Raw genomic sequence first — 143,885 nt, forward strand, 5'->3', positions numbered from 1 at the left:
GAATGACTTGGAAGCCTGGAGCTATTATAGGATCATAGTTTCTACAGGTTAGGTTCAGGTTAACTGACAGGCTTTAAGGGCCGTATATAAACAAAATGTGTCTTTAAACACCAGAGTTACTCTCAGTGGGGAGATGCTCAGAGTGAAAGATAAGGAACCAAGGGGTTTGCAGCTCCATTTCCCCCATCTCAAGCTAACTGGAGGCCTCCGTCCAGGGTAAGCATTGGCCCTGGGTGACATGGGCTGTGGCCTTACTACTTAAAGTGTGGTCCATAGACCAGCAGCCACTGGTCACTTGGGAGCTTGCCAGGACATGCAAAAACTTGGGCCCTCCCTCAGCCCTACAGTATCAGAATCTACATTTTAGTAAGATTCCCAAAGGGCTCGTTTGCATTTTAAGGTTTGGGAAAGTAGCAGTGTATGGTATTAAAACACTTTAAGAGTTGAGAAGAGCTCACCTATGTGTTTAAAACGTTCTGTCTCACTTTTGCTGACTGTGCTCGTAAGTGTGTGGGTGACGTTTGTCTGCTTGTTTGCTTCAGCGCTATAGGAATGTGGTTCTGTGTAGGTTGGAAGCATCTAGACTTTATCATTAGGCAGAATTGTTGAAGACGGATGTGAGGTTGGTGCTGTGGGGTGTGTGTGTGTGTGTGTGTTTCTGGTGTATATTATTTTATACGTTTTAAGTGATGAAGCTCCTGTTTGTGTATTCCCTGTCACACACACCCGCACCCCCATATGTGAGAAAACTCATCTCTGCTTATTTCTAAGACTATTAGAAATAAGACCTCAGAGAAGTCAGCTGACATGTTCCTCACACAAAGGCCTGCTGCTTCGTGGTGCAAGGATGTAAGGAGTCGCTGACTTCGGACGAGCTTTTACAAACAGGGACCTGTTGTACAATCACAGGGTGGTGGTGGTGATCGCTGCACCTGCAAAGAATAAAAAAAGGTCACCGCGGCGGATTTTCTCTGTAGCTCAGATGCTGTGTCTGTACTGCCCCCTGCTGGTTAAGGCCCTTCGGGACACAACGCGCTTGGCCATGACTTTTCTCCTCCTCGTCCTCTTCTCGCTGTGCCTTCTTCTGCTTATTTACGGCTCCCGAACGGGGGTGGGGGTGGAGGGGTGTTGAAACTCCTATTTGTCACTAGTTCCAGGCCTGCTGCTTGCACAGGCCTCTTTTGGCCCAGATGCAAGTCTCCCCAGGAAGGACATCTGACCTGGGTTCGTTGGGCGGAAGGATTCCTCCTTCCCTTGCCCTTTGCTGAGTCCGCTGATTGCAAAACCTGAGTGTCCCTGAAAGATAGCTGGACTGAGGAGACATTCCTTTCCCTGGGAGCGGTGGGGAGTGTCTGTCCTGGGCTCGTGTCCTGACACACCATCCTATCCCAGCTTGTTCACTAGGGAACCTGATTTTCAAGCCTGAGCTTATTGGTGTTAGCACGTTCGCGGAAGCACACTGAATTGAAGGTCCCGGGGTTTGAGTTCTAATGCGGGCTTTGCGTTCTAATGCAGGCTTTGCGTTCTAATGCGGGCTTTGCCACGGGATTGCCTAAAAGGGTTGAAGAAATTATTTAGTCGTTATGGGCCTCAGTTTCTTTCTCTTTAAAGTGGGTTGGAGGAGAACAAGCAGGAATGGACTCCTGCGCTGCCAGCCTCCCAGGGTGGGGCTCCCGTCGCCCGCCCCTTGACCCCAGGCTGGCTGTGGGAGCCAAGAAATAGGAAACTGACACGTTGAAAGAGCATCAGCTGTCCCGGGTGAGGTCACAGCCGGCCACTGGTGACCTCTGCCGGGTCAGCAGGTCAGCAGCCCCGCCCCTCCCGAGCTGCGGCCGCCAGGTCCTCCCCTGACCCTTGGCAAGGGCACGATGCTCATCCGTGCAGAGGGAAGCCGGGAGAACACCTAGCCCGCCCGTGGCTTGGTAATCTGCTACCACGTGACAAGGGCTCTCCAGCCACAGATGCTGCTTCGCCTTTCCTGCAAGAGTGACGGGCACTAACCGGAGTGGTAAGGACGGAGCCCCGGAGTCCCACTGCCCTGGCTCGAACCCTGGCTCTGCTGTGCCCTGTCATCTGAGTGAGCTGGGGCACGTCATTCAGACTCTTGTTTCCTGGTCTTTAAACGGGGTAATGTTAATATAGCTTTGGTAGAGTGCTAGGGGGACTCAGGGAAGTTCTTTTTCTTTTCTCCCCTCCCTTTTGTTTTTTACTTTGTTGACAGGAAATTTATTCCAGGGATCCATATAATATAAAAAGAGTTCTCGTCATGAAAGTATAAAATTTGAAATAAAGCATTAGTTATAAAAACCAAAGAGCCGGGCATCTTGATGTAGAGGGCGGAGTAGGAAGTGGGTAAAAGGTGAGTGCTCTTGGACTAGGGCTGTAGGTGAGTCTCCAGGAGGGTGCACATTGCCAGGTGGGTCTTTGTGAAAGCAGGACAAACTTTACTCTGAAAGTTCCCTAGGAGCTTGGATCTGGGTCTAGTTCATTCATTGCTCTATTCCTACTGCCTTGGAGAATGTCCAGCACAAAGTAGGTGTCATATATATATATATATATATATATATATATATATATATATATATTTGTAAAAATTTCACTCTTCTTGTATTTTTCTTTCGTTCATCACTTTTGTTTCCAGCTTTATTGAGATGTAATTGACATATAACATTGTATTAGTTTTCGGTGCACAACATAATGATGTTACACGTGTATATTGCAAAATGATGACCATAATACATTTCATTGACGTCCATCACCTCATGTAGTTACAAATTTTTTTTTCCATGATGAGAAGTTTTAAGATCTTTCTTAGCAATTTTCGAATATACAATACAGTATTGTTAATTATATCACTATGCTATATGTCGCATGGCTAGGACTTACTTATCCTGTAACTGGAGGTTTGTACCTTTTGACCACTTTCCCCCATTTTGCTTACACCCCACCTTCTACCCCTGGCCACCACCAATCTGTTCTCTGTTTCTATGAATTTGGGGTTTTTTTGGGGTGCCACATATAGGTGACATCATTTGTCTTTCTCTAAGTGACTAATTTCACTTAGCATAATTATCCCACAAGGTCTATTCCTGTTGTTGCAAATGGCAGAATTTCCTCCTTTTTTAATGGCTGACTATTATTCCATTGGAAATGTATGTTTGAGGAGTGCCTGGGCAGCTCAGTCAGTTAAGTGTCTGACTCTTGCTTTTGGCTCAGGTCATGATGTTATGAATCGTGGGTTCAAGCCTCACGTCGGGCTCTGTGCTGACAGTGCGGAGCCTCCTTGAGATTCTCTTGCGCTCCCTCTCTCTCTCTGCCCCTCCCTGCTCCCACTCTCTCAAAATAAATAGGTAAACTTAAAATATATATATATATATATGTGTGTACATATATATATTTAAATATATATTTGCTAATACATAGATTAACAAAAACTAATAGCAAAAACTTACTGGAGATATATATGTATATATATATATAATATTTATGTGCTATATATGTGTGTGTGTATATATATATATATACATATATGTAATATGGGTCTTTTCCTTATTCATCTGTCAGTAGACACTGAAGTTATTGTAAATAATGCTGCAATGAACATGCGGTACAGATATCTCTTTAAAGAGTGATTTCATTTACTTCAGGTAAAGACCCAGAAGTGGAATTGCTGGATCATCGTTGCTAGTAGTTCTATTTTTAATTTGTTTACTTCTATTTTTAATTGAATTTGTTTACTTTCATACTCTTTTCCATCGTGGCTGTAGCAGTGTGCATTCCCACCAACAGTGCACAAGAGCTTCCTTGCCTCTACACCCTTGCTGAGACTTGTTATCTCCGGTCTTTTCGCTAACAGCCATTCTAACAGGTGTAAGATATTGTCTCACTGTGGTTTTGATTTGCATGCATCTGATGATTAGCAACGTTGAACACCTTTTGATGTACCTGTTGGCCATCTGTCTGTCTTTGGGAAAATGTCTATTCAGTTCCTTAGCCGATTTTTTAGTCAAAGGGTTTGTGTTTTGCTACTGACTTGTGTGAGGTGTTTTTTTTTTTTTTTAAATATTGTTTTGGATAATAACCCCTTATCAGATCTGTGATTTGCAAATATTTTCTTCCATTCCACAGTTGCCTTTTCGTTTCGTTGATGGTGACTTCTTTCCCTCTGAGTGCATAATTAATGCTCAATACGTGTTTTTATTATTAATGTTCAGAACAGAGCATAGCACCTAGACCGAGTAGGTAGCCCAGAGATGTTTGATGAATATATGACAACTGCATGAATAAACTGGAAACGAGGAACCATGTTCTAGCTCCATTTCTGCCTCTGACTTCCTTTAACAACAAGTCTACCTGCTGACTCTACTGGCCTTCTCCAAACCTGCCTCTAATTTCCCATCTTAGCACTTTTCCAAGTGGCTTTTCCTCTGTCTGGAATGCTCTTCTCACTTATTTCTGCTGTCACAATTCTATCCTTCAAGATGCAAATGACATGCCCCCTGCTCTGTGAAGCTTTCTTTGCTTCCCCATCTGGTAGTGCTTCTCCCTTCTCATATTTCCAATATATTTCATTGTTGCTGGTTCCCAAATTTATATTTCCAGTCCAAATCTTTCTTATGAGCTCCAAACTGGTATATTCAAACGTCTACTCAGTACCTTCATTTGGATGTCTAATAGACTCAAATTGAATATGTCCACCACCCACCCACCCACACTGCTAAGTTAGCTCTACTTGCTGGCTCTCCCCTCTCAGTTAAAGGCAACTCGATCGTTCTAGGTGCTCAGGCCAAAACATTAGTCATCCCAATGCTTGCCTTTCTCTTACATCCTCCTCTTAGTCCATCTGGAAATCTTTTTAGATCTTCTTGGAAATATCCAGAATTAGAACACTTCTCACCACCTCCACTGTTACCACCATGGTCCAAGTCAGGGCCAAGGGACTCCACCCCTGCCCTTCCCTCACACACAATCCATTTCTACAGAGCAGCCAGAGTGGTAAAATCTTGGTAAAATACAGGTCAAATCCTCAGTCTCCTGCTAGAAGTCCCGTGGTGGCTCCACATTTCACTTAGAGCAAAAGCCAACATTCTTGAAACACTCTATCAGGCTTTACAAAACCTCACACCTCTCTGACCTCATCTCCCACTGCTCTCTCTGTCCTGGACACTCTCATCTTGTCCCCCAGATTCACTCTTCAGCCTTTTCCATCCCTCTCTCTTCTCCGGGAGACTGGTCACAGGAATCTTCAAACCTTCTTCACAGTCTTTTGGCTTGTAGTTGGATCAGTCGATGGCAGGCGCTGGTTTGGGATGGGGGAGATGGGAGCTGAGAGAGACCGGGGTAGTTAGTCCTCTCTTTCTTTCCCTGCCAAGCCTGGTCGTGGCCATAACTCTGTTCTTTTACCAAAGACCACGTCTGTCAGTAACGCTCCTATAGCCAGCCTTCTCCCGGCTCTGGGAATCCTGCTCTCTGCTGACCCCTTCTGGCCAAGGAGTGCTATTGCTAACTCTCCAGGGCCTGACCTTGTTGGTTTACCTTACCTCTGTCCACAGCTTTGTAGTCTTTATACTCAACACTCTTCAGTGACTCCTTTGAAGATGCTCTCTGCTTCCTGCCTAATCTTGATTGATCCTTTCCCCGGGGCTCACTTTGTTCAAGCAACACTTTTATGATATTGTCATGTGTAAGAAAAAGATACATTTGTCATTTAGATGATCAAAATATATTTCTCATATATAGTTTGTCTTCATCCAGGGTTCAAACTCTTCAAACCCTTGGAATTCCCTAAGTGTTGAGAGTGATAAAGGTGTCTCCTTTATGTTAATGAGGTGGCTTTTGCAACTAACCTAAGGATGGGTTGCCAGGAGAACCAACTATGTGATTAGAGGGTTGAAACTTTCAGTCCTGTTTCTGACCTCTGGGGAGGGCAGAGAACCTAGAGGTTGACTCAATCGCCAGTGGCCAATGGTTTAATCAATCATGACTGTGTAACGAAGCCTCCATACAAATGCAAGCGAACAAGGTTTGGAGAGCTTCTGGGTTGCTGAACACCCGGAGATTTGGGGAGAAGGGTGCACCTAGAGAAGTCGTGGAAGCTCTGTGCCTTCCCTGCACCCTGGGGGCTCTGCACTGGCTCTTTCCTTTTCTTGGCACGCCCTTCTTCTAGATGTCTATGGATCCCTCCTTCATGTCTTTAAGTCTTTGCTCAGTTGTCACCTTCTCAGTGATCATGTGTCTGTGTTCTGATAAAATTGTAGCCCTTCTACCCGGGCAATTACACTTTTTTTTTTTATAGTACGTATCATATAACTCATTATGGTATTTATTTATTTATTTATTTATGATTTTCACTATCCTTATCTTCTCACTAGATTATAAAATCCTTGAGGGCAAAGATTTCATCTGTTTTTTCACTGATAAATCTCTACTGCTAGAGTAATGCTTGGTGTATAGTAGGTGGTAAGGGCCTGTTTGTTGAATGAGTCAATGTTTCCCACTTTGTTCTCAACAGCTCCTAAGTGTATAACCCGAGTGCCTATGTCATTACTCCAACTAAAAAGTAAATATCCAAGAGGAATAATTGACATTTATACCTGAAGTTGCAAGGCAAAGGCCCTTAGGTTGGACTTGGCTTACAGCCAAGTTTTTTTATACTAAGGTATTGGTCCACACAATATTTCAAGTACTATTTTGGTTTACCTTTCCAACATTAAAAAATGTAGGATATTTCACTTAAAGATGTGGGTTTCTGGTTTCTAAGCCAAAACAGAAGTCCTGGTCATATTTTACATCATGTTACTCACTCTGGAACAGCTGAGTAGGGCTTTTCCCCTTAGACTGGACATGTCCTCTCCTGTGCTTCAGGGCTGTACCTTTTCCTGTTGTTTCCCTGACACCCTCAAAAGCTGAGTGTCAGCCAGCCACCTCCACTTATCTACTCATCTGCTTGGCTCTTGTGAACATAGAAGTTTGCAACTCCTAATGGTCAAGTATATACCAGGGGGGCATAAATGTTTGATGATATGCTAACGATGATGTAGAAATACAGATAGAATTTACACTTTTTCTATTCTTTTCTCTTGTAACTTCTCTTCATTTACTTGTTCTATCAGTGTTGATGTCTTCAAATATAATTGTGGACTTGTCTTTCCTTTTTTTTTAGTTACATCATGTTGCTTTATGTATTCTCCAATTCTGTTATTAAGTGCGTACATATTTATGGCTATGTGACTCTTGAAGAAGACCTGGACTATACCAGAGGAACTGAAGGACACTGAGGACGCGGTCTACCAACTTGTGGTTGATGACCTGAAAGACACTGTCAGCCAACCTGACTTAATTGACATGTGTAGAACCTAATAACAAAATAAGCATTCTTTTCAAATACACATGGAACATTCACCAAAGTAATTCATATGCTGGCCCATGAAACTAATACCTGCAAATTTATAAGGACTTAAATAATACAAAGCATGTTCTTTGATGACAATAGTGTTAAACTAGGATTGAATAAGAGAAAGATACAGCAAAAACTATAATTAGAAATTTAAAAACACACTTCTAAATAATCTGTGGATCAAAGAAGGAATCATGAAGGAAATTCTAATGTATTTTGAATTAAACAAATGGAAACACAACATATTCAAAAAATGTGTGATGCACCTAAAGAAATGCTCAGAGGAAAATGTATAGAATTAATTACTTATAAAGAAGGAAAGTCTCCAACAATGATCTCAGCTACCACCTTAAGAAATTATAAAAGGAAAGCAAGTTTAACACAAAGGAAGCCGAAGGAAGGAAATATAGAGCAGAAATCAATGAAATAGAAAACAGGAAAATAATAGAGAAAAAGTTATTGAGCCATAACTTACAAATTTCTAGTCAGTCTGATCAAGGAAAAAGAGGAGAGAAGATACCGATTACCAATATCAGAAATGAAAGAAAAGACTTTACTATACATCTTACAGGAATTAAAAGATTATGAACAACTTTACACTAATACATTTGAGAACTTACACGGAATGGAAAAATTGCCTGAAAGACCCAAACTCCCAACGCTCACTCAAGAAGAAATAGTCTGATCAGTGCTACATGGTGGTGAATTTTTCCAAACACGTAAGGAAGAAATAATACCAGTTCTAGAGAAATGTTTCCAAAAAATGGTAAAGGGTAGAACATTTTCCAACTTACTTTATGAGGCCGATACTAACATGATACCAAAACCAGACAAAGACCAAGGTTTCATGAAAAGTAATCTAAAGCCCAAATATACCTTATAGACATAGACACAAAAGTCCTCAGCAAAATGTTAGCAAATCAAATCCAGCAGTATATTAAAAAAGATAACACAAGTGGGGGATGCTAGGTTGGTTCGACACTTGAAAATCGATCAATGTAATTTACCATATCAGCAGACAAGCGAAGAACATAATTATTTCAATGATGCAGATGAAGCATTTTAGCAAAATTCAACATCCATTTATAATAAAATCTCTCAAGAAACTAGGAGCTACAAAATAGAGAAATCTGTTCATAATGTCCCATTGCCTGAAGTCTTACACCCTTTCTATTGCTCAGATCCCCTGTCACTCGAGCACTCTGCCAGCTTCCCAAGCCAGCATTCATTCACTCTTGTTCATTCACTATCTGTCAGTATCGACTGTGTGGAAGGCACAGTAATAGGCACACAGTTATAGGCTCTGGGGGACACAGCTGTGAGCAAAATAATAAAAATTCTCTGTCCTCATAGAGCTCTCATTCTAACAGGTAATATCAGCTCCCCAGAGCTCCCTGCACTTTGCTCAGTGGCTTTTCACTCCCTCACACTAGTCCTATTCCCCTCCTGGCACAGGGCCTCTGGGAGACATGCCGGTCCCTCTTGAATTCTTTTCTCTCTCATCTTTGTCTATGTAACTTTTACTTATTTTTCAGATGATAGCTGAAGAGTCCCTTCTCTAGGGAAGCCTTCCTTGATTTCCCTGCCTACATGCCTCCTCATGTAAAAAAAATATTTATTGAGAGAGAGAGAGAGAGAGAGAGAGAGAGAGAGGTGAGGAGAGAGAGTGTGTAGGGGCAGAGAGAGAGGAAGAGAGAGAGAGAATTCCGAGCAGGCTCCGTGCTGTCAGCACAGAGTCTGACACGGGGCTCGATCTCATGACCCGTGAGATCCCGACCTGAGCCGAAACCAAGAGTCAGATGCTTACCGGACTGAGCCACCCAGGCACCACCCTCCTCTTTTATATGTGCTTATTGTATTTCCCTTCCTCCCCGTCACAGCCCTTCTTGCATAATCATTTGTGGGACACTTTGGCTGACCTCTACGTGACTGATGGATCATGGGTTCTGTGAAGGCACGGGCTCTGTTTTCACTCAACAGTGTCACTAGTTCCCAGTGCAGAGTAGGGGCTCATTCAATATTATATAAAAGAGTGAGTTTGTGCCTTCATCCAAGACTTGGTTAGATTTTGACCTGGAATGGACTGGCATGAGAACTGGACAAAGAACGTCCTCAAAAAACAGCATCCAAGATGGGGATAACAGGGAATCCTTGGGCACCATTGGTGAGAATGTAAATTGGTGCAGCCAGCATGGAAAACTGCGGAGGTTCCTCAGCATATTAAAAACAGAAATACTGTGTATGGTCCAGTACTTCCACTGCTGGCTATTTACCCAAAGAAAATGAAAACGCTAATTTGGAAAGAGAGACGCATCCCCATGTTTATTGCAGCATTAGTTACAATAGCCAAGATACGGAAGCAGCCCGTGTCCACTGATAGACGAATGGACGAAGATGGGGTATGTAAATGCAGCGGAATATTACTCAGCCATTAAAAAAGAACGAACTCTGGCCATTTGTGACAACACGAAAGGACCTAGAATGTATTATGCTAAGGGAAATAAGTCAGACAGAGCAAGACAAATACCATATGATTTCATTTATGTGTGGAGTCTAAAAAATAAAGCCAATATGTACACACATACATACACACACATTAGAAACAGACTCATAAATACAGAGAACAAACTGGTGGTTGCCAGAGGGGGGGGGGAGGGGCAAAACAGGTGAAGGGAATTAAGAGGCACAAACTTCCACCTCTAAAATGAATAACTTAGGGGGATGAAAAGTACAGCACAGGAAATATAGTCTATAACATTGTAATAACTTTGTACGGTGACAGATGGTGACTACGCTTATCCTGGTGAGCACTGCATAATGTATAAAACTGTGGAATCACTACGTTGTATACTTGAAACGAATATGACATTATATGTCAACTATATGCCCATAAAAAAGAAAGAAAATAGCACCCGAGGAAGTATTACGTAATTTATTAGTGGCCTTTAAATAGTCATCAATCTGTCTAACCTTATTTGGATTCAGTCCATAGTTTTTCCATCTCATTTGTGAGATCTCACGGGAGGCTTTTGAAGTTCGGCTCACTATGTCAACTGCATTCCTCTGCTCTGCTGACTATCCAAAACGCAAATGAGGTTTGTTTTGTGTAACTACATTCTGTGCGTACTCCTAGCCTTCACACATTTGGTCCTCCGTCCACTCGTCTGTAAGGTGCTGGGCTCCATCAGGCGATTTCCCAGGTTCCTCCTGACTTTAGGAGCAGGGGCTGGGGTTCTGCACGCACCCCCCTGCCCCCCCCCCCCCCATGAGGGGTTGGCTCCCTGATGCTCTTGGGGCCGAGGTGAGACGCTGCGCCCACAGCTCCAGTGTCGCCCAGATCGCTCAGGGAGGTGTTTGCAGAGAGAGGCCGGGTGGGGATCACTTGCTCATTGGCAGACAAGTCCGTGAGGGCCAAGGCAGTCAGGGGGAAAACAAGTACAGCAGCCTTGATTCCTGGGATGCTCCCTGCCCTCCTCCCCCACCCCGGCCACCCCCACAGGAACCAAACTGTGTATCTCAATCCTAGAATGTGAGGAATGTGCCAGAGCCTGCTAGGCATGGAGCAATCTGCAGAGAGGCAGGGAGGAGCTCTGCTCCCTGGTCAGAGGCCTGACAGAGCAAGGACTATGGGTCCTGAGGGCTGGGCTGCCCCTCCCACCCTCCCTGGGCCTCCTGCTGCAGCTGGATATCAAAGGCTGCTTTGTGCACTGAGCCGGCTTTCCGTCTGTCCAGTGTCTGCTAGGAGGTTGGAGAAGGGGCGCTGTTAGGAAGGGCGCCCCTACCTAACCCCGTTCAGGCTGAGGCCCCTTGGTCTCTCAGCCCCGGAGGGATGGTGCAGACAGAGGCCTTTGTTTCTGCGTCCCAGGAAGCAGTCTGTCTATTGGCCCAGAGGAGTCTTACCGGTTTTTCCAAGAAATAACTGTTTCGGTTCATTGATATTCTCGATTTTTTTCCCAGGTTAATTGAAATGTAATTGACAGGGTCACCTGGGTGGCTCAGTCGGTTGAGCATCTGACTTCGTTCGGCTCAGGTCGTGATCTCACGGCTTGTGCGTTCGAGCCCCACGTGGGACTCTGTGCTCACAGCTCAGAGCCTAGAGCCTACTTCAGAGTCTGTGTCTCCCTCTCTCTCTGCCCCTCTCCCGCTGTCTCTCCCCCTCTCTCTCAAAAATAAAACATTAAAAAATATATATACTTGACATACAGCACTGTAGAAGTTTAACACGTACAACATAATGATTTGACTTGTGAAGTGATTATCAGACTGAATTTAAATTAAACGTGATGTCTATGTGTTTGTTCAGTTTCTATTTGATTGCTGCCCTTTCTTATCTCTACTATTTTCTTGCCTCCTTCTCCTTACTTGTTTAGTTTGCCTGCTTAGACGACCGAGTTGAGACTGTCTTCTCTTCTCATATAAGCATTTAATGTGATAAAGATCCCTTTAAGCACTGCTTTTCTTGCAACCCCCAGATTTTGATAGGTTGATTTCATTGCATTCAAACTATTTTTTAATTTCCCTTCTGATTTCTCCCTCATCCCTTGAGTTATTTAGGAGTGTTTTGTTTAATTTGCACATATCTGGGGATTTTCCAGGTATTTCTCCTTTATTGATTTCTAATTTAATTCCTTTGTGTTCAGAGAACATTCTTGGACGATGTTAATTTTTTGAATTTCTCGACATTTGTTTTTTTCATCTCAGAATATGTTCTTCTTGGTGAGTGTTCCATATGCACTTGAAAAGGTGGCCTATTCTGATGTGCTTTGGTGCACTGTTGTATAAATGTCAGTTGGGTCAAGTTGATTAAAATGTTATTCAAGATTTGTATCCTTACTGGTTTTTGGTGGTGGTGGTGGTTTTTTGTTTTGTTTTGTTTTTTGTTTTTGTTGTCTTGTTTTGTTTTTTTTTTTTGTTTTTGGTTTTTTTTTTTTGTTTTGTTTTTTGGTTTTTTTTTTTTTTTGGTCTACCTGTTCTATTAATTACTGAGAGAGAACTGTTAAAATATCCTGCTAAAGGGCGCCTGGGTGGCTCAGTCAGTTGGGCATCCAACTTCGGCTCAGGTCCTGATCTTGCAGTTGGTGGGTTCGAGCCTTGTGTCGGGCTCTGTGCTGACAGCTCAGAAACTGGAGCCTGCTTCAGATTCTGTGTCTCCCTCTCTCTTTGCCTCTCCCCTGCTTGAGCTGTCTCACTCTCTCAAAAATAAACTTGAAAAAATAAAAAAATAAATATAATAAAATATCCCACTCAAACAGTGGACATTGTTATTTCTTTCAGATTTATTACTTATTGCTTCATGCATTTTAAGCTGTGTTGGTAAGTACATACACTTTGAAAAAGTTTTTTTTTTAAATTTATTTTTGAGACACAGAGTGAGACAGAGCACGAGTGGGGGAGGAGCAGAGAGAGAGGGGGGACACAGAATCTGAAGGAGGCTCCAGGCTCTGAGCTGTCAGCACAGAGCCCAACGCGGGACTCAAATCCACAAACTGCGACATCATGACCTGAGCCGAAGTTGGACACTCAAGTGACTGAGCCACCCAGGTACCCCCCCTTTTTTTTTTAATTTTTTTTTAACATTTATTTTTGAGAGACAGAGTGAGACAGAGCATGAGTGGGGGAGGGGCCGAGGGGGGGGTACATACACTTTTTAAAAAGAGATTTTATTTTTAAGTAATCTCTACACCCAATAGTGGCTTGAACTCACAAGCCCAAGTTCAAGAGTTGCATGCCCCACTGACTGAGCCAACTAGGAGCCCTGGTGCATACTCTTTGAAGATTGTTAATATCTTTTAAATATGTTATCCTTTTTATTATTACAAAACGTTTCTATTGATCCCTGATCATGTTCCTTGTTCTGAAATTTGCTTTAATCAATATGAGGCATTTCTTTTGATTAGTGTTTGAATGGCATTTCTATTTTTATACTTTTATTTTTAACCTAGTTATATCTTTATATTTATACTTATATATTTAGTTCCCTTTATCCAATCTGGCAATCTTTAAATGGAGAGTTTAGGCCATTTTCATTTAATGTAATTATTATTGGTTGGGCCTAAATTTACCATCTTGTTAACCTTTTTCTTGTTGTTATTGTTGTTGTTCCATTTGTCCTTTGTTCCATTTTCTTCTTTTCCTGTCTTCTTTTAGCTTGACTGTTTTTTAATGATTGTATTGAATATTAGGTATGCTTTTTAAAAATTTTAAAACACTCCTCATGTAGAATAGAATCACACGATTTCTGCTATCACACTGCCACAGGATTAAGCTAGAAATCAATAACAGAAAGATAACTGGAAAATCCCAAAAGACGTGGAGATTAAACAGCACACTTTTAATTTTTTTTAATGTTTATTTATTTTTGAGAGAGAGAGAGCGTGTGTGAACAGAGGAGGGACGGGGGGGGGTGGGGGTGGGGGTGGGGACAGAGGATCCAAAGCAGGCTCTGCACTGACAGCAGTGAGCCCAATGTGGGGCTTGAACTCATGAACTGTGAGATCATGACCTGAGCTGAAGTCGGACACTCAACCGATCGAGCCCCCCAGGTGCCCTATAAATAGCACACTTTTAAATAACACATGGATTCTAGAAGAAATCTCAAGAGAAATTTAAAAAAAATTTTGGAACTCAATGAAATGGAAATCATAACTTATCAAAGTTTGTGGGATGCAATGAAAGTAGTACTTAGAGGGAATTTTCTAGCATTGAATGCATTTATTAAAAAAAAAGAAATATCTAAAATTGATAATCTATGTTTCCACCTTAGGAAACTAGAAAAAGAAGAGCAAATTAAATCCACAGTACATAGAAGAAAAGAAATAGTAATGATTAGAGCAAAAGCCAATGAAATTGAAAACAGGACATCAATAGAGAAAAATCAATGAAACTCAAAACTGCTCTTTGAAAAGATAAATAAAATATATAAAAAATAAAATAGATGAAGAGAAGAGGGAGGACACAAATCACTAATATCAGAAACAAAGGAGGGGACATTATTATTAGAACCCACAGAAAGTAAAGGATAATAAAGAAATAGTATGAACAACTCTATGCCCACAAATCTGACAATGTAGACAAAATGGACTAAATCCTTGAAATGAACAACCTGTCCAAAGTCACACAAGAAGAAATAGATGCTCTGAATAAGCCCTTATCTATTAAGGAAATTGAATTGACAATTAATAAACTTCCAAAAAAGAAAGAACCACACCCAGATGGGCTCCTGGGTGAATTCTACCAGATGTTTAAGTTAGAAATTCTATCAATGCTCTAAAATCTCTTCTAGAGGATAGAAGCAGAGGGAATACTTCCTAATTCATTCTATGGGGCCAGCATTACTCTAATACCAAACCAAACATAAACATCACAAGAATAGAAAACTGCAATACCTCTTGTGACCATAGATGCAAAAGTCCTCAACAAAATATTAGCAAATTGAATCCAAAAAAGTATAAAAAGAATTATATACTATGACCAAGTGGGATTTATCCAGATATGCAAGCAGGTTTAACATTGAAAATCAATGAATATAATCCATCCCATAGAAAAAAATCACATGATCATATCAATAGATGCCGAAAAAGCATTTAATAAAATCTAACACCCATTCAAGATAAAAACTCTCAGTAAACTAAGAATAGAGGGGAACTGTCTCAACTTGATAAAGACTGTCTGCAAAAAACCTACAGGTAACATCATACTTAATTGTGAGAAACTCAAAACTTTCCCTCTAAGGTTAGGTACAAGGCAAGGATATCCCTACTCAGAACTCAGTTTCAGCATTGTACTAGAAGTCCTTGCTAACGCAGTATGGCAAGAAAAGGAAACCAAAGGTATACAGGTTGGGAAGAAAGACTTAAAACTATCATTGTTCACAAATGACATGATCATCTATGTATAATAAGTAATCATAGCAAGTTTTCAAAATACAAGTTGGCATATAGACGTCAATTGCTTTTCTAAATACTAACAATGAACAAGTGGGATCTGAAATTAAAAACACAATACCATTTACATTAGCATTCACCAAGAGGAAATACTTACTAACAAAGTATGTACAAGATCTGTATTAGGAAATCAATTAAACTCTGATAAATGAGGGGCGCCTGGGTGGCTCAGTCGGTTAGGCGGCCGACTTGGGCTCAGGTCATGATCTCGCGGTCCGTGAGTTCGAGCCCCGCGTCGGGCTCTGTGCTGACAGCTCAGAGCCTGGAGCCTGTTTCAGATTCTGTGTCTCCCTCTCTCTGACCCTCCCCCGTTCATGCTCTGTCTCTCTCTGTCTCAAAAATAAATAAACATTAAAAAAAATTAAAAAAAAATAAACTCTGATAAATGAAATCAAAGAACTACATAAATGGAGATATATTCATGTTCATGAGTGAGAAGACTCAATACTGTCAAGCTGTCTGTTCTCCCCAGCTTGATCTGTAGACTCAATGCAATCCCAATCAAACTCCCGGTAAGTTATTTTATGGATATTGGCAAAATGATTTCAAAATTTATATGGAGTGAGGCAAATGACTCAGAAGAGCTAACACAATATTGAAAGAGAAGAACAAAATTGGAGGGCTAATGCTCGCTGAATTCAAGACTTACTATAAAGCTGCAGTAATCAAGACAGTGTGGTATTGGAAAAGATAGGCAAATAGATTAATGGAGGAGAACAGAGAGCCCAGGAAATAGTCTCCCATAAATACAGTCAGCTGATCTTTGACAAAGGAACCAAAGCACAAGAATGCAGCCAAGACAGTCTTTTCAACAAATGGTGCTGGAATAACTGGACATCTGGGCCTGTGTCTGGTCTAGACACAGAACTTACATCCTTCCCAATAATTAACTCAAAATGGAGCACAGACCTAAATGTAAAATGTGAAACGATAAAACTCCTACAAGATAACATAGGAGAAAACCTAGATGACCATGGGAAGGCATGATCCTTGGAAGAAATAATTGGCAAACTGGATTTCATTAAAATTAATACAAACAAACACCTTGTGCTTCTGTGAAAGACAATGTCAAGAGAATGAGAAGACAAGCCACAGTTGGGGAGAAAACATTTATTTAAAAAATGTATCTGATAAAGGACTGGTGTCCAAAATAAGCAAAGAACTCTTAAAACTCAACAATAACAAAACTAACACCCCAATTAAAAAACAGACCAAAGACTTTAACAGACACCTCACTAAAGAAGATATGCAGAAGGAAAATAAGTATATGAACAGATGTTCCTCATCATTTGTCATTAGGGAAATGCACATTTATACCATGACATACGTATTAGAATGCCCAAATTCTGGAATACTGACATCACCAAATGCTGGTGAAGATGTGAAGCAACAGGAACTCTCATTTATTGTTAGTGGAAATGCAAATGGTACGGCCACCTTGGAAGACAGTTTGGTGGTTTCTTACAAAAGCAATATAGTCTTATCATAAGATCCAGTAATCACTGTTCGTGTAAAAAATTGGACATGGATATTTATTCCTAATTGCCAAAATTTGGAAGCAGCCAAGATGTCCTGCAATGGGTAAAAGGATAGATAAACTGTGGTTCATCCTGACAATGGAATATTATTCAATACTAAAAAGAAACAAGTTATCAAGCCACAGAAAGACGTGGAGGAACCTTAAATGCATCTTGCTAAGTGGAAGAAGCCACTCTGAAAAGGCTGCATACTGTATGATTCCAACTATATGACACTCTGGAAAAAGAAAAACTATGGAGATAGTAAAAAGACCAGTGATTGTGGGGGAGGGGGTTGTGATGAATAAGCAGGGCATAGAGGATTTTTAAAGCAGTGAAAATATTCTGTATGATATTATAATGATGACTGTATGTCATTGTACATTGTCCAAAGCCATAGCATATCCAACAGCAAGAATGAATCCTATGACAAACTATGGACTTTGGGTGATTATGCTGTGTCAATGTGGATTCATCCTTGGTAAATATTGTACCAGTCATGTTAACAGGGGTGGCTATGCATGTGTGTGTTGGGGGGGGGACCTAGTGGGTATTTAGGAAATCTCTGTATCTTCATCTCAATTTTGTTGTAATCCTCAAACTGTTCAAAGAAAGTTAAAAAAAGGTCAACAGAGCCTCAGGGACATGGGAGACAATATCAAAAGGTCTAACATTATAGACTCCCCACATAACTGGACTCCTCAAATGAAAGGGCGGGGGTAGAATAGGGCAGACATCTTCTCACAGGTACAAATTCAAGAAGCTCCATAAGATAAATTAGAAGAAAACTACACCTAGTCACATCATAGTCCAAGTGTTGAAAACCAAAGGTAAAGAGAAAATGTTGAAAGAGCTAGGGAAAATGACACACGACATACGGTGGAATATGACAGATTCTCTACCTTGACCAAACTTGAATCAAGTTCCTGAGTCTTCTGACTAGGTCCCAGCCTTAGGCTCTGTCCTTGGTCCACTTAGCCCAGGTGTAACAAGAATCCTGCTGAGTCCGTTTAGCCACAGTTCCCTCTTAGTATCTGATCACCCTTGATATCTGATCAAATTCCTCACCTCCTACCCTCAATATCTTATCATCCTGGCTTGCCTTCAGCAAGAATTCTGTTGAGCAAGCCTATCAAGAATCCTCATATTCCTGATGTTTTGTTTTAGTAGTTTTCCATTTACTTCCCCTGTGCTGCTCCTTGGCTATAAATCTTCACTTCTTCTTGTATTCGGAGTTGAGCCTGATCTGTCTCCCCTACTGTAAAACCCCACTACAGTAGTCCCTCCTCAAATAGAGTCTTTCTTAACATCTTTAACAAGTGTCATGAATGCTTTTTCTTTACAAAATATCAAGTCTAAAGACATTTGATTTCTCATCACAAACTATGGGGTCTAGAAGTCTGTAAAATAACACTCTAATTACTGGGGAGTGATTGTCAGAGCTGACGAAAAAAAGTGAGACCTAACGAATGCTCTTCACAAGATGTACATTTTAAACATAAAGATAGTTTAAAAGCAAAGGGATTGGAAAATATATCACGTAAACTGCAAGCACAAGAAGGCTGGAGTGGCTGTCGTACCCAAAAAGATATACAATCATTAATGTGGGTGCTGAATAATAGATCCTTAAAATACACAAAGAAGCAATTGAGAGAATTTAAGGAAGAAATGAAAATTCTACAATCACAGTTGGAGATCTTAACACCTTCAGCAATTAAAAGAACAAAAATTCACACATAACTGGAAGAATACACAAAGTCAGTAAAAATAAAGATCATCCAAAAACGAATCATCTTGACATAACTGATATTTAGAGAACACCATATCCTATCACTATAGAACAGATATTTTTTTTCTCACACACATGGTACATTGACTAAGACAGACTGAATTTGTGGAAGAATGACCTATGCTTGGGGCACCTGGATGACTCAGTCGGTTAAGCATCCGGCTTTGGCTCAGGTCATGATCTCACGGTTTGTGGGTTCGAGCCCCGCATCAGGCTCTGTGCTGACAGCTCGGAGCCTGGAGCCTGCTTCCAATTCTGTGTCTCCTTCTCTCTCTGCCCCTCCCCTACTTGTGCTCTGTTTCTCTCTATCAAAAATACATAAATGTAAAAAAAATTTTTTTAAAGGATGACCCATGCTCAAACTCATACTTCATCTGTATACCATCTAGACACCACAACCAAATACATCTTTGCAAGGACATTAATTTTGACTGTGACATTTACTCGTTTATAAATCCTTCATCACTCACCACTGCCTACAAGGTTAATTTCAATCTCTTCAGGCTGACGTACAACATGCAGCACAATCTGGCTGCCGTTCTCCGCCCCCCATCATCATGACTCATAACACTGCCTTCCATATAATTTTTTTTGGCCATAGTTCATATGGACTCTGTATTATCTGCCAAACATACATTGAACGTTTGACTGCCAAGTCTTCATCTGTTTCTTTCCCACTACTTTTTGTACCCTCCTTCACGTTTTTGCCTAGGACTGTCTACATCCTCCAAGGTTCAGCCTGCCTGAAGGGCGTTTGGGGACGATGTGAGAACATCATGTGTTTTCGTTAGTTCACCAGCTCTGTGACTTTGGACACATTAATTTCTCTTTCTATGCCTCAAATTTCTCATCTGTAAAATGAGTATAATATTAGTAGTTGCCTAATAGGATTGCCTAATAGAATTTAAATGAGCCAGTGCATGTAAGGCACTTAGGGTGGTGCTTGGCATGGTGTGTGTGTGTGTGTGTGTGTGTGTGTGTGTGTGTGATCAATTTGTGCTAGTTCTTATTGTGGTGGTGGTTATGGGTGGTGACTTCTGAGAGACGATTTAATTGGGTGGTGGGACAGGTGTCAGATTTTATAATTTTCTTAGGGGCTTTTGCATCTGAGCCAGCGTTTCCTTAGTGCAATCTCCAAGTTGGCTGTTGCTGGAGAGTTTAGAAACATACCCGCAGCACTGTTTGCAGAAATGGGGTGGATCTAACGAGGTCTAATTTCATCAGGACCTTTTTTGTGATGACGTGGATTGTCTGCACTGGCACTCCAATATCTTATACCCTCTCCCTGAATTTCAAGAGGTCAGTACCACTAAATTAATTTATCACATTTTAACTGGCTTCGCTGTAGGGGGTACACTCTCACCATGGAGAACATCACCCCTGTATCGAAGTGGTGGTGGGAGAAATTCTCCTTGTTTCTATCGTGTCTTCTGTTGGCCTCTCTACCTGGTCACCTATGGGACCCCATCACCAGAGACTGCACATGGGGTAGGGAAGGGGAAAGTGAGCCAGGAGACAGGGATAGATGGCAGAGGAGGAGAGAGGGGAACCGGCTCCTCACACCCCCACCAAAGCACTCTCTAGATCACAGACCTCCCTGAAACACATCAATGAGAGGAAACCCCCACAAACGATCTGGCCACAAGCAGCAGCCAGGGTGTGGGGGTCCTGGGAAGCATCCTGCGCTACGCAGGTAGTCTGGCCACTGGATGTCACTCTTAGTCTGTGTTTCTTTGGTGTCAAGTTTCTGGCATTTGGTGGTCCCCTTCCTCTTCCCACAGGCTCCCTCCTGGTGCTGGTGTGTTTCCCCTGGAAGGTTTTACTGACTGCATAGACAGTACACTGAGAGTGAAATCACCCCAGAAGTGGATTTCTGATCTGCCCATGGAGAAACGGCCTGTTTGTCACCGAAGCAATAAATAATTCTATAACAACAGTACCCAGAAAATGAGCTCTTAAAACATAGACATATTTCATTAATGTTATCATCGATTACTGTTATTTCCTTCTATACATATTATTTGTGTTTATTTTGTCAATCTGTATTCTTATATTTTTACTTACTTTTTTCATCTTACCGAAATGAACACTTAGATGAAATCGAAATTAAACCCAGACAAAAGGATTGGGAGGGAAGACCTGAACACACAAAACCTGCAAAGAAATAGAAATCATATTTTTAAAAAACCTGTTATTTTTATCTACCTTCTTTAGAACTTGGTGTGCATTTTCAATCTGAAGATTCATGTCTTCCATTCTGGAATGTTCTTCATCATTCTCCCTGTGAATACCATCTCTTTGAGCCTCTCCTGTGCAAGTTCTAGCAGATTCCATCGGGCATCTCCTTCCATCTTCCATCCTGCTTGGTTAATTCTTTCATTTTCTGGTTTCTCCCTGCCACATTCTGAGTGATTTCTGCAGATCTGTGTTTGGGCTCACTAATTTTTTCCTCTGCTGTGCTGAATCTTTTATTTAACTTACCCGGTGAGTCCTTCTATGCAGTGCCTTTGTGTTTTGTTTCCAGGGCTGCGATTTTGTTATTTATCAAATCTGTCTGTACCTTTTCCCATAACACTCTATTGCTTCATTATGGTTCCTAATTTAAAAAATCTCTTAAATTACTTTGACTTGCCTATTCTTTCATTTCTAGCTCTATTATTTCCCATTCTTTCAATGCTGATTTACTGTCTGGTTGCAGCTGCCGGGTTTCTCTCTCATTAGTTAACTTCCTTGTGTGATGAGTATCTCTCTGTGATCTACAGTTGACCCTTGAACAATGCAGGGGTTAGAAATGCTGACCCCGAGCACAGTTGGAAATCTGTGTGTAACTTTTGACTCCCCCCCGAATTAATTACTAACGCCAACTGTTAATCAGAACTGTTACTGATAACATAAATAGGCATTAATGCATATTTTCTATGTTATATGTATTATATACTGTATTCTTCTAATAAAGTAAGCTGGAGAAAAGAAAATGTAATTAAGACAACCATCAAGAAGGAGAAATGGTGGCTCTAGGAATGAGCAGCGATTCAGCTGGCAGAGGGAGCATTGAGGAAGCATTTATGACTTTCTACAGTGAGGTGAAACAAATAGAAAAGACAGATTCAGTTCTAAAATCCAAAAGTCGGATTGAAAGATCGACCTGTCCTGTTTCTTCCTGCTTCAATTTGAACCCATTTGAGGTTCTTCAGATCGATCCTGAAGTGACAGATGAAGGAATAAAAAAGACATTTTGACAGTTATCCATTTTGGTGCATCCTGACAAAAATTAAGATGATGCTGATAGCACAAAAGGCTTTTGAAGCTGTGGACGAAGCTTACAAGTTGCTCCTGCATCAGGAGCAAAGGAAGAGGACCCTGGATATAAATCAAGCAGGAAAAGAATACATAGGACACACTGGGAGAGAGTGAAACAAGCAATTAAAGGAGAAACGAAACCTACAAATGTGGAGGAGGGGGATCCTGAGCTGTTCAAACAAACAGTGTATAAACAGACAGCCACACGCTTTGCTGAGCTGGAAATTGAAAGGCAAGAGAGAGGAGCGCCAGCACGCGCGAGAGGTGCAGGAAAGGAAGTAACAGGGGGAGAAAAGATAGAAGCTGGAGAAAAAGCCAAGTGAGAAAGGGAGTGGCAGGAAACTTTGAGGAAAGTGAAGATGACCGTGTGGACAGCTGGCGAACCTTGCAAGCATATGCAAAGGGGATTAAAGAAAAGAAATACCGGGCTGCCCTGATTTTACTTTCAGTAAAAATGGAGCAGTGTGAACCACAGAATCTTTCCCCAACTGTCTCCCATCCTACTTTGAAAGACTCAATTCTTTTTTCTCCTTTCCATACCAACATAGAGTAGATTTGCTTTTTAGTCCACTTTGTTTTCAATCCAATTTAATATCAATCAGAGTCATTCCTTTGTACATTGAAATAAGGGGCTCGGGTTAAAAAGAAACCATCACCCCCTCCTCACCCCTAGACCCACCTGGATTGGAAGGCGTCACCACTGGTGTTGCCTTCTCTTCCCATCATCTTTAAGGTCATCTTTTGTATTTTACTGAATTGTGACGGTTAGAAACTTTGTGTATAGTTTGTGGAAATCATCCCATTAAACGTACTGAGTAAAAAAAAAGAAACTCATAAGGAAGAGAAAATACATGGACAGTACTGTCCTGTATTTATCAAAAAAAACCTGTGTGTAAGTGGACCCGTGAAGTTCAAACCCATGTTGCTCAAGGGCAAAGTACTCTGAACTACTCTTTAATATTAAAAAAAAAAAAAAAAAAAAAAAAAAGGCTTCTCATTAACCCTACACTGTGAAAGAGTAGTTTTGTGATTGTTTCTGTTATCTCCTTAGAGAATTAACATCCAGGGGCTAGTTTTTGTCACTAACTCCCCTGATTGGGATTCCTACGGACCTCAGGGTAAATTCAGATCCTGTATCTTCCTACAGAGCAGGCCTGGGTATTTGATTTTTCCACACAAGCCCTCAGATACACACACAGCTTCTTTAGGGGGTCCTTGGAAGGTGGAAGGAAGTGTTCTAATTCCTTTTTGATGAAATAGCAACACTTTCAGACTTCAAGCTATATGCACGGAGCGCCTTTCCAGCTCCCCTGCTTGACCGAGGCCCAAAGTCATCTTTAGTAAGGAGGAAGGGGAATTAGAAGGCCAGCCCCAGCTCCAAGGACTCATGTCCTCACTGACACCTCACCCCAGAGTCGCCATGGCACCTGCTCTCATTTATTTACAGGGCTTTGATTTCCGTGCTTGTTTCTGGATCCTAAGGATTTGTCCTTATTATCTTTGTCATCTTTTTATTCCACCTGAACCTTTAGTGATTCCGTTTATCTTCTGGTTTTCTTTCTTTCTTTCATCCCCATGGACCAATGTGGGTTATTTATCTAAGCCACCTCCTGCCATAAGCGAAGGGATGGAAGGTCAGTATCCTGGTCATCATTTGACACAAGTGAGGAAGGTAAGCTTAGGGTCTCATGTATTTTTCTGGTCCACGGGCAGAGTCATGGTCCAGACCAGTGCTGTGGTCCCCAACTGGGTAGCGGTCTGGGTTCTCTTTGTTAATCTTCACAGCTGCTGGGAGGTGAATTCACGCCAGAGTTACGGAATAGAGTATGATTACCATCTCCCCAGGGAAAGGGCTTGGTGACGTACGTGGGTCGTGCCGTCTGTGATGTGACTTCAGGAGGATGTTCGGCGTGCTTGCTCCCAGGCCAAGGACCCCTACAAAGTAGGTGAGGGCTTTCCATGTGAGAGCTGAGCCCTCTGCGTCGTGGGCCCCACTCGGCATGGAAGTCCTCAGCTGTGCCCCGGCCTGACCTGGCAGCCCAGAAACCCAGGACCCAGCCGCCACCATTTTCAACCTCTGTCTCCTGATTTTCTTATCAGACGTTTTCAAACAGGGTCATGTGAGCTGTGGGGAAGGGTCATTTGCCGGGATACTGACACCTTCCTCGCTTTGAACCCTGCCCTCTACCCTGCTTTAAACAAGGAAGCTCTTCTTGTGCCCTGCTGTACAACAGTAGCCTCGCTGTGTGACCCTGGCAAGTACTTCAGTCTTGTGTACCTCAGTTTCTTCATCTGTAAAAAAGGAACAATAGCAGTGCTGCCTCACCGGATTGTTGTGAGGGTGAATAAGATTCATAAAGATTTTCTTTGTTGTTGATTATGGAGCTCCAAGTTACATTTCTTTTTAAAACAATGATTCTGGGGGCGCCTGGGTGGCTCAGTCGGTTAAGCAGCCGACTTCAGCTCAGGTCATGATCTCGCGGTCCGTGGGTTCGAGCCCTGCGTCGGGCTCTGTGCTGACCACTCAGAGCCTGGAGCCTGTTTCAGATTCTGTGTCTCCCTCTCTCTGACCCTCCCCCGTTCATGCTCTGTCTCTCTCTGTCTCAAAAATAAATAAATGTTAAAAAAAAAAAAAAGAAAACAATGATTCTGAACTAAAAAAAAAAAATAATAATGTCCTTTTAAAATCTAGATGAGGCTTTAAAAACTATATAGATACACTCTAGACTGGGTATTTTCTAAAAGAACTTCTGGTTTGAAAGATTCTTTACCTCTATGCTAATTCTACCAGCAGGAAAGTTAATTTGAGCCAAGTTTGGCTAGCAAAGTTAGTTTTAGCCAAGCTTGGCTTATGCCTGCCAGGGTGGGCATAAAGTTCTCTATTGTTTATGATTATTTTCCTCCAGCCCCCTGACATTCCTCCAGCCCCACTTCCCATCCCATAGCAATTCTTAGCTTTTCTTAATGACTCACAATGAGCTTGTTGTAACAGTTGTACAAGCTTCCTTCGGACTAGAGTCAGCCTGGCTTCATGGTTCGTCAACGTTGTGTCTCCTGCCCCTAGACTTTTTGCTGAAATGGCCTAACTGTAAAGAAATTGTATCTCATGGATCCTCTTTAACCTTTACATTTATGGTAACCTCTTCGACACTTCCTATGGAAGTGGGGACGATGTAGTCTCACAAAGGATGGGGTTAAGGAAAGGGCTTTGCTTTGTCTCTTAAGAGCAACAGGTATGAGGAGGGGCATTTTTCGTCTCGACTCCACCTACTCGGCAATTGTTCAGGCCAGCTCTGCACGGATGAGCTGCTGATGGCTCTACTTACTTGGGAGCATGATTGTATTATGAATCAAATGAGATTATGAGCCAGGATTCAGCCATGAAGAATGAGGGTTGATGGCCTCCTACCACATCCCAGGGGGAAGTGCAAAAGTGGCAGGGCTGAGGCCTTGCACGGACGTCCGTCTCCCCCCCCCCCCCCCCCCTCCTTGGGCCTGAATTCATTTTCAGTGACGGGGTGAGATGGTCTCTGTAGGTTTAGGAAAGTGACAGAAAATTGGAGTGGGCCTGTTTCTCTCTAGGCTACTCACATTGCTATATCATCTGCCTGCCAGCTGACTGGACGTTCCTAGTGTCTTCTGAAGGCCCAAGCTCCCCAAGATCAATAGGGTCTTTTTCAAGTACGAATAATGTTGTTCCAGTCCTACCCGTGGATTTGGAGCTGTGGTTATAACTGAGTTGATGACTTAGAAAATAGTAGATTGATACAGTTGGTACAAAAAATCCAGGGCTATGTAGAGCAAGTTGTCTTATATTTTGTGGAAGCAGGGAGAATAATAAGCCAGGCCTGCCCAGCCTCTTCACTCTACCGAGGTTTGAGAATATAATGTGGTTGAGGGGTCCCTCAGTAAAAGAAGGCTGTGATGATTTTTGCTCAGCCAGGGAGGTTGGTGACCACCTTAGCTTACCCTGGAGCTCACAGCACAGTCTCAGCAGCAACTTGGGCATTCTGATATTTGAGAGAGGATGCCCAGAGCCAGTTGAGGGATATTATATATATTATGCCCAAGACAGGGCAGCAGGGAAAGTGTGGGCTCTTTCTCCCCCAGTTGCTTTAAAGGCGAAAATTGGACACTTTCTTCAGAAGGTCTCCAGCTGCCTCATTACCAAAATGAATCAGAGCCTCATTAGTTAAAGGCAATACTACATTTCCATTACCGTGAGTTGATTTGTGTAATAGTGCGAGGTAAGGATCCAACTTCATTCTTCTGCATGTGGCCATGCAGTTCTCCCAGCACCATTTGTTGAAAGACTAATTTTTCCTCCATTGATTTGGTCCCCTTGTGGAAAATCAATTGACATGGGTTTATTTCCGGACTCTCAATTCTGTTGCAATGATCTATCCTTATATCAGTACTGCACTGTTTGATTACCGTTCCTTTATAGTAAGTTTTGAAATCAAGAAGTGTAAAATTGACAACTTTACCCTTTGTTTTCTTTTTTTTTTAAATTTTTTTAAATGTCTATTTATTTTTGAGACAGAGAGAGACAGCATGAACGGGGGAGGGTCAGAGAGAGGGAGACACAGAATCTGAAACAGGCTCCAGGCTCTGAGCTGTCAGCACAGAGCCCGACGTGGGGCTCGAACTCACGGACCGCGAGATCATGACCTGAGGTGAAGTCGGCTGCTTAACCAACTGAGCCACCCAGGTGCCCCTACCCTTTGTTTTCAAGATCGTTTGGCTTGCTGGGTTCCTAAGTTTCCATATGGATGTTAGTGTCAGCTTGTCAGTTTCTAGAAAAGAAGCTGCTGGGATTTTGATAGAGATTACATTGAATATCTAGATTAGTCTGGGGAGTCTTGCCATCTTAATAGTATTAAATCTTCCAAATCCATGAACATGAAATGTTTTCCTTCACTGTGATCTGTAGTTTATTTCAATGATGTTTTGTAGCTCCCAGAGTATATAGGTTTTGCCCTTCTTTTGTTGAACATATTTCTAAGTATTTTATTATTTTTGATGCTATTGTAAATTGAATTGTTTTCTTAATTTCATTTTTGGACTGTTCATCGTTAATGCAGAGAAAAAAAATTGATGTTTGTATATTGTTCTTATATCCTGCAACCTTGCTAAACTCCTCTAGTCTAATGGTTTTTAAAAATTGGATTCCTTATGATTTTCGACATATGAGATCATGTCCCTTTAGAGTGGGGATAGTTTCCAACTTAAACACTTTTCCTTTCATTTTTTTTCCACCCCATTTGCCTTTAAGTACTCCAATCTTCCAACCTCACTTATCACCTGGGGGGTGAAAAGGCAGTCCAGTTCTGTATCGTCAGGTGCCGTCTCTTCCTTCTGCCATCCCCTCTGAGTCTGGGCTGTAGACTCTGGCTTTGAAAGCAAGTGGACTAGTAGGCCCAGGTCAGAGCAGGAAGGAGCAGAGGGTAGTGGGGAGGATGGGAGGGCACGAGCACCCCATCCTGCAGCTCCCTCAGACCCAAATGCCTGGTAGGAGCAGGGCTGGAGCCCCAGCTCACGTACACCCCGGACTACGCCCACGGCTGGAGAGCCCAAACAGGGCGTGGAGCACAGAGAGGCAGGGCAGGGGCAGCACCCAGGGCTGGGGCTCTGCAGGGCAGTGTATCCTGCCCAGGCTCCAAACAGTGACAGGCCTCAGGATCCATCTTTTCGCCAGTGTCAGGAGCCAAAGGCCCCTGCCTGAGCCCCTGCGACTGGTTCATGAATCCCGGTCCTCTTCTAGAGTCTTGTATTCCAAGATGAGCAAAATGAAATAGAGGAGTTCGACCTCCCCGGTGCAGGCCCACGGGGCGGCTGCACTGGGTGGGAGTCCGGGTCTGGGGGCACGGCTGCTAGCTGCTGCCACCTACTGGGCACGCCCGTGCACGTCCAGGCTGAGCCGTGCCTGGGTTTCTTCGTGGGTCTCGGGGTGTAATGCAGGGATGGAAGTGTCCTTTGTGTCCTGGGACCAACAAGGGGGGTGTTTGAGCACTTGTTTGCTTTTCCTTGGTGCTGAGGTCTAGGGGCTAGACAATGATAGGAAAATAAACCCATCATTGGGAGGGGCTTGGTATGGTAGAGTCAAATACTAGGTGTAGTGCGTCCACATGAAGCGGTCCATGTACTTTCACTGCCGTTATCATCATTCACCTACATCTACCCAAACGACAAGCCCATCCTCTCTCTTCTCACGCAGGCCTGCTGGACCTTCCCACAGTTTGTTCCTGACAGCGTTTCCCTGCCTGGGAATGTGGGGTGAGCTCTGTTGCCACGAGGATTTCAGGGTGTGGTCCTTCCTCTGGGCCAATTACAACGATGCTAAATGAGGCTGGCCTGTGTCCCTGTTTCCATCTCCTTGCGGGGAAGTACTCAGATAAAGACCAGGAGAACAGGCTTCAGGCTTTCCTGCCCCGTCTCCATGCCTTCTCTTGCAAAGGCAGTAAGAATTTAAGCCTGCCTCTTCATTTCACAGTCTCGTGAGGGTCTGAATGCAAGTGCTTTCAAAGCAGCGTGACTTCACATTTGAAGGCGACGTGCTTCTGTTTCCTTTCCCTTTATTCCAGGCTGCGATTAATCTCCCTCCAGTTGTGTGGACTCAGTTTAAAGAAACACATTCCGTGCTTCCCAGCACCTCACAATTAACAAAATCCTTCCAAGGATCTTTCTAATTTTCTCTTCGCAACCGCTTTGTCAAGCCCTGGAGGTAGGAGTGACCTTCCCACTTGATAGCGGATGAACCCCGCCCTCGAACCATCTGCTGAGAGGCTGAGCAGAGGCAGCATCAGGGTTGAATGTGTCTAGAATCCTTTTCACCTTGCCCAGCTGGGTGCTGGCTTTTAGGAGAGACCACTGAACCCTAGACCGTCGAAAAGTCTCGAATAACTTCTATTGGGAAAACAGTCTTCTTCTCCCTGCATAATTATGAGGACATGAAGAAAAGGGTTAATAGAAATAAAAATCTACACCCATGAGGATGTTCACAACAATTGGTGGCCTCCAGGAAGGTGCAGGAGGAAGCCACGGGGCTCTGCTGGGAAAGTCGTCAGAGGAGAAGTACCTTGGCTCGTTCCTCTCAGGGAATGGAATCGAGATCTGGGGAAGCAGAGGATCCCTTTGTTTAGAAATTTGTTTTGAACTTTGTTTCGATTCCAGGAAGCGAGACTAAAAACTCTCACCTAGAAACAGGAAAATGTTAGAAATCCACGTGGCTCAGCCATTGGGACTCACTTGCTCTGCCTCTAGTGAGAGGAAAGAGGAACCCTTTCAGCCCTGAAAGGGCCCTCACCTTTCACAGGCTGCTGCCAGGGCTGTCCTCACAAAGTCTCTTCCACAAGAGTTACAATTTCTTTTTAACGTTTATGTATTTTTGAAGGACAGAGACACACACACACACACACACACACACACACAGAACATGAGCGGGGGAGGGGCAGAGAGAGGGGGAGACACAGAATCCGAAGCAGGCTCCAGGCTCTGGACTGTCAGCACAGAGCCCAATGCGGGGCTCGAACTCACAAACTGCGAGATCGTGACCTGAGCCGAAGTCGGACGCTTAATCGACTGAGCTACCCAGGCGCCCCGTTTTTTAATATTTTTAAACATTCATTTTTGAGAGATAGAGAGACAGAGTGTGAGTGCGGGAGGGGCAGAGAGAGAGGGAGACACAGAATCCGAAGCCGGCTCCAGGCCCTGGGCTGTCAGCACAGAGCCCAATGTGGGGCTCGAACTCACAGACTGTGAGATCATGACCTGAGCCAAAGTTGGATGCTTAACCGACTGAGCCACCCAGGTGCCCCGAGAGTTCCAATCTTTTTAACCCAAAGCTACAGTCACAAGTCAAGTGCAACAGGCCAGGTCAAGAGATGTCATTCTCACAACGTGGGCTAAGTCCCGGGCAGAGAGAGAAGCAGTGAGCAAATGAGTATATATGATAATGTATATAATATGATCCTATATAGGATCATATGTGTGTATATAATCTTCCTTACAGAAATGGGATCGCATATACACAGGTCTAGGATGTAGAGCCAAAGTTCATGGGATACTGCAAAGGGCCTGTGGTTGCCTTCAGGGAGGGCGCTGGGCTTTGGTTAGGAGCAAAGTGGTTTGAAGGTGGTGTCGACTTTTCTAGATGTACAGGACTGTCACCGTGATGACACTGTTTCAAACTGAATAGGTGGCCTTCCTGCGGATCAGTACTGTCCTCACCACCCTCTACATGGGCTCCGTTTCACCCTCCACCACTATAAATGCCATCTCTGAAATTCTCCGCTGCAGCCTCCGCCTTTTCACTTTCCCGCTCCCTGAAATCGCCCCAAGCTGCTGGATTTTCTCCGTATGACCTCGGGACTTGGGGATTTCTTATCTCCTTTCATCCCCCTTGGCCTCTTCATCCAGCCTGACTCCAAGGTGGCCCATTTCAGTGACCATCTCACCAGCCCCCTGACACCCCTGCTTTGCCGGCTCTGAACTGTTGTGTGCTGTCCCTGCTCTGTCCTGAGGCTCCTGGAAGAGAGACATAAACTGTCATGACTGGGCCCCTGCAGACTTTTAACAGCCGCCCCGCCTGCCCCTCACTGGGCCCAGCAGCCCTCTCATTCCTTGGCAATCAGCGTCTCACTATGCTACCCCCGTGGGCCCCTTTATTCTCCTCCTCCCTGGTTATACTGTGGCCTTCACCCACGGGCTACTCCAAATGCACAGCTCATTCCTCCGTACTCTCATCCCACCTCAGAGGAACGCCGTGCACACTCTCAAGGCCATCCCAGTTCTCCTCCTTCTGGACTCTCTTTTTTTTCTTTAAAGTTCTAAATGTTTTATTTATTTTTGAGAGAGAGACAGAGTGCAGGTGGGAGAGGGGCAGAGAAGAGGGAGACACAGAATTGGAAGCAGGCTCCAGGCTCCGAGCTGTCAGCACAAAGCCTGGCTCGAACCCATGAACTGTGAGATCAGGACCTGAGCCGAAGTCGGTTGCTTCACTGACTGAGCCAGCCAGGCGCCCCCCCCCTTCTGGACTCTTCCACATCAGTGTTCTTCTTCCTTCCGCATCTTTAGTCTACTCCTCTCTAGTCCTATTGGTGTGACGCAGAGCTCTATTCTGGGCTTAGTTTGATTAAATAGCTGCTTTCCCCCCAGTGCCTGAGGAAACAGAAGGCATGTGTGGTGCATGTTGTGGAGTCTGCCTGGATCCCCACCTATCACGACTGGCCCACTCCGTCCCCCAGTGGCTGGCGGCTTTCGTGGTTGACAGCTCTCAGCTGAGTCCCCCTCTGGAGCTTGCCTAGAACGGAAGAGTGCCTTCTCCAGTTCATACCCTCCCTCCCCACGGCCCGGGTCAGCCTGCCCTCAATGACTGGCCATTACGAGGATGTAGCCGGTCCAGTGACTAGTCATTATCAGGTACCCTTGTCCCAGGAAGACTCTGCAGGGCCTGCCTGCTCCCGAGCTCCCTGTAGGAACCCGCCGAGGACTCTGTTGCGTGTGCTTCGCAGGCCACTCCATCCTCTGCCTCGTCCTGTTTTTCCACACCCCCCCAACCCCCCACAGGGATCCTGTGAGCAGAGCACCATACGCTTCCTGCCTGCGAATCTTCTTCTCAGAGTCTGCCTCTTGGGCACTGACCTGCTGCAGCAGGCTTTTCAGATTGGGGGAGGAAAAATCGATCGATGTGCAGATTGGTTTCATCTACTTGGAACATAGAGCCCAGCCTGAGAAAATTCAGCTCCTGGGTTCAGTCCAAGCTACGTTTGGATTACGTAGCTGAAAACAAACTCAGTTGTGCAAATACAAGTTGCGAGAGATTCGGTCAGGCAGCTGTTTGGAAAACAACTAAGAGTTTCCATGATTTTTTAGTTCATCCGTTCATTCATTCATTCACTCATTCACTTAAGAGTGCCTATCCCATGCCAGGCACCGTGTTGCACGGTGGGAAGGGGGCAGCAGGAACGCGAACACTCCGATTTAGGACTACAATCTCCAAAGTAAATAAACAGGGGGCAGAAATAGGAATAAAAGGAGTAGGTGGGCAGACGCCTGGGGAGTCAGAGGTGAGGAACTGAGGGGTCCGTGGGCTCGTGCTCCCATCCCGTGCTAAGTGAAGTCTCCAGACTTTGAAGGACCAGCTGCGGGGGAGTTCTGACGGCCTCGACTCTCCAAGTGTGGTCCAAAGAGCAGCACACAGGCACCGCAGGCAAGCCCCACTGGAACTTCTCACCCCTTCGTGGACCCAGGATCAGGACCTGCATCTTGCCAGTTCCCAGGTGTTTTCGTTTCCTCTGGCTGCTGTAACAAATGACGAACTTAGGGGCTTCAAATGACACAGCTTTCTAGTCTCAGAGTTCTGGAGGTCGGAAGTCCGAAGCGGGTCTTCCGGGGCTAAAATCAGGGCCGTGTTCCTCTTGGAAGTTCTAGGGGAGAATCCGTCCCATGTCTTTTGGCTTCCCACATTCCCCGTCTCATGGCTCCATCTTCCATCTACAACCAGCATGGTAGCAGTATCTTTAAATTGCTTTCTCTGATTCTGACCTCTGGCTTCTGGGTTTCTTGTCACATCTTCTTCTGAGTCTGACCTTCCTACTTCCCTTGTGATCACATCTGGTCAACCCAAACAATGTCCCTTTCTCAAATTCCTTAACTTAAACCTATCCACCAGGTCCCTCTAGCCACGTAAGGTAACAGAGTCACAGGTTCTGGGGACTAAGACATCTTTGGGGGGCGTTATTCTTCCCAGATGCCAGATCATTAATGTCCATATTCCAGTTTGAGAAGCCCTGGTCCATTGTATGTAAATGGTTTCCTTTCCTGCTTTCCCTGGATATTCACGTATTGTTGAAACCTTTTAAGTGAAGTGCACGTATGATAAATTTGTTTTGCTTGTTTGCTCAACCTCTGGGCATATGTGGTTCTGTGGAGGTTAAGATTATTCTGATCTTTATTACTGCACAGATGTCGCTTGAGGGAGGGGTTGGGGGTTGGGATGCTGTGGATACGTGTCTGGTTTATATCCTCCCGGCTGTCTTAAGTGGTGAAGCCTCCAGTATGTGCTGCTGCTGGCTGGAATGTTTGAGAAAAGCCATCTCTATCAATTGCTAGCTGCAAGACCTTGGAGAAGTCACCTGACTTCGCTCACACAACCCTTTCGTTGCTTATAAAATGGCACGTCCAACTCCTGCGTTATTAAGATTGAGGATTTAATCAATAGGGAACCCCTGAACAACTGTAAGTCATTTTTTTTTTTTTTTTTGGTTATTTATGGATGCTGAAGCTTGCAGATGAAAGGGACCCTCTCACAGTCTTTTCATTGGAAGAGCTAGACTTCCTGCATGTGCTGCCCCCTTGTGGTTAAGGCTTTTAATTAACTTTGGTGTATATGAGAGATGAAGAGGAGACCTGAGGGGACATTTAGATCCCTGAATCTACACCTCGAAATTAGATCCTCGAATCTACACCTGGGCCTGTCCCTTATCCCTGCAAAAGAAACCCCTGGAGAATTATTTGCTGACATCTGAATGCACATCAGAATTACCTGGAATGGGTCTAGTCAGAGATTCTGATTCACTAGAGCTGGGTAAGATCTAGGCATCTGAATTTTGATAAATCTCTCTAAATGGATAGAATATGAACTACCCTTATGACTCCTTTTGGCTGATGTAAGCTTGGGTTCTATTAACAGAAGTACAATACATGAAACAAAGGAGGGGACAGGGCCTCAGAGCTGTGTATAGAATACGGAGCTGTCCTAGACAGCTGGCTGGAGATCTGGGGACTCCACTTCCAAAGGAACTTGAACAAAGTCATCACGGGAACAAGACCCGAATGGGTGGGGACCCAAAGCAACATTACATAAGGAATGCAAGGAAAGCACCAAAGGGAAAATGGCTGACTTTTCCAAGGTCACCCAATGAAATTTATCAATGAAAACACCTAGATGGGTACCTGGGTGGCTCAGTCCATTAAGGGTCTGGCTCTTGATTTCAGCTCAGGTCATGATCTCACCATTTGTGGGATCAAGCCCCACATCGGGCTCTACACTGACAGCATGGAGCCTGCTTGGCACTCTCTCTCTCTCTCTCTCTCTCTCTCTCTGCCTCTCCTCTGCTCATGCATGCACACACCCTCTCTAAAACAAAACCCCAAACCCAAAACAAAACACCTAGAAAAGGAAAGAGACACACATTTCCTTTTTTTTAATTTTAATTTTTTTCTTGACACAGAGAGAGCACATGCACATGTGTGCGTGTGCTCAAGCATAAGCGGGGGAGGGGCAGAGAGAGAAGGAGAGAGAATCTCAAGCAGGCTCCACACTCACCTTGGAGCCTGACTGGGGCTTGATCTCACGACTGTGACATCATGCCCTGAGTCAAAATCAAGAGTCGGGTGCTTAACCGACCCAGTCACCCAGGTGCCCCTCCTTTTGCTTGGAACAGATTCGCTAGATCACAAAGGCCAAATATCATAATGACGAAAACGGTTGACCGTGGGATTTCATTCTTCTTTCTTAAGTAAACTGCTTGCAAAATTCGTGTCTATCGAAAATGTCGGCAAGTCAAGGAGTAAGGAGAGGAATACAGCTAGGGTGACTAGGCTGGATGCCTTTGTCTGAGGTAATGAAAGGAATCTTCCCGATGATCTGAAGACAGCGAGACCCAGTTTCACTTGGATGCATTTCCTTGTAGACTTTCTGATTGGAACTCTGAGATTTTGTCTCTATCACGGCTGCTAGGCACATTCTACTCACCAACGATGCCCCTTCCTCCTCAGAGTCTAGACGCACGGAAAACATGCCAAACACTAGCGTAACAGTGATCACGCACACACACGTGCACGTGCAAGATTTGCACAAGTAAACAACCCGCCTATAAACCCCATTTTAAGTCCTCACAACCATTTTATGAGGGAGAACTTTTTTGTGATCTCTACGTAACTATTACTATCGTTGTTATTTAGAAAGGAGGGACTATGCCAAACAATATACAACTTGAAAATGGCAGAGCCAGGATTCGAACTTTGGTCTTCTGACCACAAAGCGAATGCCCAAACGGACCTCTGAGAGGTACGAACGCACCGGAGTGGAGGCTGTCCTAACAAGCTGCCCAAACTGGGTGGCTTAACACAACAGAAATGTTATCGTCTCATAGTTCTGAGGGCTGGAAGTCCCAAATCAAGGGGTCTGCGTGGCTATGCCCCCTCTGAAGCCTGCAGGGAGAATCGTCCCTTGCCTCTTTCTGGCCTCTGGTGGTTTGTTGGCAAATCCCAGGCGGTCCTGGGCTTGTGGATGCGTAACTCTACTCCCTTGTTGTTGCAGACGCTTCTGCTTGTGATGTCTTCACGGGGTGTTCTTTTTATAAGGACACCAGTCATATTGGCTTAGGGGCCGACCCTACTCCAGAATGAACTCGACTTAAATCATTATATCTACAACAATCCGAATTTGAAATAAAGTCACATTCTGAGGCACTGGGGGGTTAAGTCTGCAGTATATCATTTTTTGGAGGGGGCAGAATACCACCCGTGACACAGTCTTTTGGTTTTTCTCTTGAATTATATAGTTCCCAAGTGCATATCTTATTAGCCCAACTAGATTGTAAGTTTCCCGAGGGAAACAAATTCAGTTTTACCTCAGAAGGGTCCAACTGGCTGCTCGTGGGTTGGATTTGGCTGGCAGCCATGTTTGTCTGCTCCAAAGTACTGGCCTATGCACGGTGCTTTGGAAGATTTTCTGACTTGGTTTGGGAACACTAATTTTTTTAATACTTACAGTGTTGTATCAGTTTCCAGTGAACAACATAATGATTCAACAATCCCACGCAATCCTCAAAACACACGAATTTGTGTGTCATCCTTGCATAGGGGCCATGCCAATCTCTGTATCCTTCCAATTTTAGTACATGGGCTGCTGAAGCAAGCCTAGTTTGTGACCATTAAAAAGTTTGGGAACTTCACCTGACAATCTCGATGTCTGGTTTCCATGACAAATCAGAATGTCTCGCCGTACGCCAGAGGAACATGGCACCTCACTCTTTGTTGCCTGGAGCCTAGCAGGGGCTTCTTAGATGGGGCAGTGACTTTTCTCGCACCACAGATATATTTATACCTTATTGATTCTGCTTCTCCGGAGAACCTTGGTTAATATACTCTTCACTCTGAAATACGTGTCTAATGCCTAAGCTTCTCTTACCCTGTCACTCTGGTTCAAGCCATCATTATCTCTCTCCTGGATGTTATAATTGCTGCATACCTGGAATCCCAGCTCTAGCCTGTTTTTCAAGGAGAAGCCAGGGTGACCCTTTAAAAGCATAAGTCCATCATGAGACTCCTCTATTTAGTATCCTCCATTGTCTCCCATGTCACTCGCAGGAGAAGCTTAAGTCCTTTGATGGCCTTCAAGGTCCTGTGCAATCTGGCCTCCAGCTGCTTTCTCTAACCTCATCTCTACACCCTGCCCTGCCTCATGGACTCCGACCACACAGACTTTTCCTTTCACTTGCCACCCATGTTCCAGCCTCAGGGCCTTTGCACCTGCTGCTTTCTCTGTCTGGAAAGCCCTTTGTTCAGGTTCATTCATTTGAGTTACCCAGACACAGAAGACCACTAGTTTCTTGCATCTCAAGAGAAGCAATGACTTTTTCCAGAATGGACTTGCCAAAATGTGTGTCTCAGCTGCCTGCCACAGGGTGTCATCTGGAACAGATGGGCTTCCTTTGGTTAGTCTTGGTCATTTACAATTTCTGATCACTGTTGTTGCACTTGTGTAAGAATGGCTTGTAGGCAAGTCGAGGAGAAATGATAAGTCTGAGCATTTGTCGTCACGTGCAAGTTAAACCATGGTTTCTTTTCACTGTCTGATTCTCATGTACCTCCCAAAGTTTGAGTGACAGCTTTCTTTTTTTCTTAATTTTTTTTTTTAATCTTTATTTTTGAGAGAGAGAGAGAGACAGAGTACGAGTAGGGGAGGAACAGAGAGAGGGAGACACAGAATCCAAAGCAGGCGTCAGGCTCCGAGCTGTCAGCACAAAACCCGATGCGGGGCTCAAACTCAGAAACCGTGAGATCACGACCTGAGCTGAAGTCAGACGCTTAACCGACTGACTGAGCCACCCAGGCGCCCCTCGAGTGACAACTTTCTAAAGAAACTCTTGTTCTTTTATCTTAGGCCCAAGAGAACACTGCTAAAACGCTAAAACACTGCTTTGATGAAGGACAAGGCATGGGACATTATGGGAAGTGGATACTTTACACAGATATGCACAGAGACAACATGCCCCACGGTAGCACTGTGATCCGAGAGACCCTGTCCCTCTGGCCTCCCTGCCCCCGCCTCAGCCCTCTTCTCTTGGGCCTTCTATCGTGGCCAGAAACCTCTGAGGGTTCCCTATCAGATCATCTAATCATTTTTCATTGTAGTTGTGGAAGGAGCTCGTGTATTGGAGAAATGAAGCTCCTTAGCTGTGGAAGCGATTAGATCTGGCTCCAGTCCTGAAGCTGACATTCATAGATGGTCGGGCTTTGGACAAGTTGTCCACCCCTCTTTATGAGTTTCCTGACTTACGGAAGAGAGCTGGTAGTGCCTACGTTATGGGGCTGCTACGGGATTTAAATGAGGTAATATATGGTGAGTGGCTGGTCCGTGGCAAAGTCAGTTGACTACGAGTCAAGACGAGTCAGCATTGAAACCGAAGCCCGACCCTGCCACCTGGGGCTGAGCTGGTGTGTGCAATAGACACTCGTGACCACACCAGTGAGACTGACCCCCGGGCTAGCCTGCACACTGTCACCTCCGTGCCCCTCCCAGAATATAAACACGGCCAGGCCACCTCCCTCCTTAAAATGCTCGTGAGGCTGACCTCCCGCTCGGCTTGCACGGAGCCCGCACGCCAGTGGTTGGGATGCTGCCTCCTCTCGGCCGCACCTCCTCCCTCTTATGGTCACTCACCACTGAACTTTGTGCGAGGCATTAAGAAAATAATAAGTAATTAGCGAGCCTTGGGCTTGGATGTTAGGTCAGTCGTGCCTCTGCCGATCTTGTTGACATTGAACCATAGTTTTTCGGCCTCCTTGGGAAGATGTCATGGAAGGTTTTCTGTATTGTATCTGATTCTGTATCGGCTGCAAACTCTGCTTTGTCCCCAAAGGAAAAGAGGCTGGTCTGGTGGGAGCAGGTTTTTGTGCATACCTGTAACCTTACCATACCTGGTCCTCCGTCCTCTCGTCTGTAAGGTGCTGGGCTCCATCAGGCGATTTCCCAGATTCCTCCTGACTTTAGGAGCAGGGGCTGGGGTTCTGCACGCACCCCCCTGCCCCCCCGATGAAGGGTTGGCTCCCTGATGCTCTTGGGGCCGAGGTGAGACGCTGCGCCCACAGCTCCGGTGTCGCCCAGATCGCTCAGGGAGGTGTTTGCAGAGAGAGGCCGGGTGGGGATCACTTGCTCATTGGCAGGCAAGTCCGTGAGGGGCCCCCAAGGCAGTCAGGGGGAAAACAAGTACAGCAGCCTTGATTCTTGGGATGCTCCCTGCCCTCCTCCCCCACCCCGGCCGCCCCCACAGGAACCAAACTGTGTATCTCAATCCTAGAATGTGAGGAATGTGCCAGAGCCTGCTAGGCATGGAGCAATCTGCAGAGAGGCAGGGAGGAGCTCTGCTCCCTGGTCAGAGGCCTGACAGAGCAAGGACTATGGGTCCTGAGGGCTGGGCTGCCCCTCCCACCCTCCCTGGGCCTCCTGCTGCAGCTGGATATCAAAGGCTGCTTTGTGCACTGAACTGGGGTTTGGTCCTTCGTGTGCCAGGGAGGAGGCGGGAGGAGGGACACCGTTGGGAGGCTGTCCCCTCCCAGCTCTTCTGGCTGGTGTTCCCAGGGGCCTTGGCCTGGGGAGGATGATGCACACATGGGTGGCTGCTTCTGTATTCCTGGGGAGCCGAGTCTGTCCTGGGGCCCAGGTGAGTCTCCTGGGGGGCCCGGGTCCGTGGCTTGGCTGAGGTGGTTGGTCCAGTGAAGGCTCAGGGATCTGCTGGGTTGGGGAAGCTGCTTTTCCCAAGACGGGGAGATGGCCGTGCTTTCTGGCTCCCTCTCCTCCGTCCCTCATTCAGTATTTGCCGTTCCGATTTTGTGAGAAGGGAGTTGAGCCTGGGAAGCTTCTACTTTTCCTGAAGGGAGAGGCTTTGAGCTCGCTCTGTGGGGAGCCAGAGCTGCTCTTGGCTGCCGCTTGCAGGGTGTGACTAACCCCTTCCGTCCTTTCTTCCCAGGATTCCCTAGGTCAGGAAGAAACCTCAGGCAGCGAGTCTCTGGGGCCCATGCGTGGTCACAAATTTGGCCTCTGTCCCACAACCCTATTTTCATCAGGGTCGCTGTTACCTGAGAAAAACAGGCAATTTCCTGCCTCCTACCTATTACAGAGTGATACATTTTTTTAAGGTTTGTTTATTTACTTTGAGAGAGAGAGAGAGAACTGGGGGGAGGGGCAGAGAGAGAGAGAGAGAGAGAGAGAGAGAGAGAGATTGAGAATTCCAAGCAGGCTCTGCACTGTCATGGCAGAGCCCGATGTGGGGCTCAAATTCACAAACTCGAGCTCATGATCTGAAGAGAAACCAAGAGTCACTTAACCGACTGAGCCACCCAGGTGCCCCTGATTTCTTTCTTTCTTTTTCTTTCTTTCTCTCTCTCTCTCTTTCTTTCTTTTCTTTCTTTCTCTCTTTCTTTCCCATTCTTTCTTTCTCTTTCTTTCTTTCTTTCTTTCTTTCTTTCCCTCTTTCTTTCTCTCTCCCCCCCCCCCCCCTTTCTTGGTACATCTTGAGACCATGGAGAGCTGTTGCTCTGTGAAATTGTCAAGTCATCTGAGACTTGACATTAGGTGACCAACCATCCCAGTTTGCCTGGGCCCGAGGGCTTTCTCAGGATGCAGTCAGTGCTAAAAGCAGGACAGTCCCAGGCAACCAGCGGGGTTAAGTCACCCCAACGCAAGCTTCTTGCTTCTTTTCAGAGCAAGGCCAAGGTGGGGCCCTGCCTTCTGGGGTATGGCATTTATCAGGATGTGTGGCAGCTTTGAGGGAAGCTGGCAGAGTCAGGGAGGACTTACTTGGGAAATAAGAGAGCACCATGCCAAGGAATCATTCCTAACCCTTGTTAGGATTCCATATCTTCCAGAAGTACCACGTGATTCCTTGGAAGGGGAGCCCAGGAGGACCCCGAGCCAAGGCAAACAAATTCCCAAATGATGCCCGTAGCACAAAAGACATGATCTTTAGCTGTGAAAACATTTTGTTTCTCCAGACTTCTAAGGTTTATAAACTGTTCGGATCCTTCCCCTAAGTCCTGCTGCCATTGTACCCCATGGGAACAGACAGTGAACGGAGTGTGGGGGCACAGGAAGGATCACTGGTCCCCAAGCCAGTGATCCAGAGCTGACTCAGCCTACCTTTAACTGGGCAGGCATCATCAGGGTTAATCGCCTGGTCTTTGAGGCCAAAGCGTCCGGGTTTGATCTTGGTTCTTTGACTTGCCTTAGCAATTTACTCAACCTCTCTGTTTCAGTTTCCTTGTCTATAGGTTTGTGATGTAATTATGCATTCCCCATAGAGCTGTGGTAGGGATTAAGCCTACATGTGAAACACTTAAACTGACCTGGCACACGGTTAATTAAGCACAAGAAATTAACCACATATTAATTACATTTCTATGACCCTAACATACCAAGCTCTCTCTCTAGGTCTTTGTTTGCTCATCTATAGGATGAGGCGTTGTAGGCTCGGCCTGCAAAGGAGCCCTAGGGAGCTCTGCTCCTGCTCTCTGACCCTCAGGTTCAGCTGGAGCAGCTCTGCCTCTGTCTGACACCCTGTCCTCAGCCCAAGATTTCAGGTACAAGAATTCTGTGGCCCCAAACCAACCGACACTGAAGAAAGCATCCTCAGAATTCTTAGGACCTTATTGACCAGTTGTTTTATTGTTTCACCTGAATTGTGACATCAGTAAGTGGTTGGGATCCTGAATCCACTAGTTCGCCAAGAGTCAACCTGCTATGTACTTTATTGAGGCTTTTCGTGCCATTTTCCAAACTGTTTTCTGTGCTTGTCGGGGACTTTCCCTAGGGAGGATGATATGGCTGTTGTAGGTCTGGGGACTGTTGATATAAACATCGCCTTTTCGGCCCCCCATTTATCCCGGAGACATGGAACAAGGTATGCGACACATCCTGGAGCGACTCTGTAGTTCTGTGACTTTGGGCAAGTCTCTTGCACTTGGTTTCCCATCTGTAACCTGGATCTAATGGTACTATCTATCATACGGAATTTTTGGTGAGGATTAAATCAGGTAACTCATCTCATGGGTTAAGTACAGGGGCTGGGTTCTGATAACCCCTCAGTAATTGTGGGCTGTTTTCTTGTTCACTAGAAAAGACTATTCCCACAACCCTTGTCCCTAACTCCTGGCTCCACAGTGGCCCTGTTTCTGGCTGCTTCTGCCATTACAGCTGTTTAAGGGGGAGCAAAGAGCAAAGGCCAACAGTCCTCAGGGTGAGGGAGGCAGGAAAGGAGAAGGCTCTTGGTAGCACTGAGCTCTGGACCGATGCCTCGCCGGCTTGCTGGGGTGTCACACAGTGAAGAGTGTTGGCTCTGGCGACCCCAGGTGAGAATACATATCTACACCTATCTACACCTATCTTCAGGGCTCTGCCTGAAGCGTCTGTTCCCTGTGACGTTTCTCATTTCCTCACAAAGGTCTCCCGATTGCACATGCTGGTTCTGGTCAATTGCCGTCTTGTCTGACTTCCTGGACCCTTGGGTATTCTTGCTACAGTTTTTTTTTTTTTTTAAATTTTTTTTTTCAACGTTTATTTATTTTGGGGACAGCGAGAGACAGAGCATGAACGGGGGAGGGGCAGAGAGAGAGGGAGACACAGAATCGGAAACAGGCTCCAGGCTCTGAGCCATCAGCCCAGAGCCCGACACGGGGCTCGAACTCCCGGACCGCGAGATCGTGACCTGGCTGAAGTTGGATGCTTAACCGACTGCGCCATCCAGGAGCCCCCATTCTTGCCACAGTTTAATAAATTATAGTTGCTCCCTTAGGAGCCCAGAGCAAGTCATGTCAAAGTTCATCAATCTAAAAGCTCCTAGCACTGCCCCCTTATCTTCAACACATTCTTGAAGAAATTTGGCAGCCTTACACTCTGAAACGGAGGATGTGAGAGAGAACATTTGCCTACGTTGATCATTGGTGGTTTTAACTTTCAACATTTTTGGTAGACGTGAATCATGAGTATAATAATAGGAAACTGAGGGAGAATGCTGCCAATAGTAAATGATGCTTCGTATTTGAACTTTAAAAAGCTTGTGAGGCATTTCGAACTTACTCATAATAGAGAATATCAGAACAATAAACCAACCGTCTAGCTTTAGCATGTTTTGAACATTATACCATATTAGCTTCAGAATATCTTTATTTTATTCTCTTACTTAAAAAAAAAAAAAACGTTGCAGACACAAGTAGGGTCCCCTGGTAGTTCTCTCCTAGTCTCATTTCCCTCCCCCTCTCTCTCCCTAAAGTTAATTACTTTCATTAATTCAGCGGTTTCGTGCTTTTAGTACATGTCCATGTACCCGTAATCATTGCAAAGAATTTCTTCCGCAGATTTTGATACTTAAACAAAATGATAGCATCGTGCAACTTCTTTTTTCCCTCTTCCTCAACATTAGGATTGGAGATATGTCCGTGGAGATAGATGTAGCTGTAGTTCTAATTTGATACTTGCCCCAACCAGGACAGAGTAGGCTTACATCATAAAAAACTTCTGGTGCTGTGACTGTCAGGTCAAAGAAGGAAAAAGTACGCAGGTGGGGGGAAGAAAGCACGCAGGGCCACACTTGCTTCTTAAAGTCGGGGTGGTGGGTAAGAGCAAGGAGGGGAGAAGTAAGCACAGATGCTTTTGTCCAGCAAGTTTCTGGAAGGGAGATGCTTCCAGATTAGAGACTTCAGAGCCCTGAATTCCCAGTTAGGGTTAAGGTAATGGTGGCAGCGAGGTCCGCCGCCAGTGATCTGGATGGCCTCTGACTCTGCTGCTAACTCGCTATGTGACCTTGGTAAAAACACTGCTCCTCTTTGGGCCTTAGCTTCTCCACGGTAAAATGAGGAGTAGAGCTACATCACCTCTCAGATCCCTCTGTCTATTCGCTTTTCTATCATGATTGTCTCTTCCTTACTTTTATCCTTCGTATTCAAGTCGTCAAGATGCTTTCTCTTTCCTTACTTGATTCACTGTATTCCTTCACTTCTCATCTGCCCAGATCACAGTCCACAGTCTCACGCTTTATGTTCCCTATTGCCATTCAAGCTGCCCTCCCCGCCTTTTGCCTTTTCTTCTCCCTGTCCTTCTTGCGCTACCCCCCAAGGTAGAGTTTCCAATTTTGTTTTGCCATCCCCAGGCTCAAGGTTCCCTTCATGGCTCCCTATTGCTCGCTGTTTCTATTCTGCATTTCTCTCCCTCTCCTAGCCCTGCCATATCTATCAATTTTAGCCCCATGGTCACTGACTTCTCTGGTATGTAACGACTGGTTTCTGCTCTCTCATGTGTATGCAGAGCTCATTCCCCCTTATCCTACTGATCTGTTTGCTGATAGCCTTGCTATCACTAAACCTAACAAGAGAATGAAAAAGAAACTGCAGACTTGGAAATAATACATGAAAACCATGTATCTGATACTTGTATCCAGAACATTAAAAAAAAAAAAAACCCTTATAACTCAGTGATAAGAAGGTAAATAATCTAATTAAATGGAGCAAAGTTTATAAAGATACTTCCGTTCAGAAAATATATGGATGGTTGGGAATGCACACTGGTGCAGCCACTCCGGAAAACAGTATGGAGGTTCCTCAAAAAACTAAAAAGGGAACTACCCTACGACCCAACAATTGCACTATGAGGCATTTATCCAAGGGATACAGGTGTGCTGTTTCAAAGGGACACATGCACCCCCATGTTTATAGCAGCACTATCAACAATAGCCAAAGTATGGAAAGAGCCCAAATGTCCATCAATGGATGAATGGATAAAGAAGATATGGTGTGTGTATATATATATATATATATATATATATATATACACAATGGAGTATTACTTGGCAATCAAAAAGAATGAAATCTTGGGTGGGAGGGAGGGGAGGGTGGGTGATGGGTACTGAGGAGGGCACCTTTTGGGATGAGCACTGGGTGTTGTATATGGAAACCAATTTGACAATAAACTTCATATATTGAAAAAAAAAAGAATGAAATCTTGCCATCTGCAACTACGTGGATAGAACTGGAGGGCATTATGCTAAGTGAAATTAGTCAGAGAAAGACAAAAATCATATGACTTCACTCATATGAGGACTTTAAGAGACAAACAGATGAACATAAGGAAAGGGAAACAAAAATAAGATAAAAACAAGGAGGGGTACAAAACAGAAGAGACTTATAAATATGGAGAACAAACTGAGGGTTACTGGAAGGGTTGTGGGAAGGGGGATGGGCTAAATGGGTAAGGGGCACTAAGGAATCTACTCTTGAAATTATTGTTGCACTATATGCTAACTAACTTGGATGTAAATTTTAAAAAATAAGATTAAAAAATTGTTTAAAGCAAAAAAAAAATAAAAATAAAAATAAAATCATGAATGGGGGAAGAAAAGAAAATATATGGATGGCAAATAAGAACATAAAAATGTTCAACACCATTAGTTATTGAGGAAATGTAAATTGAAACAATGAGATAAAACTGCACACCTATGGAAAGGCTAAATTTAAAAAGAAGATAATATCAAGTGTTGGTGAGGGTATGGAGCAACTGGAACTCTCTCACACTGCTGATAGGAATGCAAAATGGTGGCCATGAACTTACTCCTTCGAGATGGACTTACCTCACAGGCATTCAACATCCTTAGGCTGTTGTTTCTTTTCATGCAGTCTTACAATCAGGACAAAGCTTGCTGGAACCAGGTGCAAATGAATAAATTTGACAATGTGGGGATGCTGGTGGCCAGAGAAGAACAAATTCCCATAGAGGGGCAGCAACCACTGGGCTCCAGCTGACTGCTGTCACATGAGGGCCCTGAGCTACAGATCTTCCAGTTTTCAAAGCGAAGCCAAGCATCTAGGCTATGTAGAATATCCCAGTTTCTTTTTTTTTCAATGATCAATATATGTTTTACTTTATTTTATTTTTATTTATTTTTTATACAATTTGTTGTCCAATTGGTTTCCATACAACACCCAGTGCTCATCCCAACAGGTGCCCTCCCTCCTCAATGCCCATCACCCACTTTCCCCTCTCCCCACCACACCCCCCATCCACCCTCAGTTTGTTCTCAGTATTTAAGAGTCTCTTATGGTTTGCCTCTTTCCCTCTCTGAGAGTATCCCCGTTTCTAAATGATGTCAAGGAATTCAAATTTAAACTTTAAAAAATTCACTGTTCTGGGGGTTGGGAGGAGGAAAAGAAAAGAGACGACCAAAAAAAGAACAAAAAAAGAAAAAAAGATGCTTGTGGGTTTGTTATAGTCTCTGGCTTCTAGTCAATCAGTTTTCAGTGTCTCAGAGTAGAGAAGCAGGCCGCCACTCCAAGTGTTTTCCTGGGACCAGCAGGAGCTCCACTAGGGAGCACATTAGACAGGCAGAACCGTAGGCTTTCAACCTAGTTGAGACAGAATCTAAATTTTATCAATATCCCCAGGCAAACACACATTCAAGTTTGAGAAGCACCAGTCTAGGTGTATGGTTCCCAACACTGGGCCAAATTAGAATCACTTGGAGAACTTGAAAGAATGTCTATGACTGGGCTGCACTAGGAAGCAAGTAAGTCAGCATTTCTGGAGATGTGGCCTAGGCACTGCTATTTTTAAAAACCCATCTGAGTGATTCAAGTGGGCAGTCAGAGTTGAGAAACACTAACTTAGATCAGTCTGACATTTATGAGTGGCAAAGTGAAGCCTCGGAAAATGGATGGGTGAAATGTCTTGCCCAAGGTCATTAGCTAGGGTGTGGGAGAATCTGATTTGTGCTCAACCTCTTATCTCACGATTCCCAAGCCTGTGGCTTTTTGCTACCGTTACCTTTGGTTCCTGGGAGCAGAACCACAAAATACTCCTGTTCAACGATAGCTCGATAGCTCATGACTGCCAGCCTTCCAGCTAAGTTGCTTTCAGCACTGAATGCCTAACAAGATGGACTGGATGAAAGGCTGTGAGCTGACGGGCCCCTCCTTCTGCCTATTCAAACCCAAATCCATTTCATTCTCCCTATACATCACCCCCAAATGTGCTAACTGCTCCTGCTATGAAGAAATGGAAGGTCCTCCACCCGAGCCTCAAAATCTTGCTGCATAGGCATGGAGTGGAGGCCAAGACCCCTGGCAGCAGTGTGAGAATCTGGGTTCGGCACCAATCAGCAGTGAGTGGATGGAGTGTGATTGCTGGTCCCTTATCACTCTTGGGCTGCATCAGTAGAAGAACAGGTCCAGAATGGGAAGCTGGTAGGTCTACTTGAGCCTGACCTAGCACCGTTTTACAGTTGAAGAAACTGGGAGAATTAACTGAGTGTCTCCCACAGAGTGGTTAAGCCAAGATTCCTAACCCCTCTTTCCAGGAGAAGGTAGTGCTCATAATATGCTGATCCCATGGGATAGTCCTTGAGCAGTTTCGCGGTCAAAGGAACAGAGTAACCACACAAGTAATGTGTCAATGAGTTCTCTTGTGTTTTCGGGATACCACGAAGGAGGCCCACATTTCCCAGTGATACTTGTGAAAATGTCCTTCTATTCTTTTATAACCATTGCCCCATGCTTTATGGCTGTATTCGCTTCTCTTTTCAACTCTCTGCCATCAAAATACCTCCTTCCTAACCCTAGCCTATGCCATGACCCTCTTTCTTCTCCTTTCACTCCAATTCTACAGCTGCGAAGACAGGAACATTTTGGAGATCTCATACAGGACTCTAGTGGGCAGACAGTCTGGGGACCATCGTACATTTCAGGTCCATGACGAGCATGCATGCCTCAGTCATCTCCCTAATGACACCACTCTGTCTTGCTCTGCTCTAACACTTCTGTGATCCACCCATGGACCTCATATCTATAATGACCTTGAAGGCTCAACACAGAATGAGCATCTTCAGGGTACTCAGCCAGGGGACCCAGTCTGACATGTGAGCACGAATCTGTTCTGTTTGTTTATTTAAAAAAAATTTTTTTTAATGTTTATTTATTTTTGAGGCAGAGAGAGACAGAGCATGAGCAGGGGAGGGTCAGAGAGAGAGGGAGACACAGAATCTGAAGCGGGCTCCAGGCTCCGAGCTGTCAGCACAGAGCCCGACGCGGGGCTCGAACTCACAGACCATGAGATCATGACCTGAGCCGAAGTCGGAACCTCAACCGACTGAGCCACCCAGGCGCCCCTGTTTATTTTAAATAAAACAGGGGCACCCAGGCCACTGCAGGATTGAGGGAGCGTGTGTGACAGGTCTTTGATAACAGTTGAGTACTAAATAATTACAAGGTAATGGTGCAAGCAGTGAGAATTCTTCCATGCCACCAGCCCTGGAGAAAAAATTGTCACTTGACAAGGACTTACAGTCCATGCTTCTGTCTTGCTTACACCCACACAAATGATCTTTCACTTGCTCTCCTCCAGGTAAAGAAACTCCTTCCAAGGATCCAATCATATCGAGTGAGGTTATAGCCTCATCTGAAGATAAGGAAAAATGTTTCCTGTCCCAGAATATGACTCCAGGTATTTAAACCCTAAAGAGAAGCCCTATTTGTTGAAACAAATATTATCCATGTCGAATACCACAGTAACCTCCTTATGTCTCCCATCTGCAAGCTCCCTTCCTCTTATCCTTTCTAGGCACCACCACAAAATGCATCGTTGTGGGCAGGGCCTTGACTATGACATTCACTTGCTCACAAATCTTCCGGTGCTCTCTCCATTGCCTGCAGGATTAAGTTAAAGCTTCTCAGGCTGACACTCAAAGCTCTTCACGATCCAGCACGTATTAGGAGCTCCATATATATTTGCTGTACTAAAGAAAGTATATCATCATCAGGGACCATTTTTGAGGGCAAATCGTGTGTCAAGCATGTGCTAAGTGATCGCGTCTCATTCTCACGTGCTCACCTCTAGGAGGTGCCGCCAAACTCCCCATTGCAAAGGTGGCAGAGTCCCAGAGAGAAAGGCAACTTCGCCACCACTGCAAAGCTAATAGGTGACGAGAAAAGCAATCAAACCTGGGTCCTTGTTCATAACCACCGTGCTTCATTGCCGCTCCAAGCACGTGCTCCTGTCTGGCATACGAGTGTTAGATTTGCGAAAAAGATTTGCATTATGAATGTTACAAGCGACGTGAACTAGGTAAATGGATATTGCTTACTTGTCATTACGGGTTCTTTATTTTTATTATTATTATTTTTTCAATTCTGTCCAACTGCTGGGCTGATGATGAGAAAAACCTTGCCCTTTCTTGTTCTTGTGTCGGTCTGCTTATTTGTCTGTCAGCTTGGGCCATCCTGGGAAAAAAGGTAACTTGCCATCTGTTGTTTCCTGAAGGCAGTGGAGTCAGCATTTTGCCTTCTCAATGCATGAAGGCCAATGAACAGAGGGTACGTGTAGGTGAAATTTATCCAACCGGGGCTGGTCTCTTCCATCTTTCAGTGTTTTCCTCCAGGATGCTGTTTCCAGGAAAGTCATGGAGTGAGAAGGGGACACTTTGCTCCAGCGGCCAATCTCTCCTTTATGCAGAAGAGGCATAGACAAAATCAATCAGATACATTAGCATGATTAAACGACCAGTTTTCAGAAATATTTTTTAAAAAATGACAAAATGCACTTCATACTAACACTGGAGTGAACTTGATTTATTTCCCGGTCTGGTCATGCTGAGGGCACTGTAGGATCCCAGACAGGAGGTTCTCACGGATGGCTCTCACCTGTTGGGATCTGAAAAGCAGTTTGCTTATTTAAATCCAGTCTTTTGAGTGACATATCCACGGATCCATATGCAGGGCAAGGAGATCCCCACTGAAAGGACTGTCATTGGTTCGGGGCTATTGCAAGAGATTCTAGAAGGGAATTGGGTCAGGCTTTGGAAGGACAGGAGCGATGGGCTTGGCAAAAAGGCATCCCAGAATCAGTCAGAGTCAAGGTTGATTACGGGTGTGACAAGATGAGAGCAGAGAGATCAGGAATTGCTGTAGCACTGGGGTGGGGGTGGGAAGTTTGTGAGGGTCAAGAGCCAGAGCTTAAGGTGTTAAGTGAGTATTTGCTCTGTTGGAGGCCCTGAACAAAAAGCTTTATATGCATAATCTCATTTGTAAGCCTCTTAAAAGCTGTGTGAGATAGGTTATTCGTTCGACAAGTCATTTTGCTAGTGAGAAAAGTCAAGTGTAGAGAGGTAATTAACTGTTGGGCATGGCAGTTAGCCAGCTCGGAGCCCAGCCGTGAGCCCAGGTCTGTGTGACTCCGCCTCCCTGGGCTTCGCCTCCTGCCTCCTCCGAGAGGTCAGCGCGCTGATCAGTGAGGCTACCAGAAGACTGGATCCGCTCGGCTGAAGATGGACGGCTTGGATGAGATTAGATCGCAGGCCAGGGAGGAACGGAGTGGAACACACATCCACCCGCAGTTCATACCAATGTCAGGTCAGTTGGGCGTGTCCTGTTGGAGCCGATCGGCAGCCACAACATTTTCAGGACTTCTAGTTTAAAAATGGGCCTCTTACAGGTAGGATTCCAGGCTGCCTTGTGTTACCCAGGTCAGCATGAGAGGGGCCGTCTTTAAAGTGCTCAGGGATTTGCAAAGTCCCTGCAAGTTAGGCTTAGAAGAGAGACCTCCATGGTTATGCAGTCCAATGCCTCTTTGGCTCCTTGCGTTTGCTAATTATTAACAAGATGGCTACTTATTGTCTAAAGAAGGCATGTGGCAAAGTTCGGTTCTAAGATGAACCTCCTCAGGGTGACCTTTCCTCACAACACTATTCAAAGGCATACCTCAGCCTCCAAGTGCTTGGTCCCCCTGTCTGTTCGCCTGATTGCGTTCAGTTTGTAGCACTTTTCTCCATCTGAAATTACTGTGTTCACCGAATGGGTTACTTGCCTAGAATACAAGTTCTGTGAGAACAGGGACCGTGTCTATTTTGTTCCTGTGATACCCCAGCGCCTGAAGCAGCCTCTGCTCACAATAGTGGTTGAATAAATGTGCATTTTGAAGAAATTAAAGGTAGGCTTTAATACATTATCAGTTACCCTGACAAACATTAATAGAAACATTATTAGAAAGAAATGGTTTAGAGAAAAACGTATGGTGTATGCATAGTATATAAAGTACCTAATATCTATGACATATCATACATTTGACATATTAATACATTTCCCTATGAATGGATAAGTTGGTATTTGTGCAAAACTTTCACAGATCATTCACAGGAGGCAATATATGTCTACCTGTTTGTGTCGGCACTCGGTGCCAGGCAGCGTAGAAATATACATTGTTCAAAGCAGGAATAACCAACGGCAACTCCTGGGATTCCAGAACATGCTGGGGCTTCAGCCTTTTCTTTTTCTTTTCTGCCTTGGGGGACATTTTTCAAAAGGTGCTCAGAAGATTGTTAGGTAGTTAGGAGTACTTGTAATCTCTAATTAATGAGGATACCAATTTAAGGTTTAGGTGTGGGAAGCATTGAGCCTCATCTAATTCTTTCTTCCCTTTTACCGCATTTCCAGCCTGACCTGATTGCATTTCTCTCTCTCTTCTCTTTAAGATCTGACCCTCTCCTTCAGTGTGAAGAGCCGCTCCAGGAGGTGTGTAAACGGCCCCCTGCAGGAAGCAGCCAGGAGGCGGCTCTGGGCGCTGGAGAATGAGGACCAGGAGGTGCGTGCACTGTTTAAGGTGAGCTTGGATGGAGGGGTGCAATTCTGAGCCTGCCTTGTGTTCGTCCGGCCGCTGCAAGGTTCACCAGCACCTGGGACAGCGCCGGGAACAAAGTAGGCCCTCAAGAACAGGGCTGACTGAAGGAAACAATGAATGAAAATGTACATATTTTCTGCCCAACAAGAATAGGCAGCACTCCGAAGCTGGCGAGGAGTTGCAGAATCAGAGAAAACGGTTTCAAATCTGACACTGTTATTTGTTTGACCTTCTGCAAGTTACTTACCTGTGTAGGATGGGAATCGTTGCGATGTCTATCAAGTATACTTTAAAAAAAATGAAATTAATTTTTTTAATTGGAATTTTATTGTTTTTTATTGTGATAAAATATACATAACATAAACTCTCAACTTTAAATATTTTCAGTGTGTAATTCGGTGACATTAAGTGCACTCACATTGTTATGCAACCATCATCACTGTTCATTCCAGAACTTTTCCATCATCCCAAATGGAAGCTCTGTACCTACTAAACAATAACTCTCCTCTGTCCCCTTTCCTCAACACTGGTAACCAATAAGTATGTATTTTTTTAAATTACCAAAATTGCCAATCAAAAATTAGTAACTATACATTTTAGAATGGGAGGGAAAAAGGCATTGAAGTAAAAAACCAATTCGTCCTCTTTCATAGTGGGTAGCTAGTATCTTCAGCTGTTACACCAAGGAAGAAGGGTATGGCCAAATTATTTACAGCTTAGGAGGGACTTACTAGGAGAGCCAAAGTCAGAAATGGTTAAAAATTGTTACAACTAGAGGAGGGATAAAGAGAATATTACTTTATGTAATAAACTAATATGTTCTAGTTATTTTTACAGTCCCTGAATTAATTTGATACAAATTATAAAGGGAAATGTGTTCTATTAATCTGTCACGTATAAAAAAAAAAGAAAGAAAGTGTTTGGTTTGTTGGGAGGAGTCAGTGAGTCAGTATCCGTAGAGAGCTTGGCTTTGCTTGGGTGGTGGTATATACTCCATAAATAGTAGATAAATTATAAATAGTAGTGTGCTTTTTTTTAATTTCCAGAATTCAGAAACTTGGAGGCACGAGCTGCTAACTGGCACCATAGTTTTTTAAAAATTTGAGTCACTCTTGGCGTGGGCAAGAGCTGGGTTTGATTGAGCCAGGGGGTCTGCTGGGTTGAGGATTGAGCCAGGCAAACTTGTGTGCCAGAACTGAGACCTGGAGTCAGCCGGATCTCAGCTCCAGCCAAGGTGCCACGGCACACACACAGGTGACCATGGGCAGATTGCTTAACCTGTCTGTGCCTGGCCCTTGTTGACGTGGAGAGGGCCATTTTCTATTAAATCTGAGGTGCCATTTGATTATAAAACGCACCAACATCTTACATACCTCAAGGGAAGAAAAGAAATACGGCCAATTAAGTATGATGCCGTGCTTCCTTCTCTGTTGTTTCAGAAATGATCAAATGTGGGAAAAGTGCATCTTAGAATGTATTCAGTAGTGTAATCATACTCTTTTCACAGGGTTATTGTGAGTAAATGAGGCAATGTTCATAAAGATCTTTGTGAGGTGCCTGACAATTGCTGAATCTCCCAGAAATCAATTTTTATCTAGAGCCCGTTCCCTGGGCAACAGGATCGACATCCTCCAAGGATCTGGGGACTCCTGGGGCCTGGTATGGGAGAACCCCAGCGTTTTGACTTTGTTGTTCTCTCTCCTGTCCTCTTCTCTTCTATCCACAGGGTAGATATCCTCTCTTTCTATCCTCTTCTTTCCACAGGGTTCTCCCAGAACAGCATTCCGGGGGTTGATCTTTGATGGCAGGACCTGGCTTGGGGGAGAAAGGATGTTCTGGCCATCCGTCCTTATAGTCAACTCTAGAAGCTTGGACAAGAAACAGAAAAAGATTTTAAGGGAACACCAAGTCTGCATAGTGGTTCAGGCCTGTTTTCTCAGTTATTAAAAAAAAAAACTGGGGTAGGGGAGCATGCAAACTGGCCTAGCACAGCCTTTCTGGAGGGCAGTTTGGCCCCCGCGTTTTAGGATTGAAAACATGAATGTCTGCATTCCCAAATGCACATCTCAGAATAACTTGCGTCAAGACTATCAAAGATGTGTACAAAGATTTAACTCTAGGATGTTTATCACGGTACTGTTTAGGATGGTAAGAAAATGAGAACAACTCAAATGTCTAACCATAAGGCAATGTTAAGAATTAATTATATTAATGTAGCAATGACATATGTAACCATTAAGAAGAATGCAGATTATTTAACGACAAGGGAGCTGGTTCACAAAATCTTATTTAGTTACAAAAGATTACAAAACAACTTACATAATGTAATTCTACTTATATAAAAATAGTTACTTCCAAACTCACGGAGAGGAAAAAGGATTCAGAGTTAATACGCAAGGGTGTTAACATCGATGATCTCTAGGAGGGCGGATTGTGGATGATTTTTGTTTTTGTGTAATTTGGTTTTTCTGTCAGCTTTATGAAAATACTCATTAGACATAGATTCACAATCAAAGTTTCTTTCAAGGTGCCTTCTATTATCTATCCTTCCCCTTCCCTTATACACCTTTTTTTTTTTTTTTTAACACAAAAGGTATTCTTTGCACCTTGCTTTCTTTCTGTTGTGGCTGTTGTTCCATCTAGCAGCATATATTTGGAGCTGTGTCAGAGCACCAAGAATTTCCTCATTCTTTTTTATGGCTGAGTAATATCATAATATTCCATTGCGTGGATGAATCATAATTCACCAGTCTCCTATTGATGGACATTTAGGTTGTTTCCTTTTTTTTTTTTTTGGTGATATAAAAACAAATCAATGCCACAATCAAGAAATTCATACGAAACATTTTGCGTGTCTATGAGATCATTAACAAGACGCTGTCACCCCAGGTCTTCTCACTGTTCTCTTTACCCAGGACCTCTCAGCCAGGTTGGTGGGTATCCAGTCCCAGAAGGCTCAGTTCCTCATCACCTTCAAGACCGTGGAGGAAATCTGGAAGTTTTCCACCTACTTGAACTTAGGTATGATGTGGAGCAGGCAGGTGGAGGACGTAACTACATCAAAGTTCAGCCAATATGTAGGGCTTGACATTAGGGAATTGGCCCGGCTCTGATAACTGAAAGAAGTTAGAGCCCTAACGTGGATGGTTAACTTTTTTTTTTTTTTCAACGTTTATTTATTTTTGGGACAGAGAGAGACAGAGCATGAATGGGGGAGGGGCAGAGAGAGAGGGAGACACAGAATCGGAAACAGGCTCCAGGCTCTGAGCCATCAGCCCAGAGCCCGACGCGGGGCTCGAACTCACGGACCACGAGATCGTGACCTGTCTGAAGTCGGATGCTTAACCGACTGCGCCACCCAGGCGCCCCGGTTAACATTTGAAATGTCACAAACTACCTGGAACTAAATCTAAAGCAAATATTGACTACTACCTTCAAATGCTATGTGCATTTCAGGAAGAGACTACTTTCTCAGATAATCAAGCAACTGGCAGGAAGTTCTTAGTGATCTACTAAATTCAAAGGACTGGGAGAGATACAGATTGATGGTTTCGGAAAAAAAAAAGGAAACCAGTCTTCAGTAAGATCAGAGTAGCTGCTCAGAATAGTAAAGCTCTGGATACTGTAGCCCACGTTTTTGGAAAAGGGTCAAAGAAAGGGATGGGAAGTTATCTGCTAAAGGGGACTCAGATTGCAGGGTTTTCTAGGAAATGACCTTGTGGAGGGAGGGAGGGGTCAAGATGGTTCTTGGCTAGAAGGTATAGCTTCTCTCGTAGTCATGGCGACTTTCTGTTCTCCATACTGTGCATCTCCTGTGATCATTTAGAGACCCGCCTCCAGTTTAAAGTGTACTCCGTGGACCAGCAGCATTGGCCTCATGTAGAGCTTGTTAGAAAAGTGGAATCCCAGCACCCATCCCAGACCAACTGGCCCAGCATCTGTATTTTAATAAGATCCCCAGGTGATTTATGTGCAATCAAAGTACAAGATGCACAATTATAGAAAACACACGAGGCCTAAGCAGGTATCATGGAGAGTCAGAATGGAAAAAAAAAAAACACAGGTTTTTGCATCTTAAGAAAGAGGAAGTCTCAAACAGAAGCAAAATTTTAACATAAATCATTCACATTTATAGGCGGGTGTGAATTATTACCCATAGTTGCAATTTGCAGAGTTACCAGTCTGGTTTTAACAAGGGAGACCATACTGAGCATGACTGATGGAGAGGGTCAGAGAGGGGATGTTAAAGAAAATCCTGACTCCTTTGTGGGTCATGGACAGCCCACCAGCCACTGCATCATCTGGGACTTTTTGAAACTCAAGTCAGGAGATTTGAAACTCAAGTCAGGAAAACCTGAAAGGGGGTGGTGACCAGGGCCTCCCAGGGTCCAAATTATGATCTTGGAGATTGCTCCATGAATGTATTAGAAAAAGGTAATTAGGTTTGGTGAGCTCATTGTGCATTTATGGTGACCCAAAACATGTTGGAAATGGTAAATATCCTTTAAAAATGACTTGTATTTCCCAACAGATGCTGAGAAGAATCAGTTCACTCTAGAAATTTTCTAGCTACCTCTCTATGCTCTTCTAATGCCAGTTAAATGGGGTCAGGTTGAGGATGGAAGTCCAAGAAGGAACTTCCAAAAGGAGCTTTCTCAACCTTTCCTGGGCTCAGCTAATGGCAGAAATCACGTTGTCCAGGAATCTTGTTGGCTTGATTTCTTAGGCTATGTATCTGCATGTCTGGAACATCTCCTCTTTGACCATAAGTACTGGCTCAACTGCAGATTGGTGGAAGATACAGAGATCCAAGTTTCCGTGGATGAGAAACACCTGGAAACAATATACCTGGGACTTCTGATACAGGAAGGTGAGCTTGGAGTGGGGTGGAATGGGCTTTTATGTGGATATTTATTATCAGCGTCCCTGAAGTAATTAGGATACACAGAGAGGCAAAAATCATTCAAAGGTGAGAATATTCATAAAGAACCCACCTGTTATAATATTACTCCAAACTTGTCTCTTGGTTTGACACTGACATCCCATGAACAGCTATATTTGTCAGTCTCACTGATTTTCTGGTGTTAGAACCACTTGGGGAATTTTTAGAAGACGCCCATGCCAGGGCTCCACCAGGGCCAATTAAATCTCCAGAGGTAGGAGCCAGGCTTTGGTATTTTTTGAAAGTTGCCCAGACAATACTAATGTGCATCCGAGAGTAAGAACCCCTTTTTAAAATGTATATGATTGGATTGTGAAATAAAATTGCAGATCTTACAAATCCCGCAAGATTTTATGAAATTGAGGAAAATGGTGTCAGGGAACTTCTTGGAGCACCGGCTGATCTGGTTACAAGGAGGAATCTGAGCAGGGCTACAGCCAATCAGTTAACAACTGATGACGTCACAGACACAGTGAAAAAGCCAGATTTGCATAGAATCTTTTGCAAAATGATGCTGTTTATGATTGCATTGCACAAATCACAATGGAAGGAAAGAATGTCATACTGTGCTACTGTAAAATCTAGTTGCAGAAATTATATTCGCCCAAATCAACTTATTCTTTTCTGGTCCTCAGGTTAAGCAGAAGCTTGCAATTGTAACTGAAATTCTGTTAAATGTATTTTCATTAATTTTTGTTTCATTTTTTTTTTCAAGGCAAAGTCCCAATTAAACCTGATTCTCACAAATTACTCAGAGCTTATGGTGTCTAATTTAAGTGCCTTCCCTCTCAGTGGCTTTTTTTTCCCCCCTGGTACAGTTCTTCTGGGATGCCAGAGTCTCCCTGGGATGGCTCTCCCTTGGCTGTGTCCTTGACTCCCAGGAAGAAAAGTATTTCGGCTTCTGTTAGAAATGTTACATTGTGTGATAATCCCTTTTCACTTCCTTCTACTCCTTGGAGGGGCTTTTCTCACTATCTACAGGCCACTTCTTCTGCAGAGCCGTGTGCTCTGTGGCTCAGCCGCCTGAGAAGGAAGGGGAGTATCTGACACTTTGGAAGAAGGAGTTAATCTCCGTGAAAATAGTTGAAGGCGGATCCGAGTGGGAGGGCGTGTCCCTGGTGACTGGTCAGCGGGGCCTGGTGCCCGTGTCAGCCCTGGAACCTCTGCCGCTCCCTTTCCACCAGTGAGTAGCCACCTACATCTTGGGAGTGGGTCCCAGAGCAGAACTGAGGTCTGCACGGAACAGAGGAGACATGCTTGCCCATATGGGCATCTATGGTGCCCGGGTGGGAAGAAAACCTGGATGGTTTTTTGTCTTTTGTCATTTTTTTTAACGGTCAAAATTTGCACAACTTGATGAAACTGGAGACAACTCAAAATTTCAGATGGACGTTGTACCTAAGAGGAAACCTACTGCCTGGTCTCCAAATGCAATGTTTCTCAGTGTGGGGACTGGGGACCATTTGTATCAGAATCATCTGGGGATTTACTATAAATTCAGTGCCCCCCTGGCCATCTTCAGACTCTATTAGGATTAGATTCAGGAATTTGCATTTTATATAAGCTCCCTTTGAACGTAAGAGGATGTGTTCCATACTAAAGTTTGAAAATCCTTGCCGGGAGATTGTCACATACCGAGTGACAATATGCATGATCCCAGGCTGTGGACCCTGTGGTTGGCTCTGGCAGAGAATTTGACAGTGATAATGGAAAGGGATCCCTTGTTAGTTATTTCACTGGCCAACTAATCGCAGAGCCAAAAAAATCATCCCAGGCCTGCTGAATTCGTCTCCTTTTCACAGTGCCTAAATGCCCAATAAATGTCGGTCATCATTATAATAGGAATAATAACCATGATACTTACCCATTATCACCCTCATTGTTATTTTAACGGACTATTCTGCTCGCTGTTGTCAGTTTTTTGAAATCTGTGTTTGCAAACCCCGCGTTTCCATTGGCAGATGGTTCCTAAAGAACTATCCAGGAAGCTGTGGCTTTTCCAGGAAGAGGGATTGGACAGGCTCCTATCAGATCGGTATGGCTGAGTTGAAGACGGTATTGTCGGGGAGATCATATCGCCCTGCCTCCTAATTTTATCTGCAAGTTTGGAGTCCATTGATGGGAATTCCTGTTTAGCCTCTGCTGCTCCCTGGACTTGGAGAAAGTGGTTGCTGTCTATAACCTGGGTTTCCTTGCCTGTGAAATGAGAAGTCTCAACCCAGGGCTATTGATACAAATGCTCCCAGGGGCAGAGAGGGCCTGAATGGGAGAGGTAGGGGAGTGGTAGGGACCATAGGGATTTGAAGACATATGGGTGAATAAGCAGCCTGGTGTGGGCCGCATGTGGGCCGCAGGCTGCCTGTTCTCAATCTCTGGTCAAAACGTTTTTCCAATTTCCCTTAAAGTTAGGTGAAATGGGTCTTGAATGTAAGAAGAGTCAGAAGGCCTGGCACACAATGGATATACTCAGTAGATATTTGTTGAATAGAGAAATATTTACATATATATAATATTATGTATTATGTATATATGCGTATATTCTAGGTAATCTCTGTACGCATGTGTATGGATGTGAGTACACATAAATACACATACACACATGTAGCTATAAGTATATGTGTATCTACTGGAAACGAACTGTAATGTTTTCTAAGTGTCTGAAATATAATTCCTTTCATCTTCACCCTTAGAGCCCCTCCCCACTCCCAACCAACTTAGCCCAAGTGCAATTTTATAAGCTCTGGGCTCCAATGACACTTTATTTTTTTTCCCAAATAGCACTTTATAAAAAGAAATGCAAGGAATTATGGAACCCAGACATTAGATCTAATCAATCAGTTGACCATAAATAAGATTTTCAGCTATCTGAGGCAGTACAAGCATTCCCTGGAGTTATGAATACAGGGCTGTGATGTCTGCTCTGGGTTCAGTTTCTGACTCCACACCTTAAGACCAGTGTGATCTCCGTCGGTTCACAAGCTTACTGTGCCACAAGTTCCTAATGAGTAAAATGTTACCATAAAACTGACCTCGAATACCATGAGAAGTCCACCAAAGGACATCTGAAAATCTCTTAGTATGGTTTTTGCGCGCTGCAGGTGTTTAACACACTACGGATCCCATCAACCCACGAAGTGGTGGGAATTTCTGACCTTGAACACACAGCCGATAATAACTTGATCAAAAATGTCAGGGGACAAAAAAAAAAAAAAAAAAAAAAAAAAAAGGCCAGTAGCTTCAGCAGAACGGCTAACGCAAATACCGAAACTAAGACACATAAAAACCATCGTTCCAAGCAAAGCAGGATTAGCGGAAAGAAGTGTTAACCAGAAGCTGAGAGACTGAGTTCCTTGGACAAATCACATACCTTCTCTGTGCTTCCACCTTTTAACCTATAAAAAGGGGATTCTGATCCCCTTGGGACTCTGGGGAGGATCTGAGAAAATGGGCTTAAACGTACTTTGTAAACTGGACGGTACGGAGCTTATAAATATGTCATTACTAGATCTTAGCTGGGAAACTCATCAAGCTGAGTAATGACCATCATCAGAAGGGAAGTCTTCCAAATCCCTCTGGGTCCTGAGCGGTTTTCTGTTCACCGGTGGCACGAGGCTAACATTTATGGAGGGTTGATTAGGTACCAGGCATTGTGCATGTAATCGCTTTGGCTTTTCCTAATATTTATGAGCCAGGCATTCTTATTATTCCCATTGTACAGTTGGGGAAACCGAGGCTCATAGTGGCCAAAGGAGTTGGAAGGAAATGGAGAGATCCCACAATGTTTTTCACACTGGTCTGTCAATTTGTGCTAAGCATCACAAAGTATTTATGTGATAATGGCAAATCAGACATAGTAGGACGATATAGGAAGCTTTTCAGCTTGCCATGAGTGAACTTTATTCAGTTTTAGCGTATATCCAGTATTCTGAGATGATCTTTCCTGCATTTGTTAATACATCATTTCTTTTGTAAAGTGAAGGTGACAGTGGATGGTAGCTCCTTTCTTTGAATGTCCTAGTTTGGCAAAGTTAAGAGCCAGTTACCCTGTGTCATTCCTCCCAATTTCTTTTTCTTTTTTTTTTTTTTTTTTTTTTGGTGGAGGGGTGGTGTGGTAGGGAGACGATTTTACTGGTCCTTGAAATCCTGAATTCTGGGGACCCTTCATTTCATAGTATGCTGGAAGCAGTTTCTGCCTTATTTAGTTGACATGGATGTTATCTCCCCACAGGCAGAGGAAAATGTAAGGCCTGGAAAGAACATGAGAGGGAAGAAAAGGATGAGCTGAATTTTCACCAGGGAGAAAGCATCGAGATCATCGGCTTTGTCATACCTGGGCTTCAGTGGTTCATTGGAAAGTCGACACGCTCAGGAGAAGTGGGCTTTGTCCCCACCAGGAACATAGATCCTGAGTCTTACTCCCCAATGTGAGTATGGCAGACAGGCCCTCTGGGATCCTGGAGCGGGCACCTTCCCAGTGGCCCCACCCCATCCTGAATGGGATTGAGATGAGCTCCAGGGTTCCCTGGCAAGACAGAGCCAGAAGCGCACATTCTGACTACCAAAGCTGTCCCCAGGGCTGATGGGAAGGGGAGGATGAGTGATCAAGGAATGAGTCAGGTCAGTTCTGTTCAGCAGATGGTCATGAAAGCCTTCCTGTAAGGAGAGAAGCACGGCCCCAAGGTGAAGGGCCTGCTGTCATCCCTGCAGGTGTGGTGTTGGTCCTTGTATTCTGCCACTTACCCATCCAATCAAGGGGCCCCATTAGGGAAGGGCTTGCAAAGGGACCTATAGATTACAGCTCAGGGGAAGGAGAGATCCTCCCATGGAGGTTTACCTGCTGAAAGCTAATTGTGTGGCAACAGTGTTGACCATGATGGTAGAGTGCATCTTATACTCGTTTCTGCCTGGAGTCTAGAGGGCTGGTTCTGAGAAGCAGATCGTGTGACCGATGAGCAGCAGGAATATTGACCAGTCTCCCTGGGTTGGCCTTCCTGCATGAGGATAAGAAACAGTAGGAAGCCTGGGCCCAGAAAGTACCCGAAGGAACAGAGTTGGCTGCCACATTGAGACACAGGGAAAACGTGGCTCAAGGATTATCAAAGGCCCTGAACACTCGGACTGGAATCCCTTCCCTTGTATGAAAGAGCCACCGAAGAGAGTGGAAGAAGGGCAAAATCTCTTTCTAAGCCCTGACCTTTATAGGGAGAAGAGACAGAAGTTTGTTTTCCCTACACGGAAATGTGGGAATCCAAGTGAGTCTAATCAAGGAAGAGACTCACTGAGCCCCTAAAGGATTATGGAGTGAATGGGAGTTTATAAGGAGGAAAAGGGTGTTTGGAGAACTCTCATGAAATAGGCAGTATTTGAGCCAGCTTTGTATGAGGCAAGATATTTCAACTGATGGAAATGGAGAAACGTGAACACAGGTAGGAAAAGTGAGGGAGATGCTTGAGGAATGGCTCCTGCTCATTGAGAAGCAGGTCATCAGGAGAGCACTGGTGTGGCAAAGACTTGGCGGGGCATGACGTGGCCATGAGGTGGCAGACGGAGAATGCCTGTGTCCTTTAACTGGCAGAGAACGGGGAGCCAGCGAGTGTCTCTGAGAAAGGGTGACAAATGATGTGCCTGGAACTTCTCTAACCATGGCTTTGAGCGAGGTGTGCATGGGCAGGGGAGAAGCTCGAGGCAGGAGACCAGTGAGAATGGTGAGGCTGGCACTTAGGAAGGGGTGGAAGGAACGGAGAGCAGAGGTCACTGCTGTGGACCAGTCAACAGGAATTTAGAGATTCCAAGAGCTTTATAAATACGGATGCTTGTGTTCTGCCCCCAGAGATTCTATCTCATTGGTGCAGGTGGGCCCTGGGAAGCCATGGTTATGGAAGTTGCCCAGGTGGGGCTAATGTGCAGCCACAATGAGAACCACTGCTCAAGCCACCCCCTCATTTACCACGGGGGCTAGTGAGGACCCTAGGAGTGAAAGGGCTGAACCCAAGGCTCCGCGTCTGGGACCCCAGAATCCTGATGTTAAAGCTAGCATTCTTTTTTCAGCAACACAGTTCTGCAGCTGAGGTCCTGGTAAGAGGGAGAAAGAATAAAGAGCACTGAGATTTGGTGGGGAAGAACAATTTACAGTGCAGAGGAAGAAAGAAATGTAGCAAAGGAGACGAAGGAACAAAGGGGCAAGATGAGGCGGAGGGAGGAAGGGAGGTGGGGAGATCATGAACACTGTTGCAGGCTGCAAAGCGATGAAGCAGGGCTGCCTGCTGAAAGGCCTTTGGGATTGACCGTTGAGAGGTCACTGGTCACTGAGAGGTCCGTGACCATGGGGAGGTCACTGGTCATCGGGAGGCAGCATAGCTTGGTAATCAGAATTCCAGAGCCAGACTGCCTGAGAGGCATTTATGGCCATGTGAGCACATTGTGTGTCTCCGCTAGCTTCCCAGCTTCAGGACCTTGGATATGTCCATCGGTGTCTCTATGCCTCAGGTTTCTCAACTGTAAAATGCATACAATGTTCGTACTTGCCCATAGGGTTGTCAGGAGTTAACATGAGCTAATACTGTACATGTAAAGCACTTGGAATGGTGCCTGGCACAGTGTGTGTGTGTATATGACCAATACGCATTGACTCTCACTAGTGCTGTTACTGCCATGGGTAATCTTTGAGAAGCAGTTTGAATAAGATGTCAGGGGCAATGTGTCAGATGTCATACATTATGGGACTTCTGTACCTCGTACCTTGCCCCAAATGGCAATAACTTGTACCTCTAAATTAATTTGATCACCACATTTTAGCTCACTTCGTTGGGTCCACTCTCACCATGAAGAACATAACCCCCTGTATTGAAGTGGTGGCATGAGAAATTCTCCTTGTTTCTAGTGTCTTCTGATGGCCTCTCTACCTCGTCACCTGTGGGACCCCATCACTAGAGACTACATATTGGGTAGGGAAGGGGAAAGTGAGCCAGGAGACAGGGAGAGAGGGAAGAGGGAGCGGGGGAGAGGGGGAGTGGCTTATCCCACCCCCTCTCCCCCCAAAGCACTCCCTAGATTACAGACCTCCCCAAATCACAGCAATGAGAGTCAAAGTCCATAAACCACCTGGTCACAAGCAACAGTCAGGGTGCGGAGGTCCTGGGAATCATCCTGTGTGTTATGCAGGTGGTCTGGCCACTGGGTGTCACTCTTAGTCTGTATTCATGTGGTATCAGGTTTCTGAAGAAGGTCTAGCATTTGCTGGTGTCCTTCCTCTTCCCATAGTCTCCCTCCCTGTGCTAGTATATTACTCCCTAAAGAGTACATTCATTCATTCATTAATCCATCCATCCATCCATTCACTCATTCATTCATCCACTCATCCATCCAACCATCCATCCATCCATCCATCCTCCCTCCCTCCCATCCATCCATCATCCATCCATGCATCCATCCAACTGTATTTATTTAACCAAATTGGGACAATTAAGAGTGAAATTTCACAGAAGCTCTTTTGTGAGACAGGTTTGGTCTGTGCCTCTGACACATGGGAAAGGGATCCTGTTTTTCCAAGGAGGCAAAGTTGGGGGTTTCCTTTTTTTAACAGCACGTATTTCACTATCAGCTACCTAGTTTCACAGCAACAGCAGCTGGAAAACCGGTTCTTAAAACGTGGGGGCAGGCATTCTGTCTAAATAGACATGGTATTTGTTTTGGCCAGAGTGCCTTTAGAGATTTAAAAGCTTCTGATGGTGACAGAATGCCAGACCATTCTTTTCTTTTGATTTTGTGTTTTTAAAGAGTATTTGGTGTGTGTGTGTGTGTGTGTGTGTGTGTGTGTGTGTGTGTTGAGGGAAAAATGTCTTTAGATATAACTGAAGACCCTTTTTTACTCCTTCTGACTTTTGCCTTCTGGTCCTGATTTCTTACCCCAGGGACAGACTCTATTTGAATTTGATATGTATCCTCCCAGTCCTTATTCTGATACATTTTAGGAATAGATGTTCACTTGCAAAAACAACAACAACAACAACAACATACTAGAGTTTTGTGTATTTAAAAATGTATATAAATGGGTTTTTTTTTCTGTAACTGGCCTTTTTTTCAGTTGATAGGGTAAATTTAGGATATTCACATTATAGTAGATATAGTTCATTTCACCAAAGTGTTACTTAAAGGAAATGTATACATTGAAATGTGTAAATTAAAAAGTAAGCAAAACTGAAAAATTAATGCACTCAGTATCAGATAAAAGAACATAAGAGTAAAGCCAGTATTTCATGGTATTAGAAGTTTGAAAAATTCTGTTTCTTACATCCCCTTTTTTATACTTCATATTGTTTATCTCTGCCTTTTTTTTATTAAAGAATTTTTTAAAAAATATTTATTTATTTTTGTGAGAGAGACAGAGTATGAGTGGGGGAGAGGCAGAGAGAGAGGGAGACACAGAATCTGAAGCAGTTTCCAGGCTCTGAGCTGTCAGCCTAGAGCCCAACTTGGGGCTCAAGCACGAACCGTGAGATCATGACCTGAGCCGAAGTCAGACACTCAACTGACTGAGCCACCCAGGTGTCCCTATAATTCCATTTCTTGTGGCATCTATTTTTGCTGATGATAAGTTTGCTGTTAATCTCACAGCCATTTCTTGGCAGGTAGGCACCTTTTTTTCTCATTTTTTAAAGGTTATTCTTACTAATGGTTTGTACTACGATATACCTAGATGTGATTTTTCTGTTATATATTTATCGCAAGGTGTCCACTCCCTTGTTCACATCATGTATCCTTTAGTAGTTATTTCACTGGCGATCTGTGAGTTGTAACTACTCTCAGTCTTCAGTCCTTGTTTGTCTTAAATATACTTAAAATATACCTGTGAATGATAATTTAGCTGAGTATGGAATAGCCTTCAAAGTGGAGGGGAAAATGACTATTAACATAAAATTTCAAATCTGTTTTGCCAGGGTTTTGTCCATTTTATGAATCCTCAGAAACAATTTTTCTGATGCTGACCGTCTTTATTGTTTCTTTGTTTTCTATGTCACTAATTTCACATTTACCTTTATTGTTTCCTTCTACTTTATTTGTTTTTATTTCGTTAATTTATGCTCTTATATTTTCTGTTTAACTTTCATCCTGTAAATCGAACAGTCAAGTAATAGATCGTTGAACCCAGAAAGAAGGATTAGGAGAAACAGGAAACATGAAAAGACCAATAACCCCAAAGAAATGGAAGTCATGTTAAAATTTTTATCGTTTTTATTTATTTTGCTTAGGACGTGGTGTACTTCTTCAATTTGAAGACTCATGTCTTTCTTCAATTCTGGAAAATTCTCAGTCATGCTCCCTTTGAATATTGCCTCTCTCTCATTCTTTTTAGTCTCTCTTCCGGAATATTCCTATCAGAGGTATGTTGGACTTGCCATTCTATCCTCAATCTCGCTTAATCGGTTCTTTTCCATTTTTCATCTTTTTGTTCTTCTAGGTGCATTCTGGGTGATTTCCTCAGAACCGTCTTCAGTTTCACTAACTCTCTCCTCTGCTGAGACTAAACCTGCCGTTTAACTCAACCCATGTCGTCCTAAGTGTCCATGCCTTTATTTTCATGTCTAGAATTTGTATTTGGCTATTTTTCACATATACTTGTTTCTACTGACCAGGTTCATATTTTCTCTGTAGCTTCTATTCAGTCTTTTATTTCATCATGTTAACCATGCCTATTATAAATTACTCTTCAGGTTGTTGCTATTTCTAGCTTTTGTAGTGTTCATTTACCTATTTGTGCACCTGCTGGCACTCATTGTGCGTGGCTCCTTTCCTCGCGTTTGTATTTTTGGTTACGTGAACGAATTCCCAACATTTTAAAACATGGTCTCTGCATGAAGCTGGACTGAAGAAAACATCCCAGCAGAGCAGTTTTGGCACCTGTTTTCCTTGAAAACTTAAGAACTCGAGGAAACTCAAGGTCCAGAGCTGGTTTTTCAATGTTAAGTTCTCTGACTCTGATACCTCCATTGTAGAGTGTAATTCAGAGCCCACACCTTCTAATGGTGTGAGTCCAGGTGTTTGATTTTTTCCAGAGACTCACACAGATGGAAAGTGTGTTGTTGGCAGACAAGTTTTCCCATCTCCTCTTTACAGAAGTTGTAGTTCTTCCAGACATCAGGCTCAGAGGGAGCTCAAAGCTATGTAGGGAGCTCAATTCAGCTTCCCGGCTTCACATAGACCCAAAGTCACATCTCCTGTCCCTGTGTGGCATTATAAGGTGAGCCCCAACTCTGAGGGCAAGTATCCCAGCTGAGAACCCCTGGGGTCTCGGGGCCATCTGCTCTGGCTTCTCAACTTGACTTTGGTTTCTCCTTTTGTTTCTGGCTCCCAGGCATTTCCTTTGCTTCCTTTCAGGTTAAAGAATGTATGAGAATATTCATCCGTGTCACGTTTTATCTAGGATTTGTCTGTGTATGTGGGTGAGAGTAGCCCCCTGTGGAGCAGCTCAGCCTGCCCTATTTCTAGAAGTCCTACCATTCTGACCCAATTTCCATGCCAGGGAAACCCTAATGTAATTTGTGAGGCATCTTGGACTCTTTCTAAATAGCTGGGACTCAGGCCATTAGCAGATCAGCTATGAGGCAACAGGCACACAGGCAGAAGATCACAGTTTCTGTCTCAGCTTGACCACTTTCTAGCTGTGTCATTCTGAGCATGTTGTTAAATGAAATAGCGACTTCAGGAAATGCTGTGTAAAATGTAAGGGTTCTACAGAGATTTGAAATCCTATAATTTTTTTTTTTTTTTTAAATCTCAGCTAAGTTTAGTTGTAGATTTCAGCTAGGTGCTCTTTTGAGGATGGCTGCTCTCATGGTCTGGGAGAATCTGGAAGTCAGGCCAGAGAGGTGCAGAGTCAGTAAGTGTCATGGAAAGAGTCCTGGGCCCGGTGTCGGGACAGAGCTTTCGTGCCCGTTCTGCCACGAACTGGTGGTGCCACCTTGAGCCGTTCACGTTAGCTCCTGGCCTTCTCATCGCCGGGTTGACCTGAGTTCTGGGGACAAATGTAGGTGGCAGACCACAGCACTCTCATCCCTGCCCCTCCCTCAATTCAGCCTGAACTAGAGAAGCTCTTTTTACATCCTGCTGTACCACTTCCTAACCACCAACTTTATTTTTCTGTGTGTCAGTTTCATCCTTTGCAAAAAGTGATAAGAATAACTCCTGCCTCAGAGGGCAATTGTGTAGACTATATGAGCTCAGACGGTCTGATTCACGATAAGCTCCCCGCCCCCCAACTAGTAGCCGTTATTAACTCTCGGGCCTTCCAAGTTATTTTTGTTTAAAAAATGGATTCTGAGGTTTAAAAAAACCCAGCCTGATTTAGACCTGAAAGAGATCTTAAAAATTGTTCAGGTAGATTCTGGATTGAATTCTTTCCAAAGCACTTCTAGTTTCCATGTTCTTTGATTCGATGGCGAATTTCTAGTAAGCAAATTGGTTTTAACAACGAGCTTATACAGCACAGCAAGTATAAGGATCTCTATTATCTGCAGTCTCTTCTTGCCGCCCTTGACCTTCCTTCTCCCCCACTTCCCATCCACTCTCTGAATGCCACATAGCGCTTTTGTTCTGTGTCGTGAAATGAGATGGCAGCAGTTGTGAAAAGTCCCTTCTGACCATAGTCAAACTTTCTTCATCGCTCCTCTAGATTGTGCCACCCGTCCCTGACAAAGAAATATCTCTTAACGGTCCCTTTTCAACCCTTCCCTTTGGGGACAACCAATTCCTCTTTCCATTAAAAATGGGCACCGGGTGGTCTCCAAGAAAGGGGAGGGGTTGAGAGAAGGGCCTTTGTTTTTCTTGAGAGATGGAGTTTCAACAGGAGGGGTGTTTTCGTCTCCGCTTCGACCTGTTCAGCAGCAGCATAGCTCATCTCTTCGCGAGTGGGGTGCTGATAGCTTTTCTTCCTTGGCAGGAGGGGCAAATACCTTAGGCAACAATGAGCTGAGGAGTCTGATTTCAGCGATGGCAGGCGAGTTGGCGGTTTCTCTGTGGCCTTCGCTATATCCTGGGCTGGAGAGAGAATGGTTGCGTCTGGGGCCTGGCACCGATCAACATCCATGCCTTTTGTCTCAATGCAGGAACAAGAGCTCCGCCTTTTTCAGCGATGAGGAAAGATGCTCTCTGTGGGTCCTGGGAAGTGACAGGAAAGCTGAGTGTGCCAGCTTCCTCCACACCCTTGCTCATACTGACATAGCGTCTGTCTACCGGCTTAGTGAGTATTTGCTCCTCAGACCCCTTTGAAAGCTCAGCTCAGCTGAGCAAGTGGTTGAGCAATCTGGTTGAGGACTCAACCAGTTGCGAGGTCAACCAGATTGAGCCTTCCGTTCTAATCTTGGAGAAGAAAACTGCCTGACTTGAGACTGAGGTCTCTTCCCCTAGGGCTGAAGGGGGTCTAGGTCCCCAATGATAAAGGCAGGACTGTAGAAGGTTACAGGTTCTAAGAGGTGATTTCTCCTCTCATTTTATAGATTGGAAATTGAGTTCCTGGTGAATTTGTGCCTGAGCCAGGCCAAGAACCGCCTTTGCCCATTTTCTAGTCAGGACCCTCCCTCCTCTACCACACTGGCCCCAACACAGAATGACATTCGTCTGTTGGGGTGTGTTGGCTTTGGGTGGGGGAGGGACCTCAGTGCTGGCAGTTTTCATCAGTTTCTGCATGACTGATTGAGCGAACGACTGTCACTCCTTTTCCTTATTTTGGAAAGGCCCGCTGCTCTGTGTCAGGAAGGACGTTCACCCTGTGACAGTGGTTTGAGTGGTGTGAGTGGTTCTCCCCTCTCTTCAGTGATGGTGATATTGTGTCCACCCCTGTGTGGCCAGATCAGATGGGGCACAGTTCATGGGCCCAGGACAGAGAATCTGCCGAGGGAACACACAGGCCCGCTCCCTGGAGCAGAGGTGGGCATTAGAATCTTTCACCATGCACAAGGAGCATTTGTGAGGAGCACCTAGCCCAGGCGTCTGCATCAGCCCTGGCAGAACTTTCTTGCCACAAACAGGTCACATCCCTTACCAGGCTGGACCAGGAAGCTGAAGCTGTGGACGTTGTCTGGCAGGGGTTGCTGAGGTCTGACAATCCAGGACTACTTCGGGTCTGCCTTCAGCAGGGGCAGGCCACAGACTTGGATCTAAGGGATCCGCCAACCGTTGATCCAATGATTGGGAGAGATCTAGGAGCAGGTCCCGGGTAGCCGATTGCCTCCTATCTAAAGAGCGAGAGTGCCTCTCTGTTGGATGCAGGGCAGAGCCTAGTGGTTATAAAGGTTTCCACTGTCACCAAGGCAACCAGCAGAGGGGCATCCTGTTGGTAAATTCCAGCTTCCTCAAGTCCTGTGCCCCAGGAAGGAGTGCCTCTGGGTACTTCTTCCTCCCAGAGGGAGCATCTTTTTGCAACTCACGCACCATTTGTGTTCTTGGTGGCCCTGGCCTGGAGAGATATGGCTGCAGTGAGACTCTCATGTGCTCTCAACGTCAGGGAGGGCCAGGCACAATGGTAGCTCTCCAGAGCCCGGTTCCCTATCTCTCCCACATTTGGCCATGGGGCCTTCTACCCTTCAGAGCTTACAGATCTCAAGTATGTACAACGACTCTCACAGAGAGTGGTAGGCAGAGGCTTGACTTGGTGAGGGGCCTGCCGTCCTCAAAGTTCATTGGAGAGTGCAGAGTGAGGGCACAGGCAGCTGTTGTTTCTCTGCCAGGAAGAGTTAGAATCTTATTTCCAGAAGCCCCTGTCCCATGGAGACGAACCTGGTCTTCGCTTCCACAGTTGTACCATGACTGCTTTTGCTAAGAGAGTTAAGTTCTTTGCTGTCAAACTCAAGGTGTCTTCTTGGTTCTCGACCAGCCGTCTTCCACTTTTGTGACGTCAGGCGATGGTCCCACAGGCACCTTGGTCTCTGTGTCTCTTTTCTCTCGGACTGTGCCTTTCCAGTCTCCTTCACTGCCTCCCACCTGCCGGGAGATGCTGGTGTTTCTCTGGCTCATTCACAAACTCCCCTCCCCCAGCTGCTTTGCTTTCTTGTCCAAACACTTCTCCTAGGACCTGGGCCCATTCCTTGGGATGGGCTGTGGGTCCTCAATCTGTATTTGCAAGTCTCAACTTTTTTCTTTGGCTACAGATCTACTTCATTCTCAGCCTAGAGCCCCTGCGAGTACCTCAGACTCAAAATATCTAAATGCTGTGCTCAAGACTGTTCCTTCTACCTCATCCCATGAGGTTACGTGAGGACCAAAACCAGGACGCTCAGTGGCCTCTTCACTCTAGTTGCTTCATTAGTCACCCTTGGTCACCTAGTCCCATGTCCCATTGTACATACTGGATCAATGACTGTTGAGAAGATGAATGATGAACGAACGGAGGAAGGAAGAAGGAAGGGTGTCCACGTGGCATGATGCCACATGCCATAAAGTGCGCCATGCTTGGGAGTTTTGATCATGGCTCTCTTGTCATCTGCCTGGGAGATTTGGGCCTTTAGATTTTGTCATCCTCCCCATTCCCACACCTCCTAGAAGAGAGCTCGTGTTTCTAGCTTCTCCACTTTTCTTTTCTGGCTCTGGGTCTTATTTCTACCTCAGTGCCCAACCGTGAAGTGAGTGGCTTAAACAAGATGCTCTCCAGGTCCCTACAGCTCTTAAGCTGATGATAAAGGAGAAGATTCTTTGCAGTTTCTTAGAGAAATTTAAACACAAAGGGTTCTGAGGGGACCACGGGTCTGGGGTATATACCTGCAGGCCTAGGCATGGTGGCCTATTCTGACCTAACATCAGGTCTGTCTTTCCTCTCTATCCAGGTGGGTTTGAATCCATCCAGAATCTTCCAAACGATCTAAGTGGTGAGTAGAGATCATGCCGAACCTGACCTCCGGTCCTTCAGAACAGCCTCCTGCCCTCTTGCCAGGAGCTGGCCACCACAGTGGCAGGTGCTTAGGGTTGCCCAACTCTGCCTGTCCCTTACAGTGTCCCAGCCTGAAGGCTTCAAGGAGGCCAGGACTGGTAGAGCCTGGGAGGAGCATCAGGCCGTGGGCTCCAGACAGTCCAGCAGTTCCGAGGACTCCAGCCTGGAGGAGGAGGAGCTCCTCTCAGCAGCCTCAGACAGCTATCACTTGCCAGAGCCCGATGACCTCGATGACCCAGAACTGCTCGTGGACCTAAACACTGGTCAGGAAGAGGAGGAGGCTGAGAATTTCGCCCCCATGCTGGCGTTTCTGGATCACAAGGGCTACGCTGACCACTTTAGGAGCCTCTACGACTCCTCCTTCTCTTTCCTCACGTCTTCCTTTTACAGCTTCTCTGAGGAGGACGAACTTGTGGCCTACCTGGAGGCCTCAAGGAAGTGGGCCAAGAGGAACCACATGACCTGGGCCCATGCCCGGCTCTGCTTCCTCCTGGGCCGGCTGAGCGTCAGGAAGGTCAAACTGTCTCAGGCCAGGGTGTACTTTGAGGAGGCTATGTACATCCTCGATGGGGCATTTGAGGACCTATCCTTGGTGGCTGCTCTGTACATCAATCTGGCTGCCATCTACCTGAGGCAGAGGCTGAGGCATAAAGGCTCAGCCCTGCTGGAAAAGGCAGGTGCCCTGTTGGCCTGCCTGCCTGACCGTGAGTCCAGCACCAAGAATGAGCTTGATGTGGTGGCCTATGTGCTACGCCAGGGGATTGTGGCTGGCAGCTGTGTCCTGGAGGCCAGGGCCTGCTTCCTGGCCATCCGATTGCTCCTGGACCTAGGCCGGCATGAGGAGGTCCTGCCCTTTGCCGAGCGTCTGCAACTCCTCTCTGGACACCCTCCTGACCTGGATGCCGTGGCCACCATCTTGAGTTTTCTGTATGATAAGAAATACCTTCCACACCTCGCGGTGGCCTCTGTCCAACAACGTGGTACCCAGCGTGCCCAAATTGGAAGTACCCTTCCAATTTGGCAGGTCTACCTGGTTCTCCAGAACACCGCCAAGCTCCTTGGAGTTCCCTCTTTAAGCTGGGGTGAGGTTTCTGCCCTGGCCTGCCCAGCGCTCAGGCAAGCGCTGGTTGCCTGTGAAGAGCAGGCCAGTCGGAGCACCCAGAGGGCCCTGTGTCTCATCCTGTCCAAAGTGTACCTCCAACACAGGTCTCCTGATGGCGCCATCCACTACCTGAGCCAGGCCTTGGTGCTAGGGCAGCTGCTGGGTGAGCAGGAGGCCTTCGAGTCTTCCCTGTGCCTGGCGTGGGCTTATCTCGTAGCCAGCCAGGCAAAGAAGGCGTTGGACATTCTTGAGCCGCTGCTATACTCTCAGAAGGAGATGGAGAGCATCACCCAAAAGGGGGTGGTCCATAACCTCCTGGGCCTTGCACTTCAGGGTGAAGGCCTGGTGAACAGGGCAGCCAAGAACTATCTCCGGGCTTTGAACAGAGCTCAGGAAATGGGGAACGTGCGTAACCAGGCGGTGACTTTGGCCAATCTTGGCCACCTGACTCTCAAGTCCTGGGCTCGGCAACCAGCCAAGGACTATCTCCTGCGGGCCGTCCGACTCTATTCTGAACTCCAGACCAGCGTGGAGACAGACATGGAATTAGTACAGGTGCTTCTCTGGTTGGCCCAAGTCCTGGTGTCTGGACGTCAGCTGGCCAGTGGCCGCCTTTGCTACGAAATGGCATTGCTGTTGGGCTTAAGGCATCGGCACCTAAAGAGTGAGTATGTCCCATGCTGTTGCACGCTTCAGAGAAAAGTGTTCGATCATGTTTTGCCCTCGTCCTATCTCAAGTGATCTCATTCATGTCCCTGCTTTATGTTCAGGTCAGCTTCAGGTCACCAAATCCCTCTGCCATTTCTACAGCTCTGTTTCCCCAAACCCCGAGGCGTGCATCACCTACCATGAGCACTGGCTGGCCCTAGCTCAGCAACTCAGGGACCGAGAGATGGAGGGGAGGCTGTTGGAGTCCCTCGGGCAGCTCTATCGGAACCTGAACACGGCCAGGTGAGTCTGGGCTCGGGGACAGTCCTGGAAACAGCTTACCTTCCTTGAGGAGAAGCAGCACTCTTTTCCTCAGGACGTGAAGTTCACATGCATATTCGAACAAGTTCTCTAATTTTTCTGTACCTCAGCCTCCTCATCAAAGATGAGAACGGTGGCATAGACCTTATAGTATTAAAAAAAAAAGTTTACTTATTTATTTTAAGACACAGAGAACAGGGGAAGGGCAGAGAGAGAGGGAGACAGAATCCGAAGCAGGCTCCAGGCTCCGAGCTGTCAGCATAGAGCCCGAGGCGAGGCTCAAACTCACAAACCGCGAGATTATGACCTGAGCCGAAGTCTGAGGCTTGACCGTCGGAGCCACCTGGGTGCCCCAAGGGGGCCTAATTTAGAGAGGTGGCAATGATACAGGACTGGACCCCTCAGGAGGTCTTGGTTACCTGTGGACAGTGGGTAATAGAGAAAGGACACAAAGTAAGTCAATCCACTGGTGGGGGGCGGGTGGGTAGAATTTGACAGTAAAAACATTTGATTTGCAACCTTACCTTTAAAATGCATCTGGAAGTGATGGGCCTAAGTTTATTTTCACCTTTTAGTTAAGAGACTTAGGTTAGAATTGCAACCATGCAATAAGTCATAGAATAAACAGCAAAAGAACTGTTGACTTTTTGCTCAATTGTGTGCACAAGATTGCATAACAGCACGATGGAATATCCTTTGTTTTGCGATTGACTTTTCAGCCCTCTCTTAAAAAGCCTCCTCTTTGCAAAAATACACCAAACCTTAACTGTTTTACCCCAAAGCTTCTTTTAACCCCTTGACCTTTGAATCATTCTCACGTGAAGCATCCTGCTATCTTCTGCTGGCTTTCTCTTCTCTCACGTCCACACTGGGTCCAATCGGCCTACTCCTCATTCACCAGCGGTGTGGCCGGCTGTTCTGCTTTCCAGCAGGCCTGCAATTGATTCCATTACATTCTGCATGGTTTGCAAGAGATCTGACTTCATTTTGCAACAGATTAGCAGTGTGGCGTTGTACTCATAATTATGAATGACATCTAAAATACGGCAGGGATAATTGCCAGTGTTGAGCAGAGAGAGAGGTGGTTGGGGAGAAGCTAATTGAATGACAAACGTTGCTTCTCTGGGCAACATGGCAACCTGGGGCATCAGGGCAGCCAGATCACTAATAGATAATAATCTCTCTCTGTTCCCCTCCCTCTGTCTCCCTCTCTCTCACCCTTTTCCTCTCTTGCAAGAATCGGGTGTCCTCTAAACCTCCCGCCATCTTTGCCTTCAGTTCTAGGACGGGAGGTTTGGATCCTTGCAACGTGTGAGGGGACAGGAGGTGTGGCCCAGAGCGACACCGCTTCCATTCCAGGACGCCCCATGAATGTCCTTTTAATGAGGAGTGAATTTTTGGCGGTCCTCATTCTATCATTCTGGAAGTTGATCCAGATGGGGATCTTTTAAGCTTCATATTCTAGAATTCTAATCTCTGAGATTCTGATCTGTACAACTCCCTTTCTTCTGCTTTACCACTAATGTGCGTGATACGAAGAAATTTAGGAAGTGCCTTAGGTGTCAGAGGAAACCCCTGCAAACATAAGGTCATCATCCCTTTGCAGAAAGCTCAGCTCGTCAAGGAGAACATGCTACAATGCGATATTTATTTAGCAGGTATAAATTACCTACTCCTGCAAGGCACTTAACAGACACAGAGAAACAGGTATTTGCATACACCTTGAGGTGGTTACTGTAATTTAGCTCTAAGCTTCCTGGTAACTGAGGGAAAAAGGGGAAAGCCACAGGAGGTTCTCATTGTCTGATTAAAAAAAATAAACAAATGTGTCTGTTGGAGCAAATGCTTTTCTGGCACTTGTTTCTGGGAGGCTCTTATTAAGTGGGTCTTGATGTATGGACAGAGTTCTTCCACGAAACTCTCCCTGTGGGATTTCCGTACTCACGACGCTCAAAGGCAGGAAGGGTTCCTGGGTGAGGATGGCAGGCATCTGCAGGGGAGGGTTTGGAGGGAAAGAAGAGGAGGGTTGGGGAAGACTTCAGGAAGGCGGTAGCGTGTGAAGAAGGTCTTAAGGGATTGGTAAGATTTCGGAAAGCGGAGGAGGGGAAGAGAATAAGATCTGGGGTCGTGGGGATTGCTGCAGCAGTGGGAAGGGGGGACCCATCTGGAAGACACTGTGTAGGTTTGATGAAGTTTGGTGTTCAAGTGGATATGGGTAGTAAGGGAGAGAGAGGCCTTCGGCCTGTCCCCTAGGAGGGGATGCGGAGGTGGGCTGGGGTGGGGAGGGCCTCCGGACTGGCACAGCGGGCAGCCATAATGAAAATGGTGGCCGGAATAGTAGCTAAAGGCCTTCACGGCGAGCATGCAGCGTTTACCAAGATACGTGTAATCTCAGGATAACTGCACAAATGTCCACAAAGACCTGTGGGAACTGAGAACGAAGGAAGCCAAGTAATTTGAAGCTGCGCAGTCGGGGTTGATACCCAGGTTGAGCCTAGCACAGGGGTTGGCAAACTTTTTGTTAAAGGTCAGACAGGAAATGTTTTAGGCGTGGTGACCATGTGGTCCCGGTCACGGCGACGCTGAGGTTGCATTGCCTTGTGAAAACAGTCGTAGACTACGTGTGGGAGGGAGTACGGCTGGGTTCACTGAGGTTTGGTTTACAAAAGCAGGAGAAGGCTGCATCCCGGTCTAGAGTCCATATTCGTAACCGCTCTGTATGTATTCTGCCTGTTCGGTCAGCAATTTCCCCCCCAGATAAACTGTTAGTGTGGATGGCTATAGCGTGAAGGCTCCAGGAGTTGTATGGATGAGCAGGGCCTCACTGTTCATCTGGTCTGACCCCTGCCTGCTCCAGAGAGTCCTGGCTGCTGACCCACTTGGTTTCACCAGTAGTAGCTCAGATCCCGGATTCCTCCATTTATGGTGGTTTCACTGCCTCATGCTCCCTTTCTACTCATGTCAATTCCTCCTATTTGAAAGGTTTTCGCTAGGGTGGAGGATGGTAGGTGAGGGCATACAGATGGAGAAAGCTGCGGCCCAGCCTTTGGGTGTTTGCCTTGGAATACTTTGCTGTCCCTTTGTCCAGGACTGTCAGGGTCTTGCTATCTCTGCCTCCAGGGTGACAGCTACAAGACCTAGTGTTTCCAGTCTCTCAGTGGGCAGGGCCCTTGGGCATCTTGTTTTCTGTCTTCAGGTGACAATGTATAGATTGTGCCTTGTACTGAACCAGGTGGGATCCATGGGAATTTTGAGGCTCTATTGAACCCAGCTGACAAATGTTCACTGGGCGTTTATTATAGCCCAAAAACCTGACAGAGAGCTATAGTCCCTGAGCTCACAATGCTTATAGTTCAAGATATTGACAATATTTACATACATATTTGCCGAAGGTATCCTATAAATTGTGGTAAGGGCCACCAAGGATGTGCATGTTATTTTTAGAAAGAAGACATGCCTGTATGCAACAAGTCTTCACGAAGTAATTCTTTGCATGTGGCTAGAATAGTCGCCGGAAGTCAGTATTCCTTATTCTTATTCTTATGCTTCTTACTCCTGTGGAATGAACAAAGAAACGCTTCGCCATTTGGTTTTCGGTGTAACTACTACAACCAACCACTAACATTTCTGTAACCCTGAAAGAGGGAAGCACTGCTCTCACTGACGTGTCATGTGATCACGAGGCTGGGACGTACATCACCACCCCTACTTTGGCAGGTGAGGAAACCTTGTTCGAGGCTGGAAGTAGCTTACGCTCTTCCCAAACTTCTAGGTTGTTAAAGGAGTTAAAAAAAAAAAAAGCAGAAGCCCTCCCATGTGCTGATTTCTGAGCCCGAGACTGAGCGCTGCTTGAGGGTGTGTGTGGGGTTCTGGAGTCAGATTGTCAGGGTTAGACTCTGGTTTAACGTTTATTTATTTTTGAGACAGAGAGAGACAGAGCATGAACGGGGGAGGGTCAGAGAGAGAGGGAGACACAGAATCCGAAGCAGGCTCCAGGCTCTGAGCCGTCAGCACAGAGCCCGACGTGGGGCTCGAACTCACGGACCGCGAGATCATGACCTGAGCCGAAGTCAGCAACCCAACCGACCAAGCCACCCAGGCACCCCAGACTCTGGTTTAAACAATGTCTATTACCTGGTCCCTGTCACTTACCCTTTCTGAGCCTTATTTTTCCCTATTCGTAAAGTGGATATAATACCGGGACTAGCTGTGTAGGGCTGTTTTGATGATTAAGTGAGATAAGGCATGTCAGGTGATCAATAAATGTCAGGGAATGATTACTGTCACGTATTACAAGACCAAACAGCAGAGGGCTCAACCTAAAGCTTTAGAAATGAACAGTGCCAACTTGGACAAATTAAAAAAAAAAAACCCTCTGAGTTTCTTTATTTGCACAATGGGCTAAGATCCCTCATGGCTTAATGTTTCTGAGGTTTAAATGACAGAATGGGCATTAAAATTCATATCCCAACACCTGGCATGGGTCAACCCTCAGTGAGTGGCCGGTCTTATTGTGGAAACAGGGCAGGACCAATGAGTGGAGGCTGGGCCAGAGGTCAGACACTCACTCAGGCAGGGCAGGGATCTGGAAAGCCCCAGCAGGGGATGGAAAGAGGAAGTCTGGGAATGCAGGTGCATGAGAGTCACTTGGCCACAGGTTCATGGTTGATGTCCAGGTGGGAAGGAAGGAACAAGGACTCAGCTGTAGAGAATGAACTTCAGGGGCAGGAAAAATGGGAAACAGAGGACTCAAGATTAGAGAGGAGGAGAGATACCCAGGCAAAGCCTTGGCAATAGGTGGCCGGGAAGAGCATGACGCTCGGGATCAAGGCTGATCGGATGCTGTCCCACCAGCTAGGCTCCTTACTTCTTTTGATTTGGGAGCTAAGCCACACCTAGGGGCTGCAGGTGGCGGCTGATGGAACTGGAATGCTGGTCCATTTCAGGCCAAGCCAGTGGCTCATCAGGTGAGTGATGGAGCACAGCCACTGGCATAGGCAAACAACTGGGCAGTGATGGGTGACAGGATAGGACAAAGGAGGCTGGAAACCACCTTCCACTTTCAGACCTTCGGGCACTTGTTTTCACTGGGCGTCACGGATCAGATGTACGTCTTGGAGGCAGGCAGTGGTCTCTGGGAAACCCTGTATGCACGAGGAGCCTTGATGGTGCTGTGTGAGCCGTTAGGTTTCTGTAAGTCCTGCCTTCCCCTGCGGGGTGTTTTTTGGAGAGAAATCCTGACGGCTCATCCACAGTCATAGTGAGTTCAGAGAGAAAAGGTCTGAGAAGCAAAGTTCCATTCCTCTTCTGCGATCGGCTTCTTTGTAATAACCCACGTCTTGCTCCCTGGGGGTCTGGAGAAAACAACCATAGCTTAAGGGTCTCCCAGGACAGCAAACAGTAATAAACAAAAACAGAGGAGGGAATAGGAGGATGAGATGTAGGAGTCCTGTCTTCGTCAACTGTTCCAGTGGGAGTGGGGAGAGTGGGGCTTGAGTCTTGGAAACTCTGCTTGAGGTCTGGGGTGGGGGGTACGGAGTGGGTGAGAGAAGATGGGGCCCCCGTTTATCCTAGCTCAGCCAGGCAGGCTGGTGACCAGCTCAGCACTATGTGCAGCTTCTCAGCTCACAGCCAGGAGAATGTCACAGTCTGACATTCTAATACTTGAGAGAGGGTGGCCTGTGCCCATCCTGAATGCCCTATCAAGAGCTGGGCAGTGGGGGGAAACCCGAGTTCTTTCTTCTCAGGAGTTGCAAGGGCCAAATGCCTGGCACTTTCTCCAGAAGGCCAGTAGCTGCCTCGTTGCCAACACGAATCAGGGCCTCATTAGTCAAAGGCAATGCTTGTTTTCATCACTGTGCACAATGATGAGATGGTAACCACGTTTGATGAGGACCTCCTAACTGTGCATACACTTGGTTGATGATGATCCATGTTTCTAGAAGGATCTTTATGGTTTGGAGTAGTTGTTCTCAGATTTTGATGTGCGTGGACATAACCCCTGGGTTATTAGGGTGTGTTAGGGTGCACCTGGGTGCATTAGGAATCCAGATTCGGAGCTTGCACCTGCCATGATTTGGACTTAGTGAGTCTGAGGTAGCTCTAGGAGTCTATATTCTTTAAAAAAATTTTTTTTAATGTTTATTTATTTATTTTTGAGACAGAGAGAGATAGAGCATGAATGGGGGAGGGTCAGAGAGAGGGAGACACAGAATCTGAAACAGAGTCCAGGCTCTGAGCTGTCAGCACAGAGCCCGACGCGGGGCTCGAACTCACGGAGCGCGAGATCACGACCTGAGCTGAAGTCAGACGCTTAACCGACTGAGCCACCCAGGCGCCCCTAGGAGTCTGTATTCTTAATAAACTCCCAGATAATGCTGCTGCAGGAGGGCCACGAGTCTCAGGGGAATGTGGGTGCTGTGAAATGAGTTCTGGGCCAGGACTCAGGAGAAGGGAGTTTTGGCCTTGGAGTTTCCCCCAATGTGTTGTGCAATCTCGTGCAAATTACTTCCCACTCTTGGCCTGTTGCCTCTATAACATAAGGGACTGGGCTGGATCTCCAAGTTTCAACCCAGGTTACACAGTGAAGTCACTATCGAGCCTTGACTAAATCCTCCCACAGTGTCCCAGGCCTAGCATGGCATGTCAACACCTTGGGGTCACTTTGCCCGTGTATGTGTGTTTAAAAAGCTTCTGGGTGATAATTGCTGCTGGAATGGAGAAATACTATCTAGATGATGCCCCGTGTTCCTTCTTGTTCTAGAATTCCGAATCTGTGCCACACTACATAGCCTGTGCGTCATTTCTTCTTTAGTCCCTGCCATGGGGGAAGAGTTTCGGATGTAAGACAATTTTCCAGATAATTCGAGTCCTCCGATAAACACCAACCTTTTAAGACTTGTGGCCCTTGTTCGATTTTTCTTCTCAAACAAAACATCTAAATCTTTTTGATGATGTAAAGTTACCACTGTGCTCATTCATTCGTGCTTTTATTTAATAAATATGCCTTTGGTATCCACTGTGTGTTAGGTGCTTATGGCAAAAAATGTTACAGTGTAACATCCAAAAGATGGATGTGGGCCATGGGCCATGATAGTGACTCTGATAACTAACCTGTGAATATTCATCACTGTTACACTGTTTCTCCATCCGAGCATTCCAGCTTCACCATCTCACTGAATCCTCCCAATAACCCTCGGAGGCAGGTACAATGACACCCCCATTTTACAGATGGGAAAACTAAGGCACAGAAAGCTTCTATACTTTCTCAAGTTCACACAGATGTTTGAAGCTGAGCCAGGCCTCTGATCTCTCCGTGTGACCAGGGACAATCTGGTCCTGGACAATCTGGAGGGTGGCTCCCTCCCAGAGCCTCAGTTTCTTCCTGTGCTGAGTGACTCCGAGGCCCCTTTGAGGGGGCCCTTGATTCACACTTAATGGTTCCATGTCTGCCCGCTCCCCCAACCCAGGTCTCTCAGGAGATCTCTCACCTGCATCAAGGAGAGCCTGCGTATCTTCATCGACCTGGGGGCGAAAGACAAGGCTGCCGAGGCCTGGCTCGGAGCTGGACGACTCCACTACCTCATGCAGGAAGATGATCTGGTGGAGCTGTACCTGCAGGTAAGTCTCCTGCAGAGCCCACCTGCCCCCTTGGGTCATCTGGGGAGACAGCGTACCCTCCAAAGCGACCAGCTGGAGAGAGGTGACGTCCATGCTGAGCCCTGGGAGGGAGGGGTGACGCTGGGATGTCCCCTGGACACAAGATGGAGCCCAGAGTGGTCTGGTGACAGGTGGCCGGTGCCTGAGTCCCATAGGGACGCGTGGGCTCTCAAAGAATGTGGCAGGAGAGCCGCTCATCTGTCGTGTCACGATCGATCTCTGCTAATCTCAACACAAACCTTGACTTCCGGGGTTTTGCGGCAATATGAGGCAAGGTTGATGAGTGCAGGGTGTTAACGTTATTGTCCTCTTCCAGTCTTTTTGTTTGCATCCCTTTAATGCCTGAGATATGGGACAGTGTAGTGATGAAAGGCCGGGGCTTTGCAGACAGACAGCCTGGAATCCGGTCACAGAGCCATCAAGTATGGACCACGTGACCTTGGCCTGGCGGCACCGGCCACATCACAGGGCCTCGGTTTCTTCATGGGTAAACCCCATCTCTAAGGGTAAGGATTATGTGTGTCACTTGAGTAGGAAATGCATATACAAAGCAAGCATTTACTAAATGCTTGGGACTTAGTGAATTCTTAATAAATGGCATTTTATTATTATTATTGTCATCATCATTGCTATTATCTGCACAGTGCCAACATTATGATGGTATACATCTATTTGTTTCATTGGAAACATGTCATTTAGCTTTTCTTCCTTCCCGTTTCTTATTTTTCTCCCTTTTTATTCCCCTTATTACTTAAACTCACACAAAGTCACTTCCGCCGAGACTTAATGATGGTTATGTTAACAGTGAGCGCATGCTCACTGTGCAAACACATCACATACCTGCTGTAGTTTAACCCTCATTCCGAATACAGCAGGAGTGTCTACTCCAGTTCCCATTTCACGGATGTGGCTCAATGAGGCTGAGTAACTTGCCCAAGGTGATACGGCTGGTAAGCTGTGAAAACTGCCCACGGGCCGTGTGACACAAAGCCTTCACTCTCAGCCTCCATGCTCTCCTGCCGTGGGACTTTAGAGCTGGAAGCGTTTTCAGAGAGCAGACAATTCGGCCTTGCCTTTCACTCTCCAGGACACGAGGCCCAGGGGCGGCTGTCTGGGGTGTGCATTTGCTCGGCCGGCAGAGCCCCCTGATTCCCGGATTCCATCTCCCCACCTGTTTCTCTGTGCAGCAAGGCAACAACAATTACTGCCGGGTCTTCCCCAGGGACCCATTGGCCAGCCCTGGTTGCAGGCCCATGCAACCCCAGACCTGATTTTCTGCAGAGTTGTTCTCAACCTCAGGCCCTCTGAGGTCCCACAGCTGGGCTGCAGACGCTGTGGTACATTCTTCAGCTTCCTCACTACGTTTTGTTTACATGCAATGTGGAATCACTGGCTAGAGATAGAGAGGTCGTGGGAGCCAGGGGAAGGGTATCACGCTGGAAGACACTAGCATTTCTTTGGCAGTAACTATTATGTAAATGTAGAGAGTTTTCCTTATTCTTTCTGAGCCTCGGTTTCTCTGTCTGCAAAGTGTAGGTGTTGGATGAGATCGCTGTTTTCCCAACTCCAGTCATTTGTGTATGAAGTTAATGGTTTTGCCACGTTTATGTATCGCCTGTACCGTTATTATTTTCTTTGACTCAACTTCAGATCAACTCGATTTGATCAATTAGAGCTTTTTACACTAAATCACACTATCTGAAAGCACAGATTTGGATGCATTATTCATCTCTCCTAAAACATATTAAAATAAATACTTAACTATTGAAACACAAAATGCTTGTCTCTGTACTGCTAAAAAATCATCTCAAGGGCTCCCCAAGAGATCTCTCATGCCACGATGGGGAAATGGCAGACTAGGGAATCGTAAAGCCTTCTTACCAGCCCCGTGAGTGTGGACCACAATTCAGCGTTCAGAGGATGTGAGCCGAGAGTTGAACCAGGTGGCCAGGACCTCACTCTTGCCGGTCCTGTGGCCGTTTGGAAATCTTCTCTGCCTTTGACAGCTGTCTCTGTCGCATCCAGGCAGCCATCCAGAAAGCCCTGAAGTCCGAAGAGCCCTCCCTGGCTCTCAAACTCTATGAAGAAGCGGGCGATGTGTTCTTCAATGGGACCCGCCACAGGCACCGTGCGGTGGAGTATTACCGGGTAAGTCCAGCCAGCCCAGCCAGGAGCTGGCACAAACGTGCCGGGGCCACAAGGCCTGGGGCCCACTTCCCCTCTCTTCCTGTTATTCCTTTTCCTTTCGTTCCTCATTCAGTGCCTATGTGGTCTTCCTTTCTTCAATCCACAAGCCCCCAAAGAAGGAGTTGATAAATTCTGTCATTCCTAGGCTTGATAAATTATCTTTTCTGGCAAACCACTCCAAAATAATTGCATCTCTTGGGTGAGTGGTGCTTTACGGTTTCTGGCTCACTTGTGTGTTTACCAGAATGTTCCCGGGTACCACTGGGGGCACGGTGGGGAGATGATTGGTCCAGGGATGAACGCTTGTGTTTTACTATGTTTTTATTAAGTGGGCATTAAAATACATTTAAAATATTAAACATGTGTAACACCAGCTCATCAAACCCATGAATTCATTATCGCAAAGGATGAGGCAGAGCGTTGGCTCAAATAATTGTAATTAAGTGATCCTGCAGATGCGAAGCAGATGTGTCAAAATCATAATGGTTGTTCGGTGAAGTCTGCAAAGCTTATTATATTGTTTGACCCTAAAATTTCTCTTATTCATTCGTTTGCTTGTTCAGCTCTTTCTTCAGTCATCAAACATTTATCGAACACCCACTATGTGCTGGGCACTGAGCTAGGGGTGAGGAGAGCGCGGAGTATGTCCCTGACCGTTGAGGTGCGCGTCGTCATATGCACTTCATAGATGAGAGAATTAAGTCGAGAGAGATGAAGTGACCTGCCTAAAATTCGATCGTCATAAAAATAACGGAAATGGCCATTTATTGGGCGCTCTCAGACAGCACGCGCGAATTCCACAGACTGCCGCGGGTGCCAAGGGAGCCTGTGAACTGAGACGTGAATAAGTTCCCATGTGGCCCTGAGATAGGTCATCTTCCTTTTCCCGATCTCGGCTTTTCTAGTCTCGGGAGGCCTGTTGACCTTTACAGTTCTCCTACCTCTAGAATCTGGGCAGAGCGACCAAGAGCAAGGACCAGGAGAGCGAGCTGGGAAAAGCCACGCGTGGCGGCCCCCCAACCCCACCAGCACAGTGTAAGCGCCTAGAGTGTGGTCTGTACCGATGATTTTTAGCTAGACTAGGCCTCCATGTGCCTCTCTTCCCAGGCTGGGGCTGTCCCTTTAGCGAGGAGGATGAAGGCGGTGAGAACGGAGCTCCGGGTTTTCAACAAGCTGACGGAGCTGCAGATCAGTCTGGAAGGCTATGAGAAGGCTTTGGAGTTTGCCACTCTGGCGGCCAGACTCAGCACAGTCATAGGTAAGTGATCCGGATGGTCTGGCGTGTTGAATGGGCGGGCTAAAAGGTTATCCTATGGGGGGGGGGGGGGATGGATAACAAAGCAGTAACAGCAAAGGCTCTGGAGTCAGACTGTGTGGGTTCAAATCCCGGATCCAACTGTCGGGAGATCTTAGTTGTAAGCAAGCTGCTTAATGTCTATAAGCCTCAAGTGTGTCATAGGGAAATAAGGCTTAAAAATAGCACCCACCTCATGCAGTTGTTATGAAGACCCATGATTATGCATGTAGAACCCGCAGCACAGCGCTTCCGCGCTTGGTACGTAAGTCCTAGATAAGCATTACCTGTGTCACCTTGATTATCACACCCACCATTGGTATTACTCCCCGGTATGGGGTAAATGGTATCGTATTCCCCGCACAGGCAGTGCCCCTGTTACCAAGGGCCTCTGCCCTAAATTTTTAATTGGTTGATTGTTAGTCAAAAGCACATCTTTCCCTGCGGAATTGAAATGTAGATGAAGGTCAGATTCCCATTAACTTCACTCACTAAGGGGCTGATATAGTTCGCAATTATCACAGAAGCTAGTGGGAAACAATGTGAGCCATCAAAACAGAAAAAAGGCGGAATAAAAAAAAAAAGATGAAGAAAAAACCCCACCCTCATCTTGAATGTTGGTGTTGAGGAAAAGCAGGTTTGATGAGAGAAGGCTTGATTGGATGTAGGGGCAAATGGAGTCTTCAGCGAGGATGCTTGGAGGGACTTCTGGGCATTCTCAAGGGCCTGAGACGTGGATGGCACTGGACTTTATTGGGTCTTAATTGCACTTCAGAGCTCTGTCTCCTTTTCCTACCTTTTTCTTTACTGCAGAAAATCTTATCTGAGTGACCGCTAGCTCGGCAGAGGCCTTGGGAGCCCCAGGCAGCTCCCTCTCTGAGAGTTCTTTCTCCTTCCCTGGGCAGAAGCTGAAAGCAGGCTATATCCACTTTTGTGCACTTCCCCATGACTGGATTTTTCCATATCAGAGAATTTTCTCTCCCTTGGATTTTTTCTTTTCTTGTTGGCGTTTGGTTCTTCGAAGCCTAAAAAGTGGTGTTTTTTAGATTGCATCAAAGAGCCACCTTGCAAATATTCCAAAAACACAACGGGAAGCCTTTGTTCTCTTTAAAAGGCCACTTGGTATTAAAGGAGTTGGTTATTAAAAGGACAGACCCGCCCAAACCCCAAACAACAAATCATAGACCCATTAGAAACCGAGGTTCTAAAGCATGGGTTTAAATGTGAGCAGGTCTTTGTAGTAATCTGAGACCTGGAGCTGGTGGTAAAAGCCAGAGGGTGACTGATGCCGGTGGCAGCCCCCCGGTGCTTCTCTGAAGGGGGAGACTTTCAAGGGAGAAGTCATTCGTTGCAAAGAATCCTTAGCCACTGCCTCAAGCTAGACTTGCCACCATGTCTCATTACAGGGATTTGGAAATCACTATCTCCCAGAATCTTGAGTTACAGTCACCTCTGTAATAAAGAAAAAGTTTCCTTCAGGAAATCGTCCCAGGAAGTCATGACGGGCACACGTGCTCTCATCAGTCCCTCCCAGAGCCCCGTGTTGCCTTTCGCGTCACTTACCGCAGGTGTAGTGTTAGTTTTGTTTGTGAGATTATTTAAGGGGCATCTGTGTCCCGTGAGGCGAGAAACCTCACGGGGGCAGGGACCTCTTCTGCCCTGTTCCGTATATCCCAAGCACCTCCCCTGATCCCCAGAAGACCTCCAAAAAACAGCACAGACTGGGTGCGTGGACGGATGCCGTCAGGTGTTGGCTGCACGATCTCTCCCTCAGTCTTCCAATTCCTAGGAGATCAGAAGCAGGAGCTGGTGGCCTTTCACCGCCTGGCTACGGTGTACTATTCCCTGAGCATGTATGAGATGGCTGAAGACTGCTACCTGAAGACTCTGTCCCTCTGCCCGCCCTGGCTGCAGAGTCCCAAGGAGGCCCTGTACTATGCGAAGGTATATTATCGCCTGGGCCGACTCACTTTCTACCAGCTGAAGGTAAGAGCCGTGCTGGCGTACAAGGTTGTGTGACAGCTACCATCCAACCCCACTCTTCCCTGACCCTTAGCCTTCAGGGTACAGTTGAGTGGGCCAAGATGGGGAGTCATATCTCACAGGGTGGAGGGGGGTGGTGACTCATCTGGGAACACGATGGTTCTTTGCTGCTTAGCCCCATGGGAGATCTCAAACGTGCTCCTGTCTGCTGAGGAGACGGATCATAGCTCAAGCTACTCTTTCTCCTTGCCCTGCTCTGATTTCCATAGCCGCTTTATCTGTTAGGTACAATGGGGACATGGCCTAGTGCGTGTGAGTTCCTCAGGGGCCTATGGACATACACAAGATACAAAAGAGCTGGAGACTCCCACATTAAAATCAAAATCAGTGTTTGGGGCGCCTGAGCGGCTCAGTCGGTTAAGCGTCCGACTTGGGCCTCAGGTCATCGTCTCACAGCTCGTGAGTTCGAGCCCCGCTGATAGCTCGGAGCCTGGAGCGTGCTCTGGATTCTGTGTCTCCCTCTCTCTCTGCCCCTAACCCACTCGCATTCTGTCTTTGTCTCTCTCAAAAAGAAATAAACATTAAAAAAAGTTTTTTTTAAAAAACAACATTAACGTTCAACTGCGCGTCTTCAAAATATTATGGATTAACTAGCCAGTTGCAACGCGCTTCTTATAAAGTTCTATACAACTGTAGGACAAATCTGGGTACGTGTTGACACGACTGAGAGAGCGAGGTGGGATCTCTGAATGTAGGCACGCCTCCGTCCTCTCGAGGCCTTAGCCCTGACTCCTGTTTGCTCTGCTGGAGCTGAATTCAGAGCTTGTTTTTCCAGTCACTTCTAGAACTGTATTGATGGTCTGAAAGTCTCTGCTACAATTCTGGCCCTTGAACTTTGCCCCCAGCATTGGCTTCCCTTTACCAGAGGTCCCTGTCTGCACCAGCACAGCCCTTAATCTCTTAATATTGTTCTGAGTCACGCCTGTGTTTGGCCCCCAGGGGAACCTCAGCGCGGCTCTGCTGTCCGTTTCTTATTTGCCAGAAGTTGTTTCTGGACTGAATTAATTATTGACTTATGAGGGTTAATGGGAACCAGACTGCCTTTTTGAATCTCACCCAAAGAAGCATCTGTTCCTCATTCGTACCATGCAGGAAGGGACGACGACGGGGTGGTGGAGGTGGCAGAGGCCATCTTGCCTCTGTCCCATAGCTCCCCGGAAGTGGTTCAGGGACACAGTGCAGACAGTCTGATTGACTCGACCAGCGGTTCCAGGGATTGCAAGGGGGGAAGAACTCAACTCAAATTAGCTTATGCAAAAGAGGCAATTTACTGGCTCCAGGAACTGGGAAGTTCAAGGATAAATTTAGGAGTTCCAGGTAGTTCTGGAGGCTGGCGCTCCAATGTCATCATGGATTTCCTCACCTTTTCTTGTATCTCTTGGCTCTGTATGTTTCTGCTTCTCTCTGTTTCTTGGTGTCCTTCCCGTCCAGCTATTGGCAGGCTTACGCCCACGTCTCCAAGGGTGAGGGACATTTTCTCTGTTAGGTCACACTGAGAGGTCCCAGGGAGTGGCTGGGGTAGGTCAGCTTGAGTCATTTAGGAATCCCCGAGGCACTGTGCCCAGGATGCTGCTGCTTCACGATCGGCTGAGCCTGGGTGAGGTGCCACCTGACGTGGACGGCTACTGGAGGTAGCAATGTCGCTGGTCCCCCAGGAACCAGGGGAAGGGGGTGGGAACATACGTGGGGTAGACAGAATCTGGAGTTCTGAGTTCCCGGCACTGCCTCTTGGCCTACCCTGGAGATGTCTGCTCACTGCTGTCTCTTCTCTGCCCCCACATCATGGGGTTAGGACGCCCACGATGCCACCGAATACTTCTGGCTGGCCCTGGCAGCGGCGGTCCTGCTGGGTGACCAGGAGCTGCAGGACACCATTAGGAGCAGGTTGGACAACGTCTGCCGGAGCCCCCTGTGGCACAGCAGCCCCTCGGGGCGCTCCTCAGAGAGGGCGCGGTGGCTGAGCGGGGGAGGCCTGGCCCTCTGAGGAGGGCTGTCCTACATCCGACCAGTGGCCATGGCCAGAAGCTGCCTCCCTGCCCTGGGCTCCAGGACACCCATCTGGAAGGTCTGCATCATCACCTGGCCCAGCCCCCTCATCTTACAATGAGACTAGCACCGCCCAGAGGGAGGGGCTCATTTGGGGTCGGCCACACCAGGAGTGGATGACAGAGCAGGGACTGGAGGTCCTGGCTTTGTGTCAGGGGTTGTCTAGAGCCTTTTCAGCGGACTGCGGCCCTTCCCCACACACAGCTTCTGAAACGCACTTTCTCAACACTCCGTTCTAGAGAAAATGAGAACCCTTGTCCTGAGGGGGCAACCTCTCCCCCCCCCCCCCCCCCCCCCCCCCCCCCCCCCCCCCCCCCCCCGCCGCCGTGAGGAAATCAGGCGCTGCTCTGGAGAAAAGGCAAGCAGATTGGACTTTGTTCCCTTCACTGACTGTTCTCAGGGAAAGACCCTCTCCTCTCGCCAGCAGAGAAACTGCAAATTTCTTTCTTTTGCCAGCCAAAGGGGGTGTCACTCCTCTTGCTCGCGGGGACTGGCAGGTGGGAATTCACCATGCTCTTAGCTCAAACGACAGCCCCAGGACGGCCAGCTCAACACACAGGGCCTGGGGTCTGATGCGGATCCACCTCTCCCTCTTGCCCGATGCTCTGCTCCTCCGTAACCGCCTGGAAACTCCGGGAGCCTCCCCAAGGGCCAAGGCTTAAACATTGAACACTAAGAAGACGATGACGTAAATTCCTTCGGAAGAGTGTATATTATTAAATATTGCTCATCTACATGTATACACATCAGTCTCCTTTCTAACAGAGAGAGATGAGATGGGAGGCTTGAAGGATGGGTTAAATACCAAGGTGTCATATGGATTTCGGAGTAGCTCCTTGACAAAGCATCTCTATGAGTTGTCTATCACTGCATGAAACACGTATGGTGGCTTGAAACATCCATCATCCTACAGTTTCTATAGAGTGTCAGGACCCGGAGTGTGGCTTAGCTGGTGGCTCACAAGGCTACAATGAAGGCATCAGCTGCTGTCTTCTCCAGCTTCGCTGGCGGAGGGCTCCGCTTCCAAATTCACTCACACCGCTGTTGGCAGGGGTCAGTTCCTTGCTCGCTGTTGGCCGGGAGGCTGCCCCCGGTTCCCTTCCATGTGACCTCTCCACAGGACAGCTCACAGCATGGCAGCCTGCTTCATCAGAGAGCAAGACAGTGAGAACCGAGTGAGAGAAGGGAGTCTTCTCATAAGCTCACCTCAGAAGTGACATCCAACTAGTTTTGCCTGGTCTATTCATTATAAGGGAGTCGCTAGGTCTATAGCCCACACAAAAAGGGAGGGATATACCACCAAGGGCGTCACTACCAGGAGGCAAGGAATCACTGGGGGCCTTCCAGAAGCTGCCTACCACAGTATCTGAGCTATTTGATAACGAAATCAGGAATTCCCTAAGGCAGTGAATTCCAAGTATGGTCCCCCCACTGGACCCGCCGCGTCAGCCTTACCTGTGAAATTGTCTGAAATGCAAATTGTGGGGCCCACCTGAGAGCTCTGAATCAGAATCTCCGGAGTCCCGGAGCCCTAGTTTTTGCCTTGCTCTCCAGGTGATTCTAATGCACACTAAAGCATGATAAACACTAGTCTGAAACCATGGTTCTCAGAAAATGTGCCAAAGAATCACCTTTCAAGTTCACAAGAACTTGCTGCAAATGAACCTTCTGGTTCCTGTTCCAGTAATTCTAACTCAGGACGTCTGGGAGACGCCCCTGGTACCTATATTTCTTGGATGGGCCATTCAGGCTATCCTGATACAGGAGGTTCACTCTTGTTCTGAGATGTGGGAACATTCAAGAAGATCTAGCCATAGGCTTGCCATCTGATGCCCAGCAGCTTAGATTTTACTGTCAGACCCTGAGCCCTTAATTTCTAGCTTTTTGGGCCGACCAGATGGTTGATAGCGTAGTGCGTTGGGAATGAGTTGAGTCAACATTTCGTCTTCTAGGCACCAAGGTCATCTACACATCGGTACATCTTATTTTCTTTTAGGAGCTTGATTGGTTGCCAAAATGCACTCCGTTCTAGAATATTCTTCTCCGGGAAGGAAATGAAGTGACCTAATCCATGACCGTGTAGAATAGATGTGATTTGGTTCCCACCACAAACCGTAAAATCCCCAAACAGGGAGGGATGTTGTGGATGGGTCCAACCTCCCAGGCAGCACCCTTTCAACAACATTCCTGGGAGATGGACGGGGGCACATGCATTCCAGGACAGTTCTGCATCTTATTTTGGAGAAAGCTTGCTTGGCCCTGGGACCCATGCCATGAACCATTCCTCATTTGTCTCAGGTTACAGCCCCTTTCCCTTTTCCCACTGACCTATTACTGCCCTCTGGCCAGACGCCAATTTCAGCTCCTCTGAAAGTGTGCTTCCCACAATGCACCAGGCTTTGGTACTGGCTTGTGGGGAGAGCAGAGAGGGCCATCACTGTGCACAATGTAATTTAGTGTTGTATTTTAATGTTGCATTAAGATTTTTCTTCTCTCCAGCACCCGCATCTTACCACTGGCTCACATTGAGCTTTTGATTCATTGACACCTTTTCCCACATGAGCTCCTGTTTCTCCAGATCTTTTTTAATTGCTGCAGATCTGTCTCTGTCTCTATCATCTCCGTCTCTCTATCTCTGTTTCTATCTCTATTCATATCTATATCTATCAAATTTATTTATTTTTAAGTGAAGGGCATTATACCTACCCATTTTATATTTCATTGGGAATTTTGGTTAAAATTAACTGATTCTGGGGCGCCTGGGTGGCGCAGTCGGTTAAGCGTCCGACTTCAGCCAGGTCACGATCTCGAGGTCCGGGAGTTCGAGCCCCGCGTCGGGCTCTGGGCCGATGGCTCAGGGCCTGGAGCCTGTTTCCGATTCTGTGTCTCCCTCTCGCTCTGCCCCTCCCCCGTTCATGCTCTGTCTCTCGCTGTCCCAAAAATAAATAAAAAACGTTGAAAAAAAAATTAAAAAAAAATTAACTGATTCTGTGCACTTTGGTTCATCTGTATACCTGGGAAAGCTGCCTCTAACCAGATCAGTTATAAAAATGTTCAACATATTTCCAAAGAAGAGGGCTAGGATTATTTTTTAAATGAGAAAAGCATTGCACTGTATCATTGCAGTTACTATATCCTATATGAAATTGCTCTGCTAAATAAAATGGTCTTTACAAGGGTTTAAGAATCCCTTTTAAACAATATGGTTAACTATTCTCCTTCTTGGAATCATGTTGAAGCTTTCTCTCCCACCACAATCCACAGAGCGTGGAGAGGTGATCGGATCTGGTCTGCATTTAAGCAGATTCTATTGTACATATGTAGTAGCCAGAGATGAATGAATAAATGAATTACCCCCCTATATCCTAATCCTCCCCTAAAACTTGTGAGATCCCCCTTCACCCCCCACCCCAGCTCCTGGCTGCTTGTATCTAACCTGAATAAAGAACGAGAAGAGAATTACAACATTGTGGAAAGCCCTGTAACATGTTTTCTCAGCTTTCAGGTACACTTCTTTCCTACCCAACAGTGTTAACACTCTGAGATCCAATATTGCTTTTATTCTTTTCTTATTTGCTTCTCTGTTATTTTAAGATGTTTTCATATTGTGTCTCTGTGTGCATGTACGTGTGTGTGTGTGTGTGTGTGTGTGTGTGTTTACTTGTGCTTTGTAAATAACACATAACTCTTTTGACAGAAGTTTCCCTGGGGAAGGGAGTATATAGGAGTGGAAAGTATCAGAATTAGGGGGAGAAACAGATCACCAGGAAGTGGGGTGACCTGTGTTTGGTCTTGGATTTGACATTAAATTTCATTGTGACCTTGGGCAAGTCATTGAAACTCTATACCTGGCAATTCTCTGATCTGTAATATAAAAAGGATGATCCCTCTCTGGGTTCCTTCTCAGCAATGTTATTTGCATACTGTGTGACCAGGAAAAGAAATTTTATCTGGGAGATGAAATCATTTATTTTTATGATCCCATTTTATTCTCTTCTTTTTACAGGTGAGTAAACTGAGAAATAGAAAAGTAATTTTCTCCCAGTTACACAGGATGTTAGTGACAAAGACAACAATACCCGCGGATCTCATCACCCAAGGACTTAGCAGCACTAATGACAGGGCCTCTCTCACTCAGGGCGAACTTCATGCAGGGATGCATGTGTGTGTGAACCTCTGCATTTTCACTTTATGCACTGCCTGAACAACCATTTGTCAAACCTTAAAAGTTTTTATAATGTTTACTTATTTTTGAGAGAGAGAGAGAAAGAGAGAGACAGAGACGGAGACAGAGCATGAATGGGGGAGGGGCAGAGGGAGAGAGAGAGGGAGGGAGGGAGATAGAAACTGAAGCACATCCCAGGCACAGAGCCCGGCAAGGGGCTGGAACTCACAGACCGCGAGATCATGACCTGAGCCGAAGTTGGACGCTCAATTGACTGAGCCACCCAGGCGCCCCTATTAAAATTTTTATAAGTTGATTTGCTTTCTTTATTCATATAAATTAATTTTACCAAGGATGACTGGTCTGTGTAGAAGACAGACACAGGTTTTGCTTTCCATAAGTAGACTTTCATAAATAAAAACAAATGCAGTGAAAACAAAACGATGCACTACATTCAAGCTGGGTCCTGTTGCCCACAGCAAGTGCCCAGCGGAAGCTTGATCTGGCATTATTTGACAATAAAAAGATTAACAAGTGACAGGGAGTGTTGCAGACAGGCTAACACCATTGTCTTTGAGCAAAGAAATGGAGAAAGCAGCACACAGGACTGAAATCCTCAAAATAACAGTCAGTGCTAGTTAATGCCGTGCTTGGCGTGTACGTCCCACCTCAGGGAGGTGGGGGCTCAGTTTCCTAAGAGGGAAGGAGAAAATATGAATATGATCCAGGATGGGAAGCTCTGTGGGAGCTAATTACAGGGTGTTATGGGAACTCAGGGGAGGGCACTTAACCCAGCATAGGACCCAGGGCATCAGGGAGGACTTCCTGGAGGAAGTGACATCTAAACCGAGTCAGAGAGATCGATCTGCTAAATTCCAATTGTAGGTTAGGGGGTATGGAGTTGACAGGGCATGTGTCAAGCTAAATTCAGAGGGTGGAGGGGACCTGGCATTTTCTGCGAACAGCAGTTCAATGCAGTAAAGCTGGAGCGGAGTCAGGGGGGTTGGGAAGTAGAAGTGGGAGAAGATGCTAGAGAGGAAGCTGGAGACAGACCTTGAGGGGTTTGGTCTTCACCCTGAGGGTGAGCGGGGAGCCAATGTAAAGGTTATAAGCAGTAGAGAGACAGGGTCAGGTTTGTGCATTAGAAAGATGATTCTGGAAGCAATATGAGAATGGAAGGTGGGGCAGCAGGAAGGAAGGTGGGAAACCCATTAGGACCTCGCTATTGCAATGACACACTCCAGCCTTTATCTGGACTTCATCAGTTTCCCCCACTAATGTCCTTTTGTGATCCAGAATCCCAGGGTACCACATTGCATTTAGTTGTCATGTTTCCCTGGTCATCTCGGGTCTGTGATAGTTTCTCAGGCTTTCCTTGTTTTTCATGACCTTGTCCATTTTGACCTCCTTCCCTTTTTTAAAAAATCTATTTATTTATTTATTTATTTATTTATTTATTTATTTAGAGAGAGAGCACGCACGCCTGTGAATGTGTGCGTGCACAAGCAAGGGAGAGGCAGAAAGAGAGGGAGAGAGAGAGAAAACCCCAAGCAGGCTCCGTATTGTCAGCTCAGAGTCCTACAAGGGGCTCGATTTCACAAACCGTGAGATCAAAACCTGAGCTGAAATCAAGAGCCTTACGCTTAACTGACTGGGCCCCCCAGGAGCCCCTACCTCCTTTCCTTTTGATAATCGCTCCCATTGAGATGGGTGGAAAAGGGGAGGAGAGGAAGGGGAAATTCAAGGCACTACGACTTGCCCTCACCCAGGCAGCAGTATGGGGTGAGGGCAAGGGCATCAGGCAGGCTGAGTTAGAATCTTCAACTAGCTGTGCAACCTTCACCAAATTAATTAAGTTCTCTGAGTCCAGGGCTGTCGGAATTAGATCAGATGGCATACAAAAAGCACTGAGCACACAGTGCCTGGCACATGGTATAAATGCTATGCTATCTGAGAGATTTGTTTTCCTTCTTTTTTTCATACACAAGGAAATGGCTGAAACACATCTATCTTCGGGGGCAGAGGCTCTGTGCAGCCATTATGTGTGATTTTGTTTGTTTGTTTGAAAGAGACAAAGCGCGAGTGGAGGAGGGACAGAGAGACAGGAGAGAGTGAAAAGCCCAAGCAGGCTCTGCACCATCAGCGTGGAGCCCAACGCGGGGTTTGAACTCTCAACCCCTGAGATCATGACCTCAGTGCTCAACCTACTGAGCCACCCAGGCACCCCTTCCAAATTATTTTAGAGGTGAGAACTCCAGCTGGCACTTCTGGGGCTGCCTTTGACTTATTGCCCAGGGCATCAGGATAGCTCCACGGAAGCGTGCCCTCTGGGTGCACTTCCAGACAGGGTAAAGGGAGGATGACTGAGGTCATATGGACCCAGAAACTAGGCTTTTGCTAATCTATGGTAGTCCCTCTCGGTGAGAAATCAAGAGTTCCAGTAGGGGGCAGTAATGTCTTCTTAAATACTAAAAGCAGTATCGAAGAGTGTCTATAATAGCTCTGGATTGGCTTGCGGCACTGGCACCGGCTTTCAAACTTTTTTTTTACTGTGACACACAGTAAGAAATGTATCTTTGTGTTTTATTTTTTTTATTTTTTTAATGTCTATTTATTTTTAAGAGAGAGTGAGAGACAGAGCGAAAGCAGGGGAGGGGCAGAGAGAGAGGGAGACACAGAATCCGAAGCAGGCTCCAGGCTCGAACTCATGAACTGTGAGATCATGACCTGAGCCGAAGTCGGACACGTAACCGACTGAGCCACCCGGGCATGTCCCTACATGCATCTTACTTTGTATCCCAGCATACATAGGCATAAACATATAAAATTCATGGTTGACAAAACACCATTTAGTCCTTACAACGTGAAGTGCACGGATATATTCTATCCATTTAAAAACTATTCTATTCTAAATTTAAAACATCCAACTTATGACCTGCCAAATTGGTTTCTAACAGGCTCACTAACGTACAGTTTGAAAAGCACTGACCTGGGTGGGAGTCTCAAAGAGCACAAGAGATCTCTGGCCTTTGTTTTTCTTATGTGTCATTTGGTGGACAGCTTCACGGGGACCAGGGGATTCACACACATCAAAATAAAAATAATGGTTGACATTTTTGAGTGAGTATTATGCACGAGGTCCTATGCAAAACTTCTGTCATGTAATCTATCAACGATTTGAGGAAGACGCAATTTTTGTTTTTATCGTTGTTGAGGTTTAAAGAATGGAAGTGGCTCAAGCCTATAGTTAGCAAGTGGTGGGGGTGAGATATGAATTCATGTCTCTCTGATAATGAAATGAAATGATTACGTTATATAATGGGTCCACGTCGGGTGACACATCTCTGGGACAGACATCACCACTGATGTGATTACCAACAGGAGCAAGTTCAAGACTTGTTTCGTCAGGCGGGAATATTGGGCTGAAATCAACAGGGTGATTCTGGTGAGTCAAAAAATGAGTTACTCCAGACCAGGATGGGAGAGAACCGATATCTTAAGAGGTCTTGAGAAAAATACGGAGGTTCTCATTGACCAGTCAAGTAACAGTCTAGGAGAGAGATGATTAACCACCTTTCCCAAAGGGAAAATGAAAGGAGGAACAGAAAATGTAACAAAGGCATAGTGGTGATAGGTCAAAACAAATTATAAATTAGATTTTGTGGGTAAAGAGTGTTAGAAACAGTTTTTCATGGACCTGTATTTAGAAATGCTTGTCTATTTTCTTAACCTTCTGTTTTATTTTTATTTGGGCTTACACAATTCTATTACAGATGTTTTATCTGTGGAAATAATTGTTTTTTTTGGCTTATTTACTTTGAGAGAGACAGAGAAAGCATGAGTGGAGGAGGGGCAGAGATAGAGGGAGAGAGAGAGACGGAATCCCAAGCAGGCTCCGCATTGTCAGCACAGAGCCCAATGCGGGGCTTGAACCCATGAAGGCGTGAAATCATGACTTGAGCCAAAACTAACAGTCAGACTCTTAACTGACTGAGCCATCCAGGGGCCCCTATCTGTGGAAATGATTTTTAAAATAGATGATGTCTTCTGTCTTTGATTCTGACCTTTCTGATCTAGACTATGATATTAAACATGATGTATTTGATTCTCAACTACTTTACCTTCCTTGCATGGATCCACTGTTATGCGTGAAGGCGAGTCTTTGTTCTTGAACCTTCTCGTAAATTGAGGACTTTTGCTGTTTGTTCATCTGGAGATGTATCAGATATTTGTTTCACAGAGATGCTCGTAGGAACGCCCCTGACTTCTCTGCACATCGTACCAGACAGGAATAACACCCGCTACGTCTGCTTTCCTCCGGGGGGAGCTGCCGCAGGACAGGCTAAATAACAGCTGCGTGATAATCCTGGTGACCGAACAGCTCCTTATTCATGAAACAAACAAAATGGACTTTTGTCTGTCCTAGAACATGTAGCTTTGGGATTCTGGTGGGCGGAGGGAAGGATAGCCAAACAGACAGATGACCTGGAGGGATTTGCACTTTTGGTTGTTTTAAAGTCCTAAGGGAGGGGCGCCTGGGTGGCGCAGTCGGTTAAGCGTCCGACTTCAGCCAGGTCACGATCTCGCGGTCCGTGAGTTCGAGCCCCGCGTCGGGCTCTGGGCTGATGGCTCGGAGCCTGGAGCCTGTTTCTGATTCTGTGTCTCCCTCTCTCTCTGCCCCTTCCCCGTTCATGCTCTGTCTCTCTCTGTCCCAAAAATAAATAAAAACGTTGAAAAAAAATAAATAAAAAAAATAAATAAAAGAAATGATAAAAAAAGAAAGAAAAAAAAAGTCCTAAGGGATTACGGAGACTGATAATCTGGCACTCTTTCAAGTCCTGTGGCATTCCTTTCTTTTCTTTCCAGTTATATAAAGTCTGTGTCTCTTTCCTTCTTCTAATATCCTTAGACTAAGTTCTCTCTTTTGCATGCACTCAAGGATCCCTGTACTTTTCCTTCAGGGAACGTATCACAGTTTATCATGACACCATCCGTGTGGCTTTAAGAAAGATCATCCCATGTAGATTGGAAACTCCATGAGGGCAAGGACCTTGTCTGGATCATTCAGCTCTGTATTTTCAGAGTTGTGCCCCGTGTCAACAGATGGTAGAATCTCAATAAAGATTTGGTGAATGGGTTCATAAAAAAAAAAAAAAATGAACGAACGAAATTTTGGACTCAGATTGTGACCCCTTCTTATTCCTTACGAAAGGGAGAAATTTTTGAGACCAGAACCTACCTGCTTATTGTTCATTAGTGACTGGGGACTTTGGTGATAGGGCTGCTAACACTCATAGCAGATGCCTAGTTGGAGTTTATTGAGCCCAATAAGCATAACTTTTTCATTTGTTTGGGATGCGTTGCCCTAGTTGTGCTGGTGTCTTCCTAATTTTCAAAGAGGTAGCAGTTATGGCCAGGGATAACCATGGTCTGTTACTGAGCACGTGTCCTGTAGCAGGCATGATGCTAAGTAATTCACCTACAGTATATTATCTGATCCTCCAAAGGGCTCTAGAGAGAAAATGTTATTCTCCTCACTTACCAGATGAAGGAATCCAGGCTCCAAGTCATTAAGATGCTTCCAGAGATTAAAAACCAGTTTTATCTGACATAAAAATCAGTGCCTTTCATAACCATATAATTTTGGTTTCACATTTGCTTGTTTAGAACTTAGGATCTTCAAGAGAAGTATTTCTTTTATGAGCATGTGATAGTTCCCTTTGTCTTAAGGAGAAGTGACCATGAAATATAGGGGCAGGACGGTTGGTTTCTAGAAGCATGGCTTCTTCACCCAGCATCACAGGAGATCTCTTCAGTGCTGAAGTTCTACGGAATAAAGAGCACCAGGTGACAGGTGACAGCTTTAAGGTATGTTTTGGCCTAAGCGGGTAGAGTATTGTTTTAGAGCCCCCAGACTCCTTCCTTGGGAAATCAGAAACTGGGGGTGTGGTGAGATGGAGGGCAAAAAACCCAGTCCCTGCTTTTGAGTATCTATTGGTCTGCTTGGAGGAGACTGGGTACACATGTGAGAGGTTCTAGGAGGGAGAGTCATGGGATAGTAAAGGAGGCAACAAGCCACCTTTACTCCCTCAGTCCCTCCCTCCAACCAACCGACCAACTAACCAACTAACCAACCAAACAACCAAACAACCAATGTTTAATACCTCTCAGGTGCTAGGGTTATACTCCAGCGAGCAAGGTAATCACAGACCATGACCGCATGGAGCCAATGGGCTCCTGGGTGACCAGGATCCTCTGAGAAATTTCTCCAACATTTTGGCCTTCACAGCTGAGATTTGAACACTCATACTCCAGACACTGTGCTAAATGTATGTTCCCATAATATCACTGACTCCTCTCAACACTCTCTCCCCACCCAGGAAGTAATTGCATAGGACAGTTGTTCATATAGTGCATATAAGGAAACAAGTTCAGAATGGTTAAGTAAGAGATGGGCTCTTAACTCAAAGTCCTGTAGGTAGAAAGTGGTAAAGTCACCATACAAATCTAAGCCTTGTCCATATTGCTACTGAATAAAACTGAAGCTAGACTTCTGCTAAATATTTTTTAATGTTTATTCACTTTTGAGAGAGAGAGAGAGAGAGAGACAGAGACAGAGATAGAGCGTGAACAGAGGACAGGTAGAGAGAGAGGGAGACACAGAGACTGAAGCAGGCTCCAGGCTCTGAGCCATCAGCACAGAGCCCAAACGCGGGACTCAAACTCATGAGCGGTGAGATCATGACCTGAGCTGAAGTCAGACGCTTAACCGCCTGAGCCACCCAGGTCCCCCAGCTTTTGCTAAATTTTGTGGGGCTTCAGCTAGATTGGTCTTGTTCACAGGATGAATGGTGGTGTCAATGAACAACTCCACTGCTTATCAAATGTGTGACCTCACACAAGATTTTAGCTCTTGGTACCCCACTTTCAGAAGAGTACTTGTTTGCCTGAAGATCAGCAATTCAACCCAGAACAACGTGGAACTTATAGTTTGCATCCAACTGGATGTGGAACCAGCTTAATGTCGTATCGTCGCATCCAACTGGATGTGGAACCAGCTTAATGTCGTATCGTCCACTTGACCTTATGTGCCTTCGGTCAGAGATTATGTGGGTCACTGATGAACCCACAGCATGAGAACAGTTCCTGACCCACAGAAGTTGTTCAATACTGATTTGTCGGACAAATGAATGAATGAATACATGAATGGGTTATACACATTATTTAGGCTATAAATTATACCTGGATAACATGACAAAATAAATAAATATGCCCTCTGTAGGACATCACAGACCTGGAATCGAGAGGTATGTGAGTGAGTGAGTATGGATGTCCTACAGAGACTCTGCAGGATGTGAGGCCACCAGGAAGAAGCGAGGTCATTCTCTTTCCAGTCTTAACATGAGCTGTCATTCCAGGGCTCTGGGAGGTCCGGGGCCAGGCCTTCACAGCATCCCGAAGTTCTTCCCCAGCCAAGCCATGGGCCAATCCCCATGAAAGAAAAGGACCTTTCTTCCTGTCCTTTGACTTCAAGCTGGGGTCAAAGGCGTTAGGCTCGTTGGAAAATAAATAAAGTCCCTGAGCAGACAAAGGCCATTCTGAAGCCAGGCCTTAGTGTAAACACTGGCTTTCCTTTTCTTTGGCCTGAAGCTTCCAGGTACTTCCCTGAGCCCACCATGACCTCACTTGGCCTAAAGGCCTGGTGGCTGCAGCAGATTCTGGTGGTCTTGTGGGAAGAGCTGGAGGGGCTCCTGAGGGACATCAGAGGTAAGTGTCTAACAGCTGGCTCTCTGAAAAAGAAAATGTGTGTGGATATGCATAGTCAAGTTTAGCATAAATTTTACTTTGGTAAGGGATGTGCAGCAACAATTTACAAATAACAATAAATATGAATACTTTTACTGTGAAATTTCATACGGTCCGTTGATTCTCTGACAACACAGTCATTGATTTATGTGGAACTCTTGTATCTAAGGTCAACTATGGTTGCAACTGGGTAACATGGTTTTGGTATGAATGTTGGCTGATATTTCCTTTGCAAATAAGATGAAGGAGGTTTGAAATCACTTGTTTGTCAATGGTGTGAGCGGCTTTTCTGCTGAAATCAAAAGAATATTGCCTCATTTTTTTGTGTGCTCATCGCGGTGGAATGGCTACAGACTTGACCATTTTAAGTACAATATGCTTTATCAGCACCACTTTCCAGACAATCAGTGAAGCCATCAATTAAGTCCTGATTTATAGCATTTGCAAATTTCTGTGGTATAAATACTTCCACTTTGGCTGATTTCAAGCTACCAATGTGATGTCACCGAGTATGAGGCGGGGAAAGATATGCACACGGCCATATTTAGTATTTGTACCAACAGAGATGATGGGTGTGAACAAACTACAGAGCACAGATAGCAGTAAAAACTGCTAAGCTAATTAGGAAGTGATGAATTTTTAATATTTATGACCACTTTTTAATGTGATATATTAAATAATAAGTTTATATTCTTTGTATAATTTAACTGTTAACAGTGGCTATGTTTAACAACCCACTCAGGAAGTTCCTGAAACTTAACAGCTAACTCTCAGGAGTAGGTTTGAGCCAGCTCTAGGACACCCCTGACCCCAGCTCCATCAAAGAAGATGAGGTCATGAGAGTGAGTGGGCCAGAGGTCTGGTGGGTGAGCCATTGCCTAGTACTGGAGATGATATGGGGCAAGTCAACTGCTGGGCACAGAAGGCACAGAAGGAAGAGACCCCTCTTGTTCAGGAAGTAAAGGAAGTTCTCCAGGAACCCTCCAGCAGCCTCGGAAAAGTCTTCACTCACCCACTCATAATATCTATTCTTTGGTGTTCTGCTTCATCATTGACCTTGTAGGGGTAAAGCGTGCATAGAAGAATGTAGTCCCTGCTAGTTGCTAGGATCTTCAAGTGAGCTTTTCAAAGGCAGTGATCAGTTCAGCTTGCCTGCCTCATCAGGGCATTGCCTGCAAATGATCCCCTCCTTATTTACCAAACACACCTACAGGACATTTTGTCCTCCTTACATCGGAGCTTTCATTTGACCCTTCTGTTTAACCTGGCAGACATTTTGACCTCTGTGACTTGGCACTGAGGATGCTTTGATTCCATGCTTCTAACTACAAACATTTAAAGGGCAGACATGGCCAAAATTTTGTCAAGAAATATTCTTCATTAACTCTCATTAAACCATTTTAATTTCAAGATCAATGTTCAATATACTACGGTGAAACCATTTATACTTTTTGTCATTTTCCTTTTTATTTTATCAAAATCATTCTATAGAGATCAATTCAAAACACCAAGACCCAAGTGCCCGACCACCATCTATGGAGGCCAGAAATGGGGCCAGGTACGGGCAAACAGGTCTGAGTGAGGTGCCGTGACCTAAGTCTTCGTCTAGAGCAGACAAGCAGACAGGTAGATCAGTGGTAATGATTAATGATAAGAACTTAAGAGAAACAAGAGATGCAGAGGCCCAAGGTTAAACTCAAAGATATACATGAAGCACAACAATTTCCTAAACCATACCCAAAGCCCGTGAGCTGTGCATGGGACCCCCATAAAGGCAGCTTGACTCTGGCAGACTTTGGTGCACATCAGAGGGAACCAGGTACCAAGTAAGATCGGTGTGATGTAGCCGAAGAGACTTAGGTTCCAGATTGGAGGCTCTGGGGTCTGAACCCAGCTCTATTACTACTTGCCGTGGTATAGGCAAATCCATTTCCCTCTCTGGGTCTCAGTGTTACCAGTTGTCAATGGGTGAGTTGATCCTAAAAGTTCATAGGCCCTTTTGAAAATCTGAGGAGATCTATGAGAACTGCCTTCAGGATTATGTACGCACACTCACATTTTGTACATGTCTGCAGAGAGTTCCTGGACCCTATTTAATGCATGCCTGAGGATGATGGGTTAAGAATGCTTAGCCTAGGTGATCTGCCAGGACCTGTCTAGGGTTGACATGCCAGGACCGAGGTAGGTGATATACGTACATCTGCCAGGTGATGCCTGAGAGCTGACACACACACAGTTTATAGATAAAAATGGAGAAATGCAGAAAAGAAGGATCTGGAGTCCTTCATATGCATGGCTGGTCCATTAGTACTTCCATTAATATTATAAATGGTTAAAGGCTTAGACCTCGGGGTTATGCTGTTTAGGCTAAAATCCCAATTCTGTGCATCATCTTGGACAAGGCACTTAACCAGTCTGGAGCTTAATTCTGGCATCTAAAATAGGAATATTATGGTATCAACTTCACAGGGTTATTTTATGAAGCAAGAAGATATTCAATTAAGTCACCTCTTATCACCTCTTATGTGTACAAATGCTCACAGAATTTTATGTCATACAAGTGGTAACCATTATAGCTGGTGGGCTTTGGAGACCATTGGGTTCAACTCTTTCATTTTAGGAAGAATCAGAAAGGGAAGAGCCTCATCTGAGGTAACCCTACTCACCTGTGTGAGTTCAGGGTTGCTCTGTGACACTCCTCTTAGACACTGGAAAAATTTGGCAACTAACATGATGTCATCGGCGTACCTCTTTTTAATGCAAGAGGAGGTCCATGCCCTCAGACCTCAGACCAGGTCCCATGTGATTATTTGCTGTATTTGTAGAGTTCTCCAATACCAGCTGTTTCTGTGTGTGAGCACTGAATGAATCAGGGCAGGTTGAACACCAGTGGGTATGATTTCTACAGAAGCAATTTGCAAGAGCCTCCAATTCCATTGGAAATTAGTCACACTAATTCTAATTACAAGCCTTCCATGACACTGGCTTCCAGGACTGGCCGCCCCTCCCAGGCTAGGCATTTCAACCACCCAGCTGTAATGTCTGGGGGCTGCTTAAATGTCACCACTCTTGCAAGGACTGGGGCCTCTGAGGGAAACCCTTCTGACACCGTTATTATCTGACTCAAGACAAAAACCAAGGTGGAAGCCTGCCTGAGTAATTTCTGAATTCTACCAGGCACTGGGAAGTACAGGATGATCCCCTGAAGATGGGATTAGCTTTGCTTTTGAAGGAACTGTGGGTAATAGAATGGGTAGAATGACTTGTGTGTGTGTTTGTGTCGGCAAAGCCCACCCCACCTGTGAAGGATGTACAAACATTTACAGATAAGGAAACTGAGCCTCCGAGAGTCAGATGCTTGTATTCCCAAAGAACTGTTGGTCATCTTAATGTGAGCATATTTCAAATGGCCAACGTCCTAGAGGGAATGGAGGACTGCAGGTGTGACAAGAGATAGGGATAAGGAAAAAGGAACAAACAGAACAACCCACCCCACCCCTGAGTTTCACCATAAACTCTCATTTCAAGGTTGACAGGCTGTCTCAGTTTCCGTGAGACTGTTGGTCTGAGAAAATGCATAGCCAACTGGCTTACAAGGGAGACAGCTTGAACGACTCATGTAAGAAAGTAGCCCCCACTCCATCCAACGCACACACACACACACACACACACACACGTGCACATAGGTGTACCCACACACCCATGCCAAGAACCCATTCTTTTCTGTTTTGTATCCTATTCTTTCCCCAGTGCTCACTGATCAGTTTCCTAGTGACAGTTCCTAAATATTCTGGTTGCTACTTAGCTCTTCTCTTTTAGCCCATTCCAGCTGCTTCTGAGTTCCAGACATTGAATCTTGTGGGTCTCCGTGACTGTCAGTTGCGCCTGTGTCCAAAGCCCCCGAATGGGTAATCTCCAGCATCTGTGTACTTTAGAGATGGCATAAACTCTTATCAGGCACAAAGTCCACCAGTACTATCTGGACAAAATTGTGCCAACAACTGTATTAATGGAAATAAGTGGTCTGAAAATGTCAACACTTTGCCATCTTCCAAACTCAGATGTAAGTGCTTCCCTCGGAGTGATATCCAAGGGTACATAGTTCTCTTGGCCAAACCATAGCTCCTGCCCAGTGATTCAACAACTCCAGTTTGATTTCTGGATGCGTGAGATTGCAGATATGTTTCGTTCTGCTTGAGAGGTGGACCTAACTTCAGATCCCAGCTCAGGGTACCTAGTGTCTGTGAAGCATTAACGAGTCATGTCACTGTCCCCGGCCATGGTTCTTCCAACTCTAAAGTGGGATAATAAATACCTGTATCACACGGCTGTAAAATTAACAAGTTAATGTGTCTAAAGCACTTAGCATGGTGCCTGGAATATAGGACATACTACCTTATGGCTATGTTGAAGCCTATATGTTTATCTGCAAGTAAAAATAAAAAGACTCATAAAGGAAATTCAACAACTTCAAAAGGAACCCAGGGAACCATAAAGAAAATAAGTTACAAAACAACCTGACCCAAGGTCTCCCATGACCCAAGACCTTGTTTTGTGTGGGGGGAGTGCCTTTGCTTGAATGTGTGGGGCCAACTAGACCAGAAAGATCAGAATTCCAAATTCAAAGAAGAAAGCAAAGTGACAACCTTGGAAAATTAGTTCCAGGGATTATGTTCTTTGCGCTATGAAAGGAAACATGTGACTTGACCTAGGATTTCTGTGCAATTCTTTGGTGCGAGAGGCCACTTGCAAGATGCGGATTGGATGCGGAATTCCAACTTCCAAAAAATTCATGCGATCTGTGGGAAAGACTACTTGAAATCAGGATGACTTTGAAAAACATGATTATGAGAGCCACAGACCCATAGTCACAGACATGCATTTGGAGCCAAGTCTATACAATAGGTTTATGGTATATTTTTAAAAATTTAACTTGATCGTTTCATATCTAGTGCAAACCTTCCCTATGTCACAGGGAAAAAAAAAACCACCCTAACTTCGAAATTTAGTTTTGGGGCATCTCTGACAAAACCAACCGTTTGTGAGCCTCTGCTAAGAAAAGGCAAAGTCTTGCACGGTGAGTGTGAGTGACTTGTGAGAGCAGCTCAGGGTCACAGAACTTGTGAAGGAATCTGAGGCAGTGTTCCAGTTATTTGGTGTTGCATAACAAGCCACTCCAAAACTCGGCGACCTAAAACAATACCTTATTATCTCTCTTGATCTGGTGGGTTGGCGGGGCTCATCTGGGCAATTTTCGCCCGGGGTCTCGCGTGTAGTGGTAGTCAGACAGCGGCTGAGGCTGAGTAATCCAAGGACCCGAAAGGGTCAGGCCTCTAAGATGGCACCCTTGCGGGGCTGGTGGAAAGTGCTGGCTGTTAGGAGCTCAGCTGGGTCCATGGTCAAGTGGAGTGCTGAGACATGGCCTTTCCATGTGGGGTGGGATTATTGCAGCATGTTATTGGGATCCAAGAGAGAGCATTCCAAGAACTGACATTCCAGGAGATTAAATTGTGAGCTCCAAGACTTCTTAGGATCTAGCTTCGGAAGTCACACAGTGTCACTCCTGATGTATTCTGGTGGCTATACAGGTCTGGCCTCAATTTGATGCAGGAGGGGACCCCTCAGTGGCATGAAAACTGGGATGTATGGTTCCTTGAGGTCATCTTTGAAGCCTAGATATCAAAGGGCTTTATGAGATCGGAGAGCACTGTTATCTAGGTAATATTTTTGAAAATTATTCTCGTTCTCAGGGAAAAGGAGTAAGGATGCTTCGCTGCCTGTTTTTCATAAAACTTGGCCGGTTACCTTGAACCTTCCATCATGCAGCTCCTAACATGCATGCACAAGTTTTTATTACCCAGTGACGCCCAAAGAAATCAGCCTTATCCCTAAGAGCTGCAGGAAGTATATTAGGTCCGTCACTTTCTCTGTCCCCAAGTGGACAGGCATGACTCTGTCCCTGGCCAGAGGCAAGGACAGCAGCATTCTCAGACCTTTCTTGTGGGCATTTGGAAGAGTAGCAGAAGTGTAGACGGGCTCACTTTTGGGTGCACTGAGTATATAAACTTACTCTAGGTCACAGAGAGGAGATTTTGGATGAGAAAACCCAAGATCTAAAGAAGCCCCTCAGTTTCTGAATGAGGTCTGAAGTGAGGACGTGACTTGGCAAGCTTCACACGCTAGTTAAGTGATGTGGGCGTGACCAGAACGGTGTTCTCCTAAGTCTTAATCTGATGATCCTCACCGAGTCACCCCACTTCCCTCCTTGTAAGGTTTCCTTTGTTCTGCAGTGGTTCCTGGCACTTAGTTATTTCAGCGCTTGTACGTAGTGAGCCTCTCAGAAAAGGACCGTAAGTTAGCTTGAGTGGAAACCCAGCCAATGCATGGGGCTCACACAGAATATGCCTGAGATCATTGATGTGAAGATCACACAGGTCTCCTCTGGGACAGGGCTGGGAGCTGGAGGTCCAATCTCATCTCTCCCTGAAGAAGCCATGGAAGGGTTTCAACTTGTGTAAATAACCCCCAATTTATTTATGCATTCAGCAATTAGTTCTAGATTCTTCCTACAAGCCTCGCGCTGCCCCAGGCTCTGGAGATAGACCAGCGAACGAAGTCTATCTAAAGTCTCTGACCTCCTGGAGCACAGATTCAGGGACGGCAAATGGCACGAACCTTTGTTCCGAGCAAAGGTGGTTGGCAATTTTGTGTTTCTTCTCCGCACAGATGGGTTACGATGGCTAAAATTTAATTTAAGTTAAATTTAGAAACATTTGCTTCACACATTTTGTTTTCCTAAACAGTGAAACTAATAAGATGGTTATGAAATGGATCTAAAATAAAGAATTTCAAATGAGAGAATGAAGAACAATGAATTCCCAGGAAAGAGATTAGTTTACGGAGTCAATTCTTTATTTTCCAAAAATCATTTCCTAAACAATAGCTCCCTGGCATGGAACGAAGTCTTTGAAAAACGCTGCCTCTCCTCAGAATTCTTGATATGACCTCATCTTATGGCATTGTTAATAATTTCAACCCTTTTGGGTGTAACTGATTTAACAAGTTAACACTCGATGCTGTTTAGACAGCGTGTCCCTCAAAGGGGCAAGCTGGGGCAGGACTGGGTGATCACGGCATGGGAATCGGATTGGGGCCCCTTGCGCCTGGTTGCGTGAGTGGTTTTTGTGCTTTCATTTGGCCTCTGACACCCACAAGGGACCCAAAAGAATGGCTTAAACATTTGCCAGAGAAGATATGTGACAAGCAAGACTTGTGAGCATGAATGATTTGATGACAGCCCATATTCCTAATCATCATTCGAGACACATTTATTGAGGACCTATTATGTACCAGAAAATATAGCCGATAGAGGTATCTCATCTGGCAGAGCTTAACTTCCAATCCAACGGGGGCAAAGAGACAGTGAAACAAATGCGTGAAGGTAACTTCCAATCCAGTGGGGTTCCATCGTGGTGGGGTCTGGCCTACAAACTGGTTGTGTCTGATTGCCGGTCAGCCTTTTTAGAAGGCTGTGCAGGGTAACGAGAACGGTGGGCACAGGATCAGAAGTTTTACGTTTCTGGGGCGCCTGGGTGGCTCAGTCGGTTAAGCGTCCGACTTCAGCTCAGGTCACTATCTCGCGGTCCGTGAGTTCGAGCCCCGCGTCGGGCTCTGGGCTGATGGCTCGGAGCCTGGAGCCTGCTTCCGATTCTGTGTCTCCCTCTCTCTCTGCCCCTCCCCCGTTCATGCTCTGTCTCTCTCTGTCTCAAAAATAAATAAAAACGTTAAAAAAAAATTAAAAAAAAAAAGAAGTTTTACGTTTTTTTCTAGCTAGCCTTGCAAATAGTCACTTCGTGTGACCTTGGCCTTTCAGGGCCTCTGCTCCCTCACTCAGAGGGAGGGTGTCATTACGGGCTATGACTTGGTGGAAGATCTCAAAGGCTCTTTTAGTTCTAACATTGAAACATCACACGGTCTGTGCTTTAGGCGTTAAGCACATTTGGGCTTGGTCAGGTTGCCCATAGAAAGCTAGACTCACTAGCCAGGCCTGTTTTCTTAGTACTTTATGTTTAATTGTTTTCTGATTCCAGACCTCCTTCGCATACAGTTTTCGTTTGATCCTCACAAAAAACCCTGTAGAGAGGAAGAATCTGAGGTTTGAGGCAGCTAAGTAACATACCTAGTTAGGCGTGCACAGTAAACATAGGGTCTGTTGAGCAAGGCCTTACTGAGTGGCACTTGATTACAAGTGGATCAAAACAGCCCCAGTCAGATGACAATATTTCCTTCTTTTTAAAGGCTGAATATATATGTGTACCCAATTGTATATACAAAACAGGCTGTTTCCATATCTTAGCCAATGTGAGGAATGCTGCATTGAACAGGAAGAAAACCCTGCCAGGGTGCCTGGGTGGCTCGGTCGGTTAAGTGTCAGACTTCAGCTCGGGTCACGATCTCACAGCTTGTGAGTTCCAGCCCCGGGTTGGGCTCTGTGCTGACAGCTCGGAGCCTGGAGCCTGCTTCAGATTCTGTGTCTCTCCCTCTCTCTCTGTCTCTGCCCCTCCCCTGCTCGCACTCTGTTTCTCTCTCTCAAAAAAAAAAAAAAAAAAAAACATTAAAAAAGAATAAAAAGGCAAAAAAGAAAACCCTGCCATCTGTGACGATGTGGAAGAACCTGGAGATATTATGCCAAGTGAAAAAGGCCAAACACAAAAATGCAAATACTGCCCGATGCCACTTATATGTGGAACCTAAAAGAACTTGAACTCTTCGAAGCAGAGAGAATGGTGGTTAGCAGGGCTGAGGGCGTGGGGAGTGGGGAAATGTTTGTCAAAGGGCACAAAGTTCTAGATGTGCAGGATGAGTAAGTTCACCAAGCTGTGACTATAGTTAACAATACTGTGTTGTATACTTGACATTGGCCAAGAGAGTGGATTTTAATTGTCCTTACCCGGGGGGAAAAAAGATAATTATGTGAAGGGATGATATGTTAATTGGCTTGATTGTGGTAAACATTCCACAACATATATATATATATATATATATCATAACCTGGTACACCTTAAATATATACAATTTTCATTTGTCAATTATACCTCAATAAAGCAGGGGAAAAAAAAAACCCAACCTGAATCATTCCCCTCCCCAACGATGTGGGACCAGTGACTCTGATATCCTTTTGACACCCAAGCTCTGCATTCGTGTCTTTAAAAAAAAAAAGCAAAAAACTGCCCTGAAGCCAGGATGCCACAGAGATGACTGAATGTTATCTGTAGGCTACTTTGCCCCTATCACCGACAGAAAGTTCCTTAAGCCTTGATGGAGACGTGAAAATGTAGCGCAACACATACGATGACATTCACCCGTTGGAAAATGAGGGAGGGTGTTGCTACTGGGAATATGAAATGGAGCAAGCTGCTTTGAAAAATGCTCTGACAGTTTCTTATAAATAAACGTACACTGACCAAAGGACCAAAGGACCCGGCAATCCCACTCCTAGGTGTTTATATGAGAGAAAAAAAAAAAAAAACAAAACGACGACAAAAACCTATGCATACAGAAACCTGTACACAAATGTTTATAGTGACTTTATTCGTAGTTGTCCCCAAACAGGAGCACCCAATGTCGTCCGACTGGTGAAGGGGTAAACAAAGTGTGGTATCCCCATGCTATGGGATACAGTTCAGGAATCAAAAGGGATAGATTGCCAATGCATGCAATAGCTCAGAAGAATCTCAAGTGCATTATGCTAACTGAAGGAAGTTGGATGCAAAGGGCTCCGTGCTGTATGGTTCCACCGATGTGACAGTTTGGAAAATAGATCTGTGCCTGCCAGGTGTTGCAAGTTGGGGGGGAGGAATTGATTATCAGGGGATCAGGGCATCGTTTGAAGCGGTGAGACTATTCCATATCTTAATGGGGCCAGGGGAACACAACTGAAGGCATTTGTTCGAACCCATGAAACTAGGTAACCACAAAAGGTGAGTTTTACTGCACTTAAATGGTCTGAACTTGACAGCCTCCAAGAAGTGGTAATACTGTATATACTTGTGTGTGTGTGTTGATTTTAAAATGTTTTGAGTTAAGAGTTAGTGTCAGAAAAGCACCCCATGTTTCTGCGGTGTCTGTTTTCTGAAGAAGTCACATGGGGTCTGAATTAAGAAAAGTTCTGGGGGCGCCTGGGTGGCGCAGTCGGTTAAGCGTCCGATTTCAGCCAGGTCACGATCTTGCGGTCCGTGAGTTCGAGCCCCGCGTCAGGCTCTGGGCTGATGGCTCGGAGTCTGGAGCCTGTTTCCGATTCTGTGTCTCCCTCTCTCTCTGCCCCTCCCCCGTTCATGCTCTGTCTCTCTCTGTCCCAAAAATAAATAAATGTTGAAAAAAAAAATTAAAAAAAAAAAAAAAAAGAAAAGTTCTGTCAGGAAGAATTAAGAGTTAACCAGATCAGCTTGCCCAAGTTGGGGGAACCATGAAAACGAATTTGGAAATAATCGGTCAGGAATCTTTCCTTGCTAGGTCCCTAGGACTCCATCCTACCCTCTGCTTTGTAAACTTGTAACATGATACTTCTATAATCCATTATGTTTTTGGCATTCTCACTCATTCTAACCATATACAGATGGCAAATTTTTTGAGGTCAGGGAAGTGAGTAGAGCAGAAAGCATGCAAAATTTTGCAGGAAGAATTTCCCTTCCTGGTGTAAATTCTTTGAGGTCAGCTACTGGCAACTAATTTAGTTATGGCACCGAGTACAGTTCTTGGAGGGCAAGAGCACCCCCTAAACCTCAAAGCAAATGTGGACGTGTATCACTCCGGGACACACACTGACAAATTCCTTCCCGTATCCCCACCTGAAAGACCACACCTTGGAAAAATATGAACCACTGCCCAGGCCAGAGTGAGGCAGAGGACTGAGTCAGGGTTTTCATCTTAGTTGAAGGGATGCACTGTTTTATACATCTTCTCCTTTTCTGTCTCCTGGCATATCTTCCTCATGAGTCATACACCTTGATGCATCCCCCAGGTTCTTCTCAATAGTGTTCTTCCCAAAGTCACTATCAGACTGCTGGAGGTGGTATTTATATGCAGGTTATTCTGGCTGCAAGAAACAGAAGGTGAAACCTAGGATACCTTAAGTAATTGCCAAAAAGGAAGAAAGGAAGGAAGGAGGGAAAGAGGGAGGGAGGAGAAAGGGAGGGAGGGAAGGAAGGAAGGAAGGAAGGAAGGAAGGAAGAAGGAAGGGAGGAAGGAAGGAGGGAGGGAGGGAGGGGAAGGAAGGAAGGAAGGAGGGAGGGAAGGAAGGAAGGAAGGAAGAAAGAGGGGAAGGAAGGGAGGAAGGAAGGAAGGGAGGAAGGAAGGAGAGAAGGAGGGAGGGGAAGGAAGGAAGGAGGGAAGGAAGAAAGGAGGGAAGGAAGGAGGAAGTAAGGAAGGAGGGAGGGAGGGAGGGAAGGAAGGAAAGAAGAGGGGAGGGAATTGGTTCATGTGACTTAAAATTCAAGCCAGTTCCAGGGACAGGTTAATGGTACCTCTAAGGTGTCATCATTTCTTTACTCTCTGTTCCTCTTCCATTCCCCGGCTTCATGCAGTTTGAATGTGGTGACCGGCAGCTCCAGAACTTACATCCCCTCCCCCAGGTATGGTTACAACAGCAAAGAGCGTCTTGTTCCCAGCACTTTGCACAAAAGCTCCAGGCCTGAAGATCACTGTGGCAGGGAGGGAGGATTCCAGCGTTGGGCCAGCCTGGGACGCCTGGATCCAAGGATGCAGTGCGTGGCCTGGGGACGGTGGGGATGGGCAGGAAACCTCTCCAGTAGCAAACTAGAATGTCGTTACTGGAAGGGGGATCGTTCACTTGGGAGAGATGAAACTAATCTGATTACTCAGAGTAGTTCAACTCTCACGTACGCACAAGCAGGAAGAAGGGAGCTGCATTTGGTTTCTTGGAACATCTAACTAGGTAAACTGAGTCCAGGGCTCTATCATGCATCTGAGAGGCCGCTCCCATCCTAGCCAATTTGTTTCTTGGTGCTCTTTGCTCTCTGTCTCTTTTTGGCTCATCTTGCACTCGGGACCTGGCCTGTCTTCTCCACCCCAGCTGGAGTCACAGTCACGTTCATGGCCCAGACGACCTTCTGCAGAGACAAGGTGAATGTTTCTCGAAGAAAACTCTTACTAAAAAAGTAAGTGGTGATTTTTTCAAAAGGAACAAATTGAGGCAGAGTAAAACAAAACACAGAGCACACGATGCCTTAGACAGGACGTATTTTACAGAACATGTGGTTTAGTTCAATTTAAGTAAAGCGTAATAATCATATATTAGATCCCAGGATGTCAGAGCAGTAATCGACCTTTAAAAAGTCCCTTAATTCACCCTCATTATCCTACAAATGGGGGCACTGAGGCCCCAGGAAGGCAATGACTTCCCCAAAGCTAACATCGGCATCAATGTAGTGGCAACATCAATGTTCGAGTTGACCTAGGACCAGTATCTTTTCCTGGTGCAGTTCTGTTGTCAGACACGATGCTCCTAATGCTCCGGCCTCTGGAAATGATCTTTCATCAGGTCCACACATGTTGAAAGAGCTCATTTTTATTTAGAAAATATTCCTTGAGCAATAGAAATGAACAGATAACACTTTCTTATGGATCCCGATAGGCATACAAAGCTCCTGTCTCCCTGTCCTTATTTCTCATATCCATAGGCAACAGTTTAAAAACAAATTTTTTTTTAATGTTTATTCATTTTCGAGAGACAGTGACAGAGCGTGAGTGGGGGAGGGGCACAGAGAGAGAGGGAGACACAGAATCCGAAGCAGGCTCCAGGCTCTGAGCTGTCAGCACAGAGCCCGACGCGGGGCTCGAATTCGTGACGTCAGATCATGACCTGAGCCGAAGTCAGACGCCTAACTGACTCAACCACCCAGGGGCCCCAATAGGCAACATTTTTATTTGTTCCTTGTGTATTCATCCAGGGATATTTTGTGCATATACAAACAATTCATGACATACCTACTCCCCATTACAAAAACAAAATTGTTGCATACTATACGCTCTGTTTTGTATTTTGCTTTTTTCACTCAGATACAAACACGTTTATCTTGGAAAACTTTCCGTATATCAAGAGCATCCTCATTCAGCTTTACAGCTGCAAAGTTTTCCATTGCATGACGGGGATCATAGTTTACATAGCCGGTCCTCTAGTCTTGGCCATTTGGATGGTTTTCAACATTATGCTGTGCACCACGTTGCAGCTACAAATAACTTTATAAATATGTCACTTCACGTGTCTGTGATTATACATGTAAGATAAATTCTTCCAAAATGAAACAGCAGAATTCCTAAGGGCATGCACATTTGTTGTTTTGACGGATGTTGTTGAACTCGCCCTCCACGACAGTCCTGTCAATGTGGGTTCCTCTGACACCTGAGAGGGCTGCTTTCTTCGGGTCCCCCCCCCCAAGCACAGCTTGTTACCAAATTTCATATCTTCGAACATCTGATAATAGTGACATGTTATCTCACTGCTTTCCAATTAAAACTATAGAAATAAAAACAATACCCGAATGTCCCTTCCTCGTTTCTTCTGAATCCCATTTCCAGGATAATTTCTATTATTGCTCCGAGGGTAGGGATCTCAGGTATATTCGCCACTTTCTTTTTCTTTCAAAATATATCACTGTCCCTATCCAGAACATGCAGATCTGCCTCCTTATTTCATTCGATAGCTATTTCCTGAGCGTGTGTCAGGTTTTAGGCTCTGGATGTAAAGCCCCAAGTAGGACACACATTCATTCGCTGCCTCGTGGAGCTTATAGCCGAGTGGCTAAGACATTACCGAATGGATGAACAACTAAACTGTCATTGAGGAGAAAGTAAATTGCCCGGAAGAATAACACAGGGTAATGCGGTAAAGGGAGAGAGGTGGGGGCAGAGCCACCTGTCCTCCCCCTCCCCCAATATCCTTAAGAGCAAATAGGTCAGTGTGTAAAGTGAGCAAAGTGCGCTCACAAACCTACTATTTATAGTAGTAGTTTTTTTTATTTATTAGTTTTGGCCTGAGCTGACCCGCTGCTCCGGGGTTATGTAGCCAGAACTTTCCGATTGCCATTTAGACTGCTCCAAGGGCCCTGAGCTAGGGACAGAAAAAAGCCATTCCGGTTCCCCCAACGGGCTGGTGCTAAAAACACAAACTATCAGTCTAATTCCTGAGGTCACAAGCCAGCGCTCAGTGAAGAAAAAGTCATCTCCTCCCTTTCACCAAGCTCTCAATAAACAACTCATTGTCTATAGCAGGTTTAGAAAATCCTGTCTGGATTTGGAATCTGTCCCAATTTGCCTCACATGGATCGGGTCGCGGAAAGAGCACTGCTCAGAGGATCTGATAAAGGGAGCTGTGCTTCTGATTCCGACCCTTGCTGCCCGCGTGCCTGTGGACAAGCCCCAGCGGGAGACGCAAGGACTTCTGGACAGGTAGCGTGATTCAAAGCACAAAGTCAGCTTGCTGGAGTTGTGACCCTGACCTTAGTGTGGGTCGTGGTTCTCTTTTCAGAAACCGACCAGGTCTCCGCCTTGGACTTCAGTTCTGGTATACGTCTTGTCTTTCAGAACTGTTGGAAGATTCTCTGGCCGCTGCCAGCTACCAGGCATACAGTTCTGTGTCCCTAGGACACGGGCAGTGCCTGCTTCCACCTCATCTTGCTGGATCTCGATTGGGCTGCCCTCTCCCTCTGGCTGGCGCCCCATCCCTGCATTTCCTCAGATACCGCTTCTGTTTCCCAGAGTGGCTGTCCACCATCTACAGCTGGCCTGCCCTTTCTGTCCCCAACTCAGAGGCATGTTTAGTTTCTCCCTTCTTCCACTCTGATCCCTACCACGGCTGGCATGAGGTTGGTCAAAGGCGGTGTCTTCCAACTATTTTTCTCCTTTTGCACATACACTTTTAAGCGGAACTCCAAATAGAAAACAGTAAAAAAAAGGAAGGGAAAAAAAACAACAACTTACTTAGGCTAATGAAATCTTCCTTAAGAGAAACACATCACTGTTTGCCGAGCCAGGAAGCACCCTCAAAATTCAGTTCGTGGGGTGCCTAGGTGGCGCAGTCGGTTAAGCGTCCGACTTCAGCCAGGTCACGATCTCGTGGTCCGTGAGTTCGAGCCCCGCGTCGGGCTCTGGGCTGATGGCTCGGAGCCTGGAGCCTGTTTCCGATTCTGTGTCTCCCTCTCTCTCTGCCCCTCCCCCGTTCATGCTCTGTCTCTCTCTGTCCCAAAAATAAATAAACGTTGAAAAAAAAAATTAAAAAAAAAATTCAGTTCGTAAGTCTGAACTAGGTGATCCAGTCTGTTCCTTTCTATTTTGTAGGTAGCCCAGAAGACCAAGGGGCTCGCTCAGGTTACGCGGTGAGCCTGGCCGAATCCCATCTCTAGAACACGTTGCTCTCAAATAGAATCCTCCCCTTGGGAGGGTAGAGACCTTCGCTGCCATGTGTCCCTCCTGTCTCCTGCGTGCAGAGTGCGACGTTTGGCACCTTGCAGGTGCTTGATTGGAAGTAGAAGGAAGAACGAGTCTCGGTGGAAGACCTTTCACGGGTCAGGCTCCCTGCCCTGGGCTCTGGGAACAGAACTGTGAAGGGGGCTGATTAACATGGTTCCTTCTCCTACAGAGCTTAGGGATAAACTGGGGCTTGGACCCGATACACATTATTACAGAGGTGAATGCAATAATTACAACCGTCTGCTCTTTACAGACAAGAGGACAGGACCCAGGCAGGCCTCAGAGCTGCCCACTGGGTGAGGAAAGGAGGGGAAGCGAGGTGGGGCCTGACCCCCAGGCCCACCTGGCCCCTACTAATGCCTCATCTTGCTTCACGGAGCTGGGCTCTGTCATCCTGGCTAAAGGGTGTGACTAGGCCTGCCTGAGGGAAGAGTGACCTCAGCCGCTCGGCTGCAGGGGCCCTGCCAGACTCTGCCACACCTACAGCGAGGGCTGCCCCTGCCTGAAGCCCTGGGCTGGGCAGGGACAGGGCAGGTACTGAGTCTCCACCCATCAGCTGTACGTTGTGTTCCCTAAGCCCTCCCACCGGGTCTGCCCCAGCTGTTCTTTCTGCCTGGGGTGGCCGCTCCACTCCTCATCCCCCCCAAAAATTCTTCCCATGCTTCCAGGTGAAGTGTAAACCTCACCTCCTTCAGGAAGTCTGCCTTGATGACTACACCTACTTCCTCATCCTGGGGGAAGTGATTGTTCCTCTTCCGGCTTCACATAGAGCTCAATCTCTCCTTTTCCTGTTGTAGCCACACAGGGTGCCAATTCTGGGTTCTTGGCGGGGTGTGTGGGGTCATTTCTCTATTCATTCCACAGCTATTTATTGAGGGCCGGGGGGTTGTCGACGGCTTTCATGAAGTTTGCTTTCCGATAGGAGAATCAGGGGGGAAAAAAAAAAGCAAGTAAGAAAAGAAAATATTTTCAGCTCGATAAGGGATAAGAAAAGAATGTATGATGGAGAGTTTTGGGGTGGGGTGGGTGTGTGTGTACCAGGTGAGACAGGTCAGTCAGGGACGGACTTGCTGAGGAGGTGAAATTTGAGGTGAGGTATGAATGATGAGGGCCGGAAGAAGGGCATCCCAGGTAGAGGGAAAAGCAGGTGCCAAGGCCCTGAGGCAAGAAAAAGCTTGGTGCGTTTGAGAAACAGGAAAAGGTTGGTGTCGTAGAAATGAGTGGGAAGGGGAGAAGGACGAAGGGTTCGGGGAGGCGGGCAGGACCCAGGGCTGGTCAGGCCTCGTGGGCCACCGTGAGTCGCATGGGATTTCGTAAATACAGGAAGCCACAGGAGGGGGGTCAGGTGAGAAGCAGGGGGCGGGGGAGAGCTGACTCCTTCCTTCAGTGATGACACATGCCTCCCTCGTGACAGGTACAGAGCGAGGTGGTGGCCACACGGGCAAGGCAGAGGTGCTGCTGGCTCTCTAGGTGCGCGTGTGGAGCGGACGCCGCCCCCCCCCCCCCCCCCCCCCCCCCACCGAAGAGTGCCATCCCCGCAGAGTCTGGTTTCCCGCTTTGCCGATTCAGGTATTTGCTCTGTCCGGTTCCTTGTTATTGACAGTCTGCTGCATTACCCGAGAGCGTGCTAGAAATGCAGGCCCTGAGGCCCCACCCCACACCGATGCAACCAGAATCTGTATGCCCGTTCGAGAGTTGTATTCGGCGTGAAAGTTTGAGGAGGGCTGGCCCAGGAATAATCAAAGCGTGGAGCACCAGACTCTCGCTAACCGAACCGAGAGGACGGTCATGAGTCTAATACCAGCTCGACAAATGAGAGTGGGGGCTGGTGACCTCTTACGTCAGTGCTTCCCCGAACCTTGAAGTGTGTACCCATCGCCTGGGAATCTTGCTACAAGGCAGATTCCGACCCAGTAGGTTTAGAATGGGAGCCCGACTTCTAGCATTTCCAACGAGCTTTAAGGTGATGTTTCCGCTCCTGACCCACGGAGCCGGCGGCCTTCCATGACTCCCTACGTCAGCCCACTCGATTTGCCAGACTACCCCGCGGTGAGAGGTCGATTCGCGTTATACGGATCAGGAGACGGACTTATGGAGCTGAAGATGCAGCTGTGTGACCTCGGGTGGGTGGCTAGGCTTGTTTTCCTCGTCTGGAAAACGAGGCCGCGGTCCCTCCTGGCTGCTTAGAGCGTCTCTTGGAAGAGGAAACGAAACAAAGCAGGTCACCCGTTCCGCACGGTGCCCAGCACACGGCGAGAGCTCGATCTTTGGCAGCTTTTCTGTTTCCCGAGACTGGAGTCCGGGTTTTCCGACTGCAAAACTGGGGTTCTCGCCACCAGGTGAGTAGAAACCAGGGTTTGGCTCCGCTAGAAGATGGGGTTAGGGATGAAGATATTTAGCAATAATTGACTACGGATGAGTTGGTGGATGCATCTCCCAGGGAAGTGTGGAAAGTTCACTTCTTCATACGGGATATCAGCGTCCTTGGAGCTGGGAGGTTACGCCTCAGGACCTCCCCCCACTCAGCCTGTGCAGGAGACACACGGGCACATCTGTATATTCGTTTTCCCTTCTAGACCACATGTCCACAGCCTGTCCTAACAATCCACCATGACCTTTGCCCTGTCACGGTTGAGTCGCAGAAAATCTGTCCTGTTCCAAGCATGGTTTCTTGAGGAGGGGCCCTGGTCCCCGGCTGGCCTCAAGCCTGTCCCTGTGGCCACCTCCATCTCAACAAGGAGAGCAGGTCACAGCCCTATCCGTTGAGGGCTCAGTTTCAGTCTGAGATATTGACATTTCTGGAAGTGCTCCAAATCCCGGGGATACACTCTATCAGCAGTTCCTTAATAAAAATAATATATACGGCACTCAGTGACTTATAATGCGCTCAGTTTTAGTTCACCACTTTGAAAAGGACACAGAACTGATATAATCCATTTTGCAAGTAAGAAAATGAAAGAGGTTAAACAATTCACCCACTGCCACTTGTCCGGTAACTCTCGATTCTGAGACCATTCATTCGGCCAATATTTATTGAGCAGTCAACGTGAGCAGGTCCTGTGCTGGGCTATGAGAATGCATATGGAGAAAACTAGACACAGCCTTGCCCTCCTGGAGCTCACACTCCAGCGAGGAAGACCGATGTCAAATAATCATGCCCACAAACGCAACACTGTCACTGTGGCAAGAACTATGAAGGAGAGACACAAGGTGCTGTGAGCACACAGAGGGGGATCTGACGTAAAACAGAAGGCTGACGGGGCCTGAAGACTTGGCCACTGAGCTGACCTTTGAAGCTGACCAGACAGAGTCCTGACGAGGACCTTTGACGTTATCCTGATGGCACTGTCTGGCCACTGAAGGGGTTGAGGAGTGAATATGTCAGGTGTGTGTTTTTCATAGAGACTCCTCAGCATCAATCCTATCTCACCTTTTCAACCTTGGCTTGTTCTCCTGCTTCCCTGGGACATTCTTGAAGATAGAGATCAGGTCTTTAGTAGCATGAGACCCAGTGAGATTACATTTGAGCGGGGTGAGTCAGTCAAGGCCATGCATGGTTTCCTCAGCGAAGCCCTCAGAATGTAGGCAGCCAACGCCAACATTCTAGACAGGCAGGGTGGTGGATGATGTTCCGGCACCTGAGCCCACGCTTGAAAGTGGGAAGGGCAACGAATCCGGAACACCCCGTCTTGCCCATCCTTTCATGGAAAGTCAAGAAGCCCTCTCCAGTCCCAGGAAGAGGAAGGCCATCAGGCATGGACTTGTCCGACTGCTGGGTTCAAATCCCAGCCCTGCCACCCAGCAGCAGATTCTGGGCAAATCGTTTCTCCTTTCATCTTTATTTCTTCAGGCGGAGAAAGGGCCTGAGCGATTGATTTCATAGAGTGAATCCTGATTCTCTGACTGGGTAGGCGGAAGGCCTCTCACCAAAAATATGACGAGCTGCCTCCTTCTGATGTAACTGATGCATGACCTCATCACAGCCCTAGAGGGAAAAAACATGAAAACCTCTTGAGGTTGGCATCCAGAGATGATCACCATGGGGTCCCCGCCTGCTTTTTCAGCCTCCATGTGGATCCCTCCCGAGTAGTTCACTGCTGTCCATCATTCCTCTCACGCTTCACGTCTCTGTTTGGGGATTTCTCACCTGCCTAACCGTTCACTTGGAAGCCTCCCAAAGTCACATCCTCCCGAAGCCTTTCCTGGTTTCCCCACGTAGGCTGCTCATTCTTTCAAGCGTGAAATATTTACTGTTGGCACATCTCATCTGTGCCAAATCTGTCCGAGACCCTGAGGATATAGTGATGAATACAAGATTCAAAGTTTCTGCCCTTGTGGAGGTGACATTTTATTCGGAGGAAACAGACAATATGTTGTATACAAGTCAATAAGCAAGGTAATGTCAGAGAGTGACAAATGCATCCGGGGGTAAGAGGTAATGTGATAGGTCTCTGAGGAGGATGTGTAACCAAGGCTGATTGATGGTGAGAAGCTGGCCAAGTGAAGAGGTGGGGAAAGGTCATTCCAGGCAAGAGAGTAGAAAGGCAAGCAAGGAACAGGACGAAGGACAAGGAGGCCAGTGCAGAATGAGGAGGACGAGGGCACTGTGATCCGAGCTGGAGAGGCAGGGAGTGCCAGGTCGCGCTGCTTCTCTCCGTGATTCCCACGGCGCTTGGTAACAGCTCCGTGAAGTCCGTTCCAGGTTGGAGTGCGATCGTGGCACCAGGGACCAGGCCCTTCCACGTCTTTAGCCCCAGCACAGTGTCTGGCTCTCAGTCAAGACTCGCTAAATGTTGACTGCATGAGGTCCAGTTGGAGACAGGGATGGAGAGTCTGGGCTGGACTCCGGGTGGGGCAACACGTCCACGGCAGTCTTTGTGGAGTCAGCACCCTCGATACACCTTTCTCCAGTGAATTCCGGTAGTAACTGGGCATGTGCCCCGAATTTGAAAACAGTTCCAGAAGAAGCCCTGCCTCTGGTTGAGATAAACATAAATCACCATCTCTCCCGGAAGGAGGAAGCCCTGGACAGGAGGGGTTTGGGACATGGACACGAGTGGTTGATCAAGACCTAATCAATATCAAAATAGAAACTGCAACTGGGTGTAAATGACATAAGAGTTAAGGGCAGAGGCGTGGCCTCCCCAGGAGATCAGATATACTGGCAGGACATTGAGCATTGGCAAAGAGGGAATCCAACGGGCTGAGCATGATAACTGGAAACAAGTCAGACCCAGGCAGGATGAGTGAGTGCCCAGGAGCGAGAGTCTGACTCACCGCTAATGAAACATGGAACCACACTCAGCGTTTCCTGCCCGCCTAGTGAAAACCGTTTGCTCAAATCCTATTCTATTTCAGGAAACGCCAGCTGTATCATAGGAAGTCCTGCTCTTTCCACATTAGGAACAAGAGTCATTTCTCTTTGCTTTCGGGACCTCACACGGCACCAGCCCTGGGGCCACAGGGTTATGCTGCTCAAACAAGATAGATGGGTATAGTCTGTCGGGGGGAGGGGGGCGGCTAAGCCAGAATCCTTCCCTCGGGCAGGGGAAAGCTGAACTTAAGAATTGTCGCCATAAAACATGGACTTTGGCCCATCCAAGGAGCCTTAAAATGTGCCCGTGCCAGCGTCAAAGGGAAGAGGCAAAAGTTGCCCAATGTCATGAACTGTCAGGTCTCTTTTTCTCTCCCTCCTGTCCTGCGAGGGGAACTTTGAAACCCTGGTTTCATCTTCCCAGAGAAGCAGCATGAGCGAGGATGCTGGAACTCGCCCTCCTTGATAGGCTGATGGCTTCTGTGTACTCTGACATCCAATTATTTCCCTGGGACTGTGCTGAAAGCTGCTCTTTGAGGTCGACCAAGGGCAGGCAAACTGCAGATGACCTTGTTCGTGCGGCAGAGAGGAGTTTTCCTCCCTCTATCTCCTATGCCTGATTGAAAATGTGATAATCAATATACGGTGAGGGCCTGAGCACAGGATGTGCACACTGGGGGTTTTATAGGACAAAGAGTCCTTAGGGGGGTGGGGCTGGGTCTTCTTTCCCCACTGAATTCTTTTTCAAAACAGGTTATCTAGGGATCCTGTTTGAACAGCGGGGTATTCAGAAGTCTCTACACGCTTTCCAGGTTTTATTTGGGATCTTGACGGATATTTCTATCACAAGAAGCTCCATAACACACAGGAAGTGAGCGGATGCAGAACGTAGGAAAAAAGAAAAAAAAAGAAAACTTTCCATCTTTGCTAATGAGAGGGATTGCCACGGCTGCCAGTTGGCGATGAATTTTGGTTTCGTTTCTTCCCGTCTAAAAGTAAGGTGCATTAAGACCGGTCTTCAGTCATGGTGAATTGCAAATATAAGAATTTGTTTAGATGTAAGTTGGGTGATCTGCAGCCCACTTGTGGCAGAACGTAGTGATCTGGGCAAAAACACAGGGACTCGGGGTTCGGCGTTGCTGTTTGCCCTTGGTCAAGTTGCCACCTGTCTCTGGGCCCCACCTTCCTCTGGAGAATGAGAAGCCTGAATTAGATCACGATTCCCTACATACTGTGACTAATTATCACAACATTATAAATGATTAAATCACATAATGGAAAGCTGTGCAGAATTTAATCCTCCTTTAATCCTCCCGATTAAGGAAAGGAGACTGTCTCAGTGGTGTTCATGTATCTTTAACACCTTGAAATACTTCCTGATCTTTTTTTTTCAGAAAGCGAGAGCAGACTCCCAGTTCAGAGTCTTCCTTGGACTGGATGTCTCTACCTGGAGGAGAATTTAATCACATTATTTTGTTTTCGTTTCATTTATTTTTATGGTCGCTTTTTCTTTAAATGACAAGTGATCTTGGTTTTCCATTCATGGCAGTGATGTAGAGTTTTCCCTTAAAATAAAAGTGTTTAAGGGGCGCCTGGGTGGCTCAGTCGGTTGAGCATCCGACTTCGGCTCAGGTCACGATCTCGCGGTTGGTGAGTTCGAGCCCCACGTCGGGCTCTGGGCTGATGGCTCAGAGCGTGGAGCCTGCTTCGAATTCTGTGTCTCCCTCTCTCTCTCTGCTCCTCCCCTGCTCATGCTCCGTCTCTCTTTCGTTCAAAAATAAATAAAAAAACATTAAAAAATTTGTTTAAAAAAGTGCTTAAATAGATGAGGGCATACAGAGAAATATATCAAGGTGGTCGTGGCATATGGCAAGACCCACGAGGTTGGTAGATGAATGACTGCCCTTTGGAAAACTCTGGTTGAGATGACCTCTCGGCGCCTTCCAGCTCTGAGGGCCCGTGGATGCGAGCACCCTAGTCTCCGCACAGGGCACAGGTTGCTGGGTTCCATCCGTCTTCAGTGTAAGCTTTGTGGGTGCGACGACTGTATGTGGCTTTTTGGCCACTGTGTCTGACACACAGCAGGTGCCATGTGGTTGGATTTCAATAAGCGATTCTGAAAGAATGAACGCGTGACTCAGGTGGAAAGTACAGGGTTATGACATCTTTGTATGTTTTGGGACAGAAAAGAAGGAAACTCATGTGTTTTGGACGCTGTGGAGTAGTGAGCAGACACAGGTGGGTGCGTGTGTATACACATACACATTCACACATACACACACACGCAAAAACACTTTTATGTTCTGGATGTTAACCTAAGTTGGACTTTTGTGATATCATTGAAATTTGCACGACATACTTAACGCTGTTTAAAAAAAAAAAATTGGTTCGGCTCTTAACACCTTTGATCCTCTCTGGAAAAAGGCAAAGTTAAGCAATGAATGAAATTTATCTGTCCGTACATAAATAGATGTATTTGCCTTTTATTTTCAGTTTTCTTTGTTGTTAAGTTTCATTGGCTCTCTGCTGGCGGTACTTTTAAATTGACTGGCTGTTTGGTTCAAATTATGTTTTAAAGTTTTGGCCCGGGCTACAGACCTGGTGTGTGTGCTGAGTTGGAGTTTGGGCGTGTCACCAAGTTGCTTTGGCTGGGTGACAGTTTAAACATGGCCAAACAGCTGGTCCTGCCGGGAGAGTCATCGGTGGGAAGATTCCACAGAAATAATGTCCTGGCCTGGGCATCCCTGCCCCTGCCGGGGGACCAGAGGGGTCAGGTGGTCTCTTCATGTCCAAGGGACAGCTTTGGATTCAGGACGGCCATCGTGGACCCCTGTCTATCTCTGTTTTCTCTTTCCTTCTTCTCCCAGAGCTGACGTTGGCTCTGACTTCCAGGAGTCATTGGGGACTACTGCCTCTGGAACCAGAGTTGGTGGAACTGAGAGCCAGAGACTGGACTTTCTCAGATAGGGCCATCCTGCCCCCTCTGTCCAGCCCCAGCCATTTGGTTTCATTTAAGTCTTTTCTGAGGACAGAGGGACATCCAGGGCAACGTGAGTGGAAGCAGAATTCTTGCAATCCACTGCAGAGCTTTCTGCTTGCTCAAGCAGCACAGGTAGCTATTACAAAAAAGAACAAAGCGATGTGCTCCTCAGGGCTGTCGTGGTGATGAATTGAGACAATGTGGGTAAAACGTTCTGCCCACCAGAGGCACTCCATAAATAATAGCTAGGACTATTGTTTCTCTCCCCACACAGTAAATGGTTCCTAGTGGGTCTCAATATACAATTGTCGAATGAGAAAATGATGAGCTGGCTGCCTTGGAGGGAGGAAGCCAGAGGTGTCCGGGCTGGACATGCGTGTGACTGAGTGATGGTCTCAGTACTCCCATCAAAGAGCGGGGTAGACCGAAGGGAGGCTCAAAGGCCAGCGTTAGACCTGCTACACGTCACCTGCTGTCCTTCAGTGGGGGGTGGCTTTGACTGGCCAGACAATTGCGGAATGACTTTCCATCTACTCTCCCTTTCCTGCATAATTGATTTTGAAGTCAGAATACACCCCAAGGGAAGGCACCACGCCTTCCGACTCCAGGGTCTTAAAGCATCCCTTTCACAAGTCGTAGTTGGGTGCCATGGGGCAGGTGGGCACCCTCTGTCTGCGCTTGCTTTGGGGGTTTTTGACGTTTGGCTGGAGGGTCCAAGGAGGCCGCTCCTGACTTTGCGGAATAGTAAGAGGAGATAAGGTCACTGGGTCTGTGTCTTCAGAAAGGGTTTCTGTATCTCCTTTTCTGACCTAAGGGTATGATGCAACTAGGCTTTTAGCACCAAAAACTTTACTCAGACCGATTAGATTAGCGGGGGCAACACATAGAGCATTACTGGGATAATGAAGAGAGTAAAGTCCACATGAGAGTCTCTTTCTGAGTTATGGTCTGTCCCATCCCAGATATTGTTGGCTCTCAATGACAGGAGCTATGTTTGTGGTCGATAAAACCTCCCCAAAGTTCCCCAGCCAAATTGTCTGTACATTCAAGGTCCCTAGAACCATGATTCTCAAGGGGAAGGGGGATCAGTTAGTGGTGAGGCACGCCACAGAGGAGTCCAGCTCTATGCAGGAGCACAAGTTACGACGGAGGGCACTACGGGTTAACAAAAGGCTTCTTCTGTGCCAGGCAATACGTGGGTGTCTCTGTCAATTCTCTGGGCAGCCCGTGGCAGATGCGTGGTTGTAGATGTCATTGCTTATGGTCCCAGGCAGCTTTCCCACCTACCAAGAGCCCCTGGGTTCCCTTTGGGAGTTCTGTCACATTCTGTGTTTATGGTCTTGCTGGGGGGGGGGTATATCAGATGTCTTCCCCTTGTCACTATGATACCTGAGACTTTCTTCAAATCACACTGGTGAGGCAAGGGAAAAGTCCAATGGGAATGTCTCTCTTCCAGGACTTGGAACCCTGAGCTCATCCTTTGATAACAGAAGAAATCCTCAGGACTTGTTGATTAGAGCTCAGAGCAGATTGCCAGATGGCTTCTGCAGTCTGCTCTGAGTTTGTCCTAAGCCTTCTCTTGTCTTCCCTCTTGTGAGCTGCCCCATGCCCCTCCAGGAAATGTCTTTTTAGCCAAAGCCTCTGGGTGGCCCTGAGTTCAGGTCTGTCTTCCCCCAGAGCCCACGAACTGAAAAAAGTCACAATATCGGAGCCTCTCTGTCTCCTCCTGGGCAGGAGATCCTAAGCTCCTGAAGATCTGAGAACATAGGATTCTAAAATGACATGATTAATTCCTTTTCTATTCTTTCGGAGCTGATCAGTGTTCACACCTGCAAATCCCCCTCCCAAATTAGCTGTCGACCTGAGCTGGCGGCTGAGTCAGCAGCACGGTGCGGAGGGCTTGTGGACTTGGGCTCAGCTGACAGAACACATCCTTTTATTCATGCCAGCCTCTCCCTGGGGCTCCACATCATACAGCCCTGCCGGCCGAGGCCCCTGACTTCCCCGTGAGACCCGGGATTTCCGGTCCCCTGGGAGAAATCTGCAGACCACACCGAAGTCTGGACTTGTGATCAACGAGGTGAAGACCTCAGGAACTGAGACGCTGCAAGAGTGTCGGCCCCAGTCAATCCCCGGGGTGGCCCCAGTTTGGTCTGTCCACTCAGCAGGGATGAGCCGACTCTCATGGCAGCTTCCAGAAACACTTCACGATGTTGCAGATGGGAGACTAGAAACAGTCCCCTGCACCGCCTCTAGGCGGATATCAACAGGTATTCATATCTAAGTGGCTACAAAGTCATACTCATTTCCCCAATGTCATTACCAACCAGGTAGGTAATTTGAATTGTGTGAACAGATACCCTTTTCCCATCTGAGACCCACCGAAGCTGTTTTTATTTTGAACAAAATAAAAACAAGGCCCAAGGCTTCCTGACTTGCCCTTTGCCAGAAGACATTGCTCACCTCAGTTGCTTACCTGTTTTAGGCACCGTGACAGGCATGGGGGTTTTCATACATTATTATTTTTTTAAAGCAATGGCATCGTTCTTTGGAGCACGGTTTTTTGAGGGACTGTGGTATTATGCAAAACAGCTAAGATGGAACTGCTTTGTTGAGTTCCCCCCACTCCCCGCCATCTCTTGTGATTAATTCACCTACATGGGTCCCTGAGGCATCTCCGAAGGACCACAGGTGTTGAGGAAGCACGGGAAACCTGCTGGTGTGGCACACAATTTGAACTGAGTTAGATTCAGTGGTCCTGGGCCCGAACAACCTCTGAGCTACGAAGTCTGCCTTTCTGTCCCCCTCTGTCTCTGTCTTGCCCTCCCCTCTCTGCCCCCAGCTATGGCGGAAGGAATGGATAGGGTGGTTTACAGAGAGAAGAGCGAAGGCAGGTCAGTGTATCCTTAAAGCTGAGACTCCGGGCAAACAGCAGGGCAGGAGACCAGATGATGGAGAGGTGAGCTGGGCAGGAGAGGAACTCGGGACGCCTGGGGTTTACAGGAACTGGTGGGAAGAACAAACAAGTCAGTGAATAGGTGAGGACAGTAGCTAAAAAGACAGCCAAGGACCGGGTGTCATGGTGTCATGTGCTGAGTTGCCCGTAGCCCGGGGCGTTTAGTGTCTGGGCTTCCTCGGAGCCCTGCTGGACACAGATTAAGGGCCTTCCTACCAGCAAGTAATCTCCTTGAGCCCTTTTGCTTTGTGTCTGTCCTGCTGATGGGCTATTTTGACCTCTCTCTAAAAAATACACTCATTACCAGAATCTTTGAGTTAGCGTTTGGGGCTACGGAAGCCAGAAACCGGTCAAGTTGACGTAGAGGTAGCTTTACGGTTTGCAAAGTACGTTTCTGCATGTGACCTCATTTCTCCTCTGAGGAACATAAGGGAGGTCTGTGTGAGGAATGTTCCACAGCAGCTGATGTCACAGAGTGCTGAAGATGCCACCACCGCGTATGGAAAGGAAAACATTAGTGAGGTAGGAAGAGAAATAGGGTACGGACTGGCTAATTGCTGCCTTTTCTGTGCGAGGCCTCCGACCTACGCCCGGCCGCCAGGCAGGACGGTAGCCGTTACGCATTCCATTAGCAATAGGTCACACTGGCTTTGTGCTAAGTTTCCTGGATTGTGTCACTCGAACGTGTCATGTGTACTTGGTTGTCAAAGCACTTTGCTCAAGGAGGTTGGTCTTCTAGGCCAGAGGTCACAAGCCGGTTGCCCCCAAGTTGTGCTGGTCCCCAGATGGGGTTGGCTTTGGTGTGCATCAGATTTAGAGTTTGAAATGACAGCTGACACTTAAAAACGAGAGGATATAAATCTCTGCATTCCTGCTTTTCTTGAAAAAAAAAAAAAAAAAGGATCTGGCCACATTGCTTTTTGCCCCCTTCCCCTAAGTCACAGGTTCTCCACATAACCACGGACCCCACCCAGCCTGTTTCCCTTCTATACCTGTGTAGACTCCTCTGTGTTGGACTTTGATATCTTTAGCCAAAGTTGCTGGCTTATGTAACTTGCCATGCAGAGCAGGGGTTGGCCAACAATGGCCTGTGGGTTAAATCTGGCCCTCCACCCGTTCATATAAATAAAGTTTTATTGGAGCACGGCCATACTTATTCGTTGACCTGTTATTTGTTGACCATACTTATTTGTTGACCTGATCCGTGGCTGCCTTCACACTACTCAGACTGCAGCAACTGCAAACATGTTATATTGTCTACAAAGTCTAAAATATTTTCTATCTGGCTCTCTGGAGGAAAAGTTAGCCGATCCCTGATCTAGACCTTGGCCAGAGGGCTGACTTTTGACTACAAAATGGCCCATCAACGCGCTTTCTAAACGAAAGCTTTCTCCTCTCGGAGGGATTCCACCACTGTCCTTAAACTAACTTCATTTTTTTCCCCCCTTCAGACTTTATTTATAACCTACAAACCGAGAGGGGAAGCTGGGGACCAATTGTTCCCTGGGCTGGGGTTATTGCGAGGTCAACTAATGTCAGTGTTAGTGGTCAGGGTCATGAGGCAGTTGGCTTCCTTTCATTTTTCCCTTGCCTGCCACGTCCATAGGGAAAGCACAGGACTACCTAGAATTATCGGCATCCCACTTTTCTGTAGACTCTGCCTCCAAGCCACAGGGATTAGCACTGCTGTTATTACTTATAAGAACAAAATCTTACGTACGTATGGGTACCTCTCACAGCACTCCTGCACCTTTCCTTGGGTTTCCTTCTCAGGACTCTTCTGCAAGGTTGACTGCTCATGGAAAAGTTCTTCTTCCTCCCGCTTCTCTGCTGTGGAGCCCAGTTGTAGGTAGTGACTGAACATAGCAGACTCTTGCTTTTCTAGCCTTCTGCAGGGGCTAGGGCAACCACACGATCCAGTTCTGGCTAACTGCAGATAAGGGAAGTCCTCTGGGAAGCTTCTAGGACATATTTTCTTTCTTCACAAGTTCCTCTTCCATAAAATGGCATAACAAAGACCATCCCATGAGCTTGTCTTGAGTAGTAAATGAGAGGCATGTGGAATGCTTCCCAAAGTATCTGGCACTGAATGGTCACCCAGGAAATGGGAGATAGTGTGATTAGTGAGGTTGCTTTTTAATTCTTACTGTGAATGTTTGAGGTGATTTGTGGGCTACAGTGTCTCAAGAACTCCCTGTTCCGTGTAGAGTGGACATGAAATCTTGAGGTTATCTGGGAGTAAGGGAGAGGGCTCACGGTGAGAGGCGGTGACCTAGGAGTCAGGAAAGCGGGGTTCTATCGCAGCTTTGTGATCTCAATGGCTCTCTTTCTCCCTTCCTTCTGCTTCCCCACCTGTCAAATGTGTGTGTTGGCTGAGATGACCTCCAAGGACCTTTTGCAGCTCGGACAGGCCACACTGTCAGACGCCTGCTTTCTCTGTAGGGCTCTGCACCACCCAGGAGCAACTACCTTCCCTGAGGGCCCTGATTCAGTCTTCTCCCAAGTCAGCCAAGCCTGCCCACGGGTTTCCGCCCCAGCACGTTGAGCGCCCAGTGGCTGGCGTGAGGTGCATGGTCAACAATCGTGAGTTGGATGAGTGAATGAACTCCATTGAGTGAGCGTCACCTGTGGCCCCTGAAGGTTGGGCAGGTTTGGGATCTTGCAGTATAAATATTTAGAATATGACCATGATTACAGTTTTTGGCAAGAGCGAATTACTTACTCATGGTCATGGCCTTGAACCTAACAAAACTGTGAGCTAGCACCAGAATAAACTGCACTGAACCACTTGGCCTCGAAGCCAAAGGGAAACTAACTTTCCATTGACCCATGAGCCGGGTCTGGTTTTATAAAAAATTTTTTTTACAAACAATCCAATTTCTAGCAAACCTGGTCAAATCAGATGCTTCCTTGCATTTTCTGCTAAAATCTTGAACCGGAAGAAAATTAGACCCCGGAGAATCCTTTTTGTAATCTTGCACAATATGCACAAATAGTAACATCAGCTAACATTGGCAGGGCAATCAATTTGCGCTAAGTGCATTATCTCATTTATGCCTCAAACAAGCCTTTGAAGTAGGTCCTATTTTTATTCCTGTCGTACAAGTGAGGAAAGCTGGACAGCGAAGTAACTTTTGTCAAGGTCACATGGCCATCAGAAGGCAGAGTGGACCTTTGAACCCCGGTCCATTGGATTCTCAGCATCGGTGACAGCTGCAATTTACCAAGCGTGCATCACCAGGCAGTCGGTGGGTTGAGAAGTTTGTATGACGGGGCTGGTAATCCCTGCTATAGAGCTGTCTGGAAAGCACCACTGTTAGCTCCGCTTTGGAGAATGAGGAAAGAGCTCTTAAGAGAGTATGTAACCTGCCTGTCATTCGTGGGTGGTAGAACTAAGCTTGCCCCATGGAATAGCAGAGCTCAGGAAACTCTTAAGAGCCACAAAAGAGGAGGGACTTCGTCAAGGTCACACAGAGACTCGGTGGTTGAACTGGGACAGGGCTTCACTGAAGGCTTTCTATTCAGTGTTGGGAGGGTGTTGTGCGGTAACAGTGGGAGGGGACCCACCGTATGGCCCCTCCGCTGTTGCCCTTGCCTTGGTGACAGGGGAGAGAGCTCAGAGGATTAGAGCACACGCTTTGAAGTCAGACAGACCTGTGCTCAAATCACAGCTCCAGAACTAACTTGCTGGGTGACCTTGGGAAAGACCCCTCCTTTTCCTGAGCCTCTGTTTCCTCTTCTGCAAAATGGGACAATACCCATGCCTGCCTCCTGGCGTGGCTGGAGTCGACGAGAGAAGACACATCAAGGGTCTGGCACAACAGCTGCCTCACAATTTACATGGAGCAGCTCTTGTTACTGTTATTGAAATGGTCCGTGAGCCAAAAATGGTTTGAGAACCACCGTTCCATTCAGAGAAGCTCTGAAATCTGCTTCACAATGACAAGCGATTATGGTGGGAAGGAGGCCCAGAGGCTAAAGACTGTCTGACTCTATAAGAGACACGCATGCACTTGCGACACACACACACCTGCACCTGCGTACCTGGGCACAGATACGTTTGTGGCCCGTGCGTGCGTGCACAAGTGCACGCAATACATGCGGTGTGTGGGCTCACACATGTGACGCATGCCTGCACGCTGCACCTGTGGCTATACATCCTCCCACATCTTTGCATCCACGCACACGTGGGTGCACACACACATCACACATTACCCCCTTTTGCCTAATTAACACCTACTCATCCTTCAGCTCGCGGGACAGCTGCCTGACCTCCCAGGTGAGACTGGGCCACTCAGGTTGTGTTCTCTTGGCACCTTGCACCTTTCCTCCCCAGTTTGCATCTCCATCGTCATCGAATAATTGTGTAATAATTGCTTAATTCTGCATTTGCTGCTAGAATGTGAGCCCTAGAGAGGGCGGGGACAGAGCCTGACTGTTTCCCACTGACTGAAATCACCTGCCACAGCCCGGTGCATAGGACGCCTTCGACAGATAGGTGCCGTTGACTGATCAGAGCCACCGGGATCCCTTTTGCATGCGAGCCAGGGGATAAGCCGAGTCACTGGGGGTTTGTACAGGTTTTTTGGGCCTAGAGGTCTGTTATGCTTTGGAAGTGGTAAGAGAGGAAAACCCAACTTTCAAATGCGTTCCTAGCCGCCAGGAAATCAAGGGGTGGTGGTGGATAGAAACGCTTGGTGAGTCTGAAATGCAGATGCTCCTTACTGCTTCTCCCTCTGCTTTCCCCCGGGGAGGTTAGGGGACACCAGCAGCCGCCGTGACGAATAAGGTTGACGAGCGGCCGCCGGGCTGGGATAGAACAGTTTGCTTTCTCTCAGGTCAGATTACAGCAGCAAGCAGGCCCCTTTAGGCACAGAGAGGGCAGAGGGCGCTGGGCCGTCGGAAATGAGAAAGGCGGCTCAGGGCGGTGAGCGGCAGGTGATTCAGGGCAGGGTAACTTCTTTTCCGTCACTTATGTATTTGAGGAATGGTTCTGGGCACTTTCTAAGCACCAGGCACGGAGCTGGCTGCTGGGGACACAGAAGAGAAGAGGCTTCTGGAGAAGACGGTGTCCAAGCTGAGACCCGGAGAATGAGCAGCAGTTGGCCGGGCCGGGAAAAGGGGAAAGAGTGAACTGAGGGAGAAGAGTCTGCATGCCAAGGGTCAAGGGCAGGCAGCTAGGGTGGCAGCAGCTGGTTGGTCCAGGCTGAGGCGGCCTGATGGGCAGGGTCCTTGTGGACTCTGAAGTCCCCTGGCCCCTGGCGGGGTGGCAGATGGGCCCTAGGACCGGGGCGCTTGGAGGCTGGGAGGGCAGCATTCTGAGGGCAGGTGGAGTCCTTCCAAGGAGCTGAAGCTTCATCCGAGGTGGGACCGAAGGTTGGAGCATCTCGGTGACAGGGAATTCTCCAGGCCAGAGTTTATGCCGCGTGGGGGCCGGTGCCCCGCCATGCCCTGCTATACCAGTCCCCCGTTCTCTGGGCTGGAAGCTTCGGTGACCTCGCAGGTACCGTCCAGCAAGCGCTTGTTGGGCAGGATGAGCTGTGCGTTTCCTCCTGTCTCGCGGGCCATTCGGTGCCTCCCCCTCCAGCCCCCACCCCCCACCCCTCCCCACTGACCTCGCAGCTCTTTCTACCCTAGGTTTCTGCCCTGGCCCCCCTCGTTCTCTCCATCACGACTCAGAAGCCGTTGTCACCAGGAGCAATTCACGTCGCATCTCTGGGCCTCGGTTTCCACCTTAATGGGAAAGTCCTGGGCGTGCTAATACCAGCCTGCTTCTTCCTCAGCCTCACCCTGTGCCCTTCTCCACCCCAGGCCACCTGGCCTTCTCTACAAGCTCACAGAGCTCTTTCTTGCCTCGACTTCTTTGCCTCTTCCTTCCCTCCCACCCACGCCTCACTTTCGCCTTGCTGACCCTTCTTCAGTTTTTCAATCTAAGCTTGAGCCTGATTTCTTCAGCGAAGCCTTCCCGAAGAGGGTCCATCGATTACATTCTGTATTCGCACTCTGTGTATTTTCTTCCTAACACTTGTCCCAGGGGTCGTTCGCCCAGTGTTGCGTGCTTACTGAATGCCTGAGTGTCGTTACCCGTCCCAAGACAGAAGGGGACAGAGGATAATACGACAGGCTCACTGCTACATCCTTTTACCCAGCGCTGTCTCCGGCATGCATCAGGCACGGTGATGAGTTGTTGAATGGGTCAGTGACTCTCTCAGTGGATTTAATACATTTCACATGTATGTAAATTATTAATTATACTCAAGCCAGGCCAATACGTTTATTTATGCTCTGGTTTTCAAAGAACAGCACAAACCACGGTGACATATCCTGGCCACTAGAGGGCGAAGTGAAACCAGGAAGCTGGGTGGCCTCGGGGACCCTGGCCCCTTTTGCAAAAATGGAAGCGTAATGTCCACTCATTTCCTGCTCTGTCCCCACCCTAGACTCAGCAAAGGCAATTTGAAAATCGAGAGACTGTTACGGCAGAGCCTGTTGGGTCCAACCCTGGACGCCGAGGCCTGAGGGAGAGTGCTTCCTCTGCCTCCACTGGCCCCGTGGCACAGACTTGTTCCTAGCTGTGGGCGAACCCCTCTCCTTTCCCGTATTCCTATTTTCTAGTATGTAGGAGAGACCATTGTAACTTCTGTCTGTCTAGAAGTATTTATTGACTTTCTACTCTGTGCTGAGCACCGCGTCAGGTGGTGCTAGAAATTCCAGGGAATAAAACAGGTCCCTGCCTCATGGAGTCAGTCGGCTGTCTGGCTGGGAAATAATACAAAGTTACCAACTGTGATTAGTGCAGAGAAAAAAAGGCTATGCCTCCGGACAGGATATAACAAGGGCACCTGATTCTTGCCTGAGCTCACTTTCAGAGGAAGGGCCATTTGGCGGAGACCCTGAGCAGTCACCGGCAGGGGGATCAGAAGACGGGGCCTGTGCCCAGCTGGGCTGCCCGGTGCTGCTGGGCAAGTCCTTTCCCCTCCTTGTCTTCTGCTCTCCCATCCGTATAACTGCGGAGCATTTCAATCCCAAGCGTCTGCCCACAGGAACTTGTACCTTAGATACACTGGATGCTCATAAATGGGGGTCTCAGTCACAGGAACTTGGGGTCCAACTCTTGGGTGAGAAAAGGCATCTGAATTGATCGTCTCTGACTGAGCCTGTGCCAGGGGCTGAACCTCCAAGGTTACAAACTCTGGGAAACTTTGTTCAGGTGTTGGAAGATGGACACCTTTAGAGCTGGCCCAGAGCCTCCGACTGTGTGACTCAGATTGCCCGTTTCCAGTTGCCATGGAGCTGGTTAAGTCCGCAGATTCTTGGGCCTCATCCTCAGAACTAATGATCAGGTAGATCTGGAGGGAAGGCCCCCAAACCTGCAGGTTAATGAGCTCTCTGGGTGATTTGGAGGCACATTAAGGTCTGGGAATCATTACCCTGCCATCTTTCTGCAGAAAGGATTTATGGCACTCAGGCCTTCCAACTGGCCTTGGTTTACGTTCTATTATGTGTATTCCAGAAAAGTTGTGGCTAAACTGAATTTTTGTAATTCAAATTACATTCCCAGCGGGAATAGGGATCTTACTTTAAAGAGTCAATGCTTTGCGATGTCAATTTTCGCCCCAGTGGAGTTCTTTCCCATGTATTCATTTTCCTAAATGAGCATCACATCTATTTATGCTTCACAAACTGATTAATTAGTTTAAAATACCTAGAATTCAGCTTTGTGGAAGGTTGGCGGTCTTAATTTCCAGCAGTGGGGAGACAGGGGTCATTTGTGGCGGGAGGCACAGGGAATTAAATTCCAAAGCCTAGAGTTAAGCTCCTCCAAGTTAAGGCATGTATTTATTGTCAGATTTATAATCACTGACCACCTGGGACAGGTGAGCCCTGGTCCAGTGTTCCCTGCATGAAACTGCAAACCTGATGCCCTTGAAGTTGCTTTGTTATGGATCCTACCCTGCCATGGTTCCTGCCCAGGGTAATTGTTTGTGGGGCTAGGGAATGCTCTGGTACCCCTCATTCTGGGCCAAAAAAAAGAAGTAGGGGGTGGGGCTTGCATCATGCAAATGTCTTCGCTCTTGACAATGAATGGTGCACTCAGAATCCTTATCTCCTTGACCTGTCACTCCAGTCCCTGGCTTATCCATTCTTTCCCATTCATGAGGCCATTGAGGCAGGGGTCTAGGCTGGCCCAGAGCAGGGCAACAGTCCTCAGAGCTGGGGTCAACCTCATGTGGCTGCCTCATCTGATAGCTTGTGAGCAGAGAGGTCTAACAATGGAGACGTTGACCCATTCAGCTTTTTGCCTGTCGCAGGATGGCCAGAGATCTCTGGGGAAGAGACAGGGAGGTGATGGGGACAAAGACCACATAAACCAGCACAAAGGTGCCAGGTCTGTTTGTGCTGGCGGCTACTCCAGGTGGTGACAAATCAGCAGCCAGGCTGTGGGATCAGAGAAGACAAGCAGTGTAGGGCCCAAAGCCCCCCTCTAATTTGCATTGACAGGGAGGGAGGGCATGGGATCTGGAGGGGCTAGGAAGATGAAACAGGCGTGAACAGGAGATCTGTGTTGATGGAAGCCAGGATTCATGGAAGGAAGGAAGGGAAAAGAGGTCGTTTCGAATGCTAGAGAGAGGCAGTGCTTTCGATCATAATTCTTCGTGAGTTTGTAGACACGTCCACTCTACGTACACTTGATTTATGGACACCAGTCTTGTCCGCTGTCTCCGCTTGGATTCCCTACCGGTGCCGTAAGACAGGCCGGTCACTTCCATGGTCCCAATGGGGAGACTGAGACCCAGAGATGCTACTCAGTGGGGTGGCCAGGAGCAAGCCCGGGTCTCCGAAATCGGTGCCCAATGCCCTTCTGTTCGAACAAGTTTCCCAAGTTTGACATTTTAGGCAGGGAGCAATTGGAGAGTAAAGATGATACTGGTCCACCCTCTTGGCTGCTCTCTCCTTGAGGCCCCACTGTGGAACTCCCTTTAGAAGTCACCAAATTCACTGGTGCTTCATGCCATAGGTGACCCAGAACCACTGGCGCTCTCTGGCAGGGTGTAAGGCAATGGCTTCCACGATGAAGGCCGTGCTCAGGCACTTTAGCCCAGTGATGCACGCAGGAAAGATTGGAAAGGAAAAGATAGGAAGGGGGTCAACTCGAAAGGAAGTTAACAGTTGCAAGAGATAAGGCACACGCTGCAGGGTCCTATCAGGGATCACCGTCAGTTGGTCATAGGACGAGCAACAGAGCCTGTGGAGGGGAGTGACGGTCCGCTCCGTGCGTGGAGAGGTAGTGACCACAGTGCCTCGCTCGGGAACCCCCTGACATTGAGGATGAAAGCAAGGGCCCTGGAGTCAGACAGACTCCAGATCAGTCCTCGCCCGCCACATTCTAGTTGAGTCCTTGGACCAGATACATAACCTCGCGGAAGCATAACTTCTTTATCTGCAAAGCGGGAATAATAGTGGTTGCAAAGATGAATTGAAATCATGCTTCAAAGGCACTTCACACAATAGGAAGCACTCAATAAATATCAGCTATGGCCACCATAATTATATTAAATAACATGAACTATATCGAATAATGTGAATGACATTGCATAATATAAACACGCTCCCATCTCTTCCCATTGACAATTCCTTCCCTCGATTTCAACCCTTCGGGGCTACCGTCTTCAGACGGTAGTATCTTCTGCGTTTTTCACCCAAATTATTTTTCGCATTTTGCTTTTTCAGATTCCATTCGCTGAAGAAAAAATTAACCTCCTTTTGTAGATAAAGAAATCAATCTCGGAGCTGTGAAGTAACGCGAAGTAAGGGGACCGGGCTGATACAGGTAGCATTGCCAGAGTCGCTGCTGGGTCCCAGGCTGTTGGGCATGACAGCCATATGCTCAGTCACTGCCTGTTAGCAGGGAAAGGCCCAATAAACGCCTCGCTGGGCATGTGCAGAGCTAGCCTAACGTAGGGGACCAGGACGGGTTTCCCTGGGCGTTAGCAATGCTGCAGAGAATCGAGGCCTTTCACCAGAGGAATACCAGAGCTGGAGGCCAGTGATCCCTCCAGTATGACAGGCCCGCTTTCGGGGCCTGGTGGGTGAGAATTTTAAAAATCATAATAATTATGTATTATACATTTTAACACAAGAGGCTTTGTTTTGATGTTGACAAGGTGTTAGAGAATTTCCTTTATTTATTTATAATGTTTATTTATTTTTGACAGAGAGAGAGAGAGAGAGAGAGAGAGAGCACTCAGGAGGGGAAGGGCCAGAGAGAGAAGGAGACACAGCATCCGAAGCCAGCTCCAGGCTCCGAGCTGTCAGCCCAGAGCCCGACGCGGGGCTTGAACTCACGAACCTCGACATCATGATCTGGGCCGAAGTCGGACGCTTAACCGACTGAGCCACCCAGGCGCCCAGAGAATTTCCTTTTGAAAATATATAAATGTACGTAAAGAGCACTGTGGGTAAACCCCAGTCACCGTGGCGCTTGAGGACGGCCAAAATCAGGAGCCCGGAAGTCTGACGCCTCGAGTTTGGTGAACAGATTTTGTACCACTTTGTTTCTCTGTGGAAGGGAAAACGGAGACTGAGGTGCTAAATGCCTTGCTCATTGTCACAGAGTGAGGTGGTGACTGAGTTCGGTTTTATGAAAATGCATTTCCCCTCAATCCTAGGATGACGGGAAAGATGATGGATCAAGGCTGAGTTCTAGGAGACACGACACATGTCAGGTCTGCTGGCGGCCCGATTCTCTGATTGGAATCCTGTTGATCCTCTCTCGTGCTTTTCAAATTAATTTCTCATTCCGGTCTTTATCTGTCCTCCCACATCCTCCGCTGTGGCCACAGGACCTCAGCTTTAGAAGGAGGATCTGTGACAGTCACTTGGCTCTCCGGGTCCCTGAATCATTAGGTGACATTCTGACCGTTAGCTGACCTTACCTGCAGGGGGGGAGGGGCAGACATTGATTTTCAAGTCTGGGTGAGGCTGGGGCCTCTCTGACCTCACCCCTGGAGTGCGGCCATCAGTTTAGCCCCTTCCTCCCTGGCTGCCTGCCTCCTGGGCTGTTAGATCAGATTAGTGCTCTCCCTGTCGGCTGCAGTGAGGCACATGCCTGGTGACCTTCAACCATCTGGGCCGACTTCAGAGTGCTCCCCAAGGCTGACCCTATTCTGAAGCTGAGCCCCAAAACTGCTAGCATTGACTTAACAACTGGACTGCTCTTCTGGAGGGTGAAACACTGCCACTTGTAAAATCCTATCGCATAATGGCATTTCATGCAGATGTTTGCAACCACCCTCAGAGTAATCATTACTGCCGTTTTAGTAAGGAAAAAACTAAAGCTGGGATCTTTGAAAGAAGTCTGCCCCGGGTCACCTGGCTGGTGAGTGGTGACTGTGGGACACCCCGTGGGATTTCTGGCTGCCAGATGGGGCTTTTTCCTCAGTGCCTCTGTCTCCATCACCCACCCTGCGCTGAGCCACATGGATGGCAAAGAAAGGACCTTGACTGTCAGTGGACCTGCCCATTCATTCCTGCATGGAAGTGTCATGTGGTCCTCATTTGAAGAGGAAGAGAGAGAGAGAGAGAGAGAGAGAGAGAGAGAGAGAGGATTTATTTTAAGAAATAGGCCCATGTGATTATGGGTGTTATCAAGTCCAAAATCTGCAGGGCAGGCCAGCAGGATGAAGACTGGGGGAAGAGTTAATGTGCAACTTGAGTTTGAAGGCAGTTCGGAGGCAGAATTCTCTCTTCCTTGGGGGAAGGTCAGTCATTTTCTATTAAGACCTTCAACTGATTGGCTGAGGCCCACCCACATTACGGAGAGTAATCTGCTTTACTCGGTCTATCAATTTAAATGTTAATCTAATCTAAAATACCTTCATAGCAGTATCCAGATCTGACCAAATATTTTGCTTTGCCAGGATGACACATAAAATTAACCATCCCAATATATAAACATATAATATGGACAATAATAAAAACTAATATTTGCTGACCACTTATAATGGGCCAGGCAACATTACGTCATCGAATAATTCCAGTAAAGATTATGCCATAGTACCTGACACATAGAAATAAATGGTGGTTTCCAATCTAGAAGGCAGCTCAGAGTAGAGGTAAAGAAAAATTTTGGCATCAGGCAGACCTGAGTTCAAGTTCTCATGCTGCCAGTATCTAAACTTGGGAAAAATCACTTAATCTTTTTCCTCATCTGTAAAACAGGATTAAAGATAGTGCTTAACTCATCCACATAGTAGGGGCTTGATAACTATTTATCGACTAAACGACTATGGACGGAAGCTCCAGGGTGTTCGACAGAGAAAGGAAACAAGTTCGTCGGGAGCCCCTCACACAGCACCTGGCACATGCTGGGAGCATGGAGAATTTAGCCGTGCCTTATACTGTGTTTGGTTTTCCTCTGGAAACCTGCATCCGCGGAGTCGCGGCTGGCTGCTGTCGAGATCCCTCTAACAGGACTTGGCAAGCTATGGCTTTCAGGAAGGGCTCGCCTCTCAAGGCCGGGACAGAAGAGAAATCTTCCTCCCCTAACTCAGAGGCTGGCTCCCGTTACTGTCTTGGCATCTCGGGCCGGCCAGGTCTCCCCCGTTCCCAGAACTCCCTTCCCAGGGCTCTGGCCCCGACTGGGCTTGGCAGGGAGACTTCTCCCAAGAACCAGCTAATGTGGTCTGGAGCCGGTGAGCCTGCCTCGTTGTTGCCAGCACACCCTGCCTCGTGAGCACCGCTCTGACGTCCTCCCTGTCGCACAAAGCTCGATTCGCGGCCTCTCAGGGGACAACAGCGGCCTCCTCCTCCTCCTAGGGTCTGCGGCCTTCCTAAGGACACTCTATTGGTTAGGCTAATCATTCTCATTTATTCTACAACAAATCGCCCTTTCTACGTGTGGCACGTAAGGAACGTAGGAATGCCACAAGCCAGCCAGATGTTAATTAATCCATTTTTAAAAAAATTTTTTTAATGTTTTTATTTATTTTTGAGACAGAGAGAGACAGAGCATGAACGGGGGAGGGGCAGAGAGAGAGGGAGACACAGAATCAGAAGCAGGCTCCAGGCTCCGAGCCATCAGCCCAGAGCCTGACGCGGGGCTCGAACTCACGGACCGCGAGATCGTGACCTGAGCTGAAGTCGGACGCTTAACCGACTGAGCCACCCAGGCACCCCTAATTAATCCATTTTTAAGAAGATATTGTGTACTAAAGGATGGCATTTCAGCCCTGCCTCTGGGCTGTGTGACCTTCATTAAGTCTCTTAATCTCTTTTGTGCCTCAGTTTCCTCGTCGGTGAAACGGGGACAATACTAACGCCCACTCAAATGGATTATTGAGACCTTCGAGTGAGTCCATCCATGTAAAGACGGGCCTGACACATAGTAAGTGCTCAATAAACAGTAGCCCTTATGGTATTATTACTACCACTGCTATTCCACCTCTACTTTGTGCCAGGAACTCTACTGGGCGCCAGAGGAAACGGCAGCGAATGCAGTACATTCTGGCCCCGACCGCATGAAGTTCGCATGTTCTGAGCACGGGAGAAACATCACGAACAGGTAAGATGTGATTGCACACCGCGATGAGTGCTCCGCAGAAGACACGCACAGCGGCCGGGGAACTGCTTGGAGAGCGGGCCGTGGAGGGCATCGCTGGGCTGCTAATATTTCAGCTGAGCTCTGAAGGATGAGAAGGAGAGGAAGGAAAGGGACAGCACACGTGAAAACCCTGAGGCAGAAAGTCCCGGCACGTTCACGAGAGTGGGACAGGTCGGAGTGGCCGGAGTCAGAAGTATGGCACTCTGTGCGTGTGACTGCTGGTCCAGTCTCCACGGCCACCCGGGAGAAGGCACCACCCCAGCCCCTCGATCGGCCGGGTCGTGACCACGCACACACTTTCCTCAGCTTCTAGCTGCCCGCAGCATCAAACACGGGCCTTTAGCCTGGAGTTTCGGACGCTTCAAGACAGAGTTCAGCGTAACTTTCCACTTGTATTTCCTTTTAACATTATGTGCACCTTAACATGAACTTTTGCTTATGTCAGGAATACCTAAATATATTTTCCTTGTGGAGACTTAATACAGGGAAATTTAAAGCTCTTTTTTTTTTTTTTTTTCACCACTGTCCCTTCTTCCCTATCTCTCTCTCAGGTGCCTCCCCAGAGGTAACACTGCAGATATTTCCAGATACTTCCAGACGTTTCTAAAATCGGTAGACTCATGGGTACATCAAGGGTGTGCAAAACTACAAAATATACAGGACCGTGTTATGTTTTTTAAATAAACACACACCACTGCCTCCAGGATCCACTGGCTAAAACCATCATGAGGCTCCTTTCAACCCTGCGAGGAGGGGGAAGGAGGTGCCAGGATTATAATCTTGCCATGTGCCCGGCAAGAGAGGAAGGCTAAAAAGGGTGAGCACTGGCAGTTTCCACCATAGACAGTGATTTAAAACATAGCCTTTAGGGGCGCCTGGGTGGCGCAGTCGGTTAAGCGTCCAACTTCAGCCAGGTCACGATCTCGCGGTCCGTGAGTTCGAGCCCCGCGTCGGGCTCTGGGCTGATGGCTCGGAGCCTGGAGCCTGTTTCCGATTCTGTGTCTCCCTCTCTCTCTGCCCCTCCCCCGTTCATGCTCTGTCTCTCTCTGTCCCAAACATAAATAAAAAAGGTTGAAAAAAAAATTAAAAAAAAAAACATAGCCTTTAAAAAATAAATTTCTTGAAGGACATGTGGGGTCATTTAAAGAAAAAATTACTGTAAAGAATGGCATGGAGGGCTTAGGCTGACGGTAGAAATAGAGAAGGTGGCAGAAGAATGGCCTTTCCACCCTGCAAGTCTGTCACCCCGTGCCTCTATGAATTGTCAGGGTTTGTGACAGAGGCTATAGGTCTCTTTCTGAGGAGACGTCCAGGCGCCTGCAGATGCCCCCAGCCTAGCTCTCCATAGGAGGTCCTGCCTGGAGGGACACAGCTCCCAAGTCTCCTCTCTTCTCTGCTCACTGACCTCAGTTACCCACCCCTTCTCAGTCCTCCTCCAGTTTTCCATCGTAAGACTCCCCCTTCCCCCAAATGCCTGGAGACCTTGGCCCTAGGTAATGACCTCTTCCTGATCACCAGCAGCCTTAGCACCTGACTGGCTCCTTCCCACCTAAATCTCGTCCAGCTCCTGAAAATGTGATATGGGACCACCAAGAGGCTGACGTGTTGTTTGGAAGGGTTCTGTTTCAAAAAGCTTTGGAATGCGGCCAGAACACGGAGCAGCTGCAAGGGGGAGAAAAGGAGCAGCGGTAGAATCCCTACGGCTCACTCCCCGTTCTTCATGTTTCTTCTCATTCCTTATAGCTTAAAGTCAACAGCCGCCTTGGACCCAGGTCCGTCAAGCAGCCCAAACAAGGCAACATTGCAGGAACTGAAGGTACGGGGATCAAAGCTTTTCCATTCTACTGTGGGCTCCAGACCCACCGAGCCGCCTGGCAGCCTGAGGAATCTGGACGGGGGCCTCTGTTGGAGGCAGGGGGTGGGGTGAGAGGACAATGGGGAGAGCGGACATGAGCTGAGACCTTGGCCCTGGGCTGGTTGCCACTGATGTTCCGGGGGCAGGTCACTTCTTGTCACCTATTCCTGTGCTTCTTCCCATGTTTTGGAAAGAACCGTGCAGAGCACACACTCAGAGGATGTCGGAGGCCGAAAAGCCTGGGCGATCAGCTTCAAACCCCACCCTTCCGTTTACAAACAGGTGCCTGGTGGGTCGGTCTCTGATGCTGCCGTGACACATTGCTACAGCCTTACTGGCTTGAAACAACACAAATTTATTATCTTACAGCTCTGTAGGTCAGAAGTTCAACACGGGCCTCGCTGGACTCAACTCAAGAGGCCAACGGGGCTGCATTCCTTTCCAGAGGCTGCCTGCCTTCCTTGGCTCGTGGCCTCTTTCCAGCTTCAAAGTCAGCAGCATGGGATGAGCCCTTCTCACATCACAGCGCCTGACCTCCTGGGCCTCTCCCTTCCACTCTGGGGGACCCTTGCGATTACCTTTGGCCCAGCTGGAAAACCCAGGGTACTCTCCCCATGTTAACCTCAGCTGATCAGCAGCCTTAATTCCACCTGCCACCTGAATTTCTCTTTGTCATGTATCATGACATATTCACAAGTTCCAGGAATTAGGGCGTGCACATCTTTGGGGGCCGTTATTCTATCTTCCCTGAGAGGGTTAATGACTCACCCGAGACAGGACTAGGGATACATCTGACACTTAGTATTTTTCTACTCGCTCACCCTGTTTTTCAGCACAGAAGGCATACAGCTGGGTGCTTAAAAGCACGGGCTTTGGGATCAGATAGATCTGGGTTCTGTGATCTGGGCTCAAAGTCTAGCTGTGTTTTTATTAGCTGTGAGAACCTGGGAAAATGACTTAAGCTCTCTGGACCTCCGTTTCCTCGTCTGTTATATGGGGACAATAGTAACAACCTCATAGTGTGAAAACCCACGAACAGTGTTTAGCATGTTTAGGACGATGATGGGAGCGTCTTCGAGATGAAGTTCTTCCGCGTGGCTATGTGGGTATTGGAGAAGATACATACAGCACCCAATAAGTGATATCTCTTAGTATGATTTATAATCAAACACCACAGTTGACCACAGCCCTTTGTGAGGAAAGCATCTCAGGTATTTTCACAGCCATTTTCGAGTTACGGAAATGAGCTGAGAGAATTAAAATGTCTGGAGTGAGGTCATTCAGTAAGTCCGTGGTGGCAGCAGGACAGGAACAAGGTCTATGGACTTCTAATCCTATGCTCCTTAAGTGAATGCCTTATCATTTCCATTGAGTGGATACCTCTAGCAGGAGACCCAAGAAAGATGCTCATCCAATTTTTTTTTTTTTTTTTTTTTTTTACTTACATTAGAAGAAAAGGTCCTTTAATCTTTTTTTTTTTTTTTTTTTGGAATGTCCTGTAGTTTTCAGGCTCAAAATATCCGGCTGAATTCCTAATGCAAAATACCCCAAGGTTAAGTTCACTGGCTTCTTCTTTGTATAAACATGCCGTGGCTCACCACTAAGGCAATATTATGCAATTTGAAGCAGTAATTAAATTGAGGCTTCTGTCCATCATCTGCAGTGAGCATGGGTAGAACC

The 143,885-nt window shown here is 46.6% G+C and overlaps 1 protein-coding gene, 1 non-coding gene and 1 pseudogene across 8 annotated transcripts; 2 read left to right on the top strand and 1 right to left on the bottom strand.

Moving 5' to 3' along the window:
- The first annotated feature begins 1,834 nt into the window (after positions 1-1,834).
- Positions 1,835-88,317, top strand: SH3TC2 (SH3 domain and tetratricopeptide repeats 2). 7 transcript variants are annotated; one of them, XM_047864780.1, is made up of 17 exons: positions 1,835-2,008; positions 47,615-47,713; positions 50,736-50,863; positions 53,797-53,902; positions 55,608-55,751; positions 56,805-57,006; positions 57,785-57,858; positions 60,052-60,247; positions 67,925-68,058; positions 70,637-70,678; positions 70,803-72,506; positions 72,613-72,793; positions 80,281-80,431; positions 82,496-82,618; positions 83,765-83,915; positions 85,726-85,937; positions 87,787-88,317. In XM_047864780.1, exons 2-17 carry the CDS (start codon positions 47,704-47,706, stop codon positions 87,976-87,978), a joined length of 3,750 nt encoding a protein of 1,249 aa, XP_047720736.1. In that variant the 5' UTR covers positions 1,835-2,008; positions 47,615-47,703; the 3' UTR covers positions 87,979-88,317. The 7 variants fall into 7 exon arrangements, with proteins under 7 accessions (XP_047720736.1, XP_047720734.1, XP_047720731.1 ...); XM_047864778.1 differs by lacking the exon at positions 1,835-2,008 and adding an exon at positions 38,688-38,897 and having other exon boundaries at positions 50,736-50,845; XM_047864775.1 differs by lacking the exon at positions 1,835-2,008 and adding an exon at positions 38,689-38,897.
- LOC125164700 (dnaJ homolog subfamily C member 8-like) lies at positions 21,584-22,498 on the top strand (annotated as a pseudogene).
- LOC125147218 (U6 spliceosomal RNA) lies at positions 35,770-35,873 on the bottom strand. The gene has a single exon (XR_007145064.1). It is a non-coding gene; the product is annotated as a U6 spliceosomal RNA (small nuclear RNA).
- Positions 88,318-143,885: the final 55,568 nt, after the last annotated feature.

This window comes from Prionailurus viverrinus, chromosome A1 (genome assembly GCF_022837055.1).
Source record: "Prionailurus viverrinus isolate Anna chromosome A1, UM_Priviv_1.0, whole genome shotgun sequence".
Lineage (NCBI taxonomy): Eukaryota > Metazoa > Chordata > Mammalia > Carnivora > Felidae > Prionailurus > Prionailurus viverrinus.

Coding starts and splice junctions, on each gene's coding strand:
- SH3TC2 (XM_047864775.1), top strand. CDS start 38,846: ATGGGTGGCTGCTTCTGTATTCCTGGGGAGCCGAGTCTGTCCTGGGGC. Junction 47,714..50,735: donor GTCCCAGAATATGACTCCAG/GTATTTAAACCC, acceptor CTTCTCTTTAAG/ATCTGACCCTCTCCTTCAGT. Junction 83,916..85,725: donor CAGACTCAGCACAGTCATAG/GTAAGTGATCCG, acceptor TCTCTCCCTCAG/TCTTCCAATTCCTAGGAGAT.